This window comes from Coloeus monedula, assembly GCF_965178545.1.
Source record: "Coloeus monedula genome assembly, chromosome: 2".
In the NCBI taxonomy this organism is placed as follows: Eukaryota; Metazoa; Chordata; class Aves; order Passeriformes; family Corvidae; genus Coloeus; species Coloeus monedula.
Window position 1 is genome coordinate 48,367,970 of NC_138782.1, and position 142,931 is coordinate 48,510,900.

Consider the following 142,931-nt stretch of genomic DNA (forward strand, 5'->3'; position numbering starts at 1 on the left):
CCCAGAAAGGCTAGACCGGAGTCCCTCACCAACAAAACTGTCTTCATCAATACTCCAAGGACAGCCCTGCAGCCAACAAGTTTCTGCAGTGGCCACATTCGGAGGACAGCTGTGGCAACACAGTTTCAGAAACTGAGCGAGCACCAAGCTGCTTAGGCCTGTCTGTGAGCCCACTTCCTAACATAAACTCTCATCTTCATCTGAGCTGGCCTGTTGGCACTAACTGGCATAGATTTAGGACACTGGTGTTAAAAACCCTCTCAAGACATCAACCTGAGAAGGTTTAAGCAAGATTCTGGACTTTTTGCTTCCACAGCTGTATTCTCAGCTGCTTGAATGAACAGATAATTAGAGCTGAATCAGGTGATTCTAACATGGAAAGGGTTTTTTAGCTGTGAGCCAGAGGCTTCATATTGTCTAAGTATCAGAAGCCAAGGGAAGAAAATTAATTAACTTGCTTTCCTGGATGTGGCTAAAATAATCCTTTTACAAATGGACTTTTGTTATTTACCCCTCAAGATTCTTGTGAAGAGAAGACATGTTCCCTGCCAGGAAGTGTCACAGATAATATGAAATGCCCAGACACTGGGCCAAGTAACCTTTAGCACTCAAATTCACCTCCCTCTGTTATCAGTACACATCTAATCCACCTCTCTTTTCCAGTCAGCTCATACACAGCTGACCAATCTATCTAAGGGAATCACCACTGAAGGGAAATGCCCAACTGCTTTAGTTCCCTTTTGATGGGTTTTTCCAGTGGGGGTTGGGGATGGATGTAAAGACGGTGGTAAACCCTAAGGCAAAGAAAGCAGAGAAGGCTGGCAAAGGAGAGGATATATTCTGCTTGAGCTATCAAGGATTCAAAGTGTCTTTCTGGGTTATGGAGGCATCCAGGAAAGTGAAAGCTGCAAAGAATCATTTAAACAGTGAAAAGCAACAAATTGTTTTCAATTCTTTTTAATCTTAGATCTCAGTTTGTTGAGTCTTATTTTAAACCCCAAGGAACGTGCAACGCAGACAGAAAATTCAGGGTGTCCAAGACTTTCTTACCAGTCTGGAATCCAAACTGCAACTCCAAGCTTCAGACTGCTCCTACTGCAGTTTGTGCAATGGAAAAATCTGCAGGAGAGCCTGAAATCTACGTTCAACCACCCTGACAGACACGTTTGAAAGTGAAACAAAGGCACTCATGTTCAGATGCTTCTGTTTCCAGACTTTGTCTCTTTTAATCTTCCATACACTGAGTAATGTATTTTGGAAAATTTTCCTCTGGTCAAATATGGGCTGAAATTATGAAACCACACTTTTCTTGCTTTAAAGGTATTTGCATTGCTCTGGTTAGTTTGTGTGGTGAGCTCCTGACCTCGAAGCATAGGCATTACTTTATGTGAAGCCAATGGAAGCTTTGGCTTCCTTAAGGATTATGGGTTAAGGCCCTACATTTGTACTGTTTTACGCCACTGTATGACCTAAATGAGATTAGAATAATAAATCCTGATTTATTATGAGGGTTTTATTTAGACATGTTTTGAGTATGAGGTCTGTGTCAGGATTAATAGTGAAATCTAACATGCCCAGGCACAGAGAAAGCCCAACAATGAAAGGACATTTTTTCCCTTGAGAAAACTGGTTCCCAGCCCTCTGTTTGGCTTTTAACAGAGTTGCTAAATGTTGAATGGCAGAGAGATGCTGGATCCCAGAGATCATGACGTAGACCACAACTTGGAAATGAGCCCATTCCGAATCAAGGACAGAAGTATGCCATCAGCAGTATTTTCCAAGGCTGAGTATTTATGCTCTGCAATGAAGTAACATTAAAAAAAAAAAATCTTCAAACAAGGTTCTCAGAATCCATAGACAAACGAGAAATTATAGGCTCAGGGTTTATTGGCTAATTTATCTGTCATATTGAGCAGGCACTAGTTTAGGTGCTTGCCCTGTAGTTAAATCAGATTGCTGCATCTGTTCAAAGGAAATGTCCATTTTTTTCAGCATCCTGGCCACCATGTCTCATCAAGCAATGTGACATCTTGTCATGTAATGTACCAAATTGCACTGGCCTAAGTATTAAATGCAGAAGGTGTGTGCTCACACCACGTAGTTAAATTTCTCTATTCTAATAGTCACATTACAAAGGGATTCAGAGGAATTTGTCTTTTCAAAAGATTATTTAAATTGAAATGAGCAGAGTGCACAGAATTGAGCTCATACTTTTGTGGGACACAAAATGAAATAGGATGAGGTGTAAGTGTTGTGACAAACCTGGGTGAATTAAATAATGACGAATTCCATGGTATCTCTACCCTTTGCCTAATTCAGAGTATTAATACTCCCACTCTCTACCAGATACTTGGCAGATCTTGTTCAACATCAGATTTCTGTCCCACTTGTTTTTTTGAGTAGAAATAGGAAGAACTATTTACTTCAGAATGTTGTTGAGTTTTGTAATCATAGGCCTCATGGGGTGCAGAGCAAAAGAAAATGTTGAACCGGAATACCAGTTTATTTTTGTTTGTTTTGGCAAGAGGGCTGTCTATCTGACAGCCTCTCCTGGTATGTCTCAGCTGGGTTGGAACTGGATGGAATGGCCTCACAATTTTGCAGATAACTTTAGGGGAAAGCAACTTTTGAAGAAGGACAGACTTTAAAGTCCAACTATGATACTTTATTTAGTACTTCAGGTTTAAACCATGACAGCCTGGTAGTTATAAGAAACACAATCCAAGAAGTCCTGAAGCCTCCAAAGAATGAAAAACCTGCCCATGCAACTGAGGACAAATTTTTTGGACTGCCGTAGTATAAAATCAAATATGAAGATGGTTCAGTATCTAACAAAATCTTAAGTTACTTTATGATCTTCCCTTCCCGGAAGTGCATTTTTCTGCAAAGCCCTTTCTAAAAGACTTTTAGAACTACACACTGGTAAGAGTCCTGAGTTGCTGAGTGCTAACAGTCTTGCCAGCAAATTCATTAACTGCAAGTGTCATCAAAAAACGAGAACTCAGACCTCGTTGCACAGGAGCAGGGGCAGCAGTTCAACTTGCAGAATCCGGACACTTTATGTTACCTACTTTTGTTCATTTCAAGTCAAATAGCAGTGGGACAGCCTAGATAAGCAACTTTTTGAACACTGGAGGTTCAGTGAAGTTTCTTTCTTTGACCAATGACCCTTAGAAAGAAAACAGTAACAGAAACAGATCGTTTGGAATTGCCCAACATCCATAGACAGCAGCAGGACTGTGCTGAAGACCAAGAAGAGGCTGAACTTCCTAAGCACTGGAAATTTGGTCTATTAAGAAGTTTCTTATAATGCTGCAATGCAGAATTTCACAACTAAGCTTTGCTCACCTATGTCAAGGACACTTGTCTGGGGCACAGTCTGTGCGACCACTGTTTTTGCTGTTCCATGGCAACATCTGACCGAGGCAGCAGCAGTTTTCTTTAGCTGTTTACACGTTCCTGCAAAGCATGGGTGGGCAATCACATCCACAAGGGCACAAAACCAACAGTTTGTTGAGTGGAAATGAATTCCTGCTCCCCTGTACATTTTACAGAATACTTCAGGCATGTGGCAGTGTTAAAATCCTGGTGCCCCTTGCTGAAGGAATGCAGTGGACGCCTTTACCCCATGTAGCAGGTTAAAGTCTGATAGCACAAGCTGTGAAGAGTTGTTATAGGTCACTGATAAAAAGCAATAGAGTGCTTATGGCCACTGTGGGTTAATGATAGCCACAAGCATAATCAGAAAGTTTGTGCTGAGAGCAGAGTGGTGGTGTGTAACCCAGTGAATTCATTAATGCTCTCCTTTGCCCTCTAGATAGTGTATGTGTGCACTGGGGTTGTGGAGACTGACAGATGCACAAGGCTGGCCTACTGGTGGAACTGAGGAAGGCTAGGAAGATGTTTTCCTTGTCTGCTAGAAGGAAGTATGTATCAATATAGGGAAAATGTTTTCCTGATCTGGGAGATGGAGCTTTCTGTAGTATGTATTGAAATATAATTTATTATATCCTATTTGTTGTATATATTTTCTAAACTCCTGTTCAGGCCATGTTTCCCATCCTTACCTAATGAACATTACAGCCTGAGTACAGACAGTTTCTCTGAAAAACTTGCTTTAGCAACTGCTTAGCTTTTCATGTCCTACCCTGGTATCAAGTAAATTCTTTTCTTTTCTTTTCTTTTCTTTTCTTTTCTTTTCTTTTCTTTTCTTTTCTTTTCTTTTCTTTTCTTTTCTTTTCTTTTCTTTTCTTTTCTTTTCTTTTCTTTTCTTTTCTTTTCTTTTCTTTTCTTTTCTTTTCTTTTCTTTTCTTTTCTTTTCTTTTCTTTTCTTTTCTTTTCTTTTCTTTTCTTTTCTTTTCTTTTCTTTTTTTCCAGGAATTAAGCAGGATCTAGGATCATGTGCTCATTCAAAACTAAGTCCAAGTTTATTTGTGCTGAAGCCATAGAATTCTTTTTCTGCAAGCTATTAACATATCTCTGCACATGTACGTGATTTTTAGTGCTTAGATATTTCTTATCCTCTCTCATCTTTGCCATACTCATTCTGTGTTCTGTACATTTCTATACATAGTCAAATTGACTGTCACCCAGTGCTGTGTATCACCCTGCTTCTGTAAGCTGTTTATCTGGGATTTCCAAGCCTGACTGCTCCTGGTAAGAGCCTTAAAATCATATCTAGAAACCTTAACCAATGGCCAGATTTACAGAAGCACTGAAAACCCACAAATCCTTTTGCAGTCAATGGGACCTGAGTTTACTTAGCACCTTGAAAATCAAACTGCTTTAGTTTTGGTACCTAGCCTTGACTTTGGAACACAGCTATAAGGGTTCAGTGTGGGTGTTTTTAGGGCAGAATGGGGTTCGCTTTGAGATATTTTTAAGTAGATATCCAAATGTATATATATTGTATTTATATTATTAAGCACAATTATAATAATTGTCTTTTTCACCAAAACAGTAGTTTTGAACTCCTCTTAGTGCAAGGCATTAACAATGGAAATCATTATTTTGATACTGTCAGTTTCTGCATACCATGTACACTGTGTTAGTTCATTGCATGGACTCTTCCACCACAGGAATCTTTTTTCACTGCTCACCAGACATGTGGGGTCCTCCCTGGGGATTGGTCTGGGTAATAAGCACTTCTTGTAATCAGCTTACTATAAATGACAGAGAAAAACATGGCAGTGCTTCAGCCATAACCAAGGGATCTATTAAAAACCTTGTTGTTTTATGGTACATGATGCTATACATGACGTAGAGATATATGAAGAATTTCGACCACACTACAAATGTCTAAACCACTCAGTTTCAGTTCCCACTTCTCACCCCCATGAGTCAAACCCATCAGCCTGCCATAGCACCTATTAATTTATAAATTTCATCCCAAGGGCACATCTGCACACTTGTGAGAAGGCGTGTCTGGTCAGCTGTTTCCACAGTGATGGCACAAAAGCAACTGAGAAGAAAGAACCTGTAGCTGCATGTATGCTTTGGTGAATTTAGATCTTTAGGAGGTTTTATTTTGTTCCTCTATATGCTAGGTTTGGAAGTCCTGATGTGCCTTTTCTCCCATGCTAATGAAGCATCTTATAAGAAAAAGAAGAAACTGAATGTATTAGATTTGCTGTGCAAATTCTGTATTTCTTTGTAAACACAAAGGTCTATGCAATGCCAAGCTGAGCTGTTACAGCAGTTTGCATTTCATGAGTACTCGAAGGTGCTTAAAATGATTTCTAACAAAATGCAGCTAAATGAAGTACTTGTTAAACAGGAAACAAGACAAAAAAAAAAAGCTACAAAGACATGATGTGGCTGCCACTGGGAGAATGTCAGGTACCTGCTTCTTGTAGAATATAGAACATTACTTAACTCATTTAAAATCCAGAAAATTTTCCTTAGGAAAAAAAATTGCAGTAAACCGTTCAGGGGCTGGTGGATTTCTTTGTTTCTTAAGGATGGTAAAGATTTGTGCAGAGACATCAGCAAAGAGCAGCTTTCTGAGCTGTTCCCTGCCAATTGCTGACAAAGGCAGTCCTAATGAATCATTCTGAATTGTGATCATGTGCTACCAGCCCACAGTGAGCTGCCAAAGAGGAAGTGCAGCTTGTTTTCTTTCATTTTCTTGATTCCTATGCTGTAGGAAGATGAAAGGAGAAGGAGGAGGAGGCAACAGCGGCAGCCAAACTTAAATAATTCTGACGATTCCCGATATCAAATGGAGGCCCCTGAGTGGGACCCACTGAAAAATGACACCCTTCCGCCGACCCTGACGCCAGCTGTCCCTCCGTATGTGAAGCTGGGCCTGACCATTGTATATACTGTTTTTTATTCACTGCTTTTTGTGTTCATCTACGTCCAGCTCTGGCTGGTCCTTCACTACAGGCACAAGAGGTTCAGTTACCAAACTGTCTTTCTGTTTCTGTGCCTGTTTTGGGCCTCTCTTAGGACAGTGCTCTTTTCATTTTACTTCAAAGACTTTGTCACAGCAAATTCTCTCAGCCCCTTCATCTTCTGGCTTCTCTATTGCTTCCCAGTCTGCCTCCAGTTTTTCACCCTGACCCTGATGAATCTTTACTTCACACAGGTAAGCAACAGATATTTAGTTGATTAAATCTTACTGAATGGTAAAGCCTTATTATGTAAGCATCATGAGAAAAATGTAATTTACAAATGTACCTTGGCAATGCAAAAAGCAAATTTCAATTGGCTAGTTGGGTATTTTAACTTTTGGTCTATATGCAAGTGATCAGTGTTACAATGAAACCGGAGCCTGAAGTGATCACTGCGAGAATATCAATTAATATGTCTACTGTCTATAAAACGTGTGTCACTTAATTCAAAGGTTGGAGAAAAAATGTATAGGAGAGCTTGGAATTTGGACACCCAAAATGTCATTCTATTATTATACCTTATTATTGTTATTAGACTTTAAAAACCTCCTGGCTTACCAGCCTTGATCTCTGTGTGCAGTCAGAATTGTAATGTCTGATTTTGCCAGCAACAGCTCCCTGGTCCCAGTTTTTCATAAGCTGGCTAATGTGTTTCTGAGTGAGATTTCTATTAAGTGTATAACAATTGAAACTGTTGATAGAGTCCTACTGTGGGCCCAAATTCCTGTAACGATCTGTATTACAAACAGCTTTGACTCTGGACCCCAATAAATCTGAGTGCTGCGCAGAGATATACCCTCTGTTTCAAGGACTCTCTGATGTAAAGGTAAATTAGCTGTATAGTGGCTTAAAGGAAATAGTATCTCCATTTCAGGAAGAGGTCTTGAGAGTGTATCTGTGCCACGGACAGCTAAGAAGCCAGATGAGTTAAGCTGCACAGTGCTCCAGGTTGCTGAAGCTAGAATTTCTTGGAAATATTTATGGTGACCATGGGTGTCTTGCACTCGGCTGAAGGATGGGATATTGGCATGCTGAGACAAAGAAAGGCTGCTGGGCTTGCCTAAGATCTCACATGAAGCTTGCAGGAGGGCAGAGACTGGATTCTTTATCTCCTCAATCCCACTGTAGTGCCTGGAGCAGGATGCCAAGCCTGCACTCATGTGGCCCTGATCAAAGTCCGCTTTCCCAGTGCAGGAGCAGTTGATCAGGAGAGCATCAGCCAGCCCTGGAGCACACCAGGCAGTGCTCCGGATGCTTTGGGTGTTGTTGTGTGCCCCACTTGGAACCAGCTCGGTGCCTGGGGCTGGTGCTTCTGTAGTCCCCACAGTGTTTAACAGTGCTCTGTAGTGATTATAGGCCTTATCAATTCTGAACAGCCTGGCTGGAGACATCAGGCTGCATGCAAGGGCTGCTATCCCAGAGCTGGAAAAGCAGCAATGGTAAGCATGACAGCTGTAAGAAGATCACTTGAGTTGTAGAGGGTATTAAATACTTAGAACCACATACCCAGTTTTGTGCTTAGGTTTGCTTTTATGGATTCAATGTCTGAAATGCCTGCTAACTCACCCCGCTCCACTCCCCGGTACTTGAGATATATTAAGGGATTACAGGAACCTTTCATCTGCATACTACTCAAATCCAGCTCAGGCATGTGGTGACCCATGCTTTATCCCATAGCTATTGTGAGAGTCATTTGATAACTGTGCAGTTTCCCAGGGCCAAATGCCCATCAGTACATAGTCCATCCCATCACAGTTTTGGGACTAAGTCATAGCCTTAGGTCAGACTCTTCCCTCAGACACACATGGAGGGCTGCTGTGGAAGTCTGGAGGCAGAATGCAGCATCCTGGCTCTTGGCCAAGAGAAGCCCAGACTCAGGGAGCACAGCAGTCTGTGCAGTAGAGTGTCAGCACTCAGGAGGCTTAGTGCTGCAGGTAACATTCCTTTTGTTTAAGGAAGATCTGAAAAGACAGCACACAGAATGCACACATCTGTCCTTTTAACTTATTTTTAGCATTGTTGTCTGATAGTGTTCAGGAAGTACAAGTCAGTGGTTGGAAACAGAGAAAATGCTAAGGCTGTTGGTTCTGCCTTTGAGACAGAATTCCTGCTTTGTCATCCTGAGTCCTCATGATCTTCCTCTGAGCCCCTCTGAAAGAGAGTGGAATAGTTACCTGTCTTGAAGAGCTGCTGTGAGACTTTTGAAACAGTATTTGCAAGGGACTTTCAGAGGCTTGTGATATGTGTCATAATCTTTAAATATCTTGGGTTGCTGTAGACAGACATAAGATTAGTATTGGTGTTTGCTCTGGAGCTAGTTGCTGTCAGTGAAATTTAATCTCAAATATCTCCCCAGCCAAAATGAAAGTTAAAGAAATACCAGCATAGCCATTGTACAAATATATGACAGAATAAGTGCACATGTTTTTAATTCACTGTTATTAATTCTTTACTTCTAACCATTAAAAGGTGGTTTGGCTTGAAATTCAGCATCTTGTATTCAACTTGCATCTAGCTTTCCACAGGAGGCAAGCAAGAACTAGTGTGAAAGGGGTGGAGAGATAAAATTTTGTTTCCAGTAATGGCTTAAAACTTCACAGACCTGTTTAGAAACAACTTTTACCCTTTTATTTTCTAGAAGGCAGGCAAGAAGGGTCTGCAGCTGTGTCTCATTGCACCAAACCCCTGCTATTTCACTGGTGCTTAGCTAGAGGGGAAGAAGTGATTTGCATATAGCATAGGGACAGAGCACTGGAAGAGACCCTATGGGTCTCTGGAATTCATAGGTTTTTATTATCTGCTGTACAGCACCCACCATTTCTAAATGTGTCACTGCTAGGAAAATTTTTAAATGTAGATGTGAGAAGAAAAAAGTGATTTAAAAAATACTGCAAATCCTCCTGGCCAAACAAAAAACTCATTTGGCAAGTGCCTGGGGGCATTTTTCGGAATAAGAAGCACCTTTGAACTTGATGGAAAGTTAGCCACAACTGTTCTCTTTTTTAATAGGTATCCCAAAGCAATAGGGAATTTCAGCTGTGTTTTATGTGTAGCAAGACAAATAAGCCCTGATGATGTCAGCACAGCAGAGTTTTGTTCCCAGACTTGAGTATCAGCAGCTGCAGCAGCAGAAGCTCTAGTGTGTTGGGGCAGGTTGCTAAAGCAGGGGACCTATGAACAAAAGGGAAGTTATAATCAAAATAGTTTTGACTCAAAACAAGGGATCTTTGGATTAAGAGCCAAGTTCAGGGTCTTTTGATACAGTTTTAATGCCCTACTTAGGGCAGAATAGAAAGGGTGCTGCAGATAAGGTTTATAGAATATTAGTTCCTCTCAGAGATCCCATACTGGAGAAAATTAATGTGATCTCTAACGGAATAAGTAAGTGTATTAGAATTTATTAAGCCTGTGTCTGTATTCATTCCCTTCTAAAGAAAAATAATAGTGTGACCTACCCTCTCAAGAGAGTAGGCCCTCTACCTACTTGGAAATCATGAAAATAAATCTCAAGTGAAGATGAGATTAATAGAACTTTTTAAAAACAGTAGCACAACACCAGCAAGTAAATGCACTGTACCAAGCCGGAGCAGCTCCCTGATCCTGATCCCCCACGTAGGGAGCCAAAATGCATTTCCACCTCCAGAGAACAAAAAAATCCCATGGAGATATTTGCCTCACACATGCAGCTTCCAAGGGTTTATTTTGCTGCTTAATAACATATTTTCCACTTTAAAGTGAAAGAATTGGAGGATCCCACAGTGAGGGATCCCAGGATAATGAGACAGTGAGGATTCCAGGATTTGGGTACTCTTTTATTTATGTCCTGCTTACCCAAATCTTCCCTGTCCCTAGCAAGGGGACACTGAGATGAATCCTCAGGCTTTACAGTTAGTGCTGTGGGCAAAAGAGTAAAGAGGCTCTGGGAAATAAAACAAGTTGCCTTTTTCAGTGCATGTGAAGGGTGGGCAGAGAAGGACTTGCTTCACTTTGTCCTGTTTGCTCAGACTTTGCAGTTCCCTGGGGAACAGAATACAAATGAAGCAGGAGGGAGGCTAGGATGGAGGGTTACAGACTCAAAGAACAAGGTCAGGGCCAAAGACCGTGAGCTATAAATTTCACTGAAAATCCCAGGCCTCCCTTGTGGCCTGGCACAGAAAACAGTTGGGTGGGCTCTAGGTTTTGTCATCAGGTTGGGAACTTCTCCAGGATCGAGGGAAAGTAGTGCTGAGCTAAAGAGCTGTGAAACAGTATGGGTGGAGAAGGCTGATAGGCAGATTTTACCTCTCCTTCCTCCTCCCTAACCATCTTCCCTTTTCTTTGGCATCAGGATGAGAAGCTTACCCTGCCTCCCAGGTAGTGCTGATAAAATCAGGGACTTTCAAATGAAGAGAAGTTGCGCAGAGTAAGACAGTTCAGAGGGGAGCTGGCCATGCCTGACAGGGTGGGGTAAAAACAGCACAAGGCTTTCAGAAAGTTTATGTGTATTTCAGTGGAACCAGGGTACATGTTAGCTCTAGGAGGAGAATTAAGAAAATTTCTCATTTTCTAATTACTGAGGATAGCATTTCAAAAGTTCTCACCAGTGAGAGAACAGAGAAGGTTTTTTATTTAGGAGAATTTTTTTAGCAGAAATTAATAAAGCATATATTGTAAAGGTTATTATTAATTCAAAACAAGTTTTAGATGTATCTAGAGCTACACGGGAGTCTAACTACATACGGTAAAGCATCAGCAAACACGTTTGTTGTAAAATGTTGCCCTTAGTATTGTATCTACAGAAGACAGATTGCAGTTGCAGATTGGCTGGCTGTCAGCATCTGACATGAAGAATGAGGTCATTTGACTTAGAAAATAATTTGATAGGAAAGCTAGACTTGAAAGTTTACTGTGGCTGTCAGCCCCAAAATCATCCCCATTCTTTTAGGACTATTTTTACCAATTCGTGGAAGACTGAGTATGGTAGTGAGTCATGTTGCCCATGTCTGTAGACCTTACAAACTGCATAGAATTTAGAGAGTAGAGGGAAAACTTTCCTATTTTGGGAAATCTGATCCAAATAAAAGAATGAACATGGAAGAAAGAGAGAAAGGGGAAGGTGGGCCTGGGACTGAAAGATACACAGCAGAAGAAAGGTAAATGTGCTGATGATGAGGTCGTGGCATATTTTCAGGTTTCAAAGGGAAGTTTGCATGGAGTGTGACAGAGGAAGAGAGGGACTGTGGTGAAAGGAACTGGGAAGAAAAAGTGCATGCTCTGTTTCTTACGGGGTTTTTGAAATGAGAAGTGGTAAATAAAGCTGAACTTCATTCCTGTGCAGAGGATCAGCTTGAGACATATGCAAGCATTCACCACATATCTAGGGCTTTTAGGTAAGCTGATCTGTAGCTCCTGTAAAAGTGAATTGATCAGCTAGCACTGGAGTACAACAGAGGGTTGTGCCAGTCATCACATCAGTTCAGCTAAATCAGAGCGTGGACATGAAAATTGTTCCATGGAGATTTTCTTTTTCTTTTGCTTTGGGAATATCTGACTTGGCTTTGACAGCTGTTTAATTGATACTTATGGAGCCAAAGTGGCTGCTAATTAGCTGGAACCCCCATCAGCTGCAACAGCCTGGCCCTGTGCCTGCTCTGCTGCCCAGCAGCTCTCCAGAGCTCTCTGCAGGCAAGCTGCTGATGGGTCCCATGCCATCCCCACTCCTGGGGCCTGGTAAAATGTCTCTAAGGTCAACTGTTTACATCAGCTCCTGCAATGGGAATTTTCACTGGCTGTATGAAGAGATTTTTGGAGTCCTTTTGAACTGCTGCAGTTTTATATGCCAGACATATACCTCAGGGGAGCGGAGGAGGGGGTGTGAGAATCTCATTTGAGGTTTCCAATCCTTTGGCAGAAACAGAGAGTCAAAACAGGATATTTCTCCTTCAAAGAACAAGCAGAAGTGGAAATACTTTTAAGACTAAAAGGTAACCCTTTAGACATAAGAAAATTAGCTAGGACCTTCACCACGTTTTCCATGTTCATCTTGGGCCTCTCTGAAAGATCTTTTTAAAAGAGCCTGCTCTCTGTTTGCTGTTTAGTCTATTCTTAGGAATAGTCTGGTTTGCTCTGGTTTGCTGGAAGACTTGCTTAGATGACTCAGATATTGACTGGAAGCTTTCTCAACACTGCTGTGAGGAGGGGCCATTGAGCAACCAGTCTCTTGAGCTAAGTGTCTGCTAAAAGCAAAAAGCTGCACCCACACATGTAAGGTATATTGAGATCAGCTTCTGACGTCCTTACTCCCGCTAAATAACCCTTTATTCTATGACAATCCCATTGCTTCCAGCAGGGCTACTCATGAACTAAGCCCCATCAGTGTTTAAGCAAAGGTGGCAGAATCTGGCTGCCTGTGCTCCTGCCTAGTAGTGAATTGGTAAGAATTCTCCATGCCTTATACTGTAGCTTTCATTCTATAAAGCATCCTTTTTTTTTTTTTTTTTTTTTTTTTTGGTACAATATTTCTTTTCTTTCTTAATGGTCATTTTGCTCTGAAAATTTCAGAATGTGTATCACCTGGGACAGGTTCACCAAATGTAGAATCGCAGTAACAGCTGTTTTGGTGATCTTGAATCTTGAGATGCTGTTGGATCTGCAGCAGGAGCATCACATTTGGTTTTACCTAAGTTATCCATGGAGATTTTGCTGGGTAGTGGTCTTGGGTTGGTTTATGTGACAGGACTGTTTCGTGACTTAATAGGAATGAGTAGATTGTTTCTGGGGAACCACTGGAGATGGTATTCAGGAACCTGACATTTTCTAGGTTTTGTGAACCCAGAAAAACTCATTGCCCACTGGAAATTGCTTGTCTTTTGGAGTTCTTTGCAGAGGCTCTGAACTCTTCTGTTCAGTGCAACTCCTGAGAGGTGTCAAAATTAACAGTACAATATGTGTAAGTGCTACTCACAATAGGTGAGGACTGTGGAATGGCCCTAGAGACAAGGATTACTTGTTTAGTTTCATTGAGGTCAGGAATCTGTTCCCTCTCTCCCTTCCAGAATAAGCAGGGTAGGCAATAAATCTTGTGCAAAAAGCATCTGGGAAGTGTCTTGAACCTCATCCCTTCTCTGAAAGTGACAGCTACTCTTTATGCACAGCAGAAATGCAGAACATTTGCAAGCCCCTTGTACCTTTCCTTTCAAAAACAAGCAAGTAAATCAGCCTAAAACTTCTTCCTGAACTCCTGTGAGATTTCATGATCCGGGAATTTGGAGAATGAATCACAAAACTCTTCAATAAGGGATACTACCAGGGATATATTTGAAAAAATTTGTTATCTATTTGAAAACAGTATCAATGATTGCAGAGTATTTTTAGAGAGTTTTTCCACCCAAGTTTTCAATTTTGTTCTCAGTTTGCTTAAAAACTCAGTGTTCTCTGCTGCTTCAGCTAGTGGTAAGCAGACTGATGCATCACAAAAATAATTTCCATGTCAAGGCAGCTGTTTATGGTGAATAGGAGTTAAATGACAAGTTGTTCCAGGAGCTCTGGAACAAGTAGAGCCTGATTTTCTCCAGATCTGTGTCTCATGATTGACTCTCAGTTGTTCCCATAACTGCAGAATTTCTTACAATATTTTGCTGTGCAGACTCTCTAATATCAGGTGACGTGTAGAATCACTGTGTAGGCTTCTCCTCACAGAGGACATATATTAGATACATTTATAGAGTTCCTTGTTTCTTTTGAGTCATTGACTTTTAGAAGGGTGATAAAGGATCATGTCTTTGATACTTCAAGCATTTTCCCATCAATTTTCTGAAGTATTTTAAGATTACTAGAGGACAGATAAAGAGATTGAGAGGCAGACACGTCTACAGACACATTGTGATCATGTAAGTCCCGTTTCCCTGGGAAAGCATAATAATCATAGCAAATATTATGCAAACTTTACTAAAGGGCATGCAAAACCAAGTTAAATGGATAAGATAGCACAATTTGAGGAGAAAATGATTAGGAAACAACCCAGAATAAGTCATATGTCATGGGGTTTTTATGATACTAGTAACCAGTGTGCTTAGGTGTTGGTTTAAATGAACATTTGTAAACTGAGTTTGTTTGGAAACCATGCTAGCTTATAAAAAAGCAGTGATACTGTCATGTAATTTTTAAATAAATAAGATATAAATTATGGCAATGTATTTTTGTATAATTTCTGATGGTGGTTAAACACCTGTGACTGATGGCACCTAGATACATTACAGAAAACTTGTCAGTGTTTTATCTTTTCTGTTACAGCAAACTAACTTCTGGGCCTGAGCTGTCTCTCTGTAAAAGCACATATTGTTGTATAGTGAAGAGACAGCAGAAGCAAAATAATACCTCAGAGTAAAACAATGATTTTGGCTCTCAATGACATTTTTTGGCAATGTATCATGAATGTAAATGTATATATCTAATTTCAGGCCAGGGTGCTATGATGGGCTCTTCATGGGAACATTGGGCCTGATGTGAGCTGGTCTATGTAAGAGACATGTACTGTTAGGTCATGTAAGAGCCTTATAATAATTTCCCTCTATGATTATGCTGACATTGATCCTCTTGTTAATACTGGTTTAAAGGACCTTACTCCTAAACCAGAGTATGTGAATATAATAGTGTAGAAATTTGTATGCAAGTGCATCTGATCACCTGCTGAGGGGTTCTACTTTGTTAAGAGCTTGCCTGCTGTGGGTAAGCAATCCATGCAAATTCGTCATGTAATGAAACCTGTCATGACGTTTCTTGTGACCTGTGAGACAGAACTGCTGTAAATCACAGTGTCTTTCTTTGCTGACGTGTATTCTATACTTGATGCAATATTTTTTGTTTTGCAGGTGATTTTCAAAGCTAAGTCAAAATATTCCCCAGAGCTACTGAAATACAGGTAAGAACTATGCAAATATTCAATGTGGTAAAGAAGAGCAGCCCTGTTGTTTGAGAAACATCTTTTCTGATTTGTGGCACTCATGCCTCAGCTGTTCATATTTGTATACCAATGTTTTAGGATGATGGTTCTGAAGCCACCTTCTTCCCATGACTTTTAGGAGGAGACTGTGTCCTTTCCCAACACAAGGTTAATTTTTAGACAGTCACATATTTCAAAGGCAAATATTTCAAACGCAAGCAGAAAATACCCACTCTGGGGATTTGTTTACTGGTACAAGTGTACTTGTATCACTAGGTAAATTCAGATCCAGTGCTGAAGAAGCAGAGTGATGTTTTGGGTTTTTTGACAGGAATGAGTGGGAGTGGGTATGTTTTAACCTGTGAAGTCAGAGTAATTAAAGTCTTAAAAGTTTTGGGAAGATGACAGACGAGTTGTGAAGGGAAAGAGCTAGGGAGGATGGATTCAATTTGATGATGCATTTGGGAGTTTATAGGTAATCTCCCCTGACTCCATAGAGTTGAGGTTATGGTAGATTTGCATTTAGGTGGAGAGATTCATTTGGCATTTTGTTGAGGAGAAGAAGCTGTCAGGATGTACTTGAAAGAACCCCAAAGGGCAGTAATGTCCAGAAAGCTCAGGAAGGGCTCAATAAATTAATGTTTGTTGTGGCAACACTTAAAAGCCTCAGTTGGGCAATTCTGTTTAGAAGGAGGGGGGAGAGAGAGAGAGAGAGGTTGTCTCCATTCTAAAGAAAGAATTTACAACATGAATTCCGGATAGGAAAACAGAATAATTTTAAACTGAAACCTGACTTGTTACTTGCTGGCTGCTAGGAGAGCATAGTACTGTATCAACAGGGCAAATGTTATCACTGTCCTTGCCCTAGGAAATTTGTTAGACTTCTGGGTTTTCACACAGCTTGTGGAGCAATCATCTGGACCAAGTGCTTTGGGAACCTTGTTTGGTATAATGGCAGAACAGTGAGAGCAGGCTTGAGGTGGGCTGTGCTTGGGCTGGTGAGGGCATGGGAAATGTGGGGTGTGATGGCTGACTCAGGAATGTGGACTCCAGGCTGAACTGCAGCTTTGAACCCACCTTTTGCACTCTGGTTCCTGTGGGCAGAAAATCCCAGAGTCTGGGCTGGCAGACAAGCAGAGCACACCCCAGGCAGGTCCCCCCAGTGCGGGCGTGCCTGCCCCTGATGGGGCACGTGGGCAAGAGAAACAAAGAGCATCGCTTTGCACGGAGCTTGGGCTGCAGGTCGGGGTGGCGTAGGACTGTCTGTGGACTGGTTCCTGCATGGCTTTAGAGGTGAGAGGTAGAAGCTTTGAACCTCAGCTGTTACTGATGTTTGTGGCAAGGCTTTATTCCTGAGAACTGCTTGAAAATGTCTTTGTTGAAGCGTAGGGAACTTGTGATATTTAGTCAATGCCTATGAAGTCACAGCCTGCACATAGCTCTTGGGGCATTTGTGTTCCTAAGTACTAATGTACTGTGGCTAGAATTACTCATGCACAGACTGCTCTCCTCACAACAGCTACATGTCTGCCCTGACTCTTCCCTACTGGATTTCTAATACAAATCACTCTTGGATCTGGCCTAGCATTTTCTTTCTTGTTCAGCTCTGTTGGTAAGGGTGTTCAGTTGTATTTTGTTTTCACATCTAGATCTCGGCATGAGTGTGGTTAGTCTGTCTAAAAGAGCTATATTAATAAAGCTGACCTCATTTCATATCTTACACAGGGCAATTGAAGTGGTGTAATATGTGCACACCCACAGATGAAGTTCTGAATCTTAATTGTAACAAGCTAGTGGGAGAACAGAGACTCACAGAGCGGTTTGTGTTTGAAAGGACCTTTAAAGATCATCTAGTCCAACCCACATCCCATGGGCAGGGAGGGACATCTTTCATTAGATCAAGTGGCTCAGATCCTGAAGGAGAGATGGATGATGGAAAGATGCAAGGTCTATGGATGGATCTGTAATCTGCACTTACTGAATCTGATTTTTCTTCATTACTGAATGTCCACTTTTTTATTTTTCCCCCCATTTTCTTTAATAAGTGTCAGACCTTATTAGCTGGTATTGTCATTTTTGCAGTAGATAATGGCAACATAAATGGGGCAACTGAGAGGTAGGACTGAGGTCTATGCATTGACACAGTCTCAGAAATCAGAATCATTTCAGACACCAAAAAAAAAAAAAAGTTGATAAAATTCTATCAGGGATCCAGATTCTTAAGCAAACTACTCAGCACAGCCTTCACCATATTAGTAAAAGAGGTCAAGGGGAAGCCTGTGCAAGCTGAATTTCATATTTAAACCATCCTTCTGCCTGTATCCCTGGGCTTGGGGATTTCTTACTGTCACCAGGTTTGGATGACGCTTGGTGTGCTATGTGTGCATGTCTTGTTACCCACAAGTCTCAGACACTGCATGGTTTTAGAGGAAACCACATACAAAATGCAGTAGTTTCAAATAGATTTTCTTGTTAAACAAGGCAAAGTTCACTGCATTTATCTGAGGTTTTATTTTCAGCTCAAAGAAAAACTTATGGGTGCATTCAGCGTGACACAAAAAGAACAGAATACCCTGGCATGTGTCTTCCCCAGCCAAACCAGATTACACGCAGCTCCTTTAAAGCCTAGTCCTAAAGTAGGGATTAGGCACAATAGGCTTTTGAACTTTCACTTGCACTTTCACTGGTGCAATCTGGAAGCACCACTCCTGCCCAGCTTTTCTGCTTTCTATAAAACTCCATATGCTTCTTCATGCCTTGCAGGTGCCCTTGTAGTTGAGTTGTAAAGATACTTTCTGCCTTTTATCTGCTGACACCCTAAAACTTCCCCTAGAGAGACAGCCTGCTTGTCCATCAATGCTCATCCATAAGCTCAGCAACAATGCATCTTTTGTCAAATCAGGTAGCCATTTCCGTGGCCACGTCATGTTAATAAGGGGGCTGGAAGATCATTATGTGAAGAGCTGCACAACTGACTGGCCACAACAGCTCACCCTGGCACATATGGGAGTGTGTGGGCACGAGAGCGTGACAGCGCTTTTCTTTTTTTTTTGCTAAAGTCTGCAAAGGAGGAGCCTCGCCTGGAAGCCTCTCAGCCTTGCTGCTTGCAAGCCAGCTTGATGCTGCATGCCAGCATGCAGGCTGTGCTGCAGCAGGAGGTCCTTCGGGCTGAGGTGGGCAAAAGTTGAGCATGCACTTACTGTCCCACATGTAAGAGTGTGCCTTTCCTCATAAGCCCCCACAAGGGGACCAGAGATGGGACTTTGGAAGGGGAAGGAAAGGAAGACATGTGACCACTATTTAAAGATTTTTGAGATACTAATAAAAGCTCTAAATGTACCACCACTACAGAGGAAACCATGTGAGAGAGGAGCTTCAGGACTGCAATGCTTCCAGCATTAGACTATGATGTTTAAGGGAACTACCTCCGGCTGCTTATCCTAAAAACAGAGCCCTGCCCTGGAAAGTTAAGAATGAGCACAATCTTCCTGCTGAGAGGGAATTTCCGTGCCTGGCAAGGAAAAAACAGCATCCTTGCTCACTGCCAGATATAGCTGGAAAGAAGGGCATTGATTCACAAGCTTTTAGGCTTTCAGTTCTCCCTGTAACACACTAAAGTATCTCAAAGATATATCTCCTCCTTTCTTGCCCTCTGAAAAGAAGCCAGCTGTGCTTCAGCTTTGTAGCTGCATTGATGCTAACGCAAAAGAATATGAATGTGTGAAAGGAAAAGATCCCCACTGGGTAAAGTATTATTAAACAATGAGAACTGGATTCCTCGGGGACAGTCTGTGTGTTTGTTGTCAGCTAAATTCAAAGTTCCCAACAGGCATGAAAAGCTGTGGCCAAATTCTCTTGTTCAGTGACTGCAGATTATGAGTCTTATCAGTAAGTTCATGATCATTGCCTTGGTCAACAATGATGATGAACTAAGCAAATACCTGAAATGGAAACGTGCTTTTTGGGGTTTTTTTAAATGGAAAGCCCCAGAGTTCTGCGTAGGCATAAAGAGGAACTAGAAGGTGTTTTCCTTGATTATGTGGTATGCTTATATTGCAGGCATCAGTGATGGGTAGGTTGGAAAAAAACCAGATGGATAAAACCAGTCCAGTTCCTGGGCTTCTGTCTGTCACATTTTGGCTCCAGGTCTTCTGCTGTGGTTGTGTAAACAAACCTTTTTCCTGGCCTAGATGGCAAGATGCCAACCCAGAATCAACATGCATCGTTAAATTTCTTGATGTTTTTTCAAGAGGTTGACCATGACCAAATTGTTTAGGAAAAGAGACAGAGATGGATGTTAGGGAACCAGTAACCTGGAGATTTTTCCTGCTGTTAGACACTTCCCTAATTTGATATGAAATCTGACGGCAAACATTAGCACTCAGTGTAGTAAAACCAGGGTCAAAACCAGTCCATTCCAGGCAATTCAGCCTTTGGAGAGGTTTCCTCTGGCAGTGAGTAGGCAGAGGGTTTTTGCTGTATATGAAGTGCATGGTCTAAGAAGGTACATGTATATTTTAAATAGTGTTCAAGAACTGTGCTGTTGTATTTCTGCTGCAGTCTTCCATGTTTGCTGCTTGATATTAGTTTCTTTACTTACAGCTTGTTGTGTAACTGTAAAAACAGGTTTGAAATGAGCTACTTTAATCTCTCCAGCAATCTGGAGCACTTTGATTTTGGCTCAGGCAGCTGGTTACTCTGTCAGCTGTGGCAGCCCAGCACGGGCGGATTGCATTTCTCAGAGTGCAACTTCCATCTCATGAGTGACACTTGCTGAACAATGTTGCTAAAACTGTTTTCTTCTCACTCTCCCAGGTTGCCCCTCTACCTGGCTTCTCTTTTCATAAGTCTCCTCTTCCTCTTGGTGAATTTAACATGTGCAGTATTGGTGAGGACACAGAACTCAGAGAGAAAAATCATTGTCTCTGTCCGGGTGGCAATTAATGACACATTGTTTGTGCTGTGTGCTGTTTCACTCTCCATCTGCCTGTATAAGATCTCCAAGATGTCTTTAGCCAACATTTACTTGGAGTCCAAGGTAAGGTACATTTTCAGTTCTTTTCAAGTACCTTCTGAGATACAAGGGCAGTGCAAGGCAAAACCACAAAGCCTGGGAGCTGGAGGCCTTAAACCTCACAGCCTGCACTTGGCTGGCAATCCTGTTCAATACATGAATTAAATACTAAATGGTAGCAAGGGAGCTTTTGGTTAAAACCAGTGATCCCAAATATGTATTTTTGAGGCAGATTTTGCCGAACTTTTTGGCTGGGGTTTCTCACAGCTCTTTTTCAAGCAGACACTGCTTTTTCTGGGTCCCTTGTCTGAAGATCGTTTCAGTACTGCTACATAGAAGTGGCCAACACTTCAAAATCCTTCAGCTTGTCAAATCATTGACTAAGTTAACTGTTTAAGGTAGCAGTATACTGAAGGTGAGCCAGACAGAGAAATATGAATCTCCCTTTTAAAATTTGCATATTCTTATATATATTCCTACAGATAATGAGAATGTGTTTTAAAAGAATACATTATAACTTAGTCAGCTGGGGGAAAAGGGGTGAAAAGTTTTTCCTATTACTCTACAGGATGTTCTTTAAAGAAATATTGTTAGCTTTACAGCTTTGGACACATTCAGTGGTCAAGGAGCTGGGTGGCATCACATAAGCATGCAGTGTTTATTATAAAATCAGTGAAGATGTTTTGTATCTATAAATAATGAAACAAGGCTTTCAAAAGTCCTTGCATTTGCAGAAGACAGTTAAATCTTAAATTATCAGTTTAACCAATAACCCATTGCCATTACCACAACAAATCCTTTAAAAATCTGAGGTTCAGCTGCTATTTAGAAAACCTTATCATAAAATTCCATTTACTTAATCAGATGAAATAAGTACACTTCCTGTTTAATCAAATCTGGCCACACTGTGCAACAGCTAAAAGTTCAGGGCTGAATAGAAGATTTAAAAACACAGATTAGTTTTGTTTCTTTCAAAGCCTGTCATTTGCTGACCAAAGGGCACTGGCAATGGATTATTTTTATTAGTAGGAAAAGTTTTTCTTGTGATGTAAATCACAGGAGCATAAATCTCTGTAACAAAGCAGTATTAACCTAAGGGAGGCTTTGGTTCTGTTTTTGTTTGGTTTTGGTTTTGTTCTGTTTGTTCCTCCTGCAGGAAACTCAGTCTTCTTTACTTCAAGCTATTTCACAAAACCCAAAGAATCTCTAACATTACTGCAGACAGGGAAGGACAGAACACTCAGCTGATGAAAGTTTGGGTGTGGAAGTGAGAGTTAAAGAGCACTTTGCTCCTCCTTTCTGCTGACCTGAAATGGGAGTTTCTCTGAGGACTTCCAGTAGGGTTTGACTGCACATACTTTAGGGATTCAGATGACTGAAATTGGCAGTGAATAAAACATCCTGGTTTTGTCTGCTACTCTTATGCCAAAAAACTAGCTAGAGAAGAAAAATCCATTCTCTGCAGTGATATGACAGAAATAGTGTTGGACATAATGCATGCTCTGTAGTGCATGTAGGTAGGCATCAGTACTGGCAGCCTTTTATTTGCATCTCCCACTTGCTGGCACACGTCTTGTGACCACATGTGAAAACATTCATCTCTATGACCTGGCATGGGGAACCATCCTGGTACTCTGTGCCAGGGCTGTGCCAGCACCAAGGAAGTGCACAGCCCTGCCCTTAGGTGCTGACTTGGGCCAGTTCTGTGCTGGCTAAATGCATCATGTGGTGGGACACACAACTAGCTTGGGGCTCCTCTTCTTTCCTGCAGGGGCCTGTGACTGAGAAATGATTCCTCTGGATTTACTTTCACTGCTGCCCTCTCCCTTCACTGAGTCACTAAGTATATTAGACTGGAAGTAAACCAGGAGAGTTTTATCCCCTTTTTTGTTTTTGGTGGAATGGAAGTCTGTTAAATCTCAACACATTTAACTATTAACTATTAAAGAATGACAGCTATGTAAGGAAATCTAGACAGGGAAATACCAACCCCGTTCTGCTCTCTGCTTCTGCTATCTGCAATCTGTAAATGCCACTGAGCTGGGATATGGTATGTGCCAGTCAGCAGCTTCTCTCTGCTCTCTCTCCCTTGGTTTCCATGACAGCATCACTGACTTGTTAGTATCGAAGGAGAACAGAGAAGTGCCTAGCAAACATTTCCTCTTTAAAGCATTTCCTGCTTGCTGGTATTGCCACAGCTTTTGCCACTGCCTGCTATGGCTTCAATTCCTGAGTATCTGCAGTCTCTTGGCTCACTCCTGACATGGCTGCAGGTTATGGCCTGGGGAATGGTGGTGTTTCCAGGCTGTTGTAAGCTGGAATTCAGAGACTTTGACTGCACTGGGTATTTTTGGAGTCTGGCTGTTCACTGAACCAATGTTATTTTGCTGGGAAAACAGGCAAGCTCATTTTGCGCAGGCTTTTTTAAACACTCCCTGAGCTGCTCTTAACTTATGCTCACCGGGGAGTGCAGAGGAGCTGGGTCAACAAAGCTGCAGGGTCAATAGCCAACAGCGTGGGTGAGCAGCACTGGAGCCCTGGTAGTCTCCCTGAAGTCCAGGAACTCAGGACATGGTGGCTTGGTGACTTCCCCTGATACTCCTTTAGCCCTTCTGCTATGTCTGCTCTGCCTGCCACAGTGCTTTGAACCTCTGCCCCTCGGCTGCAAACCTGGAAGCAGAGTGTGTGAGCAGAGGGAATAGGATGCAAACTTTCCAGTCTCCTCCACCGGTTTAAAAGATCCTGTGACAGGGAGGAGCAAATTCTATCTTGGCCTCCCTCTCTCACATAGATGAAAGGAATCCATCATCCTGGTGTGGGTCTCTGCCAGGAGAGGCAGAGGGCAGGGCTAGAGAAGCAAATGACTGCAAGGCAACTTCCTCTAAATGCACACAGCACTTTAACTCATCTTTCCTCCTTTGGCTGTCAAAGCATTACTTCAGAGCCAACTACAAAGAATTTACTTTGAGCTTCTTTCAAAGCCAGTCCCATTTTTGTACGTCTGCCTTCCTCTGTGATCAGACTCACACAGATCCCTGTAGCCGTGGCTCCTGGATCCTTCCTTCCTTCCTGCTGCGACTCCTGTGCTGGTGTCTCAGCCCCTGACAGTGACCCTCCCCACTTGACACAGTGGTCAGGCACTTACTCCTCTCACTGGATCAGGCTCTTTCCCTGGCTCTGTCCAGTTTTCTCTCTAGGGCTCAGGAACTGTTGCAATTTCACACTTGTAGTCCCATTCCTGCCCTTGTGCCCAAACTGCCACTCAGACTGCCCTGCCATGGTCGCTCTGCCCATAGGCTGTGCTTCCACTTTGTCTGTTCTGTGTTGACATTAGCTAAGGCAGGATGTTCTGTTCCTTTCTGTGCTGTGTGTAACTGCTGACTGCTATGACCTGCTCTGTACTTATGAAATTGGTGCAGAGCAAGCAGTTGTAAAAAGATGCAAGGTTGCATCATGCTAGCCAGCACCTGACACAGGATGCTCTGTAGCTAATGCAGAGCTGAAGGCTGCATCCTGTCATGCCACCTCATACTGAGTGTGGGTCTTATGTGTTTTCATTGCTCTGAAAATAGCACTTGTTCAATAAAATGCAAAAATTAGTCACAGCCCATCTTGGTAAGGGCTGGAACTGCTACTGTTGCCTGGAAACCACTGTACTAATAAAATGCAGGATTATACAGAGAATCAGATATATTGGCCAAAGAAGGAAAGACAAAAAGTCAATCGCATGAGACAGAGTAGCATGACAACTCTCAAAGTCCATGCAAAGAAATGTTGTTCTCAACTTCCCTTATGAATAACAACCTGTGCTTAAATCTCTTCCAGGGCTCATCTGTCTGTCAGGTGACAAGTATAGGAGTGACTGTTATACTGCTTTATACCTCACGAGCCTGCTACAACTTGTTCATCTTATCGTTTTCTCAAACCAAGAAAGTCAACTCTTTTGATTATGATTGGTACAACGTGTCAGATCAGGCAAGTATGAAAATACTGGTTAATGAGAAAACCTCATTCTCTACCTGATGATTGACTTCCTAAATGCTATCACAAGAGGAATAAATATATTCAAACCTTATTATTTTTTTTTATTCAATGCACTAAGATTGTTTTGCTCCAGGAATACAAATTTGTGATAGTTTTGGTGTGAGGATACAGACCCCAGTTCTGTGCTAAAAGAAAGAAGTAACCACTAGACAAATAATTTTTAAAAAATTGATCTTTTTTTTACCTCGGTTTTATTGTCAAAAGAAAGAGCACCTTTTATTAAAACAGACAGGTGTTTTGTCCATTATAAAGAATGTATTGTACTTAGACAAGCAGAAAACCAGTACTTGATTCCACTGAAATGCTCAGCTCTAAGACATCATAACATCTTCCACTGCCATCTAGAGCTGTGAGGTTATTTACTTTGATTCTGGCATTAGCATGATAATCTCTGTAGTTTGAGGATAAGGCTACAACTCTTCCCAACCTGTAAGTGCAAGTGACAATTTACATTGAAAAATAACAGTAATAAAACACTAAAGGAAATAGCAGGGGATTCTTTGTTGAATTTTATTGGATTTCAGCACTCAGTTCCTTTCTCTTCTTTGAAAAATGTGGTTAGGTCCCAGTATTTTTCCAGCTCTTTCAAGGCTAGGCAAAATGGCAGGCCTGGGTCTGGATCACGAGTATCTTTTGTTCAGCCTTAAAATCCCATGTCTCCCCTGCAATCAGCAAGCACCTGCAGACCCGAAGCAGTGTTCCCAGCCATGCAAGGACCTTGCATTGCCAGGGTGGCCAAGCAAACCTGCAGCTGTTAACAAATTTCCTTTGAGCAGTAAGTAAAACTGTAATTAAGAAGTAGGTAAAGAGTAGGATAGGATTGTCCAGAGGACCTTGTTATGAGTGAGTTGAGTAGGGTCTGTCAAGGGACCTCTAATCAACCCTACTGCAGTGCACAGAAGAGGAGCGCAGGTGTTGCCAGTGGAATTAGAACACACAGGTTTAGGCAGAAGGGCATTAGGCTCTGACTTGCCTCCTGAATCAAACATTTTCCCTCTTGTTAAGCCCCGAAGAGCTGCTGGTGCTTCTGCTGACCCCTTGCAGGGGACAATTCTTGTTCTGACTCCTACAGTCTGGACTAACAGGGGCCGGTATGGCCAGACTGCTTGCTCCTGTTTGCCCTCTGGAGGCAGAGGTTGTTCACTGGGAGTTCACTGGAATGCTTTTTAGACCTTGGGTTACTACTACATATTTTGTACATCTATTCTGGCTTGTGACATTAGGGTTGCACGGGTTTTGGGGTAAGTTATTTGAACGATATGTAAAGGACCTAGAACTAAGGAGTGGGTACTCAATTTGGTACCAGAATCAAAAGTCACTTTTTAAATTACAGCCCAATAAATGTACTCATGTATTGCCTCAGGTCACCGGTCAGAAACACCCTTTTCTCTTCTGTACAAAACACAGGAAAGGACAGGATTTGCCCTCTGTAGCTATGGGAAATGGTGGAAATCTAGAGAGAAGATCACAGCTAATGCTGCAGTGACAGTGGGATTATTCAACCTTAGATTGTGCACCGATTTGAACAGATCTGTAAAAAAAGCAATGACCTTGACCATTGATTGTTCCTTTACAATTAGTCCCAGCAGGAAAAGGACTGAAAACTAGTTTCTCATTGTCTGAATTTGATCATTTCATCAAGTAATTGCTTGCCAGGCTTTTAAGTTGGGAAGACTGTTGCATTAAACTGATATTGCTGAAGGAAAGATAGCAGAGGAGGAAAGGGAAGTCGTGTACCCAAGACAGCATAATGATTTTTTAGTAGGCCTTTAATCATTAGCCATGTTTATCTGGCTCTACTGAATGGAATTTCTGGCATTATCTCCTGCACCTTTAAATGAACTGCCATCTTTATTTTTAAACACTTTTCTCTTTTACTTTTCAACAGGCAGATCTGAAATGTCAGCTGGGAGATGCAGGTTACATAGTGTTTGGAGTGATCCTTTTCATCTGGGAGCTCTTGCCTACTTCCTTGGTTGTGTATTTCTTCCGTGTCCGAAACCCCACAAAAGATCTAGTAAGTGGAATTTGTTAGTGTAACATCCAGGCAGGTCTGAAGGGCTCAGCTGCTGAGGGATCTTTTGCTTCTTTATATTCTGACTTCTCTTTTTCCATGTGTCCTTGGCAGAATAGAAGCAACCGAAACTTCCCACTTCTTTATGCTAACTCCTCATGAAAGAAACTCATCAGGTTTATTCAGAAGGAAGGCCAGGTGTTTCTCAGGCAGTTTACCTTAAAAATCAGGAACTTTCCTAAATGTAGGGACTACTTCCCTTTGAGACAATATAGCACTTTATTGGAGTCAGAGGAAAACGTATTTGTTATCCAAACTTGGTACCTTTCATCACAGAGCAGTGAAAATGGTGGTGTGCTAAATGTTCCATGGGATTATGAAATAATAGATTGAATTCTTTCAGCCCTGTACCCACTGAATTTTTCCAGGACAAAGACCAGTGGCCGTAATAAGCACTTGCTGACTTGTTTGCTATTTCAGAAGACCAGAGATTAAGGTGTGAGTTGTAAGAATAATTCCCTGTAAGTGTCCTTAATATCTAGATAGTTAATAGATGGACAAGCATCTTTTTATAGCTGTAGGCAATATCTCCAGGTTAGCTGGTTGACAGGCACACAGAGAATACCAGCTCTCACTAGGATTACTGAGGTAATGTCTCTGTTTCTGTAGGCCAAATGAAACCAAAGCTAATATTCCCCAAAAGGGATGTGAATGGTAAATGCACAAGTAAGAGAAGCAAATAATAGAATAACTTTCTAGACAAGGTGATGGGTTTTATCCTCATATGCACATTTCAGAGACAATGATAAAGCCCAGATGAACAAGGAAGTAATACCTGATGTTGCACCCCATGGATCCCAGTGTCTGTGATCAAAAATATCTCAACCTCACTCCTGCCTAGGAGTTAACATGGACAACTGCAAAGGGAAGAAATGTTTTTAAATACAGGCCAGAGGTCCTGCTCTTCTAAAAAGTGAGCACAGAAAGATCTCATTCCATTTAAAGTGAGTTTAGTAAGGCTAGACCTGGTGGCCAAGTTTGGATAGTGTGTGAGAGATTCACAGAGAATGAAAATAAGGGAAGTAGTCTTTCAAAAAGCTGATCCCATGACGACTTGGAATCCTAATCAAGCAAGAGCTCAAATGGAGTCAGACAGGCAGTATTCTCTCACAAGAGCAGTGCAGTAAAACAATGTTTTTGCATTGTGATTTGCAGAAAGCCCTAAATATACATAATGACACAGTTCAGAAGAGGCAATCAGTGATATCACTTCTTTTATGGATACCTTTTTTAGGGTAAACATTTTCTGTCACATGGGTTAGGTCATATATAGATTTCTTTTCTAACATAGGACAAATATTAAGAGGAAGACCGGAAATAAGTAGAACCGAACAAAAAATGAAGAGACTGTAGCAAGAGAACACTGAACTTCAGTGTGAGGTTGCCACAAGAGGGAGACCAAGGGCCGCATGATTTTGGGCGAATGCATTCTGTAGGCTGCTACTTGGCCAGAAAGCATGGGGTTAGAATTAAAGCAAACCCTCCTTTAGGTAAAAAAAATCTTAACAACAAGTCTGGTAAAGTAAAAGTCAAAAATATTCTTTATTTATTATTTTTTATAAACAATCCTGAGAAACAATGCTTTGGTTACTTGCTTCATTTGGGACTTCAGAAACAAAAAGTTTGAGTAGAGGGAGCCCTGCATTCAGCATTGCTCAAATATGAATCTCCTTTCCACAGATGAGCTGGAACGAGCTGTCAGTTGGCTCTGGTGCTGACAGAGGGTTACTGCAGCATATGGCCCTTTGCCTTGCCATGCCTTTAACCAGAAAAATGTTGGAAATGTGGGCATGACAGAGATGCACTTAATCTTCATTTCATCTTTGTCAAAGTCATTTAACATGTAATATAAAGGTGGAGATTAAACTGCTCTCCTACTTAAGGCCAGAGAGAAGATGTCATTCTAGCTTATCCACAGGCACAGAGAACCCCTGTTCCCTGGGGATGGGAGCAGTGGATCAGTGCATGAGGCTCAGCAGTGTCTTAGATGTCTCTCTGCACTGTTTCTGGAATCAAACTGACTTCTTGAATCTTGTATGTTTTCTTGTATGATTCACAGGGAAATAAAGTGAAAACACTCTCTAAATGAAAGATTTACATGTACACCCCTTTCCCTGTTCTATCAAAGGACTTGACCTCAGAATTTGACCCTCACAGCACTACAGGGTAGATACTGAAATTGCTCAGTGAGGGCCTAAGGGACTTTTCAGATGTGTTTCACTAAGCAGGGTGCCAAGCTTCAACATGATCAGTTCCTGTGGGAAGGGAGGTAAGGCACCAGGAGGGAGCATTACTAATGTGGGACGTAAAAATCGAATCTCTTCAGGCATTTCATGTTCCTTTCAGCTCCTTGGCTGCTTCCTAGTGCTCACTTCAAGTCAGCTGGCTAAAAGCATGAAGCCTCCTGGATGGACAGGAATTCAGCAGAATGGTTGAATGTAGACTGGGAAGGTGGTTTCAGGAATGGGTCATGTCTTAGCTAAGAAATAAGGATAAGGAAAAGCTGTTGAGACCAGTAGACTATCACTGTGCTGGTAGAGATGAACAGTAAATGTAAAATTATTTCAGTTGTCTTCAGCAAATGCAAAATTGTATGTTTTATTTTGGAAACCATGAGGTAAGTTGGCAGCAACTCCTAGAAGTCAGGCACCAAGCAGTTGATAAACAGCTTTTGATATCTGTTGCAAATACTGACTGAGGTTTCCCTTCCCCCAGGCCAATGCAGGAATGGTCCCAAGCCATGGCTTCAGCCCCAGATCTTACTTCTTTGACAACCCCCGCAGATACGACAGTGATGATGATCTAGCCTGGAATATTGCACCACAGGGGGCACAGGGCAGGTGAGATACAAGAGTGAACCACTTGCTTCCCAAACAGAAACTGGAGGAGGAACTCTGACACACCACAAAAGACGGATGTGAATTGTCTAGCTGCAATTGCTGCATAAATCCCAGCAGGATGAGGGGAAGTGGAAGTGGGAAGGCAGCACTGAGTGACTGTGGGGATCTGAGGGCCCCACAGAGACTACAAAGACACAAAATTGAAAATGGGTACATAATTTAAGAACTGTAACAACGTGCTGCTCTTTGAAAAACTCAGGTCAGAACTTGGGTTGCATGTATCACCCTCTGCTTCTTCCAAGAGTGGCTTCAGAAGTGCCACTTACTCATTCAAGTGTGTGAGCAAGGCTGCCTAGAGCAAGAGCAGTCTTGCTGTTCAGGGAGAGAAGGGAAAAGCTGGACAGCACAGGCAGCAGGGTGTGATGGCTGTAGTGAGAAGCCTCTCAGGTTGCCCTGTAACATGGCTAAATGCCTTGAAGGTGAAATGAAAAGGAGCATCTGCTTTCCCAGCTGGTGAAACCTTAGGAAAATCCACTGAACTGCTGAAACACAACCCAGAACTGGCACAAAAATACTGTTTTCTCTGCACAGCTGTGAGGTTTAGGTAAGGATTCCTGTGCAGGAAGGAGCAGTTCACACAAAAAACAATAGCACCCAATTCAGAGCAGGAAAAGCACTGACAGGACTCTATCCTGCCCTGAAAGGAGTCTCAGTTGTGTTATTCCTTTGCTGCTCCTGCAGCTACACTATGGCACGAATAGATTTGTGTAACCACTCATCTTAAAATGCTGGCTAAATCGCCAACCATAGTTAACAGACCCAGATCTAGCTCTTGTCACTCACTCAGGTGAGACTGCATACTTACTGTCTACTGAGCCGTGGTCTGGGCTCACAAAGTTGCACACTCACTATTTACGGTTATCAGTCATCCTATTCCTACATTAATTAATTTTTCACATAGTAACTAAGCCCACGGAGGATGCTGGAGGTGGTTTGTGCCAGCCTGGTATCCATCCTAGAGCCAGAGGCACCCTCCCTGCCACACTGAGCCATCAGGGAACCAGCCACACTAGTAACACACACAGAGCTCCCAGTGGAAACTAAACCAGCCACATGCATGTGTCACACTGCTCATGGGAGAAAAGACAGCATGCCAGAGCTGCAAACCATGTCCTGGCCTCTGGGACACAGACAGAGGAAGATCTCTGACAGGCCCTTGCAGTGCCAGGACTTCGCAGGGATGAGCAGCACCACTTCCGGGATTTTCAAACACCTTCTGTAACAGCAAATCAGAAAGGGCAGGGTCTTTAGCGAACCAAGAGAATCAGGAAAGAGATAATGAACACTTGGGCCAAAATAATTGACAGATCAGAAAAATAAATAGCTGCCTGAGCACCTGTTTGGGGGCGTTATTTTATTTTTGCACTTCAGCATGAGAACTACCTCTGCATGATTGCCTTTTCCCCATGTTCTCTAACCAGGCATCTATAGAACCAATCTGCCAGTCACTAATTCTTCTATTTTCTTTCTAAGTTTCTCTCCAGACTACTACGACTGGAGCCACCAGAACAACAGCTTCATGGCTTACATAGGATCCCTCCAACAAGAGCCAGCACCGGACACAGACCGGCCAAGCCCTATTTAACTTCAATCAACTCTACAGCATTCTAGGACATTCCAACATTAAAACCAAGGTTCTGAAAAACAAAGCTTAGCAACTTTTCTTCACCTTTTGGTTTTTAGAAATTTTCCTATGCACACATAAATGAAGAACCTTGCCATGAGCTTTTCATAGTTCAAGGAGAAGTATAAGCTAATGATTTAAACTTTGAAGACTGTTCCAATTAATACCTTGTTCTAAGTCATGGTATTTTGGCTTTGAATAGAGTTGTTAGAAGGTATAATTTAATCATTTTTATGCTCATTTTAAAAGAGCAAATTTCATGAAGTGAAATGGCATAATTATTTTCTAAGTATTTTTATTTTTACACTGTGTATAAAGTTAGAAATACATTATTATGATCAATATACTGTAAACACATGAATAGATTTTTCAAATGCATGACAGTTGCAATTTTTACATGCACATAAAAGCCTGTAAGGAAAAAAATACCAACCCAATTAAATACTGTCAAGTTATTGCTATGTTCTCAGAGCACAATTTACTCTTTGGATATCACTGCTTACTCAGTAATAGTTGGAGGCTGGAAGCTATCTGTACCCTGTATTCTTCTAAGAAAGTAAGAAAATTGTGTCTTCTCAGCTTTAGGGACACTCTCAGAAGAGTGGAGATGGGCATCTCCTCCAGCTGGAGCATTGTGAACTGCAAAACAAGCTGAAAATTTGTATGCTTGAAATATTAAAGTTCTGCAATCATGTCCACCAATCAGATCCATATATATTATATAGAATAAGTCAAATACCTCACCAGGGACAGGGATACAGAGAACAGTACAGACTTGTTTATTTATTTATTGAGAACCTGGGAATTGCAGTGTGGGAATAAAACAAGAGCCAGGAGTGCAAAAAGCAGAAAAACCTCAAATGTGCCTTTCTGCATTACAAGAAAGCCAGCAAAGCTGTGCTTCAGCCTTGTATCTTCAGGGATAAATGTAGTGAGTTGTGGGGGAAAATAGTGGATAAATACTATTCCAGGATGTGACATTGGAGAGAGCAAGCCTAAAAGTAATTATTACTAATTAAGGCAAACAGGAACCCTGACTCTACTTCAGGTCTTTTTATTATGCCCAGTGCTCAACAGTGAAGAACTCGGCATCTTTCTCCTTACCTATGTGAAACAAATACTGTAACTCAATCCACATTTCCCTAGGAGAAAAACATACTACTTTCAGTAATCTTTACTTCTATAAATGTATTCTGTTTTGTGCTGTACTATAGCATCCCTGGGTGGTGGACAGGCTTCATGTTTTCCTCAGGCTCGACTTCAGGAAGTACAAGTAGTCAAGAATTCTTGTGTTTATTTCACAGAGAATATACAGGGTAAGAAAAGAAGGGATGGGGAGTAGATGTGATCAGATCTGCATGAAAGCCAAAGGCAGAGCCATGCCATACTCCCACACTGAGTCTTTCACAGGGTCTTTGGGTTTTGGGGTCTTTGTGAGCATGAGCCTTGCCTCCAGCAGAAGTAAACTATCTGCCCTCCCAAAGCTTACATTGCCTTCTTCACCTACATTCACTGAAGAAAAAAAGCCAATTAAACTGTCAGTCAGATTAAAAGAAGGGCCACAGGGTTGGGAGAAGAACTGAAATCTTATCAAACCCTTTGGAGTTCTACAATCATGTTTATACAAAACTGCCTGAAATCCCAGTGCAAGAGAATTTCATTTTGTTTACAGTAGTTACAGCTGCACAGCAAAAACTTAAGAGAATTCCACACTTAGAACAAACTTCATCCCTGTGCCACAGTATGCATGTAAAAAAGTAGAATGGCAAATGACTGTAACCAACCATAGTAATGAGTTAAATACTCTAAAACACAGGAGATTTAAACAACAATGTGAGAGGTAAGATCCTAAATTTAATTTATCATCACCTCTGTAACAGGCACTTACCCACCTAAGCTGAGGATGAAATATATGTATCAAATTTTCAGTAAGGTAATTTGTTAAGAATGCATACGTGGAAGGAAAGAGAGACTCTTTCAGGGAAATAATTTCAATGTGAAGATCCCCACTGGGTGAACAAACAAATATTTACAGAATTGATTTTATAAGCTATTCTTAGAAAGGGACAGAACAGAATTTCTAAATAAGCCTTTTTATCTCTTAAAACAACTGGACCCAAGCAGAGGCTAAATTCAGCCATATTCATACAGAAACCTACTGTAATTCTACAATGGATTCCTGATGTGCAGACACACTACAGTGCACTGCAAACAGCAAGAAATACACAGGTTACCTTCAGCTTTTGAATGAAATTTAAGTGAGAGTGAAAATCTGCTCATTATTTTAATCTTGCATGACTATCACAAAAGTAATTTATATAATAGCTACCAAGTGTCATTGAAAGGTAAATGCAAAGTAAAAAATGTATTTTCAAATGAAACCCCAAAAATCACATCCACAAAAAAGTTGTAGCAGAAAATACTTTAATTTGCATTTTGTAGATTCAAACATAGCAAAGATTCAGAAGTGTTTAGATCTCAATAAGCAGTTCCAACATTGATTTTGATTTTAATAAATATTACATTTCAATAGGGTAGCTATATGGAGAAATTGTAAAGTGATGAATTGCTGATTGCTACTTTATAAACATGAGCATCAAGATTATTTACAACATATTACAGGTCATTTCCCAGAAAAGCACAAAGCAAGGTCAGATAAAGGCAACCCAACCATCAAACACAACTCAAAGTGTGGCACAGTGTATTTCATGCACATACAATGACAGACAGTACAGATCATCAGCTGAAAACTAGGAAAACACTTATTATTCCAGCTTACATGAGTCTCTATATTTCATTGTTTTAAATTTATATTCTGACCTGCCTCCCCAGGCACTGAAGAGCAAGTTATTCAGCAACAGTGCCCTACTTTTTACCTATGCAGTTTGCACCAAGTCTTTTCTCACCATTTCACACAAGTCTTCATGACTTGGGAACAATTAAACATTTTTGTCTTTGTCTTCTCACTACCTCTCTGGGATTACAATCATTGTGTCATTTGTACAAGAAAATGTACTGTTACTCTGAAATGAATGGCAGACTGTTGACAAGCTGATCTCCAACAGGGAGCTGGAATTTAAAATAGTTTACAGGTCATGGACGGTGTAATTAACCTTATTCTTTAGTATAAAAACAGAGCTGTAAATTTTTAAAAGTGAATTTAACATATAAAGAACTAAGTCATCCAACTCACACAGCAAAACTTCATAGGCAGCAGCCACAGAATGTACATCAAATACAGTAGAAAAGATGGTGACAGGAAAATTGTTTCAACTAGATTTGTTACAGGAAAAATCTTATGTCCTATCTCTACAATGGCAGTGAAGTGAAATGCCTTCCATATTTGATCATCAAGCGAGATGTACCTTCAGGTGCAACAGAACTTACACACAATTTGCTGTTCAGTTGTGTTCCTGTGTTCCCATGAGACAAAGGACACGAAGAAAAGCTTCACATCTCTTTACATCCTTACCCAACAGTATTAACCTTGTGCCAACAAGGGCTGCAAGGACCAGGTGTGTCCAGGATCTGCATGCCTGAATCTGTCACCTGTCCCATGAGCAAGTGCATGATTCTGCTTCAGTGTCTGTCGATTTCTGCCAGGCACAGGTGGAAAAAGAAAAAAAAAAAAAGCAAGTTGCATCCCCAGGAGGAGGTTGGAAGCAATTCACCTTCCCCACAAAGCAAGGGGAAGAAGGGGAAGAGAGGAAGAAACATTTCTGAGACTTAGGTCCTTCCTGGGGCAGCGCAGTCAATACAGTTTCGTTAGTTTTTTTAAACTAGAAAATCCTGCCTAAAGCTTTAGGCACTATAATATATAACAATACAGATAAATCCCAGTTATACAGCACTCCTCACACAAGTGAGCCTACAGTTCTAGCCCTTGCAGGTCTAGCCAAAAGGCAAAGAATTAATAGCCAATTAAAAATTACACTCTTTCAACATAATATAATTACTCAGAAGATTTGGATACTCAGTGTGTAACTCATTTACCAAACACAGCTGTTCACATCTGAGCTACTTATCTAGATTCCCACTCCAATTTAAGAGAGAAAAATAAACTCTAAGGGTGCAAATAAAGAGCTTGGAAGAGGCCACATGAATCCACCCAGAAACTTCCAGCTCTTCTGCATTAACTAGAAAAAGAAAGCCTGTGATAACTTGCTCAGCCACGGGTGCCCACAGGCCAGAGAGGCTACTAGGTAAAAACATAACATCCCCAAACTGGCATCAGCTTCCCCTAACACCATGTCCAAGCACCTACCAGCTTAAACAGGAGCTTCCACCAGGATGCCAGCTCATCGCCAATTTGTGCAACTATCGCCAAAACTTCGTAAGGGCGGCTTGGATTTTTTTTGTTTGGGTTTTGTTTTTCCCTATTTTTGTTTTCACTTCATTTAGCATATCCCAGTTTGACACAAGGGGGTTAACTTTCTGAAGCAACAGTATTTTTTATAAAAGCAAGTGTCAGCAGAATAGTCTATTTCATTTCCAGTCAGGTAGAAATTTGAGGCTAGTCTGGAAACAAAGGACAGAGCATATTCCAGCCTTCAGAAAACCTCAGTTGTAAAGGAACACATTAAGGAAGCCAATACAGTTACAATCAATTATATAAATAGGTCACTCAGTATCTAATAGGGTGAAAAATGTTTAAGAGCACTTAATTTTGTGAAGACTTGTTTTTAAAACAAGAGATGTATCTACACTGTACCAGCACTTCCTACATTCAAAACTCCTAACTTCATTTTTAAACATGCTGGTTTAAAAGAAATTACTTCATTTTAAATTTAAACCAATATTTGGTTGCTACTAATTGGTAATGCTGTTTTTAAATTCTGTTTTGACACTGGTAAGTTATCACTGACATCTGTGGACAATGATACATGAGTAATTTCTTATTTTATGAAAGTAATGTTATTAACATACCCGTTTCTTTATGCTGAATATCCTTGTAAAGAAGATACAGTAAGGGTTTGCATAGATAAGAGTATGTGGTATTGAATGTCAGTATGATTATGAATTTTAAAAAGCATCTTTTTTTAAAAGTGACTACAAAAGCAAGTTATTTTTACACTGACCTTTTAACATAGCACTCAAACATGACTCAAAGAACAAATTTATTTCCATGGCTCAAAGACCAATGTGTGCTATTTTAACATTTTAGACATTAAAAAGACAACTTTTGGAAACCAAACTTGTGATTACAATCTAGAAAATAATATGGAGTAAACAGAAATTTGATTGACTGAAGTTTTTCAGCTAGCAGCGCTCCACTAACCATCTCCCCCTGCCCTGACCCCAACCTCCACATATGTGCAGGTAAGGGGCTGCAGAAAAGTCACTTTTCAACTCGGCTGCATCAGAGCAGAGACAAGGTAGTAATTTAAAAACGAAAAAAAAAAGGAAATGTGAAAAGCACAAGAGAAGGGTAAAAAATGTTGGTATCACCATGATGCAAAGCTCAGCATGAAAAAAATTTCTGCTCAGTAAATTTGCTATTTTTAAGTAAGTTTCATTATTACAGTAAGAAGATAAAACTCAGCAAGAGCCTTATTTTCTTTCTGTAGTTCATTTTTTTGTGTTTGGGAGGTTTTTTTACTGTGATTTTTTTTTCTTTGTTTGTTGTTTGTTTGGAGGTTTTTTCCCCCCCCCTTCCTTTTGACAGTCAGAACTAACATTCCAAATCCTCAGAATACACTGAAGTTCAGTAAATGGGGAGAGACAAGAAGTGTTCCCCTCTCTCCAGACAGGCCAAGTCAGGGTGGAGGTACATAATGTTTTCATATAAAACAGCTGTCTCAGAAAGACAAGGAGATAAGAAAATTTATGAAGTTTAAGTACAACAGGACTGTGAGCAGAAAACTTAAAAAATAAACAGATCAGCATAATTTACACATTTAAAAACTATATATTTCATTCATAAATATATTTTCTAATTAATAACCATTCCTAGTTGAAACATAAATATTCAAGTTGGTATTTGATTTTACTTTTTATCAGTTCATGTGAGTCCTGTAAGGATCAGTTCCTTCTGCTCAACGCAGTCATGTAAATGATCTTCACTAACAGGTTGTGCAAAGACCTTCATTACCTAGTTTGTTGTAATAAAACTTTAAAATTCTGCAACTCTTTTATACTCGTGGAAAGCCTGTAAAACAAAAACCACCCAAGTGTTACCAAGTCAGCAAAAGAGAACTACAAATTATGACATTCATTTTCCTTTAGATTTTTTCTCAAACACTATTCTGTTCCAAAGAGTAACACACTTAAAATACACTTTCTCTCAAAAAGTATCTGACTCTCCATTTTATATTTACATAATATATGACAGGGATTAAAGTTTATATATAATGTTTAATTGTCCCAGCTTCATTAAACATCTAAAAATCCCTAACCACAGGTAATAAAGTTTATTACATTCTTTTATCAGATTGTTTAAATAGATTGTTTAAACAGGAACAGATTGTTATATTTAAGATCTGAAGAACTAACACGATGAGCAAAGCATGCTCTATGTACACTTCTTTTAAAGCTGTTACAATGTTTCATCATTCAAAGGGGATATATTTTTTAAAAATTAATCAAATTTAAGAGACTTAAATTTCATCTTGTGGAAGGTGGATTTATGAGACTTGAGATAGAGGGGATGAATTCGTTCCAAACACAGAATGATGACCAAGGTTAATAATCCACATGCTCAGTTTGAAGGCATTAAGTTAATCAATATCACCGATTCAGCCTTTAAAAACCTACAGCTAAATGTACAATACCATCTTTCTACAGAGCCTGAGTATTGATACTGAAGTTTCATATTTTTCTACTATTAAAATTGCAACATTTTACCTTCCAAAGGCATTTACAAGAGCAACTATTTCTTGCCGTGTGAGCTGAAAACCTTTTGATGGGCTGTTCTCAGGAAGGCTCTGTATTTCTTTCTCAGAAAACAAGATCTTCAGAGCAGTTCCTAAGCCTTGAGTCTATAAAAGAAGTCCAATGTTTTAACATCAATAAGATCATTCCTTTAAATAGTCATAAACCACAAAAAAAGATAAAAACATACTAATCCAGGCAAACTTTAGTACCAATTCTTACATACTGACCCTCAACCCAAAAAACTGCACAAAAATCAGGGCACTAATGTGTACCAGGTTCAGTTATTTATTTAAGAACATTTGTTTCCTCAGGTATACTTACTCTTCATCCTTGTCTTTTATATCTCTTCTTTTCCCATCTCTTTTCTTCTTGGCCACGCATATGAAAATATGCCCATTACAACAATTCCAGCTCCCTCCCACCCCTTACCTTACAGATGCCCCACTCCTGCAGGAGCACATCTCCCCTTTCCCTCTCCCCTTCCCCTTTGAAGTCAAAATAAGTTTTCTTATGAGGTATCACAACAGATGTTCTTTTCCCACCTTCAATCCTAGTGGTAAACATTGCAGTTTCAATTTCAACCCCTATTTTCTATGCTGGAATAGAACAGAAGCAGCTTTTCTTATTTTCACTTTTAATTGGGCTACATAAGCAACCACTGAATTTTAACAAAAAGTGGTTGAAGCTGGCTGCAAGAGAACTTTATAGGTCAGGAAATCTGGCTTTTTTTAATCCTGAGTGAGGAGGAAAAAACAATAAGATCAGAAGTATTAACTAGGACAGGGTAAGCAGAACTCCACAAATTCAGCAGAGACCACCAAATTTTTGATGCTACAAACTCTTGAAAACTGCACTCTGGTAAGTTCAATGCAATACAGTGGTATCATACAGCAGGCACTCCAAAATAACTATTCTCAGTCTGGATTTGACATTAGTCTTGAGGTTTAAAATATTGTTCTCAGTAAAATAAAAATAGTAACTGCCAAGAAAATGAAACTGGTTTTCAACTTTCAGCTTTACTGAGCACCTTTGTGTTCATTTGGTGCCCTCTACATAAACTGAAAATCTGAATTACTTCTTTTCCTTACACCCCAGTTTGTGGAGTTAAATATCACACTGGATTCCCTAACAAGTTAGTGCTGTATTTAAAGGAAGATTTTCCATAAGTGATTCTGCAAGGCTCATCTGATCACTGAATACAGGTAAGATATTGACTGCTAGTAATATCTCACCATGAGGCATCTGCTTTAAAAGTATCTTTTTTAGAACACAAACTCTACCTTTTAGTAAACTGAACAGCTGTTGACTAAATGAAAAACACACCTCGAAAAAAAGTTTAGAAATGTTCAACAGTAATTAATATATATCTATTTCTATTATATAGGTAAGGATATCAAGGACCAACCACGTGCAGAAAGTCTGAATGCTAAGGTAAAAGAGTCCTTACAAAATGAAAGAGATGCTTATCTTGGAAGCTGCCCCTGCCAAACACACACACCTACACAAAATAACCTGTACCTGCAGCTTGCCCCACAGCCTGCATTTGTCACATCCAACACAATCCATTATGCGGGAGATGTTCTTGAAATGCAATCTGAATTCTTCCTATCAGTTAAAAACAAAATTAAAAAGCTTTGGTTAATGTACATCTTAGCTTTACAAAAACAGAAGGTTAATGAACTTAGTACCAATAAAAATCTAGTACCATTAGAATATCAATTTTCTAAGCAAAACTGAACAAAACCATTGCCTTATGCGGTCAGGCCATAACAAAGATCCATGTAAACCCAGAATCTTGTTTCCAAGCTGCTTCTAACAGCTAATTCCACAAAAAAATCTCCCCCAAAACACAGAACACTTTGATTCTGTACACTTTCTACCAACTTCCTCAAAATTTTCTAAGCTATAAGTACTGTATCTGTTTCCCTGCCCATTTTTTCTTCCATTATTTAACTCCCTTTTGAACGAGCCACCTTTCTGACAAACAGGTTACAATTCACAAAAGATATTTCCTGTTCAAAACTATGGGTAGATTTTTGCCTTGCAACTTCAGGCAGAGTGGGACCAAGCACAGTGCAGAACTAATTAAGCTGATCTCAATTAATTTTTTGAAGTCCAAAAAAACCACTAGCTGGGCTGATAAAACACTGTCACTTTTCTAATAGCATTTTTTGTAATGCTGATGACATTCCATACTGCTACTGAAATAGGTATTAGAAGCATTAATAAATATTAAAACAGGCCTTTGTTACTAAGCCCCACTCCAGCTGTGGACTTGTAATGCATACCAACCTGAACACCTGCATGCTAACACTGGAAGTTGCTAGTTAGGCACAGCTTTCACATTGGATTCCCATGTCTAGGAACTATGTTTTTCTAATGTTTATCATTATATTACATGGTACTATACTGTATATTATGTTATATTATGCTATATAAGGCATCATTTTTTAAAGCAAACATGACTGGGTTGGTTCTTTTTCTCCAGATAATTATGAAACAGATACTCTACTTAAAAATAAGCACCACTGCATTTACTGGTAATACTAATTCATTTGCCCCACCACAGTCCTGATGCCAGACTCAAGGCACAAAGCCAGAGATTTCAGTCTGCTTGGATCAGGACAGCACCTTACTATAAAGTTGATTAAAAGGCCTCAGATACAACTCTAGAAAAGGCAGGGATAAAACCTTACTCTCAGCAGTATGTTTGTGGTTGGCAGAAGGGTTTTCCAAAATAAAACAGCTTAATTTAAAAATGGGTATTTTGGATGTCATTCAGAAAACTAGCTTTACCTTTAGTGACTTGGCTCCTTTTTTATCTCCAGCAAACATGGACTTTTCATCAAAGTGCATATGGAAGGACCTAATAAAGACAAAATGCAATCAAAACAAATGCTGGCATAAACTACAGTGCTCAATTAAGCTTGGTAAGCAGCTGATGCCATCAGTGTAACATTTTTCAGAGTTCCTAGTCTTTGCAGATCAGGCCTTAAAGAATTACTCAGTAATATCAGTTTTACTATTCAATCACTGTAACTTGAAATCTGTTATTCACAGTTTTGTTCCAGCTAATACTGAAATTGGCTTAATGTTTGCCTTCCAATTGATCATTGTCTGACTACATCTCAATTACCTAGCAAGACTGATTAGGGACAGCAATGAAACCACACAACATGTTACGAATCACAAAAACTAGCAAAAAAGAGCAAAGGAACTAAACTTAAGGACATTATGGAATAAATAGAAGGAAGAATGGATGGCCAAACCACCAGAGGCTAAGTCTGTGATAAAAACCAGATTCCTCAGTGGACCATTAAAAAACTGTATATACTAATTTCCTTTTCAAAATAAATCACGTGCATTTTATACTGAAGAATCAGAAAAAACAACACAGAGGGAGTAGCCCAGGGTATTGGGGTTGAGTGCTCTTGTTTGTTTGTTTTTAAAGATTGGTATATTCAAACCTCAAAACTATTAGTCTCTCCTATCAAACATACAAATTTCCCTTGATCTCTCCCATTACTTAAACTTTATTTCTTCATTCCACTCTCCTTGTCCTATCCTATCAAGGAGTCACCTATTCTCACTTCCAAATACAACTGAAAATTTCAAACCACTGATAAGAAAACCCCTATGCCTTACTTGGTATCCTTGAAGATATCTAGTAAGAGAGCTTTAGATTCAGCATCCTCGTGGCCATTGCCAGTGTAAAGGTCGACAACTGCACGCTCAAAGTAAGGGGCAACCTTTGACAAAGCACGCAGCTCTATCAAATATAAGAAATACAAGTTCTTGAGCCTCCTTGGGCCTTCTCCTTTCGTTTCAGCAGGGTCAAAGCGGCGAGTGAACTCTTTCACATTTGGTCCCCAGCGAGGCTTCCCCCACGTTTCTACACAGAGAAAAAAAAAAGGGCAGAAGCAGTAAAAGAGACACGTTTAGAAAATAAAAGCAACTAAGTATACACCAAGAATTTTCAGAAAAACCAAAATGTGTATTACATATACTGTAGAATTCCATTCAGCAATTTTACCCAGACATACCTTCAAGAAGATAATTTGCACACAAATGCAAGTTGATGCTAGCATGAAGTCCAGAAATCAGTTTATAAAACACTCTTTTCTCAAGGCACAGACCTGCCCAAGAAAAAAGACAAACAGATGCCAAACTATATACTGGAAATAACAGAATGAATATACCCTGACATTTTAGTGGTGCAAATCTGCATTGTTAACTTTCAAGAATTACAATTACAGCACTTGTTGTTGATAAGCCCTTATAGGCATAATAGGGAAAGTTTACCTCCTATTTTTTATATAAAGCAATACTAAGAATGACATTTGACATTTCTTGCTTGGTATTTTAGTGTTCTAGTAAACAGTCAAATAAGGATCTGTTCAATTGGCACAGATAAATTGCTACACAAAAATAAGATGCTTACAGTGTTTGAGCAATAAATTTGTAATAATCTTGAATTTTGATGGTCTGGAAATCAGAAATATACTGTGACCCATCTTAATTACAATTAGAGCTACCACTGAATTAGAGGAGTGGCCCTACAGAAAAACATCAAAAGCCCTAGAAAACCTTACAGCACTGGAAAACAGCAAAAACACTTCTTCATAGCTGTACTGTAAATTCACTGAAGATTTAAATGCACAGGACAAAACCTTGGAAAATATGACTTGATTAATATTAAAAATACGTCATACTTCTACAGCATAAATGGAAATACAGTGGCATTGAGTGGTCAAAATATAATTTATATGCAGAAATTACTTATAGTTCCAACTAGAACCAAAGATAGAGACTACACTTGAAATTTAGAGAGTTTGTTCCTCTCAAAGATATGTTTTTTGCAACTTTCCTGCCACTCCAATCTCTACAAATGGAAGCAGGAAGAGCTGACAGTGAAGCCTACCTGTGAGGCTGACATGTGTCCTCATTTACAGACATCACATTTTTAAAGGCATGCAAATTTGTATGCTTTCCTACAATACCACCACACAAGTAAAGGCTTAGGAAAGGCAGAACAAACTAATTTTAAAATTAAGTACATTTAACTCACTTAATTTTCTGCACACCTCCAAAATGTGATTTTGATTGCTACCACTGGAATAAAAATTTCCATTTCGACATGAATAAAAACAAAATTGCTTTGCCTTCTGAACACACATACTTAGATTATAAACTGGGAATAGAGCCATCGAAGTCTTTAATGTTCTTTAAAGCAGTTTCCAAATAATAATGCTTACCAATATTACTACTAATAATGCCCCTGCTTAAATGTGTAAAATAACCAAAAAATTCAAAGTAACTGGCACAAAGTGAACTCTCCCTTTATAAAAGATAAAACACCTAAAAGGTTAAGGAGTATACCATCTAAGTAAATGAGAAGATTTCCAAAGACCCTCAAGTTAAGAAATACTTGAACAACACTCTGAAGTACTGCACAATTTACTAAAAAGCCTACGCTATGAAAAATATTTGAGGAGATGAAAAAAGTGCTACAGTGTTTCTTCTAGTGAATTTAACACTGTATTAACTCATCCAAGAGTCCTCACCTTCTAGCCATGTGTAGAAAGATTCTCCTGTAAATACAAAGTACATTGTTAAATGAAGAGTATTAATTTCCAACATTACAGTATTTTTATATTACTATGCATACAACATTAGCTGCCATCTGGATGTGAAGTTAAGTAATTTAGCTATTAAAATGAGAACAGGCACAGAAGCAGCTAACTTTGAGGTTAGTTTAAAGCTATTGGGGTCCGAATAGGAGAAATACAAGAATGACCATGCCTAAGCTACAGGTCAGGGCATTCAGCGGTGTACGGAAGCACAAGTCTGATTATATGCCCTACTGGTGAAAGACAGGATGGCAGAGTGCAATTCTGGCAGCCTTCACCTTGACCTGCCCAAAGATTTCCCTAAGACTTAGATCTTATGCCTGAGAGCTTTCAGTTTACTGAAAAATCTTAAAGTCTGCCTCCCTGTAGGCAGATCAAGTATTTTCTTCCCACTCTCTCTCCATCTTCCCAAAAGCAAGGACATTCTAGAAGGTACACAACAAATAGTCCCTCTTCTTTTAAGGGATCTGACATCAGTATCAGTGGGGTTCTGGAAGAACCAATAACATTATCACAGCGTATATTCTGTTACAAGAATAAGAACTGAGAATTGTGGTTTGCTCTTATCATCCCCTTACTCCAAATGGAAGTATGATTCCATTAAAAACATTTTCTGATCAATAATCTGCACAAAAACATAACTTTCCTGCTCTCTAATTCAATAACAGTAAAGTGAATAAATCCAAAATCCAAAAATCTCTAATGCTTACTTCATTACTGCAGGTCAAGGAAAATGACTTACCATCATCTCCTCCTTAGAGGGGAAAAAAAAAAAAAAAAAGAAATGCATAAGCATTAAAAAGATAATTTCCACAGCAACATAGTAATGAAACAGACTTTACTACAAACACTCAAAGTGCAAGAACCCTTATTGAATTTATAAAGAATAGGCTACTTTCCATCCCTCCATTCTTGTTCCTCAAGACCACACAATACTTAACGCACTGTAATAATGAAAGTCACCAAGAACTTGAAATCTTATTAGCAGCTGATTCACATGTTCTTGAAAGCTGTATTTTAGCTTCAGAAAGGTGGTTAGGAAGTCATAGTCTTTAGTTTGCATTGGTCAAAGATCAGGCCAGAGTTCCTTCCTGAAATTCTGATCCCTGCATTAAACCATTGTTACAATTATTTTTATTTGTGTGCATCAGCAATATATCAGCTTTTAGTCATTATAAATATTGAGATACCTTGATTTTTCTAACGGATGGTGATTTTTTAAAAAATTTAATCTATTGCCTAATAGTTAATTTTTAAGGGAAATGAGACACACTGGCAGGGGAAAGCTGATTCACTTGAAACACCAGGTTATAGCTTTCAACTTAAAACTGAAAACAAACCCCAGGTCAATAGCATACTTTTTTAAAACATTCTTGCAGATAATTGATCGTTCCTAAGTATCAACTCCTTCAAGTAATGTAATTACACTACACATTATGGATGAAAAATGTACAACTACATTACACCAGTATAAGTATGAACCAAAATGACTAAATTAAATGCTTTTTGAAAAAATAAACAAGAATACAAATTTCAAAGTTGGAAAATTAGTGTGAAACTTAGTAAACAGTTTGAGACCTACAATTTAGTTTTCATATCAGCTTACCTGACATTAATAAGACTATTAATAGGGATAAGATTAGGTAGGTATGTAATAAAGTACCACAAGCCTTAGTCTAAATATTGAATATGTACAGCTACTTCTACAGAGGAAATCAAATAAGCAGAAAGCACACCTACAGACTGGAAATTGATATTTGTATCACTTTTACTGCAACAGTCACTATGTTAAAAGAAGTACATTGGAAAATAAAACAGGCAAGACCCACCCCTACTAGGCGCCAGTGGATTTAAAGGACGATAGACAGATCGAGGCCTAAAAAATAAGTTAGAAAACACAAAGATCAGTTTTTAGCCAAATTGAGGTACAAGTATAAGAAACAGGCTTCCTCTCCCTCCCAATTACTTGAAGCAGTTTTCTTCGTAAATGCTGTTCCATACTCTCCAAGCAGAAGGTCCCTTATATCCAGTGTAACGCTCTGGATTCAGCAGCAAATCCACATACTGTGCATCTGGAGATCTCTCATCTAAATAGGAAAAGTTTTGTTACATATGCTAACTGATCATTTGAAAAAGATTTAATTTAACCAGTCACACAGAACTAAATATAAACAAGGTCTCATATAATACTATTCTACCTTCCAGTTGGATTGTAAGTGCCCTGTATGTAAAAATGCAGCAATATAAATGCTAAATACAAAGCCCAAAAGTATATAACCTATTCCAAAGTTTCCTGTGTACCTCTCATTTCTATAATGTTTGATGACCATCTAGGTGGCTTCTTTAAGTTTACCATGAACAGTTGACATGCACTGTATTCCCTGACTCTAGGCTAAGATATAAACAGTGCTATGTTTTAAATGGCCTTCAAATTTAGGGTTTGTCTGGCAGTATTTGGTTGAAGGAGTTGCTTTTTTGAAATGGGTATACTGCATACAGTAGGTTCTTAATAATAACAAGATCAAAGTAGTACATCTTGTAGTTGGTACATACTGTAAATTTATTAGCTAAATCCATTTTTCCTCTGAATACCCTTGTATACTGGCAGAAAAGTCTGAATCATATTGCTTAACTGAACAAACCTTTCAGCATATTGCAGAACAAATCTCTTGGTTACAACAAGCAGCATGTTACTCAAGCAACCTTTCAACAAGCTATACCCTCATCTCTGAAGTTTGCTACAAATTTCAGGCAACTTATCCAAAGAAAATTGTGAAACAGGACTCTCTCTGCTTAAAAACACTGTAGAAACAGAAATAGTTTCAAGCTACAACCAGTAAAAAGCAGGAGGAATTTGCCCCTCTTTGAAATTCTAGGTCAAGACCAACTCATGCTTAAACAAACCCCACATACGAATGGCCAATAAGTGCCACGTAGTACTTCCCTCAGATAACAAAAAAAGCCATAGAAACAGACAGTGAAACTGCTCTGAAAAAGGTGATTCTGCATGAGCAGTTAAGCATCACTTCAGCAGCAGTAGCAAAAACAAAGAAAGGAGCTGATACAAGACACATAACAATGACTGCCAGATGAGAGAAAGTCAAATTACAGCTTTATTTATTTATTTGACAGTGTGGCTAACCTAAGCAGCTCTTACACTCCCTGATTACTTCGGGGTCCATTTTTCTTCTTGTTATCCACATACAACTGAGTCTATGTGTACTGTGGAGCCATACAACAGAAAGGCAGAAAGCTGACCCAGGTTACTAAGTTTTTTCAGCTAGATCAATTCCCTTATCTAGTTTATCATTAAGCCCAACAGGAAGAGAGGAGAAGAAGAGAGCAAGGGTTTCTACTTCCTCCCCATGACTCCCAGTAGTTACTCTCTCTCACTCTCCCTGCTCCAGATCACAAACTCACTTGACAAGCCAGTTCATCACAACAGTGTGGGCGGTGGCTGGGAGATGGCAACTTACTTTCCCGCTACTAGGTAAGCCTAATCGGCTGACCATGCAGAAAGATGCACACCAGAGACAGTACAAAAAAACCCACCACACTGCAAGAGCACAGCTGGGGACATCCTCCTTCAGCAGGGCATGATATAAGGAGAGATGGAGTTAGAATCAGGAACTACTAAGTTAGTATTACTTCTCAAAGAAATGCTCCTCAACTATATCTTTCACAGCTCAGTACTACTAAAAAATGTATGTAGACAACTTGAACATAGTAGAGACAGCAGATAATTTCATATAACAGTTCAGATCTACAGTAATGCTCATCAGCTATTACAGAAACAGCTCATATAGAAAGTGGTCAGATCAGATGCAGCAGAAGTGCTGAAAGAGAACTGCAGCTGCTAAGTCCACTGCAGCTGCTACTTTCTCATGTGACACCAAACATAAGTCTAAAGGTAGATCAAAATATCTAGCATTATGCCCTAAATATTCCTAATATAGAAAGCTTCCTAAGGTGTTTATTAAAAAGGACTTTAATAGTCAATCCTGAAGCTGGCAATTCTCACATTTGTCTGGAAAACATTCCTTTGAGCTTTGAACCCTACAAGCAAATAAAAAGACTCACATACGTGGTGTAAAGACACAATCCAGTACCCTAATGTTTTAACAATAAGAAAGTCCTTACAAACATGGGTACGGAGATCATTTGGAAACTGCAAGAGCAGAAGGGGAATAAACTCAGTCCAAGCACAGAAGAATAGCAACAAAACAATAGAGTAGTAAGAAACAATCAGCTGCAAGCCTTTGTCTTATATTTGTGCTAGATGCAATTTTTTTGTAAGAAGCTTTTTAAAAAATATGTTAGCCCCCTCCCATTTGTTGTCTTTTTTATTTACATAAATATCTCTCAATATACTAAAAGGAGGTAACAGTGAATGTGCACTGTGTAGGCTACCAAATACTTCTTGTAAAATTGCAAAAAATTTGCACTTTGTGTGCATGATACGAACTGTCACATTTCTGTCGATTAAGGCAAAATTAAAACTTTAAAAATGGTTATTTGTAGAGAAACCATGATCTTCTGCATTTTTATGAGACAGCAAATAAAACAAGCACTCTGAAAAAGCTTAAACATTTTACCATCAAGTTCACAAAAATGATCCTGTGAATCATCGTATCTTGCCCAGTCAATGAAAGCCTCCTTACTTTGGTTACTGAGGGGAAAAAAAAATACATTTGATTTTAAACTTTTAAATAAACAACATCAATAAGAGCTTCTGAAAGAAATACAACCCACATACAGCTTGGAAGTTGATTCTGAGTTAGTATATCTGAAAATTGAGGATATATGGAGTTACCCCTTGTTAATTGCACAAAAATTCAAACAAGCATCAACTGCAATACTTTCAAAAGTCACCTTAATGTTGAGGCAAAGATTTCACCATTATTTGAACAAACTGTGCAGTGGCTTCTCTTCCTCCAGTAAGAACTTGGGAAAATATGTTCACAGAATATATTTTTAACACATTTCAAAGAATTACTTTAGCAGCTGTCACTTTGAGGGTAGGGGAGGGAGGCATCACCCTGTTTTCATAACCTGTACTTTCAATGAAACCTACAACAGTTAGTGCCTTACTTTTTACTGGGAGAATAAATGTCTAAATCCCTCTTTAAGCTAAAAACTCTGTGAATATGATTTGTCCTAAGCCATTTTAATAATGGTATTACACTCACTCTAGCATTTTCAAAGGTACTAGAGAGACAAGTACTTTGAAGTTCCCACACTATGAAACACAAACAGTGCCAAAACCTTTCTTCTATGACCGCGTGCAGTACAGAACTACTGATGCCACACTCCTGACAGAAAAATGTAAGCAAAGTTAAGATTGGGAACTCTGCTCCAGGGTGCAGTGAGGCACCTTGAAACAACAAAAACAACCTATTCTGTTTGATCAAATTAGTACCATCTCAATTCTACAAACAGAGGCAATTCAACAACAAGATACATTTCTAAACTTCTGCCAAATCACAGAAGGAGACTTTATACTAGGCATTAGGTGAGGAAATTCTGTGGTAATTACCAACAGACAAGATTTGATAACCACAAAAAATACAACTTATAAAGGAAAATGACCCAAAACCAAGAGGATGATGCACTGCTAGGTTGAAAACATAGAGATTTTCCTGCAAAGCACAAACTCCTCCTCCACATAAAGGATCCATTACCTGTCCTCTCCAAACTTTAATCATCTATCCTACTCTCATAAAGGCATTATCTCTAGCTGTCCATTTCCAATCTCACATTCTTTTGCCTTACAGAAATGGAACAGAATCCATAGTTTCTTATTTCCCCTAAAACACCACACACCAGGCAGAAACAGTCAGTTTTTTGTGGCACAAGAAAGAGTTTCAACATCTTTACCAGGGAGAACTGCTGAAAATTGTGGGCAAAGACACCACATCCCTCCATCAACAGCGAAGAATTGATTTTTCTATTTCTGTTTTTCAAAAGTGGGGAATCCAGCAGAGTGCTATGTTTTCTAGATGCTGTTCCACACACTTTTGTACCCAGGGGCAACACCATCCTGCAGAATTCCTCCCACCCAACCTTGACAGTGCCATGCAATAAGCAAGATGAGACAATTGATCCAAGCTAAAAATAACTTTGCCAACAACAAAAGTAACTCAACTCCCTGATCTGGTTCACTGAATGATCACAAACAGGCACATCAGTGCAACAGTGGGACAAAGCAGGACAAAACCCCTTAATCCATCACAGTCGTCAAGAACAAAGAGTAGAGAAAAGCAGTGCTTTTATTTGCAAGTTTCTTCTGACTCTTGATGCTTTAAGATACATCTTTAAAATATAAAATTGTACTTTAAACGACAACAAAGAAGGTCTACTTATCATTTAACACCTTAGCCTTCAGATGTTCTTCCATCATTTCACATTTACTTTCTAATGGGTTATGGAAAGAATGAAGAACAAAAACCAGCACATTGCCAAAACCAGACAGACAAATTAAAATGTTCCTTTCTTACTATTTTGGTACTGTTGATGTAAATAACAGCATACCTTAAGGTACTGTTAACTGCTCCCAGCTTGTTAGCTTGCTCACAGTCTTCCAATTCTTTGGAATTATTTGCTGCTTTTGAATACTGTAAGAAAGGTCATATTTAACATGCAAATGAATTACTTAAATCCTCTAAGAACAGGTGTTGTGAAAGGATTTCTAAGTTTAGCAGTGAACACCCTCATATTAAGGGAACCCCTCTTATTCTAGAAGCAGTATATGATTCTGGAACATTTCTTACTTTGATTTTTTTTTCCACTTAAGTTCATCAAGCTGATTTCATTCTGTGAATTTAACTACTACAGGGAATTCAGCTAAAGATGTCAACATTTTGTTTTGCCTTTTGTTTAAATTAAATGGAGTTCCTTTGTTATGAAACACCCACAAGTGTTTCAGATACTTATTTACAGTCTCATAAAAGGACCTTGAAAGACATGCAGCACTATACCTATAAACACACTTTGTTTTTGCAAGTATAATCATATCCCAAGTTTCCTTGGTTATTTCAGTAGGTATATTTATTCGTTTTGGCCATTTCCCCCTCATGTTTCATTTAATCCAATTCACTTCTTGCTTCAGATGTTCACAGGTCTGGAAGACTCAAATTTTACTTATTTTAAAGATAGAATAGAAATATGTAAGATGAACTTTGAAGTATTTTTTAAAAAGTAATCCACTAAAATACTTACCTCTGGATCATTTCTAAGGAAAACGTTTGAAGAATTAAAGATTAAATTCCACTATTCTATAATAATATGGTTATATCAGCAGGGAATTTAAGTCTGTCAGCTTAAAGCTCAAAATGTTCTTCTAAGTTTTGGAACATAAAAGGTACTAACAGTGCTCTCTTAAAAGATAAACTAAATTTCCTCCTCTTTGGGGTTTTTGGATTGGGGGGGGGGGGGGGGGGGGGGGGGGCAAGAATATGTGTTTTTTCCAGACTAAGCCTTAAGTCAATTAATAAAATAAATAAATGATAAATTTTAAAAAGATAGTATTTAATTAAAACTGTTCAGATGAGTAAGCAAAATGAGTTGCTTTTTAAAAATGTATTTGCCTGAATCAACACAAAGAAAACCAGCAGAACCTACTGAAGACCAAAGAAGTGAAGGAGATTTAAAAAAACCAAAAAATTTAAATCTTGTTAGGGGCCGTGTCCATAAATATTTACTCTAGAATGAACTTCTCACTCAATTTTCTTGGATTTGACAGGCATGGGACCTCACTCTTCAGTATGGTATGATGTTAAACGTAAAAATGGGAACAAGGAATGGCTTTAACCTAGACTGAAATAGATACTGCTGATGAAATAACATACTGAGATGCTGAAGTAAACATTCTGCATGTCTAGAGTTGCAAACCAATCCCTACCCTGAAGTGAAAAAAGGTTACTGCCAAGATTATAATCCTAAATTTCCAACAAAATGAACATTCAAGTCTCAAAATGTGTTTCCGGCTTTCCCTATTCCTTAGTGTTTAACAGGAACAGTTATTGGATCAGTGCTCCGTGACCATTGACAAGATCAGGACAAAATATCTGTTCGTGACAACCAGGATCTCCTAAGACCAGTTACTGGAAAAAAAAAAACAGAAAAGAGAAGGGCAGGAAGCAAATTACAAAGTTACATGTTGTAACCTTGAGTTACTGCATCCTGTCCCGTGCTTCGAAGACTAATACAGCTTTAATGTCTAGCCCCAAAATATGCATTCACCACTCAAATGAAACAGAACTATAGAAAAGGAAATTACTGTTTGCCTCTACAGCACTATTTCAAAAGGCTTATGGTGGTGTCAAGAATTTAAAAGACATCTTCTATTGCTAACTGCACTCCTATAGGGAAGTTGTACAAGTGTAACCTTGGTCTTTGCAGCTAGATGAGCTTTCAAAAGAACCGTTCTCTTCATTGTTCAGCAAACAAACAAAAAAAAAATCCCCCACAAAAGCCTAAATAAAGCTGGAAGTTTACAAGCTCCTCTACACAAGAAGAGAAAGGCAAAGGGAAACTGGACAGAAGCCACAGAAAACTTCTCTGCAGGATTCTACCAAGAGTATATCTATTCAAGAGATTATAATTCTCACTGTTAACAACACCTTTGGTTATTTTCAGCTTTCCAAGATAAACACTATAAGGACAAAAGAGAGAAACTGGACATGTATGTCCTTGGGGAAAAAACCCCTTTTTTTGTTAACCCAGTACTTTGCAGATTAGCCATAAGGTGCAAGACTCCCCCAAATGGGAAATTAGCACAGGCTAATAGCACTGTACTTGCCCAGTCCTTGAAACAAAACATTCATACTAAAACAAATTTTATATTTCCTTAAAAGGATATTAAATGAGATTGTAGATTTTTAATTGGCTCCAAGAAAGACCTTTTAACTGAACCATAAGAAATAAGAAAATGGCACAGGTAAGATTTATGTCTGTTCTGATGACAATTTTCCCCCAGAAATATTTGCTTCTCTAACAGAAAAGCAGCACGCATTAGTGTCTTCTACTGCAGATTAAAGGTACAGAATTGCCTAACTTTGAGTACTGTAGCTGGTTTCAACAACCTACAAGTCAACTCAAAGGAAACCACTGTAGCAAACACACAGCAAATGGCAGCTTCCCAAAGAAGCTATCCCAATTTATTGTGGTTACAGAAAAAGGCATCTGTTTTTTCACTTCCTAAATCCAATTTGATATGCTTATGTGAAGTATCTAAAGAACAGCATACCCTTGCTTACTATTTAACAGCTTATTTGTGGCTTTCAAGATTAATCAATCAGGAAGCTCAAATGCCTGCTACAAGAATCCTTTCTAAAACAGTTAAAAGTCTTGCAGTCCCTCTCTCTAGGAGGCATTATGCTATTCCAAGAGTCATCTTCTCTACAATCAAGCTTGGAAGATAAAAGAGTCAGTGAAAAAGAGAACTGGCAACAGATTATTCAGCTAAAACACAAGATCTGCTGCCCAGAGATAGTGTCAGCTTTTCAGAACAACTATTGCTGCTTGTGCTGGAATGGTGAATTGACTGACAGTTAAGTTATGTCAGTGAGAAAGATATTTCTTCTCTGATAACCAGGAACCTTTAAATGAAGAGGCAGTCTTTACTTCAGAGTGAGTTAACAATGTATGTATAAAGGAAACACGACTTCCTCTTGAGCTAAAGCTTGGACAGACTTGCCTGTACTGCTCAAGACAGCAGGACACAAGTCATCAATTCACAATGAAGTATTCATTTCAGCTATCTCTGATAATGTTTCTTGGCATGAGGTCTAAACCTAATGCCAAAAGTCCTTTTCATAAGTCCTTTATGATATGGTGGACTACACTTAGTCTGCCAAGTGAGGTAGAAAGCACTGGGGGGGGGGGGATGGAGATATGATATGTTAATCAAGTGTAAGTATCTACAACACAGTCGAGGCACTCAGGAAGATCTCTCATTTGGGCACCATTATCACATCAGCTGCTAAAATCCTCATTCTTGGGGACTGTGTTTGGGATGTGTGGGTGGGTGGTTATTAGTCTTTCTGCTCTGACCTCTTTCCTAGGCATATATAGCCTCTCTACTTTTTTTTACTTTACTAAGATCACTTGGTGATCTAGGAAGGATGACTCGGAGAGAAGCAAGCAAAAGCCAACAGCACAGACTGACTACTTAAGTTTGCACTGGCCACTTCAGCCTAAACTGTCTTTAGACTAATGACCAAATAATCCCTGGACTAATGACCCCTTGAAAATAAGACCTAGCAGAACTACATGTAATCATTTCAGTTCTCTTAATATTAGATGTTGTGATTACTTATGATTCTTAAAAAAGACTGCACTGCTACTGCCTCTGTGCACCTTAGCCCACAGCTTTCTAGAAGGTGGCCTGTACTCAGAACTGAAGCAACAATTTTGCACCAGTCATTCTGCGGCTATGCAGAGCAGTCCCCCATCATCCATTGATTCAGTCTGCATCATCTCTCCAGCAATGACAGACTCAAAATGACATGACGGTACCAGCTATGTCAGAAACACTACTATACATAAAGGTAAAAAGGTAAAGCCACATCAATCAGGTATCTTAACTATTTCATCAGTATGCAAACACTGAAGGTTTGTACTTAAAAGTCACACAGCTGTTATAAAATTAATATTTTTAAAAAATAGAAAGAACTTAGAAAATAAAGGGGTACTTACTTTATTAGCGCTCCCAGCCTTAATTCCGACAGGTATTTTGCTCTAAAAACAAAAAATAAATCACACAGCTTTTACACTGTTCATAGAAATGTTTATGCTTGATAAAAACCTACCAATTACCTAACATTGCTATAGAGGTCAAAGCAAACTTGTTTTTTGAAAAATTAATTTGCTCCTTTAGCTTCTCAACATGTTATATCCAAAACAGTGCTAGAGCTTAGAAGAGACTTATTCTTGAAGCTACCTGCTTTGTTCATAAAATGAGTAAGACCTTAAAATATTTTGGTTGTATTTCTACTTTTGGGATGGAAAAGAATTTTGTCACTTTTATTTAAATTTAAGTTCTCATTAGTAATCATTGTTACTATAGTACTAGCCACTGCAAATTGGCAAATTTTTAGCCAAAAACCCCTTTTGATATTATTTGATATTATCATATATCATAATAAATATATTATTTGATCCATACCTCAGGACAAGGCTCTACATGACAATCTTTTATAGAACAATGGCCATCGTCAGCCCAAAATGGGCATGGTCTCTTCAGGTTGACCTAAACACACAAAACCAGACATTTACAATCAACACTTACATAAGACATCTGTAGAAGAAAGCTCTCAGTATCAGGAAATCCTTTAAATTAAAGGAGAGGATACAAGGAAAAAGTGTTATATTAAGTACTTTAAGTTTAGGGGGTTTTGGAGGGGTTTGGTCTGTCATTTGGTTTCTTCTAATTACTCTCTCTAACTACATAAGCTAAAGCTTTGTGCAATAAAACTGTTAATGATAATGGTCTCCAGTAAGTGAACACAAGCACATAGTATGTTAAAGCAAAAATTAAATCTCTCACTAGTAAAATTTACTAATTCAAGTAAGTGCTTGGATGATTTTGGATTTCAAAATTAGACTAAAAACAGATTATTATTTTAAAATGTTAAAGAGATTCCTTAGTCAAAAAACCCCTGACAAGACATTTAGCAGATGGTACAACTTCTTAGAAGTGATCACAAACATCTTCTCTTTACAGCTCAAACCTTGCTAGCACAGATACAATAAAAGCAGAGATTTTAGGTTGCTTCCCCCCCATTTCCTCTATTCAATGCACAAATATCCTTCCTAGAAAAAAAAAGTACAATTATTTTTTGTACTCATCCCCTCAAATTTTTTTAAATAAAGCACAAAATAGTTTTACATTCCACTTCACCTTCACAATAAGACCTATTATATAAAACTTTCGCCTCCTACCAATTTCTACCAAAAAAAGACCAGCTAACATAGTTAAATCATAACCTTCTTCAAAGTAAACTCCCACAATAAAAAATGCTTACACACTGAGGAAGATGTAACTAACTAGGCAGCCACTGCTTTTACACTATATAATATAAATATATACTATTTAGTGTAAAATATAAATAAATAATATAAACTGCATTAAACTAAATAAACTAATATAAACTATATAAATAAAATACCACTGCCTAAACAGCAAATTAATTCAGAAAGAACAGATACAAATCAAGATATACTAGTCCCAGAATGACTGAAGAGCACCAAAAACCAGTACACACACAAAATGAGGTTGTATAGCACCTGCACTTTAATCAATACCAATCAGGTACTGTCTACATAGACCATCCTATCTTCTTCAGGCTATGAGGTATTGGATTTCATCATTATCACTCAGAGTATTATTCAGTCCTTTCACAAATCAAAAGACAGATTCTTGATCACGAGGTTTCCACAGTTTGTGTGTTTTGATGTATAAAACTAAAGAGACAAAAATTTTTATTTCTTTCATTGAGAACTGTTGTACTATTTAGAAACCACCTAGCACAATTTCTTCAAGACTTTATGAAGTTTTCTCTGGCCTTTGTGTAAAAACTACCTCATCCATTCTGTATTATACATTAAGGTTTGAGTTATTTTATGGCTGTTGAACTAGCAGCACAATAGGAATACTGTGACAGAAATTACAAAAGTTCACAATCCAAGTTCCTATTACAAATTCAATTACTTCAGAGTAGGAGTGTTTTCACTCCAAGAACAAGTATATTCCCCCTATGCTGTAGCTGACCTAGATGATCATTGAATTATGTCCTGGTTCTGGCCAGGTCAGGGTTCGTACTTGCAGTAACCGAGACAGGGCATGGCTAGGACCTGAAGGTTTTTGCGTAACACCTCACATCATTGCCAGGGGCAGGGGAAAGGGACTGTCTTCCAGGGAGAAGGAGTTCCTTCCAGTCAAGAAAACATAGCAGAGAGAGTCACCTGATATTGTCTATTATTTTTTTCCCCTCTATGTGAATAATTTCTTTTCTTATGCCCTCTCTCATTAGTACTGTTGCTGTTACTGTTCATTTTCTTATTTCATTGCTCTTTCCAGAAAATTGTTCTTATATGAACCCATGATCTTTACCTTTTGTGCCTCCAATTCTCATCTCCATCCTGACATAGCATGGAGAGGGAGAGGAAAACAGGGGAACAAGAGTGAGTGGTGCATGGTTCAGTGGGGGCACTGATTTGGGGAGTACCACTCCTAAACCATGACACCTACCTTCACAATTCTCACATTCATTTATGTGCTTAAAAGCACTTCCAACATTCTGCACAGGGATATCAAAAAAGCTGTTGCTTATTCAAACAGGAAAGGGTGAAGAACATTCTGACTGATTTACTCAGTTCACTTGTTCAACACAAATTCTTCCCTGGCACCACTGGAAGTACTAAGTGAAGTGTGGTGCTGGGTGCACTGCACACAGGCCCTTGGATCTGCCCATCTATTAGCAAGATCAGTATAAAAGATGAGGCAGGATTATGATACACCTTTAGAGTATGATCTGCAGAACTGCTGTTGAAATGCACATAAGCTCTAAATTTGCAGAATAAAATTACTGTTGTGTGAAGTCTCATATACCTGTTGCTCCTCATCTTCGCATACTTTGTTTTGTATTTTTCTATTGCCTCTGGAGAATCTCATTACCACTGCTATGTGATGTATTAGTACTGAAGTCACACATATCCTGTTTCTCCTGAAAAGCGAATTTAGAACTTTATCATGTAGCAGGAGATTCAGGCTGCAGTTACACATTACTGCTTGCTCAGGCTAGAAAGTGAGGAGTCTAGTGCTCTTTTCTCCTTCTGCACACTCATAACCCCATCTTGCATAAGTTTAATATTTGTCCAATTCCAGGTCGGCTAGATGACTTTCTACATCCTGAGGAGAAAAAAACCCCAAAACCAACAAAAAACCCCCAACAAAATCAACAAAACCCTACCAACAAAATCCCCTACCAAATGACAAACTGAAACACCCAAACTAAATATCCACCAGGTTAAAGAGATGCATTGGCCTAACCGAGAGCTAAAAGTAGCAAAGGGGCAGGATGCTGCCCTAGAGGAGTGTAACCACATTTCTCCAGTGGCAGGCAGTCATCTGATCAGCTCAGCCAAAATGCAACTTCACTTTTAAGTTAAGCATATCTGAGAACAGGAGTATCAGGCTTCAGATCTTCATTTGCGCATCAGATAGTAATAACAGAGAAAAAAATGCTTCAAGTAATAAAAAGTGATATTATATATTACTTGAAAAAGGAAAATTTTACCTATTTTTCAAAGGAATAACAGTTGTCTAGATAGGAAACACTAAATCAGAAATAAGACAGCAACTTACAAGAAAAGTAAGTCATTGTAATATTTCCATTTCAAATTATACACATTTCTTAGAAGATAAGCACTGCATGCTGTCAGAAAATCGCTAATATATGATCCTTTCCTAGATGCAGGAGTACAAAGGCACTATCTTTAAAATTACCGCTTATCAATTGAATGGAAGTGGTCATGATCTATTGTCACTGACTCCAGGATTAACACAGCAAACAAGACTTATTACCAACACAACTGCCAGGGACTGAAAACCAGCTTCAACCAAATTAAAGAGCTGTGGGCTTCTAATAGACAGCCTAACACTAGCAAGTTGACTTAATATGCAATCCTTCATATATTTTCTGCATTTTATTTAAATTATTCAGGAAAACACCATTCTAAGTGTACCTTGTAATATCTGAAGTAATCACGTTCTTGCAGTTTCTGGATTTTGGGAAAGATCTTGAAAGTATTGAAGTCATCGATGCTTTCTATGTCACATAAACAATCATCTAGGACTCCTGTGAGCTATTGAAAAATACATAAACATTTATTTTTAATATAGAAATAGAATATTAACTGCAGAAAAATCCTTTAAAGGGAAAAAGATGGTAGTTGAAAGAAATACTAGCGAAATATAGTTCCATAGCAAATATTTCTCATCACTAAAATACTTTGTAATATACCTCAAACTCAAAGTAAGACTGCAGAACTTTTTTGAGCTTAAGCCCACCTCTAAATGCAATGCTGAATCAATGTTAGCAAGATGAACAATTTCATCCCTGAAATTTGTTGACACTTTCAGCATATAGAACTTTCTGCAGAATGAGCAACAAGATTTTTCCAAATTACAAACATGTGGTATATTAGCAGAGTTGCATATCAAGTATTCTCCTACCAAATGCTCATGAGTCGAATTGCCTAAAAAAACCCTACAATCACACACTGTCATCTTATTTTCATATTTCTTCTCAAAGTGTGAAAACACTCCATCCAGTTTCCTTAGAGGCATAAGGAAAAGGAGTTTAGGTTCTTCTGTGCCCAAGAAGTTTGTAATTTCACAAATAAATTCAACAAAAAAATACTAGGAAAACCAAGTGCAGGGATCTATATTGTAATGCTGTGAATCTATCATGAAACTGAGTATGTCTTTTCCAGGTCTCATCCCTCTTTCTGTGCTAGGACAGCAAGCTGTACTGCTACTGCACTAGGTTAAGACCACCTCTATGAAAGGCAGCACACTACAAGTGCAGAAGTTCTACTGCCAACACAGAAATGGAAGGCAGGACTGTGCGTGTAGCAGAGAGGACAGCTCCAACTAACGCCGTAGACTAGGCTACGGCAACACTCTTGCTCAGACCCTGGCAGTGTCTGATGGAAAGGTGGAAACACTGAAAGTGTGATTCTATGAATGATAAATTTCAATAAATCTAAATGAACTCTTTTAGGCATAGCTTCTTAAACTGCTACAGACATTTCTGAAGGCTTCAGACCACATTAAGGCAATGGAACCAAACACTGGTGTTTACTGCTTCTATTCTTCAGCCAGACAGGAAATTCAATGACATCCATGATGGCCTAGAATGTATTTAAAATAGAGATGCCCACACATCTTATATCTTGCATGGGATTAGAAGAACTTCTAACTATTAAAATGTTATGTGCAAAAGGAGACAAAAAAGATTTTCGGGCTTTTTTTCCTCCACAGACTTCACACAGATGAGATTATGAAATCATCTAATCTGTTTTATGCATGATAAATCACTCCTGTACTTTACAAAACAGATACCCTTATATAACCAAGCTTGATGTACAAAAGCCACTAGAAATCAAATTGTAGGCTTCTGTTTCTTTATGAAGCATAAAGGAGGCCTGGGAAATGGATTTCCCCCAACTCTCTCTGAGAATAAAGAGGTGAGGATATGGCAATAAAGCACTTAAATGGAAAATTCACCTTACGTACATCCTACTTTTCTTGAGACACTAAACAGGCTGTCACAATTCTGTAGAGCAGATATGGCAATGAAGTAAAACTAATTTCAGGAAAGTTACTTTAACCAAAATTTTTTCCTGCTGTTATGCTTGCCTTGTTAATGTTATCTGACTTCAAACCTGGGAAAAGAACTAACAAAGAGCCAATGTGTAATTACAGGTTTTTCACAGCCCACATAACTGCCAACTTCAAAGCCAGAAGAAAAAACTTGTTATTCCAGAAATAAAACCCCCATGCATTTTAATCTATAATAATTCAATTAAAAATTCCCAATTTTCTTATTGATCACACAGAGGCAGGAATCTGTAAAGGTGCAGCCCTTACAGGTAACACCATACCACAAAGCAAACAGCATAACATTTCATTGTAATATAAAAAGGCAAAAAGATAACTCTGAACGTTTTGCTCAAATATTACTGAACTGTATTAATAGGATGATAAGATAAAGTTTTTTTGAACTGAGAAGATAAAGAGTAAGAAACTATTTTGATGACCAGTATATAAGACTATCCACTGCTTACAAAAATAATTTTACCATCTATGCAAAATGGAAAATGCTTTTTCAGGGAAAAAATGTCCCAGAGAAATGCAATAGTTACACTCAGTGTCAAATCCTCATGGAACAATAAAAAGCTTCAGCCTTTTTATTTAACTAAGATCTCAATTCTAAGAACATCTTTGAAAACTCAGAACAGTTTACCTAGATCAATGAAGTTTCAGAAATGAATCCTCCTCAAAAACTAGAAATTATCTAGGAAATTATAAAGAGAAAAAATAATTCAGAGTAAGCAAGCAAACTAACTTCTCCATTTCTTTTTCTCACAACATTTTCAGAACTGGAACAGTTAGCTCCCTGTATACATAAAATAGCAAAATCAATGCTTCCTTGGAAAGCATGCTCTAAAATTAAACTAAGCTATATCTGTACCAAACCACAATTTATAAAATACTTTAACAGCATATATAAAACAGTAATACTGCACAGCAGTGGAGTCAGTTCACAGCACAGTAATGCAACAGCAACACTGGCTTCGAGTACTCCAGTTAGAGGGTTTTTTTAATTAGCCTAAGTGCAGGCTTCAGCGCTCTCTCTTGTAACAATGGAACACTCCAAGAACATGCAGAAAATTATTCCATTTTTGTCAACACCTGGATCTTCTAATGATTTCTTTTTTTCAAACTGAAGACATCAAAATAAGAACATTGCACTACATGGTTAAAACTATGTATTGCAAGACCTACTTTGTTATTCACACAATTTGTACTTTGCCTTTTTAAATTAAACTATACTAGTTAACTTAGTCCACAAATATAAAGTCAAACTGTACTGTAAGTTATCACACTTTTATTACAATGGACAAGTATCACGATTTCTTTCCGTCTATTAATTACTTTGAACTCTACAATAAACTCTAAAAGTATTAGCCTACTATAATTTGTGTTCAAGAAGTCACCTGAGATTGCAAAGCTGCTATTTTTTCTACATTTCCAATATGCTTATCAAAGTACTGTCAAATCTAGTTTAGCTCTTAAACAGGTATTAGAGCTATACTGGAGAAGTGAAACTTTTAACTTATCTTCTCCAAGATAAATCAACCTTTCAGAAGAAAAGGTCAATGTCCAACCTGCATCAATTTCTCCTTATGAAATCTGGAAAGAGAAACACAGTCAGTACTTTAAGAAAAACCTGAATGAATATATATAATAATAAGCAACCTATTCATATAAACAACCTTATTAGTGTTATCAGGTTGTTGTACTTTAATTGCTTTAACAATTAGAAGATCACCTGGGACACCTTGTTTTGTTCCTTAGATGTTCTACTTTGCCATAGCTGCAGAATGAGAGAACAGCCCTAGGTAACATGACTCCGAGAACTAATGGCTAGCTTACCTTTCTCTGCACAAGCCAAACTCTGGACACAACATGCTAACAATTTTATGAAATAGCAACAACCAATCTCTCTGCCAAGCAGTGCAAAGAAACCCATGCCATTTTACTAAGTGCTTCTTTAAGAACTTTATTTCAATTAGCATTTAGTTATGCTAAAATAGTTACTAAAACACTAGATTTTTAAACTGGAGACAACCTCAACTTACAACCAAAAAAGCTGCAATTAAAGTTATCTATGCTACTGTCATCACCACCTTGGATGGCTACTTACAGTATAGCATGTTATACAACGCAGAAATTTAGAAAATATAAGAAAAATAATAATCCGGAGGACAAGCTTTGCTCCACGTGGTCTGTGTATTCCTCTATAAACTCACTCCAACGTCTTTGGCCCAGCTGAAAGCCTCTCCTACTTGACACCAACTATCATTTCAGTCACAGTCACACGGTGGATGCATAGTGAGCTCCTAGCTACAGACACTTGTCCTAAAGCTGTGAAGGCAGTTTACAGAAGGAAGGAGCGTTCTCATTCTTGCCTGAAATGTGGACAAACGACCTAAGCACAAGCCAAGCCCGGGCACTGGCATCACCATTGAACATATGGCTTCTCACAGACTTCATCAGAGCACCGAAGCTTCTGCCTGAAGCCACGGGCGTGAGCCAACCCAGAGCTTCTCAACACAGCCCACTAACTGGTGCTACCTGAGGTTCCCAGGTCAACCAACTTCTCCCCACAGACCGGCGGCACCGGCCCCGGGCTGGATCCCGGCAAGTGCCAGCCACAAGGCACGGAAGGGGAAGGACGTGTGCTACAGACACCAGCAACAGATTTCTCGACTTCTCCGCGGGGAGCCTGCGGAAGACACGGCCCAGAGCTGCCCTCTGCCCACGATCCCCCGAAGCGACTTCACCTTCCGCCTCTGCCCTCCGGTCCCTCCGGAAGGGCTCCGCAGCCCTACCCACAGCCGGCGGGCATCCCTGCCCAGCCACGGTCCCTCCTGCTCCCTGCCGTCCCACCCCGCCGCACCGTCCCCGCCAGCCGCCGGTTCCTACCTGGGCCTCCGGTGTCAGGACGCAGCCAAGCACCACCAGAAGCCGCGCTGCCAGCCGTGCCCTCGCCGCCGCGCTCCGGCCGGCACCGCCGCCGCTCATGCTGCTACTGCTGCTGCCGCCGCCGCCGCGACTGACGGAGGAGGGGGCAGCCCTCGCTCCGCCGCCGCCGGCACAGGAAGGAAAGGGACGCGCCGCGGGTCGGCGGCGGCAGCGTCTCCTCCCGGCGCGGCCGCTCCTCCGGGCGGCGGGACCCGTCGGGCGGGGGCGCCGCGCTCACCGCGACCTGTCCGCGGCAGCGCCGCGCGCGCCCGGGCTCCTCTCGCGAAGTAGCGGCACCGCCGCCGCCACCCTGCTCCAGCGCCCGCCGCTCCCGGGCCGCCGCCGCGCGGCACGCCGGGAGATGTAGTTCCCTTGCCCGGGGCGGGGCGGGGCGGGGCGGCGGCGCCCAATCGGAGAGGACCACGCGCGCCTCCAAAACAAGTGGCGGCGGCGCGCGAGGGGGCGGCCGGGCGCGTGCGCGCGGCGCCGGCGGGGCCGCGTGAGGAGGGGCGCGCGAGGAGCAGCGGCGGAGGCGCGCTGTGAAACCAGTTTGTCCCAGTCCAGACCCGTATAAACCAGTCTAACCCAGCCTAAACTGAGTCCAGGCCAGTATATCGCAGTCCATCCCAGTATAACCCAGGCCAAGCCAGTATCAGCCAGTTAAGCTCGGTATCATAGAGTCATATCCTGAGCTGGAAGGGACCCACGAAGATCATCAAAGTCTAACTCCCAGCCATGCACAGCACCATCCCCAGGAGTGACACCCAACAGTGTTGTCCAAACTCTTGTTGTCCAAACTTCTTCCAGTGCCCATCCACCCTCTGAGTGAAGAACCTTTTCCTGATACCAGCCTAAACCTCCCCTGACTCAGCTTCAGGCCTTTTCCTTGAGTCCTGTCACAGACACCAGAGTGAAGGGATCGATACCTGCCCCTCCACTTCCCCTTGTGAGGATACTGGAGATCACAATGAGGTCTCCCCTCACTCTCCTCTTTTCTAGACTCAACAAATCAAGTATGTCCCAGAACATCCCCCTATAACCCCAGTCTAAATCTGGTCCAATCCATACAACCCAGTCCAGACCTGTATAAACCAGTTTGGCCCACTATATCCCAGTATAACTCTGTGGGCTGGGGCCATGCTGCACTGGCACTATGTGGGTGAGTTGGGCAGGGCCGCAGGACCCCCTGCTCCCACTGTTGGGGCAGCTCAGAACCAATCTTTTGCTCCCAACAGTTAAATGTTTATCTGTGATTCATTTCAAGAATTGCAAAAAGTCATATTCCTGTGAAAAACATGAGTCTTGCACTGATTTAATGTGCAGGGTTGTTGAAATTAGGATTTTATTTTCAATTCAGATGCTAACTCAGGTTCTTCTTACACCCTTTCAGTTGGAGAATACTCCTTTACCAGAGTGTGGAGACAAGCTTTAAGTTTGGGATAACTACTTCAGAGAGCTTAAAAGTTTTAAGATTGACCTTTATTATTTACTTACAAATTAATTCAAATTAGCTTTCCATTACATTTGTCCTTAAGGGGCCAGAGTTTTGCATTGCTGAAAATGCCTCGAAGGGATGGTGTCTAGGAATCACAGAGACCATGAGATGAAGTAGGCAGTAGTTTGTTAGTCTGGTTCCAGAGAGATGATGTAATTGCTCCTTTCTTTCCTCTCTGGAGTACAGGCAGTACAACCATAATTTGGGAACAGATGACTAAATAAGAACCTATTCCTACTTCCAGCATCAGTGGAGCAATATGTTTGCTAGACATTTTGAGAAGAAATGTCAGAACAGCTAATGTTAATGTTTACATTGCCATAGTTTGCTCTCAGTATCAGTACTCCATACTTTATCACAAGAGGTTTGTACTTTTCACAAAGGAACTGTTTCTGTTCAACAGATTAAGTTGAATTCATTGTATTTGTTTACATTTTGTACCTTTGATTCTGGAAAAAAGTTTCCATCACTTGTATTTAGTTAGAAAAGCCCTAAAACCTTGGAAGAATCAAGCACTGTCACACTCTTGGGCTACATAAAGGACTATGCAAATTAGAAATAAACGATCATATTTTTAAGTCATAGTGTTCACTCTGTTTTCAGTTCAGAACACTTTATGTTAGTTACAGAGGGTACTTTATTTCTTCATCTCTGAAATGCTTGTCTCCGAAATCAGTTGTAGTTTAGCTTTTTACTGCCATATTAGAAGGATAAGGAATTGGCTGTCAGAAGTATATAATGGATAATTTTAAAAGGCAATAAAAAAACCTATTCCTTGTATACATAAATATTATCTACTATAACAGAGCTGAATGTAGCTTAACACAATTTTCTAAACACTAGGGTATTTTCAATCTTATGTTTTAGTGTCAATTTAAATCTATGAATGCTACTTTGCTAGTGGTATAAAAGTGTTTAAAAACCCCCGAACATAAAAATCCTAATATAGGATTTCTTTGTGAAATCAGTTTCAGGAAACATCTGCAGAAAAAGCAGTCTTACAATTGCAATCAAAACCCAACAGCATATTACAAAGCTGTAGTGCCTACTAAGCCTCTTTCTTTTAAAGAAATTTGCCACGATGTTATAAAATTTTAGCAAGGGCTGAGGACAAGCCTTTAGTAGGGAGAGGGATAATCACAGTTTACAGGTTGCTGGGGTAATGAAGAGTCTGGACTATATATATAATTTTTCAGTGTGGTTGTCATAAGAACAAACATCTTCTGTGATTTCATAATATGCGCTGCTGTTACACATGTTGACAGTTTTATTTACAAGCACTAACATTTTCTTTGTATGTGCAAGCAAAGAAAGCCTTGAACACAGGAACTAACAACATTATTCTGTATTCTTAAACAAGAATTAAGTAAAGCACATCAGAGTCACTTCTGCTGCATGACTCTGTGATGTTCTCTAGAGTGGGCAGAGATCTGGGTGCACCAGAGAGAGACCGTCTTTTAGTGGATGTAGCAGATCTGCAATTACCAAACTTGCCTCTGGCCTGAAACTGATCAAGTCTTGCCAAGTTTTATTGTATTACCTCCATTGGTGCTTTTTAGCCAGCTCTTATTTGCCAGAATTGAGTTTATGGACTCTGGTTGTAGACAGAAATAATGACCTATGGGCATCAACAGTGTAAAAATGGATCTTAAAGATTACTATGGACTGATTTAAGTGAGCATACATGGTAAAACAGGGTGGCTTCATGTTGCAGTATCCTTCACATTTCACATTAGGTGAAACTTGATAAATCCCAACGGCTTTGTCAAGTTCATGAACTAGATTTCAGTAACCTGAAATGTGGATTTTTATTTTGAAGCTTTTTGCCCTTGAAACTTTTGCCTTTATTTATTTTTCCAAATTAACTTTTGAATGAGTCCTTCCTAAACTTAAGAGAGTAAACCAGAGGAATCAATATGTCACAAACTTCTGTTTAAGTCTGGCAAACAGCAGCAGTGGGAGGGCAGTGCCTGTTGAGCCATGGAACATCTTGTGGTCGTCTAGATTTAATGATACAGCAAGGCACAGCTGTGGGTAAGAACTTTCAGTAAGCCACCTGATGTAAGTACAGAAAGCAGTCAAGCACCAGGGCACATGAGTTCTGTGGTCTGTCAGGCCTCCTACCATGAAGAGCTTGTACACCCTCACCCCTGTTCTGTCCTGTTGTTTTTAGGTCTGATACAAGTTATGTTTCCTTGCAAGTCATGCCTCATTGACATCTTGTTCCCACCTACTGATGTCTGCCTGAAAGCCACAACATATGCTCATGTCTGTGGCACTGGGTGCAAATAACTTTTGTAAAGTACCTGGGGATGTCTAGGGTTATCGCAGGGGTGTGGTCTGTAAATGGCAAAACAATACGTCAAATTCAGTATAGTGGGGAAAAAGATAATTTTTAATAAGAAAATACAGCAATATTTTCACAATGACTATGAGGAAAAAAGCAAGATAGAACACAGTAAAAAATAAAGAATAGCAGGCTACAGGGAGGAAGTACATTTTTTAGGAAGTTTTTGTAGGCAGTGAAAAACTAACTGCAAATTTTAGCTATACACTTGTGTCATTTCCATGTTTCGTGTGTGTGTTACAGCTGGATGTTAACAAAGTGCATTGTGTAGTCTATAAGAGCACGATCTGAATGAAAAGTAGAAGTATTCTATGGAGTATTATTGATTCCTGTAGTACCTATAATTTCTAAGAAGGAATGCTAATATAGGAGTGAGTCTACTCACTCTGTCAAACTTCTGAGTATAGTGGGTGTGATGAAAATACATAATCTTGTTTAAAAGAACACCTAAGATTTGTGCACTTGCTCTTTCTGTGTGCGTGCTTATCTGTCAGCAAATCTGACCATGAGGTATAGATCTCATCTAAATTGTACACTTATGGAAACAAGAAGCCAGCCAGGGGGACTGTGCTAATGTCCCTGCAGAGGCATAAGCTACAGCCTGAAATCAATCGTATTAGGCTCAGTTTCAACACGTCAACCTAGAGAAAGCAAGGTTTCACTGTTTCTGTGGCGTGTGTTTGACTTGGACACAGCACAGCTCCCACAGTGGTGGGAACATTTCCATATCATGCAGTCTTGGCAGGCAAACAAATTATCCACAGGCTTATATAAGATGGTCTAGGTGTGTGTCATTTCTTACATTTTCTCCATATAGTGCTGTTTCTGTCAATTAAATGTCAAAATCGTGATGTTCCTGTAAAATAACTGTAAAAGAGCAAACCAGTATCATTATTGGCAGAGAAAGTAGTTTTAACTTTTAAGCTGCTGATTAATTATTCCTACTCCAAAGTAGTCTCAGAATTTGAAAGAAATTTTCTAGCACCACTCTGAAGCTGCTGACAGTTAAAAACTATCTATAGGATATTGGGAGAGAAAATGCAGAGAGGTTTTTCCTAAATCTACTGAAATACAGGAGGGATGAAGAGTTTATGTTGACACAGAAGTATCTTACTCAAGATGAACTTCCTTAAGTGAAGATATTTGAAATGTAGAAAGCAAACAGATGAGGAAGAATAAACAAGGTTGCCATGCGATTCTGGCAGGCCCACATGTACCATGACTATTGGCAACCCGTGTCGAGGCACGGGGAATGTTACTGATCCACTGTGTTTTAGTAGCATTTGTGATCTGGAACAAAAGCTCTCTATTTCAATGTGGAAAAGCTACAGAGGATCAACTGGAAAAAAATATTTTGTTTTCGTTGGGTTTTTGTGTGGTGGGTTTTTTTGGTTTTTTTTTTTTGGTGGTTGTTGTTGGTTTTTTGAGGTTTGTTTTTTTTTTTTTTTGTGGGGATATAAAAGTAATATTTTTCTGGAGAGGAATATATTGTCCATGGTTTTGTCTGCAGTCTTGTGCTTAGAAGGTGGGAAGCCTCTTGAGACTGTGTATTATTTGCTATTTCAGACAATAAATTCTCCAGCTATATATTACCAGATAGTTTGTGGATCTTTGAGAAAAGCCTCTGTCCTCATCAAACATGGCTGGGTTTTTTGACGGGGCCAAGAGGAAAGGAGTGAGAAGAGATTTGCGTAGACTTGATTTGTGAAAACTATTTGAAATTATTAATTCTGCATTTGAGTGGAAATTTACAAAATTCTGAACTCTTCCCATTATGATTAATTATGCTGAATTTAGTAGCTTATAGGGTCACAGCAAGATAAGATACAGATAGTACTTAGGTTTAGAAATTTGATGAGAAAATTAATCCAGCATTCTATGGGATGCCGTTGCTTAAAGTTATCTCATTCTGGACTTAACTTTTATGATACAGTTGTATTTAATTTTGCCAAAATAATTGCTGGCTTTCTGCACTGGTCAGTTAGCTAAGTAACAAAGATTTCTACAACACCCATTAAAGAATGATACAAGAACAGGCATGCAACAGCCAAATTCATCTGTACTGTTAACAGTGCTCTAGAGATACTTGTAAGTAATTGCAGTCTCTTCCTTCAGTACTATGGAAAAATTGTTAAATGATGATGACTAACCTAAGTTTTAAAGCAGTAATATTATCTAGACTATTCATTTCCATTATTACATTTCATTATTTTAAAGACTATTTGTAAATATTTTTTTTGATCTGCTTCAAATTGAAAAGCCAATCTAATGTATAGGTATACTTCTTAAATACATTATTTTGAACAACATTAACCAGTTTTGGCTGCCGGCACAAGTGTTGTTCCACTAAAAATACTTTGTTACTGGTTACTGAACTAACTTTTTAATCCTAATGTAGGAAGATTCCAGGTTGTAAGTTATGAGAAGAGTAAATGCCACGTTGATTGTAAAACCTGACTTAGCCCCCAACACCAATGTTTTGTAGCCTTCTGCTGTTTACAGCCATCTGTGTAACAATAGTACACTAGGGATATTTGGAAGGAAATCAATGGATACATTTTTATGTAGGTTGTAAATATATTTCCCCGAAGGTTTTGCAGTCACTATGTCTACTTTTGGGGTTAAGACCAGTAGTTTTTGAACCGCAGACAGAGATAATACCTACATGGAGGTCCTCAGGATAGACATGGCATTCATTTGATTGAAGCATAAATTTGACAGGTTTAAAATCTAGAACATTTTTAGCTTTACTGTGGTTATGTCATTCATCACAGTTATAAAAGAGACTCCAATTATTAGTCTAGCATTTGTGCAGATCTGTATAGATAAGAATACACTTCTTCTGCTGTCAGCCTAATTATCCATCACCAAAACCATTGTGCCACTAAAGAAATCTAGGGAAACACACAGAACGAGTAGCTTTATTTCTAATTAGATTTGGTGTTACCTTTTTAAAGTAAGCCCCTATTCTCTGAGAATGAATATAAATGTGGAAGAAATGATAGTCAACCGACCCCTTGAAGAGCTGGACTCCAATGATATGCCTAAAAAAAAAATTATTTGTTTTTTACACATCATGAATTGCAGAAATCTTAGTGATCTGTTAGCTGTACCTTGGAGATTAAGATATGCAGAGATATGTATATGTGTTTGTGTGTATAACCCAGTGGCCAAGCCTCCATTTATCTTAGATGAAATGAGTTTCATCTCAGATGAAATTCAGTAAGAGAATAATTGAAAAACATCAATATTACTGATGTTAGCGAAAAACCAAATAACAGGTGTGGTGGTGCATTCCCCACCCCCTCCCCCGCCGCTTTCCAGGCTGCAGTGTGATCTGAGAAATACTTGTTTGTGACAAGAGGATGACAGCTACTCTCATCAATTTAAATTCTGAAAATAAGAACAATTTAATCTTTATCACTTTTTTTAGACTATTATTTGTAACATGCATGAGAGATGGAAAATAATCCGTGGAAAAGCACTCCATTTTAATGCTTTATGGACCAAAGACTACTTTTAGTTATGCCAGTGCAAGCCAGTTGGCTGAATTGGAGCTCTCCCAGTGGAACAAAACTGTAAATGTAAATGTCTGTAAATTTATCTCTTTAATAAATGAGCCAGGTGGCTCAGAAATGTGATCTTTATAATGGCAAATTCAGTTGTCCCGGCTTCTTTTGCTGTATTGTACAATAAATAGAAATACATAATATTTCTTATTTAGAGAGTGATTTCACGCACAGACCCCATTTAGGAAGCCTGTTTTACTTTACATCGAAACCATAAGTGAGAGAATTTGCCAGAGATGACAGTGGGGTTCCAAAGCAATTACACCCAAAGATTTAACATTGTCATGGTATTGGATGTGCCTGTAGCATAAGAAGAATTTTGAATGTCTGTGAGGAACCAGTGCAGTTTTTGATTGTTGTTTTGCACTACTTGCGTTTGTAAACTCTGTCCGTGCACGTTGAGCCTCCCGCAGATGCACCTTAAGCCCTAATGGAGACTGCCTTTCTCTGTCGGAAGGCAGTGATTTACGCGCGTAAATGTCCTCAAGAACAGGAGAGCGAGCACTTGATTTCATGCTGCTGAAGCAGCTCACTTTTAGATCCAAACTAGTGACGAGCCGTACATACACCCCATGTCTGAGGTCTTAGCGAAACACGGCGTTTTCACACAGGGGAGCACCTCCCGCACGGAGGATTTACCCCGACGTGTCCGCGGGAGCGCGGTATTTCCCGCTGGGAAGTGCGGGCTCCCGGCGGCCGTCGCGCCCGGGACGGCCGTGTGTGGGACCGACCTGCCCCGCTCAGTCCCTCCCGGGAGCGCCCTACCTGCGGCGGGGCGGCGCAGGAAGGGGGCGGCGCGGCGGGGCGGCGGTTCCGGGCACGTCGCGTTCCTCGCCCCGGGACCCGCCGCGCCCCATGGCCGCTCCGCAGGACCCGCTGCCCCCAGGTGAGGCCGGCGCCGCGGGGAGCCGGGCGGGCGGGCGGGGGTGCCCCGAGGGGCGGCGGCCGCTGCCGGGGTCCCCAGGGGTCCGGGGCCGGCGATGCACGGGGTGCGGCCCGCGGCGCCCATCCCGGGCCAGGCAGACCCGGGGCCGCGGCTCCTGGGAGCCAGGTGAGGAGCGGGTTGTTAGTTGCTCCCTTCCCCCTCCGCACACGCTAATTAAGTATGGTATAATTTATCATGTGCTCTGCTGGTGTGATTTAGTGCAACTTGTCATGTCGAAGCCTGCTCCAGCATTTAGCGTGTAAGTAGTTTGCGCTAGTTAATAGCGTGTTAAAAAGACCTTTTCCAAAGACATTAACTTAGAATCCCAGAGCTCGGGTGGCTACAAAGTCCACACGCATTAACTTATATAGTAATGGTAATGGTGCAAATGACTTCTAAGTACCTCACCTGTCGGGTGCCAGCATTACAGATTTTTCCATACCTATCTGCTCACATAGGGACAAAGTTTTGAGTAGTTAAAAGTAAACAAAAATGCACAAGTGCTGATGGACTTAAACTTTTCAGGATACTGAATATTCTAGTATAATTTGCCATATCTTCTCCTCCTATTCACATCTGAAATTAATCTATTGCTTCTAGTCAACATTTTTCATTTGGGTTTAATCAGAGGGTTCATCTCTATGAGCAACATTAGTATTAGAGTGATCACTTGTTTAAGTTGTGGTAAGTGAAAACTCTTAATGTGTGTGCCCAGCCTTGGTGTGAAAAAGGTCTTACGAGCATGGTTGAAGTATGTAACTACAACCGACCTGAGGTGCTTCACTCACTACTGGTGGTGTCAAGACTGTGTTGCAGAGAAAAACTGTAACAGAGGGGAATATTATCTCAGCTAATTGATGCTTTGTGAACCCCCTCCTGCTTAAAGGTCAGAATGCTGAGGTCTGTAAAACTCACTTTCAGACTTCCTTCTAATGCAAGGGTGAAAAGCAGAAAAACTGTTTGCACTGGTAAGTGCAGAGCATTGCATCCCCATTAAAGTAGCAGTACTGAACAGAGAGAAAAGGTGGGGATTGGTACGAGTCTGCCACTCTTCTTACAGACTGGTTATACTGGATGGGCCCTGGCAGAGCTGTGGCAGCCGCTGAGCTGTGTGGCAGAAATGAACTTCAGGAGCAGCCACTGAACCTGACTTAATGTCTGTTAAATGTTGTCTAGTGTTTGTGCTGTGTCAGTGGCAAGTACAGTGGTAGTGATTTTGTGAGGGGTCCCAGGTAGTATTGTTATGAAGCTGTCTGTCAAAGTAACCATGAAATCAGACAGTCAGTCAGATGATACCCTCATTTCCTGTTGGCCTTTCAGCATGCAGAACTGTGGATGGTTTACAACTGAGATAAACAGAACTTTCCTCCCTACTGCTTTGTGCACCTGTGTCCAGCTCTATCACACGAGCTGTGGAATATTGGGGAAGAGGGAAGGGACATTCTAATTGCCTTATTCATAATAAAATACTAGGTCTGTGGTTTTAAGATTATTTGCCTACTATGAGTGGTCAACAGGACCATGGTGAATCATCTGCAACCCAATACGTAGAGCCTTTAATCTTAGGTGCAAATATACATACACAGCACTTTAAAAAAATTTGGGACTTGGTAGTGCTCTGCAACCTAAACAAAACAATGGAAATTACTATTCTTCATAAAGAACTATTAAATAAAGGGAAGCAATTGAGGTATAGAAAATGAAATACAATTTTAAAATACTTTTCAGGATGGATGCTAAGCAAGAAACATGCAGAGTCACAGATTCCCATGACTGTGTTTATGTGTGAGACCTAGAAAGCAGGAGTCAGAGGTACCACCCTGTACCCCATCACCTCTTGTAGAGATACCCTTGGGTCTGTGAAGTCCTTATTTCAAATGCCTGCATTCTCTGAGCTTCTCCAATTTTTTCAGTGCTTCCCTCTGGATTGTGGAAACTAAATTACCAGTGTCAAAATATACCTTGCTGTCTTGGAGATGTAACAGAGGATAGGGGACAGAGCCCTTGCCATAGCTACAGTAGCCAGTGAGATTCACCAGGGCATGGACATTCTGTGGGGTCTGCTTTCATCTGCCTCAAGGCTCCTCTGACATGGGAAAAAGGAAGTTCCGGGGGGTTTTTTTGTTTGTTTGGCTGGGGTTTTTTTTGTTTTGGTTTTTTTTTTTTTTTTTTTGTAATTCATCTAAGAATCTGTAAAGAGGAGCTGAAAGGCCTCCAGAATAAACCAACAATAAAGTGCATGCTTTGCCACTGGGTTGGTAAAACAGTGAAACTAGGGATGCCTGGGCTGGCCTTCTTCCCTAGAACCTTTCTTTGGCTCCCAGTGCCTCCTTGTTTTTCAGTTTTCCTTTACCAGGTGGGCTTCTCTTTGCCCCAGCTTCATTTCTGGTTCCTCTGCAGCTTTCCACTACAGTTCCCACTAGGGAGCCTCTATTTTTGGCCCTACTCTCAATCAATGTCTTATGCCAGCTTATTTTATTTTCCCATATCCTGGTGACTCTCAACCTCTCTGCATCTGAGAGTTTGTGCTGACTCTTGCTATCAGGACAGGCTTTATCCAGAACATTTTTGTTAATACCATGTTTCTGGCGCAGGGATTTCATATTTACCAAAAAGTACACATGACAACATGGGGTTTTAGATTGGTTTTGAGTTTTTTTCCTCTTCTGCATATGGCTTCCTAATTTGCAGTGTGAACAATGCTCATCTGCAATTTCATAGGCCCCTGCCTTTTAAAAACATTCAGTGTGCAAAGACTGTGCTCAGCCCTTCTCATCTGACCCCTCTGATCATGTGCCACCTGCCTGGACAATGCCTGTGGATTTCCTGGGGGCTCTAGCACTGAGAAAGGCTTTACCTGGAATCTCAGGGACACCCAGGAACTGCTGCTGGTGTGGCTGCCTCACAGAAGCAAGAGGGGGAACAACTCTGTCCCACTGCTGCCACCTTTTTTATTTTCAGTTTATTGTGCTGTCTTGCACTGGTTAGCACTTCAGCTTGTTCTGTTGTATTGAGTGGATTTGTAGGAGCTGGTCACCAAATAAGCAATTATGCTGAATATGAGCTGGTTAGAATAGTGTCTGTGTAACTTCTGTTCTGTTTTGGGGCTCACTGTTTGTACTGTGTGCTTTGTAGTTAATTTCTGTGACTCTAAATCCACTGGTTTTAATATTCCAAAGAAGGTAATCACCAAATACTGATTACAATCATGTCTTACTGGTTGCAGCTGAAAACTTAGTGTGTACTTCCAGTAAGTGACTTTTAGAGTAAGAGTGACAAGAGTGAAGATCTTACCACATAATTTAAAATGTTTTTCTATTTTTGTAAACATTTATACTTATCAACAGAAGAGACTTCTCAAAAATATGGCAGGATGATGTTAAATTACAGGCGTAGTTTTGTGAATCCTGACTTCTGTATGAGATTTGTTTCAGATTCTCTGTGCACTTGTGGTCAATACCCCACTAGTATTTGTCAATTTAGCTAGGGGGGTTAACATTTCATGATTCACCTGCAGGTACTTTGAAGATTTATTTTGTTTTTCTTTTGATATTAATATAGTTGAAGTTTATAGTTCTATTGTATACAAATAATTAATATTTTCCTCAACTGTTTTTTAATTAGTATCTTAAATTTTCTATTGTAATCTGGTGTTTGTTATAGTATTAATTTTTGTTGTAGTGGGTATGTTTGTTTCCTGTTTGAATTATTTCTTTGAGGAAAAAATTGAATGCTGTCAATAGGAAAACAGAACTTAGCATTAAGAAATTTACTGTATTTTGTTATTTATTGCTGAAACGTTTTGTGATTTTTTTCACAAAAATAATTCAGGATTTTAATTTAAGTCTATCTTTTGTTAGGGTAGAGTTGGGTTTCCTTGTTGCATGTAGTCTCTCATCTCTGTGCTAGTAGTTCTGACATTTTCCAGTTTGTCATGTTTTCTCGTGGAAATATGACATAATGTATGTAATGGCTGCATTGTTACATTTTATCTTGGTCAGACAAAGAGGCAAAATATGAATTGGCAGAAAGACTTTGATGATTATGCAAGGATAAAGCTTTCTTATCTCCAGCAGATCATGCAGCAAAAGAGCCAGTGGAGGATACGGATCCAAGCACTCTTTCCTTAACAATGGTATGTGTTTCTGGTCTAGTGTGGTTGAAGTCATTACAGCTCTCTATGGTTATGTAATGCAGCAGTGAGAAAAAACATTCAAGGATACTAACTCAAACTGTGAGTGTATATACAAGATTTTGCTTATCTGTTTGACTGCACAAACAAACTTTAATTTACTAACCTGTGCAGTTAAAGTGTAAGTAAACATACCAACAGGTGCATCAGGTGAACTGGATGGTATCAGTGGAGCTGTCCATGGGATAACTTCCAGAGGCTGTGGCAGTGCCATCTCTTTAATTTAAAAAAGCCCCAACTGAGACAAATTGGTGTTGATGTTCTTCTGTCTATACAGTTTGGAGGGATAAAAAGACCCACACAGGGCTTAAAAGTTCAGTAGTACTAAGCTGTTCTTATTTCTGTAGCTGATTGGAAGTCATGGAAAGGTCGGATCCGAGAGCGGTGCCTTAGGCAGGCACGGCTGCGCCTCGGGAGGGACCAAACCGCGCCCTCTGGTGTTCGCTGGCGCACGAGCACCGCTTGTGTCGGGATCTCAAACATCCCAGTCCCGTGCCGAGGTGGGACTAGAAATAGTACGAAATTCTATGAACACTTTTTAAAAATGTGGCTTTCCATAAAAGCCAAACCTACTTTCACATAAGGGTGGGGGCCATAGGGAAGGCGGTAAACTTCAGGTACAATAGTAAGTTATGTCATGCCTGGGAATCAGTAGCTGTTTCCTTAAACTCAGTAATAAGTTTCCTATTGCATCTTAATCAGCTATGTAAGTTTAGAGCAGAAGAGGAAAATATATATTTTTTTCAATGCAGTAACATTTTATTAAAAGCCTAATATGCTAAAAGAGAATTTGAAGTCATCTTTGTTCCTCCTGGCATGCATTACATTTTCAAGATTATCTTACTAATTCAGTAGAAAATTTCTTTCCTAAACTCTGCTTTTTCACTAAAAATAGCTTTAAAAGTACTGTAGCAAAGCAGCAATCTCTATTACTCGTTCATGTACTAATCAGTAGTGTTAGTAGCATCTCAGTTCCCACAAGTGTTACTGTATCTGATGGTGAACAGATCAACTAGTAGCAACTTAAGAGATACAACTATAATTATGCACTTAGAAGACTGCATAAAGAAAGTGTATATATATACTCCTTCCTCAGCATAATTACACTCAAAATAGCGAACATCTGTGTTTCTTGCCTTTTTGTGACAGACTGAAAAATATCCTGTCCAAGACACAGGAGTACCTAAGGGTAAGTATTTTGAATTCTGTCTATTCAGATATCGTTGATCTGTGTTGTTATCTGCAAAAAAACCAGTGGTGTTACCCAACAGATTGAAATGCTCAAACTTTTGGCGAGATATTTATGTTTTAAATGCAATGCCCTCTTTATTTTTAAGGTCAGTTTGGTGTGTATATCTAACTTTTGAAATTTCCTTCAAAGCTTAGTTTTGATCTGTAAGTCAGTCTAAAACTATCATCAGAAGACCTGGGTTCTCAGTCTGGAAGGAAAAAAAGTGGTGCCATTGAAAGACAGGGTTCAGACAACAGATGGTAGACATCATAATGGTGACTTTGAAGGGATTACCACTGCCTTCATGTTGTTAGAAACACAATCAAGAAATACCTTCCAGGTCTTTTGCCTCTGACTGCATTCCCAGCCTTATAACCAGTCAACTCTTCGTGCCATCTTTTACCTTCAGCAGGTGTTAATACCATCTGCTGGGGAACCTACTATTAGGCCCACTCTACACAAGTCCCTGCCTCTCCTTGCTGAAAATGGAGTGAGGGAGTGCAGGTTCTGAAGTCAAATACATGGATTACACAGTGTGAATATCCTCTTTATGTTTCCTTGACATGTGGGGTGGGTTTTTTCTTGTCATCCCACGCTTCACCATTGACCTTTGTCCAGGGAATGCACTGGCAGGGGCTTGGTTGAAAAGCACTCTGCAGGTAGTGTGTTCTCTGTCCTGTGTTGCACAGCAGGTCTGCAGTGGGACAGACACAGGAAACCAGCTAGTCACACTGGAAACTTCTGCTGAGGAGTGTGAGCAGTATACCACTGGGGGTTGAAGAAAGGGTGGAGATTATTCTGGGGCTTGAGAAAACCAGACAGAGGAAATGAGCACTCTTCAGAACTGCTGCTCAGCAGGGAAGGATAATGTGGGATGAAGACTATACGAAATCATAAACTAGTTTCTGTTTATTTGCTGTCAGGTGGTTTGGTCCTTCAAAATTGTTTATTAGCACTACAGCAATTACACTGGAACATTCTTTTCCATGTCCTGTTTTTTATTTCACCTGTGACATTACATCCTCCTCAAAATTAATTAGATAAATTCCTAAATTTCAAATTTGTCAAGGTTGTTTGAAATCCAAAATTGCATATTCTAAATGCATCTATTTTAAAAAGGAAAGCTAAGACATAAGTAGAAAGGTCAGCACTTCCTGTAAAAAGGAAGTGCACTTGGTTTATATTTAATTTTCATTTTTGCTTCCTCTTACTAAGTGTAAGAAGATGTAACTACTAATATAGCTTGACATTTCCCCTTTGAAGTTGAATGTGATACAAATACCTCTTAGTATTCTGTTCATTTCTGTGAATTTAATTTTTTCCCTGAGAATGGCTTTTCATAGCTATTTCTATTAAAAATAGAAACTTAGAAGTATGAGTCTGTGAACTAAAAATTGTAACAGAAGTGCGGGTCTGATTCTTTGTAACACGCAATTATGTTTGATTCAGAGTTAATGACTGAACAGACAGTACACTGGTGAGAGTGGCTGTCTGTTGCTTTTATTGGCCAATTAATTAATGGGCCATTTTGGAGCCATAACTTATTACAGTTCTTGGCACCCTTTACTGAATATGAAATAAAATGGAGTTGAGGGAACTTTTTGTCTTGTAGGGGTTGCCTTAGTGTTTATCATGATTTGATAATTCTACTTCCACTCAAATACAGAACAAATTTCACACATATTATTTCCACAATTTTGGTGCTCATGCTCTGCATTTTTAGACAGACTTTGTTTTGTTTTGGGCTTTTTTGTTGTTGTCTCTGACGTACTGTCATAAAGAATAATGATGATCCTCTACTAAACGTTGACATTACTGGGGATGAAATATCTTTCAACAGTCTTATGAAACCAGAAAAAGAGGAAAATAATGATTTTCAATTTTCTTTTTCTTTCAAGTGTAAGGATGAATTCTTTGATTCAGATCAATTTCTTGAGTGAGATAAGAAAATATTGCTTCTTTCTGTTTTGTGATGATTCATGAAGATAATAGAAGTTCTTCAATGAGATCTTACCATTAAACAAACAGCAAATGGAAACATACCAGCACTACAAATGTAGTCACCCCCATGGAGCGTTCTTGTATGTAAAAACACGTAGAATATAACCTTTTTTAAGCCTGTGTTAATGGTTGGTCAGCACCTGACTTAGGGGAATTATGCATATGGTTTAAAGAGGAGGACCTTACTAATCATGCAGAGTGAAATTTGTCCATTTTTGCACAAGGTTCACAAAGGGTTTATGTATCCTTTGTATCCCATTTTGAGGGCTGAAGTGATGCTTGAAAGGTTAACAGAGTTTGTGCTGTACTAGGGAATGCTGTGCTTTTCAGTGGACTCCCAGGGCAGTTGATAAACATGCTTTGAAATGGATTATTTCAGTGCTTCAGCAAATTCCTGTGTAGTAGAAATCAGTAGGATGAGTCCAGTTCACCAAGGGGCAGAATAAAAGGAAAATATTTATGCAGTACATGTTTTAACTGTCATTTTAAGTGTGATGAGAAAAGCAAAACAAAAATTAGAGTGACTTTGACAGTCATCTTCAGCCTACTTGGATGTATTGGTTCAGTTAATATTCTGTAGTCAGCTTTCTGAAAGAAGAACATGACTCTTGCTTTAAAAATAGTGTGGTGTTTGTTTAGGAAACAACTGCTACTCTAGTATCTAATCTCTGCAAGGATTATATTTCTTCTCACAGTCATGCTCTGCATGATTGTTACAGGCTCTGCTGATTTAATATTTTGGGCTTTTAATCTAGCAATTCCCAGTGTTTGATCATGATATGGAGTTGAATTTTGTATGTTAGACACCTATACTATAATTTATGTTTGATAGTCTTACTATTTAAATTTGTGTTTGAGTGGAAGACCAGTGTTTCACACTCTTTGCCTTAGATGAGGAATACCTAACAGATCAAGTTACTTTGGAAATTGCATCTGTGAACATCAAGACCCTTACGTCAGATTCTGGCCTAATCCAACAGGTAAGAAAAATGATATTTGAATGTGAACTAAGTTACTGCTGTTAATGAAGTAAGTATGTTAACAAATAAATGTATTTTCAGACGATATCTGGAGAGCACAAAATTATTCAGTAAAACAGACCAGAAATTTGCTTTCTTTTCAAGAGTTTAATGAAGGGAGCTTTTGTGGAGAAGGGCAAAAAAAAGATTATTTATTCATTAACCTGTACATTTTAGTTTAAATAGGTTTTGATCAATGTATAGATGTTCCGAAGAAGAGCTGGCAAACAGTTAAGGCTTTGTCATACATGCTGTCCCTCCTTCCGGTGAAAATAAAGCCAGGCAGAGAAGAAGTGAAGTAAGGAATCCTAGATTTTGCCCTTAGGGAGGCATTTGACTGTTTTGCTTTGATTTTGGGACGCTGCTCTTCCCATAGTTGAAACACTGTCCACTTTTTGTGAAATCTTGCATTGCCATAGGAAGGGCAATGCTGAGTGACTCCCATGCTCCATGGTTACCATCTTTCAAGTGAATGTTATTTGCTGAATTTCAAATTGATTCACTTTGGGTTGAGCAGAAAACTTGGAGAAGAGAAATGAATGAGCATTTTCCAGCAAGATGAAGAATTAAAAGGAGTTCCTAATGCCAGAGTCCCAGCTGAATTCCTTTAGAAACAAACATGGGTTTGGTATGCATTTCACAGATGATGGAGGTAACTGTTCATTCCCATCATCAAGGAGAGAGCATTTACTGGCAGCTTAGAATCACTGTAAAAATAATTCGGTGTATTAGGGTGTTAATGGTTCCACAGAGCTGGAAAACTTTCTGCTTACCTTCAGACTGTGCATAAGTTTATGGCTTTGATTAGACCTGTGGAGGATGATTGGATCTTCATCGTGGGCAAAAAATATTCTTGCTTAATGCCTTCATTTCCTGGGCAGTAACACAGTAACACTACAATGTCTTATTGCAATTACATTACAAGAAAATTATCTTGAATAAACCTGAGTGCATCTGACTTGATAAAAGTGGATAATGACTGATCAGTGAAAATATGAATTTTGAAAACAGATGTATGGCACAGGTAAGTATTGCTGCTTTTCTTTGTACTTTTTGCAGTACTACCCTTTCTTATTTTTTATGCCTCACAAGGCATGTATAATGACGTAAGGACACTAAGGCATTGGCTTTCACAATAAGGTTTGAACTTCAGTGATTTGATAAAGTCTGGGAAATGAAGGTCAGGATGGCAGTTAAGTGAACAGTATCTTTTTTTTTTTTTTTAATTTGCTTGTTTGTTTCTTTTGAAGTAGATCTTTGGGGAGGCTGAACTGTGCTGGGTACTTCCTCATTCTCCCCAAAGAGTTACCCTTCTGGGAATTTGCTCCTTGAGGCTCAGTAATAACATTCTGCCTTTTTAAGGAATTTGTGGGAGTGGAGACAATTACTGTAATCAGGCACTTCAGATTTAATTTTTCTTAAACTTCAGGTGCTCACATGTTGCCATGAAGGCCAAGTTTGTGTTTAAAAAGCACTATCCAGATAAAGCTGTCATGGTAGAAAAGTAAGAAGATAATGGCAGGGTTTATTCAGTTGCAATTGGCATGCGCAGTGTTAGATCTCTCTTGAGCAGAGACCAGGCATTTTGATATTGCATGTGTGGTCTTGCAGTTTTCAGGGAGTAAAGAAATGCTGAAAACAGTATGCAAATTTTTCCTTTCTTAACAAAGTCTGTAAATATTTTGGAGAGCGTTCACCTTCTTTATAATTAGATTGTGAATGTATGCAAGTTCAGCACAGCAACTGAAACTGCCTGTATTCTATTTTTAGTGGATTTCTTAGTAAAGAAGGTGTAGCAGGTAGGACTAGAGTATCTTATTACACTGTATTGTTACCCATACGTTGGCTTGTGTTTGTATGCACAACCTGCAAAATTAAGAAGCCTGCTGTTATAGTTTCGGAAGAATTGACGCAATACAAAAAGATCAACAATACCTCATTGCAGCTATCTAAGGGGAAAATCCCCTTCTACTTTCATCTTTAAATCCTCAGCAGAAGAAAGCTATTTCACCTGGCTCCACACCTGCATAGTTAAAGTAAGGGCAGCTGCAGTTTCCCCACAGTTCTACAATCAAGGGGCTGTCCTTCCAGCTTTTTGATGTTGCTAAGTAGTAGAATTGAAATGTTATAATGTGTATTACAGTCTCAGGCTGCTAAGTAATTTCAGTATGTTTAATTAGCAGACAAAACACCATTGAGGGAATGTTAACTTCAAACAGGAGGAGGGTTAGATATGAGCCGCAGGAATGTTCATGTCCACCTGTTGTCTATAAAAGCTTCCTATGTATGTAAAGAAGTCTGTAAAAAAAAATTCTCCACTTTGCCTAGATCAACGAAACAATCCCTTACTGCTGCTTGTTACATGCAAAATTACTGGTTTTTATACTGCAAAACATTTAAAAAATCTTTTTAATCAAACCATATGAATTGTTAAATAGCTGTTGAGGGCTCAAGAGAGAGTTAGTCAAAAGATGCAATGCTATAGCATATCATTAATAAAAATGCTATTGTTCAGTGCATACAACCAACAGGGCAGTTTTATGAGCTGCAGCATGGAAATGCTGCCTGAAAAGACTGCAAAGACTGCAGATTGTTAGTAATTCCTGAAACTGTATGTATATTCCCTGTCTGACTTTACAAGTAGCTTGGTAGATTTTAAGTAATCTCCTGCCAGTTGTAAATTAGTCAAATACTTATTCTGGTGTTCAATTATATTGTTTTACTTTGACTTTATATTTGTTTTCTGCTTTGTAGCCAGAGGACAAAGACACACAAAACCATACTGACGAATCACTTTCAGGTAATATGTCAGCTTTATTGTGCTACATATTTTATCCCTAGGTTTTATTTGAAAGTGCTCTTCTAAAAACTGCTGTTTGTCGTAACAAATTACTGCCTGGATAATTACTGCTTATGGAGCTCATTTCATTACCAGTGTAATTTACAGCTTCCCCTTTGTTCTAAGAGGATGGTGGTCAATAATGCAGACCATACAAAATATGTAAGTTGGGCTTTCCAAATACATTTAGTACATCTGCCTTCAGAAGTGATGTGTACATAGCTGTCAGGAGGGAGCAGAAGCTGGCAGTAGGCTGTGAGGGCTTATCCCATAATTGTGTGAGTTCTGCTGCTGGGGGGGGGGGGGTGTGTGTGTGTATGATATACAGTTCTCTTAGTCTAACAGTAAGAAATGGAGAGTTTCTTATTAGTAAAGAAGCTTGCCTATCAGGTAGCATTAGGATCATGCAATTAGTTGGGTAGGTCATCATTTGCTTGTCAGTGTCTAACACGGGGCATCTTAGAAAAGCAGGATTCTTTATGATGCTTTTGATAGTCTTGCAGATGATGTAGCACAAGGAGCAGGTTGGTTTAGTTTTGTTTACTTCTATCTGCGCCCTTTTAGACGGGTGTTTTCTTTACCCTTTCTCTTCGCTGTTTCTATTGGAGGATGAAACTCACGCTGGCAACCCTGCCAGAGTAAATAAGATGAAATTCAGATAGGGTGCTCTCCTGCCCTCTAAGCTCAGTCAGAAAATTGATTGGATTATATTCATTTTGCCTTGTTTGTGTAAGTAAAGCTGGTATGAATGAAGCAAGCAAGTTTTGTCTCACTTTGTCAAGAGTTTAGGGTGCACAAGAAGAACAGAAGAGTTAACATACATATTCCTGTAGAGAACAGCTGCAAGGCCTGTGGAATACCGGTGAGCAAGATGTCACCAGAACATGTTTCCCTTTAACAGGGAATCTAAGCGTTTGTACGGAGTTATGTGTCTGCAGCACTGTTGTTGCTGCACGTCCTAACTCGTTGAAAACTTCAGAAGTTGTCCTTGGCCTGCTAAAAAAGCAATCTTATGAACAATGTTACAAAAATAACAATAGCCTGTCCTTTCTTTAAAAATAGAATACAAAGTGCATGCAGGCATTATATTCTGGAATTTTCACACAATCTGACAATAATTACTGAAAATAAATTCATGATTTAAAAAAAAAAAAAAGAGCCACAAAACCCCACAAACAAACAGCCTTAACAGATGCTGTGGTCCTTATGAGTAGGTGGCTCTAAGATTTGCTCTTTGCCAGAGATACAGTTCAGGCCTCTGATCCAGCACTTGTAAATTCTGTGTCACTGTTTTCTGTTGTTTTTAATCAATCTTTGGATTATTATCAGCCCATTTTTCAAAGAGTTTTGTCTGAAATAGGACTAGCTACTTCCCTATTTCAAGCTGTACAATGAGGCTGGAGCACAGAAACTTTAGAAAATGCTTCTAGGCTGTGTCCATTATCTACTATTTGGAAATACCAGATTCTCCCTGCTTTCAAAAAGGAGCAGGGAGAGTTAAGGTCTGCAGTCAAATGCTCAGACTGTGTCCTACACTGCTGCAGTGTTAAAGGTCTTGGTATTAGAGTTTCACTAGAGGTATGACTTGAACTGGTTTCTGCATGCCTTTATGGCTTATTTTTATATAATATAGTCTGATAGTACCACATTGTTCCCAGTTTTGGGGAGATACTGACTATGGTGTATAGGAGATTTCTAAATGGCAATTTTCGATATCTGATGCAGATTTAAGAACACATCACCACCACTTTCCAGCAACCTGGTATTTTTATTTTTCTCACACATAGAGGAGTATGCACTGTATTCCTTTTCATGATATACATTTAAAATAGGCTTTGTTGGTTAAACAGGGATAGTTTTTATTGTAAGAGCCCTTACAAAGCAGAGGAACATTTCTACTTTTTCATTGTGTTAAAGTACTAGATGTTAGTTATGTTTGGATCTGTCAGAAGAGATTCTCCTGGTGCACATATTTCATGTTGTTACGAAGGCAGCAGCTCAGAAATGTTTCCTTCATTCTACAACACACAAATACAAGATGCATAGAATGTACACATAATCCCGTTGGTGATTTAAGTGGGGGTTATAGCAGATTCAAGGAAGCTACATGGTTCCAAAAACAAAAAAGGGGACTATCCTAGCTCACACACTGCATTGAATCCTATGTCTTTTCTATAAAAGTATAAATATGGTACTTTCAAGATTACTGTCCTTTTGATTGAAGCCACTGAACGTAATGAAGAGAGAAGTTTTAGAAAGTTAATTTCATGAGTTCTTCATAAGGAAGGGCATTGCATATCACTACTCTGACTTTTTCAGAAGCAATTCAAAGCAACATAATACTCCTCAATCCTTTATGCTTTTAACTTTTTGTTCCTGATGATGCCACAGCAATACATCCTAATTTCTTCCCATGTAATGGTTTTCACTGCAGATCTCAAGAAAACCTGCAAGGAAAATGTCACCTGCTCCCTGTGCTTATTCCGTGCACCGACCATCAGTGACATGCTCAATGATGAGGACTTGTTGTACACAGTGAGGCTAAAGCTGGATCCCTGCCATCCAACAGTGAAAAACTGGAGAAATTTAGCAAGCAAGTGGGGGATGACTTATGATGAATTGTGTTTCCTTGAACAAAAGCCCCAAAGTCCCACCTTGGAGTTCTTGCTACGGAATAGTGACCGGACTGTGGAGCAGCTGATTGATCTCTGTAAATTTTATAAGAGAATTGATGTTGTGAAAGTGCTGCTGAAATGGGTGGAGGAGGAATGGCCCAAGAGAGGGAACAGAACTTACCAGAATGACTTCTAGGTCAAAGAAAGTTGTTAGTCTGTATGTGTTAAATGCTGGGACTAGCTACCACTAATACATTGGAAGTTTCCCTTGCAAGAGAGAGAAAGCCTGTACTGAGGGTTTGTATACTGTGTAAGCTTTATCTACTGTATACACAAATGCATGTTTTATGCCCTCAGGGTTGCAAAGATAACCTTCCAGAAGTGGATGGAATCATCCAGATTGTGTTCTTGAGTCTGCACATACCATCAGTTTCTTTGCTGCTGTTCACAACCTTCCTGAACCGAAAAGGAATCAAAAGGCCAGACCAGTGTTTTTACTGCAGCAGTTGTGAACCGTATCAGTTGTGTACTGTTGCTTTTGGGGAAAGCCACTGTTAGAAGGCAAGTCTCTTGGCCTTATTGGTAGCCATTCCACAATTTTGTATGTTCTACCTAGTACAAGATGAGGTGGAATCTTTTTCTTCCTTTTTTGTTGTTTTTTAAGCTTTGTGACACTGTTTTTGGCACAGGAACACCTCAATGTTCCAGGCAGTAATTTGGATCTGCATGTTACAATTAACTGAATATTCAACATCACATTTGAGCAAATTAAGTCTCTTTTATGAACAAGAGTAGGCATTAAACAATAACAGATGTTAAACAAAATAATTACTCATATGCTACTACATAATAGGGCATATCTTTACCCTAAGAAGAAATCATGCAATTCAGAGAGACTTTTCAGCCCATAACATTTAGGGGCCAAAAGAACCAATTTAAAGGCTCTATGCTTGAAATTACTTTCCAAAGGTTTAAAGACAGTGCACGCTCTTGAGTGCACGTATCAAATGCCTCTCACTTTGCAGTGCGAGGTGATGGCACCACAGGGTATCGTTATTATTGACTGTAACTTCCCTTTTCACTGGCTGTGGTTTTCTTTACAGTCCTGTGGGTTGGCCTACATTCTGTTCCACACCAAGGTAGTTGCACTCTTGTGTGAAATTAGCACTATATTTTGATTAAAGCCACTCTGATGAAAAATTAACAGTTGAATTCACCTACAGCCCAGGTGGATGGTTATTAAAGCACTTACAGTGATTTAGACTGATTTTTTTAAAAGGATTTTGATGCTCTGAATTACACTGTTTACATTTTAAATGTTTCAGAAATTGGCCTTTTTCCTACCATTCTTCTGACGTGTCAGACAATATAGTATGTACATAGGTGTATATACCAAAGCAGTGGTCAAGATGTGGGGCAAAACTAGAATGGGGTGCAGGTTAATACACTGTTTACTTTTCTCGAGTAGAAATAGTAAGAATTAGTAGCAAGGCTGAGGGAACTCTAATGCTGTATGCTGAGTTTCTTACTGTAAGAGATTGAAAAGGAACCTCTAGTAACACTTTACTGAAGATACTGAGAGATATGGTTACAGAGGAGCTAGAAGTAAAGACTAACATTTTCACTGTCAGGCACCTGTTCTGGGCTGACATAAAATTATTTTAGTGACTTCAAGAAGCTGAAAGTCTTGTTTCAGGGTAAAGAGATTGACCTAAATTTGAGGTTTGAATTTTTTATTTTTTTATAAAAGACTGACATTTGTAATGAATTTTTTTAACCATTCCTCAAAAAAAGCTGCTACTCTTTAGAACTCTTGTTTTCTAGCTGTATTTTAAGGAGGAAATTTTACTGCTCTGTCTTGTTGGGGCTGCAGCTCAAGTGTTTCATGATTCTCTCCTAGGAACTGGGGTTTCCCAATAGATGTCTGTCAGCTTGTTACTTTTGCAAATAATCTTCTGTATTGAGTTAGATGCTCTAGATTCAGCTTTGGGGACTACTGCTGTGGCTGGACTTCCTGCTATTTTCAGTTCCTGCAGAGGCATCCACTGCCTACGTGCAAAGAGCTCATATTGCAGCTTGTCCAACATAATTCCCATACCTTGGGCTGACTGCATGCATGATTTAGGATCATATGTCTGTATGTTAACTTGTTCTTCTGAGTGATGAGTGCTGGCATATATGCCCACAGCTTTTCTCTCCCATAACATACCACAGGTATATCTGTGTGGTATTATAATATGCTCTGCTTTGGTAGATCCAGACCAGCTAGGAGAAGAATCACATAAGAATCAGAATGGGAATATGAAATGATGCAGTAGCATTCCTGGATCAACTGAAATCGACTCCTTTTCCTGACTTCTGGCTAAAACTTGTAAAATTTTGAAGAAACTCTGTTGTCTTGTGAAGATGAGTTTGATCCCTTGAAGCTCTTCAAAAGTCAATGTCAGCTGCAAGAGTTCACATCTGATGGAAATAAAGCTGCTTCTGAGAGTTCATAGGTGGATTCTGTATAAATTCAGCTCTGAAGGTTGAAAATGTTAGCCTTAAACTTCACCACACACTGGATTACTCATTACTATACTTGAAATACTTTTTTTCCCTCTTTGTGTGGCAGAAATGGAGAGGTACACACTCTTTTTTTAGTTTTATATTTGTTTACAAGATATTGGTTCTGAGTGTTCAATTTATTCTTATATTTTCTGTTATAATGTGTACTATTTTTAGAAGAAATATAGATTGTCAGTGTTTGACTTTATTGTATTTGTTTTTATTACAGCTAGGAAAACAGCTGTTTTGCTTCTCACCAGTCACCTTGAAATTACTGAACTATCAATTAGTTGTGCTGTACAAAAAATACCTTCTAGATGAAATTCATGGCACCTTAAAGCACTTATGTTTGCAACAGATACTGCTGTTCAAGAAAGGAAGATGCATTTCTAAATCTTTTCCGTATGAAAAATGAGTTGATTTTGATAAGATGATGAACAAAGATGTTAATTTAGAAACTTGTAGCTGAGTTACTGATTAAGAGAGGTATGACACCTGTAGGGGTGAACTTTTCCTGAATTAATAACCGATCTGATACTGGACACTAAAAACCTCTACTAGGCTATCACTTTTGTTCCATTATATCTTTCTCCTATTCCTGTATAATACCTGCTCTCCCTTCAGGAATTTCCAGGTTTTTGCCTGCTGTCTCTCTGCCTGCAGGATGATCAGTGGCCTTTGCCACCCATTTTAGCTTCTATGAAGCTGCCCAAACCACTGTATTATTTCATTTCTGCAACCTTATCTAAGACATAAGGCGCTTAATAACTGTTCTTCAATGGCAAAGTTACGGTGCTGTGCTCCAGGAGAACCTAGTTTTCCTGGGAGGACAACTGTGGCGTATCCCCAGTAAAATGGTGACAGGGCCCAGTTGCCTTACTCTCTGAATGCACTTCCCTTGGATGAATTCCCTTGGATTTGTGGAGAGGAATGCAGGATAGATTTGGGACTGTCCTTTGGAACCTAATGTAATGGATAGGGGTAGTCAGCATGGTCCCAGATGCTTGCTTCGAAATAACTTGTACAGAAACTGTAAACCAAAGGTTCTTCCTGAACCACTACTGAAAACTGGAGAGCTGCAGCTTGGCCTGGACAGTGCTTTGTGAAAGAGACTGCATATTTTTCACTGTCTCAAAAGGCGTCCCACAGTTCCAAGTCAAGCTGTTAGCAAGAGGAAAGAAATGTAAATTCTGCCTTACGGTTCTTTAAGCTAGGGTAACACCATTGACCTGTGGCCAGACATAGTTGGAAATTGTTTGTCAGATAGCAGAAGTATTTAAACAAGGTCAAAGAAAGTGCATGGCATTTATAATAAATTAAAGAGCAGACTACTTGTGTAATTTTTGCAGCAGATCATATTCTTCCATCCATGAAGGCCAAGGAATTAGTTATTCCAAACTACTTTCAATATATCTTGTACATTTTAAATTTTGGCTTGGTTTTGGACAGAAGGGCAGAGGACTTGAGATTGTTGCCTATTTTGACAGAAAAGTGCTTTTCTTAGTCCCTGCATTCATCTAGTCTTGATTCCATGGCTATGGTCAGTTGGCCTTAAGTGGATTATAGAAGAGATGAGGAAGTAGCTTCTTTCTGTTAGAAATAATTGGCGAGAAATAATTGTCTATGGTGTTAACTTACTCTTCCTTCTGATGTATATAGAGTAGTTTCCTTGCAAGAAAATCTTAGTTAATTACATCTTTCTACTTTTTGTATCTGTGTACAGCATGGGATGGATACACAACTTTATATGTCCACATGAAAGTGCTTTTTTCTTTTTTTTATGAGCTTGCTTCAAGATTACCCAATATTTAATTTGGGAATGTTTTTTGTCTCCAAAAATAACCAAAGTTTCATGTTGTCGATGAAAAGTTCCTTAACAGAAAGAGCCAGGATAAGAAAGGGGCACCCAAATCCTTAGAGTAGTAAAAATATCTTGAGCCTAAACTGAGAATTTATTTTTGTCTTTGCACTATCTCTCTCTCTCTCTCTCTCTAAGGTTTCCTTACTTCAGTTCATTCACAGTCCCATTAAGAAATTTCATTTTGTCCTAATTTATTTTTGCCTCTGCTTTCTCTGAAGCTGAGAAGTTCACTAGCTCAAAGGTCTATTAAAAGCCTGATCCTCTCTAGTATCAGGAAACACGTACCATCTCGTGGTGAGAGGTGATACTACAGCCCTCGCACATCTCCCTTGAAAATGCAGGAGAGCTGAGGGCAAGTGAGCTCATCTGTAACTTCAGAGACCCACCAGGGAGATCCAAGGGCAACTGCATGAGGATGATGAAGGTGGAGTTCTAGGGATCTTAGGTTTGGTCACAGTCCCCAGTTTGGAGAACATCACAGTTTTTCCTTTTGCACAGATGCGTGATGTTTCCTGGTTTTTATCTCCCTAGTTAGGCAGGGACTGAATCACTGCGCAGATTGTGGCACAGGCGCCTGGGGGTGGAGGTATGGCAGGGTGTGCAGACAGGGCAACCACAGGCACAGGTTTGCTCTCTTATCTATTGCAGTGCAAATGAAGGAGTGATCCTGACTACTTCAAGAAACCTAGAGTTGTGTCACCAATCTAAAAAAGAAGGGGTGAGTATGTTTTAAGGCTTATGTGGCCTATAATTGGTTTTCAAACAGTCTAGTGACTTCTTGATATCTTGTTTGTCCTTTGGCCCTCATGTCTATTCTGTATCTTGTTTGCTCTTACGCTTGTCTTCCACATTTTCCTTTAAAAATCAGGCGTTGCAACAAAAAAAATAGAATACTTGTTAGTTCCTGCAGTAGCAGTAGCATTTTAAACTCTTGAATCCGTAAGCCCATTAAAAAAAACACGACTTTTTGTTTTGTTCCCTGTGATTTGTAAGCTTTAAACTGAAAACTGGAAGATCTGAATGATCACTGGAACTAAATAGTGACATATCAAGGAAGAGTTATGGAAGGCCACTGATTAACTTGTAGCTAAGTAAAAGCTGAGCCAGCTGGGCTGTCAACTGAAGTGTTAATGTTGGTGTACCAAGAGGTGGTGACTCATGTCCTCTTTGAATCTAAAGCCTTTCAAAGAAGCCAAGGCAATAATTTCCATCAGTAATGCACAAACAGCTCCACTAAAACTATGGAAGACACAACAATGTCAGTCTTTTGAGATCATATGTAGTCCTTGAGCACAAAAGCACTGCTGAACAGTCCAGTGTGCTAGAGGCTTTACCCCTGTGGCCTGTAGTACTGTATTCACTAGGGAAAAATTACAGTTATTCTGGTACCACACAACAACATAAAAAAATTAGCTGAGAGTAGCTCCCCTGGGCAGGTTTCTTAATGGAGACTAGTGTTTATTTGTGTCAAGTCTAGGGAATTCCATTATTGATGGAAATTTTATAATTGGAACTGTGCATAAAATACTGGGCTAAGTAAGTGTGACTATGTATGTTTTCTCCTTGACCTTGGACCAAGGCTTGCTACCCTGAGAGGCACAGGTTACAGGCTTGGCATCAAGGACAGGAGATCTGCTTGAGAAGTCTCCTTTGAAGAAGTAGGATAGCATGTAGCCATATACTTTATGGTGCTGTGCTGAAAAGTGAGAGGGACAGGAGAGCGGGAGCAGAGCTAAGGCATCTAGCAGAGCCAGAGCACTGCTGGGGTGAGTGAGTCACAAAGCACAGAGCAGCTTGTAATGCTGCTATGTCTGTTGCAGGTTGGATGCAACCCTGTGGCCCTCTGCTTTGGAGAAGTGCAGATGTGAGATGAGATGTTTATGGCAATAAAAAGGAGCAAACGTAGCAGCTCCTTTACAAAGAAATTACAGGGGGACTCAAAATAGTCTGTGGTTGTACCCTTTGTTTTTATCCAATGAAGTGGTATTTGTTAAGCTACCTCGCTGAGTATGTGGAAAAGAGTTTAAAAAGTGTCTGGGCATCAGTTTAGTTCAATTTTCCCAGATTTCTGAGCGACCATGTTATTAGCATGGCCTATGTTGCTGTTAGAAGCTTACACTGAGGCATAGTACAATTATAGAAGTGATTATTACAAACTATATCAAATACAGTTGTGTTGACAACACTCAGCAAGCACTATATTCATCTAAACTAAATTCACTGTTACTATTAGACTCAGTAACATAGCTCCAACAGCTCTGTGTAAAATGGTGCTAGACACTTTCAGTCTGTCCTATTTATTGGGTTGTGGTCTGATACTGCTGCATCAGGGGACCAGTATTTCTCTTCTCCAAAGTGGAAAGAGAAAACAGAATGGAAAGCTAAATCTGTAAAAGACCACAGTTCAGTTTTCAATGAAATGAATCAAAACAATTCTTGGTACAAAAAGGGAATATTTAAGATTTGGACATCACTTATTATTGCTGAAAATAAGCAGGAAGTTAATAAAAGCTGTACTTCAGGTTGAGTGGTGGTTGAGTATGGCAGCAGCTGATGTGCAGTAGCAGCTCCTGCACTGCTGGTGTTTTGTGATTATATTCCTCTACCAATTCTTGTAGTGGGGGCAGGAGAGGCAGGTAAAATTTCTTAGTGGTAACAGGGTCCTTGCTGAAATGCTACCTTATGGCCAAGAATAGCTACTATATTTGCTTCAGCTGAAATTGGCTGCATCTGTCTTGACAAAGCATTTCTATTTTTCCAGCAAGCAAAATTCTGCTGGAACATGAGAAGTCTCTGCTGACAGGATTACACATAGTCCCAGCAATGGTTGAGTGCACATTAAATTGTAGCTTTAAAAGAAAAAGCCTGAATTAGGACTTGGAGTGTGGAAATAAGGGAAGACTTTGCTGTCAGGACTGCCATTAGTAAATGGTGCTAAAATAGCAGTTACAAGAAATCAGCAGGTGAGTGACAGTCTGTGAACACAGCAACAGCAGTGTGGTGCAAAGCTGCTGAAGCTGTAACCCAACCGACTCATTGTCAATGCTGCATCAGGTCTGGGAGCTGAAATAGGGACTTTCCTGCAAATTTCGTAAACTGCCTATGACTCAGCCTAAAATCATGTTAATAAAACAGCTGTTCTGCTTCAGTAAAGAACTGGTGCATAATTCAAATCACAGTGTTTCCTTTGGATTATTTCTTCCCAAAAGTAAAAGAGCCCTGAGCCAAGAATTAGTAAAGTAGTAAAACTTTATTTTCTGTGGTTCTAGAACCACTTCCACTTATTATTCCTCCTTTCAGCATCATATTTTTTATTCCAAGCTTTCAGCATCTTTTCTGTCTTTGCTGTTTGAACGGAACTTTCAAACATGCTTTGAGGTTGCAGCCTAATATTGACAATTGAGTGTATTTCATTTACTTTTGTCAGTCTGGTTTTATCAAAGTGTTCTACTCTTTCAACTAGAGTGCCTGGAAAAATAGCTTCAAAGAAAAATTAAGTGGTAGTTCAGGCTCAGGATCTTTTATCTGTTCTCTTTTTAAGTAGTGCAGTGGAATTGTGCAGAACAGTTGAATAGCAGGTTTTTTGCTAGCACCTGACTACACACAATAATTGTCAGTCCTCACAACCATGCATGATTCTACAGTATCTTTCCCCAGGCAATCTGCTTTGCTGCTCTTTTATCTGAGTACCTCATTTCTGCAGTTCTCCTCAAAAGAAGTGTTATCATACCTTTCTGTGAATTAATCCTTCAAATCTCATAAGCTAAGCTGATGTACCCTTTAAAGCAGCAATCCTACAATTATCAGCAGAACTCAAGCAAGTAGATATGATTTAAGATGGGGCTTTTGTGTTGGTTAATTGTAGAATAGAAGACTGGATATTATCTAGCTAAGATACTGTAGTGGTCTTTGTGACAAGGGGCTGAATGCCATTCTAACTTGGTTATAGCCACCTACACTGCTTTTTGCATGGCAAAGAAATACTGAATGCCTTTAATCGAATAGGACATGGCGATTTAAGCTTGTGAGCCTTTTATACTGCATTCTTTATTTTTGTGCTCATGTTTTCCCCATCCAGCATATTAACAGGAGGAATTTGAAGCAGACTGTTGCTATACATCATGACCTCTAAAACCTCAAGGGACTTCGTTGCCCTTCCTGCTTACTGGACCAAAACTGCCAAAATCACTCTTAGTGGGGCCCACGAGGGAAGAGAAGGATGGAAGCACAGCCTTGTGGTGGCGATTTTAAGATTGAGTTGGGTGTAAGATTTCCAGGTTTCAGAAACACAAAGGTCCTGGGGCAGCACATTACTCAGTGTGAACTTTGAAACTGTGTTGGGTCTGGTCACAGAAATGATCATGGTCATCACGGGTCACTGGAGAGCCTGGAGAATTGAGTGGAGAGAAACCTAAGGAGGTACAACCAGGGCAAGTGCCTTGGCATTATTCCTGGGGAGGAATAATCCCAAGTACCAGCACAGGCTGAGGGGTGACCTACTAGGGAGCAGCTTGCAGAGGGGTACATTGGGAAGACTGGCCAGCAGGTCGAGGGAGGTGATCCTTACCCTCTACTCCACCCTAGAGAGGCCACATTTGCAGTGCTGGGTGCAGTTCTGGGCGCCTCAGTACAACAAAGACAAGGAGCTCCTGGAGAAGGTCCAGCAGAGGTCACAAAGATGATTTGGGGTCTGGAGTGTCTCTTATGAGGAGAGACTGTGGGAGCTGGGCCTGTTTAGTCTGGAGGAGGCTGAGAGGGAAGCTCATTAATGCACAAACATATCTGAAAGGTGGGTTTCAAGAGGATGGTGCCAGACTCCCTTCAGTGATGCCCAGTGACAGGGCATGGAGCAATGGCCATAAACTGAAACACAAGAACATGAGGGAGAGCTTCTTTACGTTGACGGTGGCACAGCATTGGAACAGGCTGTCCAGGGAGGTCATGCCCTGTCTGGAGACATTCAAAACCCACCTGGATGCACTCCTGTGTCACCTGCTCGAGGTGACCCTGCCTTGGCAGAGGGGTTGGACTTGATGATCACCAGAAGGTTGGAAAGAACGTAACAATTCTGTGATTCTGTGTGAGTTGTGTGTTGTCACGAGATGGGGCTGGGCTTGCAACAAGGGACCTTCAGAGGAAGCACGACACAGAGGAAGGGAAGGGCTCGCAGGGGAAAGAGCCGCATTTACTTCCCAAGGCGCAATCCCAGCCCCAAGGGCAGGCGGCGCCCGGGCCCTCCCGAGTCAGTCCCACCCCGCCCGCTGCAGGAGGAGGCGCCGGGAGCGCGCTGCGCCGCGCACGCGCCACAGCCCCCGCGCGGCGGGGCCGCGGTGAGGTCACCGTGCGCCGGAAGCCGCCGTGAGGGGCGGGCTGGGGCCGGGCCAGGAGCGGAGGCGATGGCGGCGCCGGGCGGGTGCGTCCCGCGGCTGTGCGGGCGCTGCTGATCGCTGCGGTGCTTCCTGCAGGTAAGAGAGGGAGCGGAGAATGCAGGGACGCGCCCCCTTCCCGGCCCGGTGCGTGTCGGGGAGAGGGGCTGCTCCCGACGGGGCTCTGGGGAGCCGAGAATGCCTCGGGTCATTGTAAAACTGAAATGGCCGAGGTTGCTCGGTGAAAGTGATCCTGTGTCCTTCCAGTGTTTGGGAGTGTTGGGGTTATAGCGGGGGATGGGGGGACACCGCCGGTGTTTTGTACTTTAATTACTTGCAGATATCCAGAAGGCATCTCGGTAATTCTCTTTGCAGAAGCCTTGTTCTCATTGGTGCAAAATCTCGCTTTGATTGTAAGGACTGGCCGGAGTTACCCTCATGGAGGTAGCTCATGAAGGACACATTTTCTCTGTGTCCCAGTGGGAAGCATAATAGCTGCTTTTTGGCCTCTACAGTTTCCTCTGTGTCTGTGGAAGATATTTCCAGCCCCTGCAATGTGTGAGATAACAGGGCAGCCTACGTATCTCAGTTCTCAAAGCACACTCAGGGAACCTTAACTTGCCGTGTTGCAGATTTGGTGTAACACCTACACTCTGACAGTGTAGTTAGTGGTTCCTCTGACAGAAGAATACAGGAGTTCCCTGTCCTGCTTTTGACAAACAGAGCCTGACTTGCAGCTTTCCTTCATTATTGTGACCTTGTCAATAAAATACTAATAGGCAAACAAGAAAACCCTTAACTCATCACTTTGTCACAGTGCCACCTGGCTTGCCAAGATCCTGTGCCAGGATCCTCTCTTAGCAGGATCTAGATTGCTCTTGCACACACAGAAAGTTCAGATAGCAGGCTGCTGGGTTGTAGGTTTCATTTTCTTGGGGTCTGCTGTTGGACTTCACAGTGTAAAGGCAAAATTATTGTTTGCTTTGGTCTTTATTTTCTCCTTAAAAAAATGAAATCAATAAAATTTGCGTGCACAGGCAAAAGTGAATTAATGGTAATGTCCCATGAGAAGATCAAAGGACAAAATAGTTGTAAAGTGTTGGCACCTTATGTTCTCTGAATTGTATTCTAGATACTGGTCTTAAGTGGGTGAGTTAATACCCATCTGGTCCAAATCTCCAACAAGATAAGCCAGATATTGCAAAATGGACCACTGTTGTTTAATCACTGCAGAAGATTAACCCCTGTGGAACAGGCCACAGACCTTTGGGGTTTTGGTTTTGTGTTGTTTCGGAGTTTTTTCTGGTTTTTTTTCTTCTTTCTGACATTGCCTGCGGTTGTCACACAGTAATGCTGCTAGAGCCCTCACCTTTGACTTTTTCCCTGTTTGCCTGTCATCACCACACAGCTTACATGCTACCTCGTTTCTCCAGAATAAGCCAGAAATTATACTTAGTAGTTTCTATTGGGCCCTGAATTTTGGTCACTTTGTTAAAGGATTTGCTAAAAAAGTTGCAGTATAGCTGAGTATACTCACAAGCTTTATTTCTTATTAATGTTGTGCATTTAATTCAAGTTTTACAAACTCCTGTAATTACTTGTGGTGTTCAGGGATTTTATGTGTTGGAAGAAGAAATGTGAAACACCCTCTGTTTCTCTTTGCCTAGTATTTCTTAACTTTATGTAAGACAAAGGTGGAAACGGCAAGGTCAGCCATTGAGGCTTGTCTGCCATGGGAAATCTGGGGATAGCATGCTGCTGATTACATTGTTTACCAGTGTGGCATCTTAGTGCTTTAAGCAAGCCTTTTAATTTCGTATTTCAAAACTCCAGCAGATTTACTGGAAAGATGTTTGCATCATTTCTTGTGGTATTTATAGTTGTACCTTGGAGGGTTTCACTTCATGTTGTGTCACCATGTTTCTCTTTAATTAAAATTTTTGGGTTTTTTTCGAAGGGATCCCTCCTTTGGTGTTGCCTGATCAGTGAGTTCTTTAAATACACTCCAGCAGTGGCCACGCAGAACTGACAGACTTCAGCAGGAGGAGGGAAGATGACATCCTTGGGTGCAGCACAGCACGAAATGCGTAAACTGACCTTGGATACACCACAGAAAGAAATCTGTAAACTGCCTTTGGATACATCACAGAAGACAATCAGTAACCCGGTAACTCCTCCTCCTGTTAACAATGCCTCCCTTGGGAAATGGGCCTTTGCTCTTTTATGTTAATAGTACTGTTTTGCACAGTGAGGGATGCTACTGAGAGCTCTTCATTGCTCAGGTGTTTGAGGGAGAATGTCACAGGTGACACGAAGAGCTGATGGTGTTTAGAAGTTGTGCTATAAGCAAATGGAATCTTTTTTCATAGTTCATATCTTAATTTTTAATAAATTCTGTTTTCTGTGGAAGACTTGAGCTGACATGGTTCAGCAATTGCAAAGACTTCATTGGACAGAATGTTGTTTGCCTAGCTCAGAGTCTGGAAACTTTCTCTGAAAAGTTCTAGTATTCTCATGATCTGTAACAGCAGCCTGACTTTGGCTTGCCCTAAAGGGGTGACCTGGAGCTGTGTTTTTTGTTGTGTCTTAAAAAAAGTAGTTCATTTGAACCTGCAGGACGTAGCATTTTTATCATTCTGTGCTAGACCCCTTTAAAAATACTAAAATATGTAAAGTATTCATGGGGAATGTACAGTAACACAGACATGCACAGGACTTCTTATCTGTTGCAGCTTTGCACTATCACACTCTTGGGCCCTCAGTGAATCTGATTGTTTATTCCCAGTATATGGTCACTGCTTGCAAAGTGGATAGAGTTAGGGATGATGGGGGAATAGTTTCAACCTCCTTCACAAGAACCCAGCTGGAAGAGGAAGGAAGGCTGTATGATTAACCAGAAGGTGGAAGGACTGAAGTGTGAAAGGAAAGAGAGGATGGAAGTTGGTAGATGGAGATCTTGGTGGGAGAGGAGATGTGAAAAGAAGGATCAGGAGATGTTTAGGACAAATGAGTAGTGTAAGAGAGAGACTAAGAGTCCAGCAAAATTGGGTGGCTGCAAGGGGATTGAGGAGTATGATGAGTTAAAAGACTTAGCAGGAGAATTCAACTAGAGCTTAGGGATCAAGAGCCTGTTGTGGGGAAAAAGAATGAGTATTTGGGATTGTAATATGGAGGCATTGTGCTGATGACCTCAGGGCAGTCTCCAGACAAGGCAGTGAGCAACCTGCTCTATCTGACTTTGCTCTGAGCAAGGCATTGGGCTAGAGAGACCAGAACCTCAGCCCTTCTGTAGCAGGGGAGGCTATGAAAATGTCATTGTTTCAGTACATTGTTCCATTAGCAGGAAAACTTCAGAGCTTTATTACAGGTTTGAGACTGAGATGTATTTCTTCATTACTCTACTGTTCTCAAGCATCCAGAAAATCTGCTTTCCTCTTTATGCCCTTTACGTCACCCATCTGACAAGAAATGATGTAATGTCCCATCTGGTGGGGTAGCTGTCTGATGCCCAGCATGCTGGATAAAAGCTGTTATCACAGTCCTTTCCTCTGTAAGACTATAAACTGCCCTCTTGTTTTATGAAAATTGGCATTTTCTTTTAGGAAGAACATAATTTTTGAGACCTCTCAAACTCAGTTGACATTGACCAGTTGGCTTTAGAGCTAAGTTTTGGCGATCTGGAAGAAAGACAGGATGATAGTAGATCATGTCGTGTGACAAACATTATTCTTAATAATGGAGGAAAAAGTAGAAGAGCATCTTGAGACATGAGGAAATTACAGGCACATTCTGTGATGACAAAGTCTCATTAAGTCTATAGTATTCCACCCAGAAAATGCTCTAATATGGTCTTGTAGATTCCACATCTGAGCTTCTGAAGAGTTGATGTGCCACCTTTTCTTTTAAATAAATGCATCCTTTTGAATATAAAGAAGTGCTTTTGCCACAGTTCCTTTTCAGGAATATAGAAAGAACTTTGCTTCACTAAAGTGGTTGAGTCCCGGTATCCCTGACCTGTGTGCGTTTCTTTGATTTGTCTTTGGAGACTGAACCAGTAACTTACTACTTTATTGCAATAGAGCTACTGCCCCTCAGGAGCAGAGTGTAAAAATGAGAACAATCAAGATACACTTTTTCTTTTTTATTATTATTGTTCTTATTTGAATAAAAATTATCTTCTGGGTGTGCAGCTTGTGTTTTAAGGAACCAAACCACTACCAGTAAGCAAAGGTATTTCATTTTTCTTTCACTTTTAACACTCAATTTCACATTTTGGTCCTCTTCTACTGCACCTGCTAAAGCCAGTAAAAATGATGAGAATTAAAACAACCTGACAATTTTCTTGAGAAGCAAGTTCTATTTTTTTTTCCTGATGTAGAAGATGACTCTGAATTAGGTTTTATGCAGTGCGTGGGTAGCTGAGAAGGGAAGTGGAGAGCGGGCAGAAAAGGATGTGTATCTACTGGTAGAAATGATCAACACTCTGGATTTAGACAATTTTTGCTGTCTTTCCCTTTTCCTCACAGATTACCAAGAGTATGTGTCAGCAAACACATATCCTTTTCATATCTGCCTGTTTCATGCAATGATCTATATATTTTAAAAATAATCTCAACTTGTCATTTTATAGTCCAATATTCCATTCAAGAGTAGTATTTCCAATGTCTTCATTATTTTTGTTGTTAAATTACTGGAACTCTTGTTTGCAATTGCTGTTTCATTTCAAAGGTATCCTAAAATCTTACAAACTACCAAAACCAACCTTGGCAAAATTTCCTGTCTGTTAACCAGAGCAAATGCAACATTTTCTACCATTTACTTCCTTTTTCAATCTGAAGCACATGTGATGAGATGCAGACTTACTGCTTTGCTTTTGGGCCAGACACCTGGGAACTTCCACAGTTTAATGTTAAAACGCTTCCCATCCCTTTCCATTTCCTGAAATGCTGGATGACCAGAGTAGGGCTTCTGTCAGCACGTCTGAGTCTTTGCCAGTGAGCTGTGCCAGGGTCTTAACTGGCATATCCCTCCCAATGGCTTAACAACTCTCACCATGCTGCCATTTCAGTTCAGTGTAACATCCATATGCTACCTTCTCTAGCTATTGATAAGGAAGAAAAGATAGTGAGGCTTTGAGCCAGACTGCATACTGTAGACAACATACAGTCCCAGACTCCTGAACGGGGCTATTTCAGTGCACTTTGCAGTTCTTAGCTGATTAAGATGAGGTATTTTGTCGTGTTTCTGTAAGTTTTTCTAAGAAGACATTCTGTGACATAGTCTTCCTAATTACTGTTTTCCATAATGGAGCAAGAACAAGCAAAAAGGCAGCTCCTATAGTCTGGGGTCAGGAGGGTTGTGGAAGTTGCCTCCTGGTACCAGGAAGGGGCTGATAATAGCCAGCCCTTGGGAATGACCTAATTTGATGTGAATCCTCTTTATGCTCTGTGAATAGTGAGGCAATAACATATTACAACTCTTGATTTGAGAGCTGGGAATGGAGGATGGAAATTTTAATTTTATCTGAAAAGCTTGGTTTTCATAGGGGAATATATGCCAGATTTCCCCTTCCTGTTGTGGTTTCTTTTATATTAAAAGCTAGTTGTGTTTCTTTTAATGTTCTAGATTATCGTATAATTAAGGATTAGAATACTAATTTTTAAACTAATTTGGGTTTTTTCGCCTCCATCACAAAATGGTATTGAAATAAATTTTTCTCCTTTTTTTTGTTCTTCCCTTTTCTAGGCCATTCCATATGTTGGGACGATACATGGTGGCCTTGTTCCTGGAGAGCTGATTGTGATACATGGGACTGTTCCTGATGATGCAGACAGGTAGTGGCTATGGTGTCATGTTTTGCAGTGTCACCATGTGAGCAAGAATGTAATGGATAAAATGTTTCCAGGGGTTCTCCTTAGGATGGTGCACAAAGGCTTGATCTAAAGCCTTGTGATAGCATCAGATTGAATGCAGGCTTAAAGGGTTATCTGAGACTAAAAAAATTGATAACTGAATGTGTAGTGTGTAGGAATTAACTTAAACTGGGCTAAGGAGGTATGGACTAGTGCTTGTACCCAATGAGGGGGTTCTGTTCCCTGACTTTATCTGAGGATCATTTGATATATTCTGCTGAAGGTGATGGGAGGGAAGGTAGTGAACACAGTGAAGAGTTTACATGATATGAATGATGACCATTAAATAAATACTTAAACATTTATATTCACTGCACTAAATCATGGGAGAACCTTTCACAAATAGGTAGGAAGAGAGGAGGACAAATGTTTGTTTGGGGATTTTTTCTTATCCAATGACATTCACTGTATCTGCCTGTTCTGAGGCTCCATAGTAAAACACAAATGTACCGAGCTTTTAGGTGAGTTCTTGAGAGACTGAGCTGAATGTGGTTTGTCTGATTTTTATGATTAGGTTCCAGGTGGATTTACAGTGTGGCAGCAGCATAAAGCCTCGAGCTGACGTAGCATTCCATTTCAACCCCCGCTTCAAAAGGTCTGGCTGCATTGTTTGCAACACACTGGAGAGGGAGAAGTGGGGCTGGGAGGAGATCACTTATGAGATGCCCTTTGAAAAAGGAAAGTCATTTGAGATTGTCATCATGATTTTAAAGGATAAATTCCAGGTGGGTCGGTTCTTCATCTGCATCCGGTTGTCAGGCCAATAAAATAAAGGTATTTTGTATAATTGAAATAAATATGGGAGGTCTAGGTGTCTCTGTTACCTAGGTATAGTCTCACTACAGAAAAGTTTAGAGCTTTTCTTTAAAGAGGTGGTAATTAAATCAGACCTTTAATTTTGTATTGCTTCCCTCTAAATTGGATGAGTAGGCAAGTAGCTTCCTGCCATGACTAATGGCCGCTCCACCCTTCCCTCTGTAGGTGCAAAGGGCTAATGTTGGGCTAAACCTCTTCTGTGACTAGTGTAGGACAGTCCTCTTGGAGGGGACATGTGAGGTATATTTGTCTTGCTCTTAGACTGCAATAACGGATTCTATTACATTGGTAATACCACACTGGTAAATGACCAGGTGCTAGAAACAAAGGTGTGAAACAAAAATTTTAGTGTAGGCAAATAAATCTCCCTCACAGTGATGGAAAGAGAGACTGAATCACGGATGAGCTGAACTTAGTTGATCTGATATTTCTAGGACACTCATGGAGTTGCTTCTGTACCAAGCCAGTGTAAACCCGAGACGTGTGCATCCAGTTTGATACCTGGCTGATGTAGTGTATGTTTAATACAGTTTTTCTGTTTTGTTTCTTGTCTCTTTAGGTGATGGTAAACAAAATGCACTCGGTGCTCTACAACCACAGAATTAGCCTTGAAAAAATAGATACTCTTGGAATATATGGCAAGGTGCAGATCAAAGCCATAGAGTTTGTTTCTAAGGTAAGTTGTATAGAGAGCTGACTTGTTTGATTCCTTTTCTCTGTCCTGCTAAACTGCATAGTAGGATTTGTGGTGAAAAGGAAGGAAGAAGAAGCAGCAAAACAGTCTAATTTTAGTAAGGAGATTTTGGTTTCCCCACATTTCAGCATGTGAGTCTCATGAGGATTTCTGTCTTCCTGTTTCAGTCTTGCAGCTAGGGGCAGGAAAGTGACTAAAGTTTACAGCTTACAAAGTTAGCAGAACAGATGGTATAAGAATTGATTGGATACTTAGTCTAGGAGTGGATTAGACTTTTCAAATATTGCAGAGGCTCCAGAATGAACTCTTGAGTATTCAGTGCTTCTAAGTGACAAGTTTAGCCATGGCTATAGCTTGTTGCTTGGCATTGAAATGCCGAGATCAATGACAGCTGGAACTCCTTGTGCACATAGACCTGTTTTTCCTGCTAAACTGACTGTTTTGTTGATTGAAGTCAGAAGTGTACATTTATGGGGATAAGAAGAGGTATTCTTTCTCAGACTTTGTAGCTTGACTTGTACATGGACCAAACCGCAGTGAATTTGAAGTGAAGGCTGTGCTGTGCCTCCTTTCATCTGCCAGCTCTGCTACTGATAGTAAACCAACAGGGAGTTTTTCCCTGGGCAGAAGGAGAGATCCTTTTGTTCTGAAGAATTAGACTTTTAGACCAGAAACTGGAGGCGATAAATTCCAGGGAGATACAGAACGTGAATGCCTTTTCCCTTTTCTGCCTCTCACTAAGGTAGCCTCTCTACTCCTGTTGAATATTCTGTGTCTGTTCTGCTCCATCTTCACTACATTGTGGGCAAAGCTTTTGGCTCTTGCTGCCAAATATCAGGTCTAACTCAGGTCAGCAGACTAATAATTGTTTTGGTAGGAGGCAAAGCTGAACATAATGAAGTCTAAGCTTTAAACATAGGTCTGCTATGTTTAAAGATCATTTGCAAAGCCTGTAAACAGACTTTCATGGGTCCCATAACTTGGCCTTGAGCATGTTGCCAGAATAATATTCCTGCAAAAGCTGTCTGCATCCTGATCTTGGAGGACTGACTCCAAGAAGTGCTTGAGGGCAAGCAGGTGCTCTAGGTTGGTTTCTGACCCAGGCACAAAACGTACACTTGGTTTAATATGTGGCTGCTGATGCTCTATCCTTTGTGGAAGAAAGGAATGGAGAAAGGTGATTCTTTCCTCTTAGTCTTTGCTTCGATACACTTTTCTGAGGAGGAGATTTGAGGTTTATATTGAAATAAACAACCTGAGGACACAGTCTGGTAGGGCTAGCTGGAACTGTCTCTGCATGGCCATGTTGCTCATCTGTCCTTCCCATAGAAAGGGACAAGGATGTAGGGGGCTGCTTAGAATCCCAAGAATCCCTGTGTGGACCTGCCATACTGGTATTTCTATCCCAGCAAGGAAAACTCTGTGGGTACCCTCAGATGCTGAGGGCTTGACAGTAGTCTGAACTGTTAAATAAAGGTTCAAACTGTAATGAGGTGATCTTCAGAAATCTCCAGAGATTTGGCTTCAGCAATTGATCTTCAGAACTTTTCTGTAGTTTGTAGGGGTTTGTAGGCTATCTTTTTCATTAACATAGCCCTAGATTATCATCTTAACAGTTCACGATTCAACATGATGATCCTTACATTGTTCTAAACCAATATGTTAAAGATGATGTTAACAATGACACCTAAATATCTCTCTCTCTGCAGTCTTTACAAGGCTCTCAGCCATCGTCTCTAGGAGTAACAAAGATAAGCACAGAAAATGTACGTATGTTTGTAAAAGGTCGAATGAATCTCCCTGTTGTCTGATAAGCTAGATAATGTTCTTCTTTTGTAGGGGGAAATGCCAAATGGTTCGCAATTGGTAAGTGTCTCCTGTAGATTTGTGGCAAATGTGGAGTAAAAAAAATCAAAAAGTACCTCAGTTATTCATAAAAAGACATGCACAGAAGACAAGAAAAAAGGAATTGAGAGTCAAATGGAGAAAGATCATCAGTGAGATTTTGTAAAGGGTAATCCTCTTCTCTGCTGGTAGTACAAATGAGAGTGTTGTTAAATCATTTAGAAAACCCAAAAGATAAACACAGCATCCACAACCATAAAGAAATAAAGAGTGAAGCACCTGAAGTTTTAAAGGACCAAGTCACATTCAAAACTTTTTTTTCAGATAAGCATGCTTTGTTTTCTCTGCCTTAGGGAGTACCTGCAAAGCAAAAGTATTCTGTAGTCGTATTATGGTAACATGTGTGTCTTGGAACCTGTGTGCTACATCTTCTTCTTGCTAACAGATCCCAGTGTACACTTTAGGTAGCTGGATTAACCTTAACCTTAGGGGTGGAAACTTGCACCCAGCTAACATGCATATAGCATATAATGTGGTATAGGTGGAGTGAGTGCTCATCTTTTCGCAAAAATGTGTGCAGGTGGACTGTATCCACACTGGAGTAAGGACCACACTCAAACTGAGAAGGGGTTGAAATCCAGGAATATATACAAATAGAATTTGTGGAGAAGGTGAAGTTGCAGCGAGTGCCATAATTTTAGATGATTTGTCCCTTGACAGCCTGCCTTCTTCAGTCTTTTCTTCAAAACCAAATAACATGCAGTATTGTAACTTGCAAGTGGTGGATTTCAGCAAAAACATGAAAGCGAAGTGCTTCTCTATTCCCTTCTTTTCCCTGATAAAAATAACTTCTAATACAATGAAAAAATAAGATGAATAAAATACTTGTACTATCATTATGAACTGCTGCCAGGACAGAACACTTAGTGACCCTACTTCTAGTACTTATGCAACCATGGGACAACAACACACCTTAGCATGAGCCTTACTCTTGAAAGCAAAACTGATACTTTTAGAGATGAGAAGTCAGGTATAACCCGAATAATTATGTGATAGGAATTTAAACTACTACAGGGAGTTTCATGCTTACTTTTTTTCTTTTTTTTCTTTCCCCTTCTTCCCCTCCTTCCACTGTTAATGGTGTCAGAAGTAGTTGTAAATAATGTTTTGAACCCAAGGAGGTAGTCTAAATTAAAGCTCAATACACTGATGTATTTATCTCAGTGTAAGTTTTCCACTATAGTGTTAGGATCCCTCAATATGCTGGTAGGAATAAATTCAGCTGTAAGTGCAGATTTGCAATTGTATGCCAGATTTCTTCCTGCCATAGTAAAGCCCAGCTTGTATGTTGAAAAAAGTAAGTCACAGTCAAAATTTTTACTGGGGATGTATTTCCAGGGTGTTCCTTATGTTGGGAAGCTTGATACTGCACTTCGTCCAGGATGCACAATTGCCATCAAAGGAGAAATCGGTAAAAACCCAAAGAGGTATGTGTTACTGATGGGTTTTTTCTGTTATTTAACTGAGGTATTCTTGAGAACGAGTAGGCTTTTCCATTGCCTCTATATATCCTTACTCACTTGCAACTTTGCATCTGGTATCATCTGAAACTTCAATGCAGTTTCCTCAGGAACCAGCAGGATACCGCTTTAGAGAGGACTTAAAAGAGCAGCTCCATTGTGAAAAGTGAAGGTAAAACCTGAGTGTCTTACCTACTAAATCTGTGTCATTCACAAATTTGTGTGTTTGTTCAGGGCTTTCTATTGTGCAGGAAGTGTGAGCAAATGTACTGTACAGAGACAGCTTTTATTCTAAAGAGACCCAAGAGTAAAGGAGCTGGCACAAATAGGTGATACAGAAGTGAGGTGAGTTGCTGGTGTGCTCAAATGCTGTGTGTTACAATATTTCTCTGAAAATCCTCCTTGGTATAAGCATGATGGTGCCTAACTAAAAATAACTGAGTGATGAACTGAGTGATTAGAAGGATGGAGCACCTCTCCTAAGGAAAAAAGCTAAGAAAATTGGGATTTTTCAGCCTGTGAAAAAAAGTACTTTGAGGAGACCTAATTATGGCTTTCCAGTACATGAAGGGAGCCTATAAGAAAAATGGAGAGAGACTATTTGCAAGAGCATGTAGTGACAGACAAGGGGGAATGGCTTCCACCTATAAGAGAATAGGTGTAGGTTTAGGTTAGATATGAAGACGAAATCCACTGTGAGGGTGGTGCAACATTGGAACAGGGTGCCAAAGAAATTGTGGATGCCCCATCTGTGGCCATGTTTAGGGCCAGGTTGGATCGGGCCCTGAGCAACCAGGTCTGGTGAAAGGTGTCCCTGCTCACAGCAGAGGGTTGGAACAAAATGATCTTTAAGGTCCCTGCCAACCCAGGCCATTCTGTGATTCCATGAAAACTGATAGGGAAATATGAGCAATAATTTTGATAGCAAATAGGCAACAATGGCTTGCAAAGAAGACATTTTCTAAGCATGAAATAAAGGTCAGGGAGGAGGGGAGCACAACACAGTCAAAATGGAGCTGAGCAAGTGTCTGTGCTTCAGCATGCCCTTTACTTGAAGGGTGGTTTTGGCTCTGCAAAAACATGCCTTAAAATGAAGCAAATGAGAACATACTTTTCACATTGTGCGTGTGTGTGTATTGCACTCATACTTCCTCAGGGCACATTTCTTCCCTGAACACCATTTGGAGTTCATACTGGAATCCAAGGTCTGGAATCCTTATCCACAAAGTTTGGATGGACTTCAGATTGAATAGGATAATAAATACTTAGAGAGTAGCATTTATTTTCCTTCTTTTGGCTTGAAAAGTTTATTAGCACTTTTCAAGTGCTGAATGTGCTCAAGTGCTGAATGTGCTCAAATGCTTATAAGCATGAAGAGGCTTTTGGCTGTTAAAGCACTGCAGATTGTCTGCTTTTTATGTTTGTGCTTTTAAACCTAAGTATTTATATAGAGTTTATAAGTTATTTCATGTATTTCACTCAGCTCACACAGTTGTAGATGTTTCTTTTTCTTGGTGAAAAAAAGAACTTCACAGCTTGGAAGTGTTGCTATATTTCCTATCTGGACTGAACAATTCTCAAAAGAGGGTGACAGTCTAACAGCTGGAGCTAATTTGAGTGGGGAGAGAATATTTTTTTCTTCAAATGCAGTAAGGTTTTTGTGACAGGTTGAAGCATTCATTTGAATTTGAATGACTGTTCCCTTTGATCACCCTTCTGCAGAGCTCCCTCCCCTTTAGGAGCCCTGTTTTGTGGACATGTCTGAGATGGCAGAGTATTCACTCAGCCTGGGCAGAGCTTTGCTGCCTACAGAATAGCATTTTGTATGCATGGTGTCCCACCAGTCTTAAATATATGAAGAGAATCCTTGAACTTTGCTTTAGAGTTCAACCAGTTTGTTGGCAGAAGGAATACAATGTCCTTAGGTAAAACAAAGCCTCTCAGTCTCCATTCCCTGAGTGAAGGAGATGTGGGAGCAGGCAGCTCCGTATGTTCCTGTGAGAATGCTGCTTCCTAGTGCAGTAGGGGAGCAGCTCTTGGCTCCATAGCTTGTTGCAGAGTCAGGAACAGAAAGCTGTGAGTGATGAAGTGGATCTAGCAGGGTCATATCCTACATTTGTTGCCTCCAGCAAAGGTTTCTGTGCAAAGGAGACCAGTGCATGCTGGCTGGCTGCTTGCTCGGTTCTTCAGGTGAATCACAGCCCTGGCTCCCAAGCAGCCCGAGTATTGGCTAAGGACTTGGTAAATGGCATGGACTGCTGTGTCATGTCTGTAAACCCTTGGTGCAGTAAACTTTAAAAAAATATCTTCCAGCTTTGCAATAAATCTGAGACCAAGTGACTCAAAGGACATTGCTTTACATCTGAATCCCCGAATGAAAAATAAAGTTTTTGTAAGAAACTCCTACCTTCATGACAGCTGGGGAGAAGAAGAAAAGGAAATTGCTAACTTCCCTTTCAGTCGAGGGATGTACTTTGAGGTAAGATGAACTGAAACATAGCATCAAACGGGAAAATCTGCCAAACAGATTAGCATTGGTGCTTAAATGTCCTGTTACTAACACAGATTTAAATAAAACTGCTAGTCCTGCATTTCATGTCTTGAAAATACTCAGGATTAAATGGGACTGTAGAGAGCAGAGATTTGTCTTTATTTAATAACAGTTTTCTTTTGAAGTAGTTGCAAAAATTCAACCTGCGCTCAGAGGAAATTTAAATTAAATTGAGTTGGACTTGATGATTCTTACAGGTCCCTTGCAACTTAAGTTATTGTATGCTTCTATGAATTTTATTGATGCTCCATTTTTGTTTTTAAATGTTGCTTTTGCATGAAGCATTCTCTGTAACAGAAACAGGTCTTACCCAAGTCTAGGCTAGGTCATCAGATTGTTTTTCACATCTTACCTGAGCTTAAATGTTAACTATTTCTCTTCTTGCTTTCCAGCTAATTATTTTCTGTGATGCCTACCAGTTCAAAGTTGCTGTTAATGGTGTTCACACTCTGGAGTACAAGCATCGTTTTAAACAACTTGAAAAGATCAACATAGTGGAAGTCACGGGAGATGTTAATTTGTTAGATGTGAGGAGCTGGTAGTTCTTTTCAATGAGTACTAAAAGAAATTAACCTCTTCTAATGACAGTGCCTCCTTGTCAAGTACAAACAGGTGCTGACTTGTGCTGAGCCTGCCTTTAATCTATCTAGGCTTTTGCATTTGCCTCTCTGAATTAGGCAAGTACCAGAAATGCTAACTGCAAGATTAAATCCTTCTCTAGTTTACGGTTTCCTGGCAAGCTAAGTAAGTTTTGCTCAGCTAAATCTCCTGTATTATTGAACCTAGCAATATGAAAATGCTGCATCATACTGTGTGTAACAATTGCACTCTGTATGTTTAAGTTAAACTACTTTTTGGCATTCCTCAATACCATACATTCGATCTTGTGAAGTAGAAATGAGACTGAAATAGGATCCAAAGATACAGTTATCCACCTCAAAAGGGATGTTCATTATTTATTTAAGATAGAGCTATGGATTGTAATTTTCTATGTCCTAATTTATGTTAGCACCTATAACCTCTACAGTGAGGCTGGATTAGGCAAACAGTTGACCTGTAACTTCTGGCAAAAGGCAAGGAGTTTGATCTTACTTCTTAGCCTGCTGCTGCAATAGCACATTCTCTGACACCTATGGTTGTGTTACCTCTGCTTACAAGGGCCCAAGATTTCTACTTTTTAGTTTTCCAAAGTGAAACACGGGGAAAGTGATTCAGCTGGTTTCAATTATGTGAACTTTTGAAAGCTTGTTTGATCTGAAGTGGCACCTGACTGGGTTAAGAATCCTTAGGGTCTGAAATAGATGTTTGTGGGTTTCATTTTTAAAATATGTGTGAATCCAGATAGTCCAGGTACGGTTTCAGCTGAGAGGGCACTTGACTACTCAGCAGTGGACTAGAGAATGAATCCTTTTTCAGTCTTGTATTAAAATACTATATATGTGAAATAAGCTGTTCCTGTTCAGTTTTCCATACAAATGTCAGTCTTTTTATATTCTTTTTAAAAATAAGTTACTACTGTTTATCAATACACGCCTGAAAGATGTCCCTGTATATCTTAAGACTGCTCAACTGAAGCAATTTCAAGAATAAGATGTACACTGAAAGACTTTAAATGACCAGATTTAATGTATAAAAAGTACCAATAAAAATATATGTGAACTCTGCTTTTCTCCAAGTGTAGTTAAGTAGCTATGATCCCTTTTTGGTCTATTATCTTGTTTTGCTTACTGTCTTACCAGTATCTCCAAGTTGGCAAAGCAACCCTGACTGGAGAACCATTTCCCCATCAAGGAATTGGTGATCCACAGACCAGTTAACCTGAGCAGGCATTGGGGCTGGGCCGTGGCCGTGCTGGGGTGGCCTTCAAGACAGTGCAGTGCTGTGCTGTGTGTACCCCTTGGCTGCAGGATAAACTCACTGGAACAGAGGAGCTGGTAGGCAGCTCCTCATGGCACTAATGCCACTTGTGTGTCCTTGCCTTTATCTAAGAGTTCAGCAGACATTCTCATGGGAATGTCCTTTTTGTTTGACAGCAGACACAATTAACAGTTTTAAGAAAATCCTGTAAGAGCTTGATGTGGTAATCTTTCCACATATGGGATCTACATGGCATGATGCACCCTCGACAGAGGCTTGTTCCCAGCACCCAATGGGATGTAAGACACTGTATAGTGTCAGTTCTACCCAGTTGCATTTTAAACCCTATTTTACAGAGTCTGCTTTTCTTAGTACCAGTGGAATGAACCAGCACCTCGTGGTGCAAAACAAGTAGTAAGTTTTTGGGCAAATTCATTATCATAGCAAGCAATTTATTCTTGAACTTCAGCTAATCAGTAGCAGTCTTTAAAGACTGTAAAACAGATTTAGTTCCTACATGAATCATAGTTTCTTGGAACTTCTTTTTCAGTATCTTATGTGGGTACTCTTTTTACTTCCCTATAGATGACAGGAAAAACCAGATTCTCAGGATTGCAGTGCATTGGTCCAGTGAGTACCATGCTTGGAGCACGACAGCCCCTCCACAGTAACTGTATACCCCAAGCACAGTGGAATTCAGTAAGTCTCACATGTTGTCACTCAGGATTTCTTTATAGCCTGCTCCAGTTTCCCACTGTTAAGAGCAGTTACGGAAAAGTCATAAGAAAAGTACCCAGTCCATCCAGAAATGATAAAGCCAGATTCTTAAAATATTTTATTAAAAAGTTAAAATCTTGTCTCTGATAAAAACAGTTACGACAGTTTGCCTGTAACACCTGAATGTGTAAAGCTTACACAATTCAGACAAATTTGAAAACAACTTAGAAGTAGCTTTGGAGTGGTTCTCCCAAAATGACTTCCAGTTGTTGAATTGTCTTCTGACACTGCTGTTCAACTTCTTCACATTCATCTAGAAAAAGAAATTAAGCAGGAATTAAGTAGAGCAGTGATTACAAGGCTACCCTAGGAAGGCTTCATCACTCATGAAGGCTAGAACCATCCTCAAACACCATGTATGAAATTATTATTCAGAAATACTTTGTCACTGAACTAGGTAAACTACTGTGACACTGATCTAAAATTTGCAAATGGGGAGATGTGTACAGGCTACAACACTGAAGAAATTACCGTAATTTAACTGAACTTCATGAGTGTGTTTGATATAATCCATTTCAGTTTGCATTTTTCACAGTATAAGCTACCATATACCAATTTGTAAGGTTTACAGCAGTTATAACAATGAGCCTGTCTGAATCTTTGAAGTAAGCGACCCTTCACTAATTCCAGTTTAGAACATTACCTTCCATAAGCTCAGCTAAGAAAGGAATAGATTCTGGTAGCAGGACCAGGTAGTTCTCCTTCAGTTTTTGTGCAACTTCTATCAAAGCAAGCAGGGCAGCAAACCGGACCTAAACCAAAACAATTATGTATGGAAACAAACATTACAATATAGTTCCCTGTTTTCCCCCACCCCTGCCTTCTTTCCATTCATTATAAGGTTAAAATCTTCCATTACTGAAGGGAACTAGTTTTAAGCTAATTTAAATATTAAGATCTGGGTTAACATAACGGCAAATAAAAAAACAGGTTGGAAGAAGCAGGTAATGTTGCTGCAAGTTACTTGATATAATGGACTTTAACTTCCTGTCACAATGCCACTCCCACTGTATCAGGGCTTAGCTCAGCACTATGAAAAACCAAGTACACTCCCTTAATGTCTATAACCTGTCAATAGAAGAGTCTTGACAAAAGTCTATATAATAAACAGGTCTGAAAGCTGGTAACTGTCTTCCAGGTACCCCTCTAAAGTGCCCCTGTCTTCATAGACAAATAATTATCTCTTTATTCCAACAGATACTCAATCTTCAAAAAACCCAAACCACACAGTATAAAAGGCATGTGGAATATTGACAGCGATATTGCTTACAGTGAGAGCAGAAGAGCATGTTGCACCCATCTCTACAACTTGGGAGTATTGTGGTACAGCACCAGTATTTTAATTTAGTCTAGTATTTCAGCAGTGACTTGGTTAACTCACTTTGATTTTGGGGCCACTGTTCCCATTTTCTAGCATAACAAAGAAAACCAGTTCAAATTCTGATAGCTCCCAACCTTAGGAGAATTGTGCCTTGTCTTCAGCAGGATCTGGTAGTTCAGAGGTTTCCAAAGAGAATCGTCTGCTGTTGCCACTGAAAACTGAGCTATGCAGGGTATCAGGTGTGCTGTCACTCTTTCCTGGAACTTCTCATCTCCTCCAAGCACATTTTCTAGCTGTGGAAGTAAAACAGATCCAGACTCAGATAAACCCAGCCAAAAACACTTCTAGCTTTGGCTTTCAGGTACTCAAGAATTAGAGTCAAAGGTCATCAGTGGGAGTGCACTGGTCTGCAAGAGCTCAACAGCATGCATGGACCTTACAGAACAAAGACATTTAGAAAAGGATAAAAAATTAATCAGTAATCCAGAGTCTTAGGCAAACCAGTCAATATTGTCTGTAGCCCAAAGACAATGACCTAATCCCTCCCTTTTTGTTAAGGGGGAGGATTGACACCTGATCTCCTTTTTTTAACTATCAAAGGGAAAAAAAAGCCAGCTATGAATTGTTTTTAGGGGTTTGTCAATACCTGATCGACCAGAGGCTGCATCAAGGTTTCTGCTCTTTCTTTACTCAGGAACTTCTGGGTGTCAAACAGGAAGAGCTTGTGCAGACAGTCCATGGTGAACTGCAACAGTAGACAGCTCTTTTCTGTGTTATTGTCAGAGTCAAAGAAAGCTTCATCTACACACCAGCCAAGGAGAAGAATAAAAAAATCGTCAACAGAATGGAAACACAAAAGTTCCCCCTGCAGGACAGAAACATTGGTAGTCTGTGAATGTAGCAAAGGGATGGATTACCTAGCAATTATGTACTCATCACTCAGAACAACAGAATGGATGTGATAGGGTATCTGGCTTTAAGCTACTGCCCCAGCAGGTCTGCTACTGATGGAAATAAAAGAGAACAGCCACAGGCTACAGGAAAAGTGCTTGGCCATACCTGTGGATATGGAGAGTTTTTTCAGGTCACTACAACTGGGATGGGCAAATAGTTTCCCATAGAAAACAGTAACACCTGTTTTTGCCCAGAAAGCAGAGGACTCTGAATACACCAGGTAGCGTGTAAGAGAAGTCAGTGAATGAAAAAGAAAAAAGCAAAAAGAGAAACAAGTCTCCCTCTTTCTACACAATTTCATACTCAGAAAACTCCCTGGGACTGACACTGAAAATTTTCATGTGGTCTCAACTTTGAAAGCATAGTGCCCAAGGATAAAAAATGTCCTTTGGTTCCATCAGAGGAAGATTTCTCATTTACCAGAGAAAGAAAAAAAAGAGTAAAGAATTATGTGTGCTGTGAAATAAATCCTCTAAGACTAAAATTTCAGCAATTAAAATTAACTTCTCAGCAATCAAGACTAAGCTGCTCTGTAGCCAGTAACTGACAACTTACCAGTTTTAGAAATGTTGACCTGGTTCAATGTCTCAGCAAATGGCTTCACTAAATGACCAGCAAAGAGGGTGAAGAGACCCTTGAGCTTGTCTGCAATGCAGTCTGCTATTCGGTGGAATGTCAGCAGCCTGTCTTTTAGGGTAGCCTCTGTTTTGGACCAATCAAAGAGCTGAAAGTGAAAGGCAGATTAGCTGTTCCCTGTGTCTGTGCACTGGAAAGCACAAACATGCTGATGCAGATGAATCACATTTAGACTTCTTACCTTGAAGAAGAGGGGCCTGAAAGAAGCCTCGGAAAGTTTCATAACCATACTGATTAGACAGTCAATAATATAAGCCTCTATCTTACCAACTTCCTCTAAATCATCCTAGAAAAATCAGAAAACATAATTCTGTGTTTGAAATGTAAGAATTTGAGCTTTCAAAGCACATTTTAATTTTGTCTATTTCAGATTAAATACTTAACTATCACGTTTTCTACTGTAAGAACAATTCGGAACAGAGTGTTTCATGCCCAGAATTTCAGAGCACACATACAATCCGTAACAGCACATATACAATCTACTACTCTTTTTTTAAACAAGTGAGAGAATTAGCACGTAGAGAGGTGCAGCTGCTGCTCATCCTCCCAATCAAGCTACCTCGGCATGCTCTGTTCGGAAGTCCAGGACTTTCATGAAAAATGCTGTCAGTTCAGGCTGATGGGAGACCAGGTGCTCCTTCTCCATACCAGCAATGTGCTCCTTCAAAATATTCATAAGGGGACCCAGGCAGTTCTACCAAAACAAAAGCAAAACAATGCAAAGGAAACTGTGATATTGACAGTAACTGAGAAACGTAACTAGGAAATTGGATTTATGCACTTCATGCATTTGCTCATTAGAATACTGTTGATAAAATAAATAAGCTTCTTCCCTGTACTTTTGGGAGCTTAAGTTAGTAGAATTCCTGAAAAGTATTTTGTCTACCCTCTGCCATACTGGAGAGAATTCTGACATGTTCCTAGCACATAAATGAAGTCCCTTATGAATGGGATGATCTCCCAAGCATTCATCATCTAAGACGCAAAGGACATTAAACTGCTGGATCTCTCCCAGATCTACCTTTCCCGAATCACCACAGCAGTACAAAAAACCCCAGAGATTATAATATAGAGACTATGGTAGGTTTGGCTGGGATGGAGTTAATTTCCTTCATAGCAGCTCACATGGTGCTGTGTATTTGATCTGTGACCAAAACAACTCTGATTACACAGTGGTGTTTTAGCTGTTGCTGAACAGTGCTTGTAAGACTTTCTTTGTTTCTCATTCTGCTGCCACAGTGAGCAGGCTGGTGGTGGCCAAGGCACTGGGAGGGGACACAGCTGAACCAAATTTTTCACTGCTTGTTTCTTTTTTTTTCTTGTCCTTCTTTATCTCAGTGCTAAAGGATGAAAAAACCCCTTACCTTGCGGGTATGCACCACCTCACTGTAACACTTAGTAACTGCAGGCAGGAGTATTCGGGGAGCCAGCCTTGTTGCTAGGATGGTTTTTAGTGATGCTACACGAATGCTTATCTGAGAAGAAGGACCAAACTCGGCCACAATCTTTTCCAAGCGAACAACCTATGAGGAATTCCAACAAGAGTTAGGCCTACTTAGCAACTAAAGAACTTATTCTACAGTAGCTGTCTGCTGCAAATGTCAGACAGGAATTTTGCTGTTTGCACCACTTGAAGCACCTTAGATTAAGCTGTCTGTACAAAGCTTCACTCTCTTCAGAAGACACTGAAAAAATGGCCATGCCAACAGCAGAGGGCCAGAATGACTCTAACAAGAGTGTTAGATACACATTTGAGGAGACTGTGGATATTACAGAATGATCTTTCGGGATATATCTCCCTTTCCAAAGAGGCAAAATACAACCTATGTGAGGGAGGAGAAGGAGATGCTCTTAGGTTCTGTATCTGAGTTACCTGCACAAGAAACTGAGTACAAGAGTCGTGTGTTACAAACTTTCACATAGTTGGCACACACTCCTACTTCAGTTTCAGAGAAAGAAGTAATCTCTACAGCTTCTGCTGGGATTTGGGCACATCCCCTCCCCCCTTTACACACCTGGGGGAGTCACACAGCTCACCTGCAACAAGCACTCCAAAAGGTAAGGACTAAGGAAGTGTGGTAGTGTTTCTGCAACCTTAAGCAGAGCAGTGACAGCACTCAGCAGGTAAATCTCATTTGAGACCAGCTCCTTCTTACTTTTTAAAGTCTTCAAGAGTGCTGGCATCAGCCTGTGAATAACCAAACACAAACAGAGAAAGGTGAAATAACTGACCATTTGGAGGTACATTTCCAATCAAATAAATCCATCTGTTAAGCCTGCAGGGACAATTTTCACATGAGTTTTTACATGCATATTTGAGAAAACTCAGTATTCTGGGCTTACTGCCGTATTTTCAAGCTAATGAAGGATATTAGATTTAGAATCACAAAATGGTTTGGTCAGAAGAAATCTTTAAAGATCATCTAGATCAACACCTTTCACTCTATCAGGTTACTCCAAACCCTGTCTTTAAAGATTTAACGACAATAAGAGACTTATATTTGTAAAGAGATAAAATAGTCTTACAAGCAACAAGTTAGATGCTTGGATTCTTCTTGAATAGGGAGAATAAAATAATGCAACTTGAAGGGTTTTCAAATGTACTTGTTCTAATGTTTTTAAATGCAATCTGTTCTACAGAAAAAACACAGACTGTGGTCTGATTTTTCTAAAGCCATAAAGGTTGCCTCTAGTGACAGCAGCAGATTCCATAAGGAACTCTACTGTGCATTATAAAAGTCTTGCCATTTTCCCCACTAGTTTCTCAGTTCTATGATGACAAAGCTCCTTCAAGCACTAGAAATACTTTAAATCTTGTCTACACAAAACACACGAGGGGGCAGACTGCCATTTGGCTTTCATCAGCATTCCTTCACTAATGCATTTTAGTATAACTAACTCCTGTTGCAGTTGGTTCCGTTTAAAAGAACCCAACAGTACCTTGGAAGCTGAGGTATGGCTTGGGCTTTCAGGGTACAGGTGACCTCAGCTATACAGAGCAAAGCACTTCCCATCACATTTTTTTCCTCCTTCTCTGAAGAAATGAGATCAATGGCAGTTTTCAGAACAGGCACAAATGGCGCCGGATTTTCTGTGCCAAAACCTTTGCAGAGCAGCTTGAGGCTGAACAAAGCAGTCTGCCTGTTGATGGCTTGCTCCTCCTCTTCCTCCTTTCTTCTACACTTGACAATGGCAATGAGCTCAGGAACCAGCTCTAAGAGCTGCAGGATCTGAGAGGACAAGAAAACACCCACATCAGACGTAGTTACAAACTCAGGGCCTGCAAGGGCAACTCGGGGCAGGTAGCCTACGTGTCACTGCTCAGGAGTCCTTGCCAGGCTTGGCACTGGTACTGGGCACCTTTACACTGGGTCAAGCACTTGCACATCAGTCTCTCTCTGGGTACTTCTGCTAAAGGAACTGGGCTTAACCCCTTTGTCTCACCTGGCTCTTCTGCCACTTGGTGCGCTGCTGCACCTTGTTGTTCAGAAGGTCCATGGCCTTGCGTCTCACCGATGGCAGCTGATTCATCATCAGTCCCCCAATTACAGGGATGAAGGTTTCTGTTGGTAGTAAGGCATTGACCTACAAAACAATACCATAAATCCTTTTGCATGCACTGTGACATGGCAGCCTCCTGATACGACTCTCTTCAACTTCCCTTATGGGTTTCAGGATCAGAGGAGGGAGGACAAGCCAGCAGTGCTGTATCTGAGGCAAGCAAAAAATCAAAACAGGTTCCAGCTAGTCTGTGTTCACTAGCTGCTAACCAGCCATTATCCACTAGCTCTGACATTTCCTCAGCAAGTCCTTTTGTCTGCTCTGGTGAGCTATCCCTCTTTACCCAAAATAATTCTGCCAATGCCCTCTGCATGTACATCATGAAAACTGGAATATGCTTTACCAGTGAAAAAAACAAATTCCAAGCTGTAAAAAGATGTATGTTCTGACTTATGCAAAAGGACAGCCACTCAAATTCTACAAATAAACTTCTAATCAGAAAAAAGTGAGGTGAAAAGTGTAAGGATTTAACTTCATGTAGAAATACGCAACAGCATTAGTTAAGTCATTTTATGAGTTAACAGTGAGAAATGCTGCCAAGAGCCATTCTTCTCGACCAGACATAGTGAAATGACTGTTTACAGCCAGCAGAATACTAAACTAAAGGAAACAAGCATTGGTGATTTTTGTTCTGCTTGTTCTAAGAAGCTGTTAGCTGTAGTTAGCTGTTAGTGTAGCTGTTAGCTGAGTTTAAACATTGATGCACCAGGCTGCAGACCATCCAATGAAATACAGTACTAATGCAACAAGAAATCCTACAAAGTTTATAATCATATTAACGAGCAAAAGCAGCAATGTCTCAGTGCTACCATGGGGCTAGTGAGACATACTTTATCCAGCATATCATAGCACTTGCTAAGCAGAACCCTCCAAAATTTGGCCGTTGGCTTGTCCACGTTTCCTTCCACAGAAGATGCCACAGTGTTTATATAGTGAAGAACTTCTTCTAACAGCCTAGAGAGAAAGGAAGTAACTTTTAGTAAGCAACAGGGAGACTAAAGAAGTCCATTTTTATTACGAGAAAGCATAAAATTTCACAAGACAACAAAAACACAAGAAAATGAAACAGAAAAATTTTAAAGTGAGCATTCGTGGAACACAGCATTTAAAATAAATCTTACACCCTTTTTCTCTTGGAACAAACATACAAGTTAGGCCTCTGCAAAAGAAACCCTCAATTTTGTATCACTGGCTTTTACAGCACAATGGCTACAACTGTTATCTTTGATTACTGGTACTTACACCAATACAGAGGCACCTGTGAACAATGATTAGTTCTTTTTTTCCTACTAATTAAGCAATATATTTTGCTAAAAATGTGGAATTCTTTCATTGATTCAGACATGAATAGCATGACAGTTATGGCCAAGCACGTAAATAACCTCTTTCAAAAATACAGAAGAGGAGTGTATATTAGGTAGAGCAATCTTTCAGAAATAAAAAGCTCTACATTCTATTAAAAGAAAAAACCAAACCAAACCAAAACCAAACACAAGTAACTTGCGCATAATAAATACTGCTTGTTGCAGAGGACATTAGAAAAGTATCATTAGTGTAAAAGATATTCTAATGGCACTACACTTAAAGGTATTCCTGGGCTGCAGTAAAAGCTAAAAATAGGAATAGGGCAGATTTAAAGCATACCTCTGTTCCATCTCCTGCAGCTCTTCTGTTTCTTCATATTCAACTATCTGGTTTAAAAAGCAAGAATGAAAATATGAAACTTACCTCCCCTCATTAAACTGAAATGCCAGAATACACAAATTTGTTTGTTTTGAATCAAACGTCCACTGATGTGGTAATTACGAGTCCCTACATTTGTACTTAAGCCATCATTCTAGAAGGAAATCTGAGAACCCTGGGCAAGGCAGTCACATTAGCAAATACATTTCATGCTGTGGATGATTCAGCTGAAAAACTGGGACTACCAGCTAGAGCCAGAGCCTGAAATTCGTAAGATTTTGTCTTTTCAGTTTACAGCATGAATCCCACACTGAACTTGGAGTTACACAGGCTGTGAGTGAAATCCCAACCTCCATGAAGCCAGTGGGAATACACTGGGACCAGAATTTCACTTGGTTACCTATTCATCAGTCATGTTAAGTGGAGTCTGTCTGGAAAAGCATTATTAAAAAATAAATAACATTATTGAGAGGTTTCAAAACTGTGTCAATACAAAACTGCGTTTCTAAACTGCTAAAACCACCACAAGGTGTCAGCAAGATACACCGGACAGTGCCGCCCCTTTGAAAAATGAAGTCATACCAAAAGGTAAATTACACCTCATCTGTTACTGTATGGCAGTCACTTACTGTGACCAGTTCAGAAGCAATCTGCAGTTATTACCTTTTTCACAAAACTCTGAGAGGACAGAAGTTGTGACATGAAGGAGACGGACAAGAATTTGAAGTGCCGGAGTTGTTTGTCGGAGTGAGACTCCACATTAAAGAGCTGCCCATCCTCATTTTTCGGCTTCGTCTTACACGTTCTTGGCTTTTTTGTTCCAGGATCATCTGTTGAAGATGTTGACAAGAAAAATTTGCATCCAAGAGAAAATGTTGCTTCACTTCTGATCACAGAAACAAAATTACCGTTGTTCAAACCCCCATCCAGCCTGGCCTTGAACACTGCCAGGGATGGGGCATCCACCACCTCTCTGGGACACCTGTTCCAGTGCTTCACCACTCCCACAGTTTAGTTTCTCCCTTATATCCAGTCTGAATCTACCCTCTTTTAGTTTAAAACCATTACCCCTTGCCTCTTATAACAGGAAGGTTTACATGCATTTGCTGGCTCTGTTTTGTGGTTACCTTCTTTGTTCTCTGGCAGCTCTGTCAGGTACTGGATTATTTTCATCACACTCTGGAACTGTGAACGTACATTAAATTCGCAGCAGATGGAAATCCAAAATTCAGTGTCTGCTTCCAGAACAGCATCCTGTTAACAGTTCAGAAAAAAAAAAAGAAATATTTCAAGGATTAAGAAAGAGTATTTCTAATAATTGATGCCTTTTCCTGGTCTTAAAATCAAGAATCAAACACAATTAGAAGGGAAGAAGGGGTTTTACCTCAGCATTTGTTTCAAGGATCCTTAGGTGCACCACGTCCAGGTGGAATGGGCTGAAATACCCACTGCAATGCCCGCACACAATCAATGGGGTATAACTGTATAGGTCTTACTAATTATCATATCTATCAAAGATTCCCCATGAGAGGCTTGAGTGAGCCCCCCCTCCCCAAGGAGCCTTCCCCTGGATGGCTCTATCTTAGTTTACAGAATGTGTTCTGGAGAGGACTTTGGGGTCTGGGGCACACTAACCCCTAACTAAGAGGCTTCTAAGATGTTTAGTCTCCTAGCTTAACAAAATAAGTCTAAAAATGTGAGCTAAAAAACACTAATACAAAAAGCTATAAAAAGGTATATAAAAGGGGTATAAACGAAAAGGCAAAAATCATCATGGCATCATCATAATAATAAAAATACTCAAAAACTCCTCAGTGAGCTTGTGAAAATGCCATACTGGGCTGGACACTGCCAGGATTAACACTAGTGGTAAAAGCAGCAAGCTCTTGGAGAGAACATAGCTCCAGAGGGTGTAGAGAGAGCTTCAACTACTCTGCAGCAAAGACTTTCTTCTCACCAATGTTCCTTTAACAATTCTTTCAGTTTTCCCCATAAATTACGCTTTCACCTGATCTCAGGGCCTGACTACACAAAAACATAACAGGCTTTTCATCTTAGTCCGTAGGGAAAGACCAGTATCATGTTTCACAAACACAATTGAAGAAAAACCCCCAACTTCATTAATACTGAAGCACTACCTAATTAGATTATCAGCTCTTCAGATCACGGATTGCTGTACAATATGATCTGATTTATTGTTCAGGCTCCAGGACCTAACACTATTGAATGTGCAATACAAGTCATAGTCAACATCACCATCAGGTTCTGCTGTAGCACAAACCCAGAGCTCACTACCTTTTCCAGCATCATCTGGGGCTTACTGAGAACCTTCTTAAAGGCAAGACCATGAGCAGAAGAGGGAGATCAGGCTATCAAGGAAAAAGCTGACCCCCTCAGCCTGCTAACCTTGTCTGTGCTTGATGTCGCCGTCACAGTTTTGGTCACATACTGCTCAAAGAGCAGCACCAGGAGAACCCAGAGGAATTTGTCTCCTCCCACCGTGGTGATCAGCTGGGACAGGATGGGCAGGCGCCGGTGCTCCGGCACGTGGGGCAGGGCATCAACAAACACACGAATGATCTTGATCACCACCTCTTCCACACTTCCCGAGGACTCTGACAAGTCACTGTCTTCAGCCTGTGCACAAACACGGGTACAGCAGTTCAGACAGGTTACTGCAGATGGGTACAAGGTCTTTCTGGCAATCTCAGAAAACAGGAGAAAGGACTACGTGCCAGATAACGGCATTGCCAAATGTATAACCTCAAGGGTAATGCAAGTGTTCTGAAGTTTTCTACCACACAGCTCCTTGTCAGTTTTAAAGGAAGATGTTTAAAATAAAAGAAAAAAAAGGAAAAGAAAGAAAAAAAAAAAAGAAAAAGGAGACAAACTGCTACTTGGCATCAGCTGAAACAAAGAGGACATTTTCAAGAGAAAGCAAAGCCACATCCTTCAGAAAACTTTGCCTGAGTTAGGGACTTGGATTCAAGGGCTCAGGAAAAATAATAAACATGGGCTACATGGTGTCAAGTAAATAACAGTAGGCTCTTCCCACATAATAATCGTGTGCCACAAATAATTTGTCACAGAAACTCGTGTGGGCTGCTATGAAAGGCTTTCCATAAAAAAACTTAAGAAATCAAGTTGTCTTTCTTTTTATATAACAGAGAACTGCAAGAGGATGAAAAATGTGTACATGTATAATTAAAAATAGTCCGGGGAATCCTCAGCCCATTATTGAAGACAACTTTTTTTTCCCCAATTCACATTTACATGACATTTATACAACATTTTTCATGTTTAAATCTAGTAATGATCAAGAATTAAGATTTCTTAGGCGTAAGTGAAATCTGAATGAAGAAAATGTTGCTTTGAAAAACAAGCATCTATTTTTGTTTTGGTTTATAGCCATTTATCTAAAAGGTCCAGGCAAAACCAAGAAAAGCCCCACAAACACCAGCTGGAAGAATAAAAGCATCTGTCAAATATCATACCTTTCCACTTCCTTCAGACCATGTCTACTATGCCTGTGACCATGACATATGATAGGACTAATAACCACCTGGTTACTTCCCACGGTTCCTCTACTGAACTTGTCTGGTTTTTTTATGACAAAAACTTGAAGTATGTTTCAGGTCCTCTCAATGTATAGTTGTGATAATTTTGGCTAAACCATTTATAAAGTGCAGGAACCCAAAAGACTGCAAAGAAGCAGCTGCCTGATGAACTCAGTCAGTCAGAGACAGAGGCATCTGAATTACACTGTGCTACACGTAATTTAATGTCTATCCAAAAATAATCCTAGAGTAGGTGACAACTTATTCTACCACCAATATTCTAAATAATTTACTTGATTAATAATCTTTCATTAAGTAGACAACTTTACCTGTATAAGAGCAGGAATAACCATCTGCACTGTCTTGTTAATTACTTGGAAAGTGTAGGTATCATCCAGACGCAAGACATTTGCTCCCATGAATGTAAAAATGGGCATAATGTTGTGAAGAACTTTATCCTGGAAAAGAACAGATCCAATTAGTTCATGCTGCTGTGCCTACTATACCTTAAGGCATTTCTCATTCCCACAAATGACACTAGATTCCTATTAAAAAGCCCAAAGAACCGAAAGATAATCTTGAGTATCTTTCAAAATCTCCCTGAATGAATTTTGAATGTATGTTGTCCCTTAATGTTACTTACAGTGTGATTGGTAGAGTTCTAAATATGACTTAGAAACCAAGACACACACCTAAGCAAGTAACTAAAGAGTGGAAATCGAGAGTTTAGTGTGATGAGACACCTTGTATCCTTGCACTCAGCACCATGTGAATACAACAAGTAAAACCAGCTATGAGGAGACTTGCAGAAGCACAAATGTGATTGTGCCATGGATTCCAGTGATTTTCCCACCCACCCTTTTTGTATCTGTAAAACATCTGCAATATCCACAATCATACAGTGTAAACCAACCATGCTTAATTTAATTTTTGGCTTTTTGGTGGCCTAGACTGTAATCACAGTAACCCATTCTAAGAAGGCTGAATTAGAGGTGTCACCTAGCTCAAAAGCTGATTTCCTAGGTTTTGCCAGAACTTAGAGCAATAAATTATGGGCACATTTTTCACTTAGTTCAGTGACTGGAAGAAGTATTAGATATTAAAAATGAGATGAGATGAGATGAGATAAGATGGATACAAAATGTTTCCTTGTATTCTGACCTCGAAAATCTTGTAAGAGCCAATATTAATGTAAAATAAACACCTAGTTCTATAGCAGGTGATGGCAGTAAAATGAGAGGCAAAAAACCCCATACAATTTAACCACAAAATCCTCCAAAAATTTACCAAAAACATTACCATTTTGTCTTTTGGAAAGAATGCTACCTTTCCAAATGTGTGGAGAAAATATTGAGGTGAATATAAAGATGCAAACTGAGTTTGATACACCTGGATACATTTTGCTGGCTTAGAGTTTCAAAGCAAAAGAACCTTACTTAGTGTACAGTCAAATTTCAATGCATACAAGAAAAGGCCTGTTTCTTGGCCAATTAAAATCAGAACAACCCAGTTTTATCATCAACTACAACCACATTTTTCAGTGTTTTACAAGATAGAAACGTGTAAGAATGCATGTGCTACCAGGCCAGGTGCTTTCCCTCTTTATATAAAAAAGCAGGAGAAAGAAGAAACAAGGCATGAGAGCTGTGACAAGCATGAGAGCAGTGGGAAGGTGAGGCAGGGCTGGTGTCAGAAAGCTGCTTCCATTTCTACTGCGCTCCACTGCAAGCCATAAATGGCTGGTGACCAAAGCATCAAGACAGAGGTTTGTTTTCAACTAAAATGGAATAGAAAGCCCTAAAGGAGCAGGGAACCTGCCCATTTTGCCTCTGCTCCTTTCAGGAAGTTTTTCCCCACAGAACTGTATGTTCTTCACCCTACCCAATATTTGGAAACCAAAGAGAAGAGCCGAAGCATAAATTCCAGGTGTTACTTACAGGAAACATTCCAGCAACAGCACCAAGGAGCAGCAGAGCATGGTGGTGTGTCTGGGGCATTTTAGAAATCCTGATGCACTGAACTATCAGTTCCACGTTGAATTTTTCTTTGTCCAGGATATCTGCAGGTAAAAATATTCACTGATTAACACTGTAGGAATAAACAGTACACTCAAGCAGTGGTTTCAATTTGCAAAGCATACCTAATGGATCTACAAAAAATTATTAGGAAGGCAAACCTGTACACCTTTATAGAGGAATCTCTCTCTCCTCAACAATACAGTGTAGATTGAGGAAGAAAAAAGATAGATACAATTGTTTTTGTGCTGTCCTGGTGAGAGAATTACCAAGAAATGAGTCTGGCGATTTTTACCTGCTGGGACCTTGCTACCATCTGATGACAATTTCTGACAAATGTTCAGCAGGCAGCTGAGGATCAGCTGCTTTGTATATTCCATATTTTCTTCTTCTGATGCCATGGGTTCCAGACATCTATACATTCAGGAAAAAAAACAGAGATGGAAAAATAAGTGACCAAACTGCATATTAAGGTACAAATAAGAAACTGTGATTTTAATTCCACATACATTCTAAATTGAAGCTTCCAAAAAGTCTTTGCCAAAAAAGTGTCTCTTTGTGTTTTCAAATGCATCAACTGGTCTAATAAAAGGCATTTATCAAAGCACTGTCAAAAACATAAGTCTAACCTGAACTGTATTTGTCAGTCTACATACAAGCAAGTCATATGGAAAGGAAGACAAACACCCAATCTACATGTAAACTTTCTTAAATGCTTGGAGATAGGGCTGGCAGGAAAAACAATCGTTTCCTTAGGTTGCACTGGACTAAGACTGTTCCATAATGTGTTGGGAGGAATTTCAAAGCTTAGAGAATTATAATAGCTCTGCTGAAGACACGAGTCCTGCCAATTATTCTAGTTTGAGGACAGGTGGTGTCCTTGTTGGCAATCCCAAGCCCTCTGCCCGATGGTTTTTACCTAATGCAATAGCTTCTCTTGTGTGAAAACTTTTTTGTTTCAAAGGGAAAAGAATCATCATAACTTCCCATTCCTCCCCTCTGATTTGCCTAAAAGAAGTTCAGTTGAAAGAGGCAAGCTAAGCTACAAGACATGGCAACAAAGCAGAGACACAGCAGCCCATATGTCCATGCTTTAAGGTGCTGGCTGCAGAAGAGAAGGCTCCAGGGCTCTGCTGTGGGCGCAGTTACCTGCTCAGAAGGTTGAAAAGTGCAGGCACCAACGCCTGTGGGCGCCGAAGCTTCTTCTTATGCTGCAGTAACTCCAGAATAAGCATCACCCTCTGCCAGCTGAAGTGGCTTGTTTCTGGTGCCAATTCTGCATCTTGAGGCTTTCTAAAAAGACAAGACAAACAATCAGGGATTTGCAAAGGAAATGCTACAGTGCTTCAGGAAACACACACACCCCCTCAAGTGAAAAAAGACCATTTTTCTTTCACATAGTAATGTATGTCCTTTACTGTTGCTCCCTGGAGAGGTGGCAATGTGTGGGCTTTTGACCGAAGCAGCAACACATTTTAAACAAACAACAACAACAAAAAAATCAGACCAAACTTGAAAAAACAAGTGTTTCTTGGAAACACTTCTGGAAGCGGGGAAAAAAAAATTTGTTACCAGGTAACTGTCCACATGATGATCTGCTTGCCATCCAGGAAACTTGCTTCTCTGGAACTACTAGTGGTTAACACACTGACTATGCAGGCAATGGGGGTGTGTGTGAGCCTGTGTGTTTGTAAACTGTGACAGGTACAGTTTACAGATGGACCAATCTAATAGGTGATGATTATTCAAAACAGTCAAGTGAAGGAAAACTAGAAAAGCTATTCTAGGTCAAACCAGGAAAATTAACTCAATATCCTGTTTCAATATGGCTGAAAGAATGTTTAAAGAGAGTAAATACAGTGAACAAAACAGTTCCTTATGAGAATGGAGAGAAGAAACAGGACAAAGATCAAAAGATGGAAACAAAATACTGTCTTTCAGTCAACCAACAGAAATATTTTGATGTACCTCTGTAGGTTTCAGCCAAGTTTATGTAATTTGTCCATACATCTATACTTAAAACTAACTTATTATTAACAAAAATGGATCTTGGACAACTGCATCAAGCCAGACTCTATAAAATCAAATGTCACCATTAAAAATGCTAGATTTTTTTTTTTAAATTCTGACTGTACTTCCATCGGTTCTCAAATAGCAACATGAGTTGGTTTTCTCATGCTAGAAGTAACTTGCAGTTATCTTTACTGTGCAGAGGAAAAGAAATAGTTGCTTGTGCTTTCAATACAAACGATGTGATGTTTTAAGACAAGTGGTGTTTTCAAACTGCACGGATAATACTTGTGTATTTCTAGTTATTTTACCTCTGTTGCTGCATTTTCTGCCTTCTAGTTTGTTGAACAGTGGCCAGACTTTTGGTTTTCTCAGGAAGTTCCAGTTCTCTGACAATCTGCTCAGCACACACTGTAATCTGAAACAGAATAGTAACAATGCAAGCACCAGTGAACAATTTGTCACATCATATACCTGTGCCCTGCCTTTTTTTAAAAACACGTCCCTTTCCTGCACATATGGGTATATAATCCACATAGTCCTTTCATATCCCAGAAAATGAAAATCAGTGCAGCAGAAAGAAGTGACTTCTGGTGAATTCATTCACTTAGTGTTGTAAATGACAGATAGGTGGCTTTTAAAAAAACACCTTCTAAAAGCAGTCACTTAACAAACTTTTCGTGCTATTAATGCTACTCTATTATTTGACAAAAAGCTTCCCATTCCTTTCCTGCTATAAATGATACAAACAGTGAGTATTACTGAATGTAGGTGACACAAAATCACACTGCAGTAGGTTTGAACGTACTTCTGTGCTCTGGAGGTTGCCACTTACCCCTTTGAACACACTGCTGATTGTCTGGGCACAAAGCGGGTTCTTACAGTCTAAGAGTAAGTCAAACAATACATTTAGCAGCTTCTGTTGCACCATCCCATCTGACACAGCTGCAAAGAATGGCTTAGTAATCTACAAAAGTGGAAAAAAAGGATGCAGAGAGGTTTACTTTAAGAAGGTAACAAAATCAAGAAGTGTGGAATTAATACACACTGGATTCTGTATGGCACACCCCATCAATTTGCACATTAACTATGTATTTGTATATATCCAGGAATCTTAAGAGATGTAAATCACATACATGTGAAATATCCAACAGACAAACTGATTCCTGAAATTTTTCACACGACTGGTGTGTGGAACAAACTTGCTGCTGCCAGCCTTTGGGAAATACATGCCAACATCTGGCTAATACAGGCCTGCATTTGTAGCCTCCTTCAAATGAAACTATTTCTCACCTACTGTATTTTGTTGACAATTTTTCCTCAGAAGAAAAACATTAGGTAAAGCTCTTGCCTGACTGACAAAAACCTAAAACCTGGATAACAGTAGTATCTGTAATGATACAGGAATTCATCTGTGTGTAAATACAGTATTTCCATTCTGTGCTTGTCAAAATGCAAAAATTAGAGCAAGCAGCAATTTCTCCTCATGATAGCTTTAGGAGTTCAAGTTTTGCAGGCTGTTTAGACATTTCAAAGACACTATGGAGACACTGAAAACTTGTACTAAAAGAAAGACAGGTTGAAAGCTATGGACTCCTTCACATAGAAAGAGCCCTTATAAATCCAATCCTAAACACTGCTAGCTGCTTTAAGGATAAAAATAAATGAAAAGTCTTTCATAAAGCCATACCTGCCCAAGTGCTGTGATCTGAAATGGTGGAATTTCTTCATATATTTTCTTGGCAGCATGCAGACTTTTGATGAACAAATCCAGACTCTGCTGATTCTTGCACAGTAGCGTTGCTGAATATTCATTAAACTTTCCAAGGATTAGATGCAGGAGAATAACTTCATCTTTCAACATTGCTTCGGGTTTGTTAAAGACCTTCTCTAGCAAACGGTCTAGTGCAGGCAAGAGGTGAGAGAGAACCATCTGCAAACAGAGAAAATGTGTAACAGAAGTTTTATCCATTCTCAATTTAAGACCTTTCCAGTAGCACAGCTTCATTTTACTGCAGCATCCCCTCTCTCATAACACATTGCATACAGTATTTTAGGCAACAGCTGTTCAACTGGAAAAATACAAGACATAATGTGAGATTACCCCAAGTACTTGCTCATCTGCTCCTCAGCTATTCTCCTTTGCAGAGCAGTATTTCACATTTTCAAAGTACAGAAACAAGGTAATTTTCCCACCAATTTATGACTGCTGTTTTCCACAAAACTCAAATGTGAGGCAAAACCACTTATCCCCTCTATGCAGTTCACAACCTTTTCAAGACACATACAACTGAACAGAGCATAAAAATTCTAATTTAATTCATTTTTTGAACTTTGAAGCCATATATTTTCCAGCACTTGGAGAATTCTGAATATGCTAGATGAGAGTAGGTTAATATATACAAAAGAAATTCACAGTACTACTTAATACCTTGCAATTCTTTACAGAACTCTTATGTTCATTGATACTTAATCAAGATAATACTTTTCTTCTGTAACAATTTCTTCTGAAACAGATCTTTTTTAGTAATATAAAGGGAGTTTCCTTAAAAATTCCAATGCAAAATTCTGCAGCCATTACACTCCTGGAAGAAGCATGCAAATGTTTTATGTTTCATTAAATTGTACTTTGCAGTTTTACTGCTTATTACTGGAGGTGTCAACTTAATACCTAATAATCTAATACATTATGGAGTTACTTAACAGCATTATTACTAAATGAAATTTGATTTCAGCATTTCACTCAATGCAGAACCCATAAAACAACTCAAAAGGCAGCACTTACTTCACCATGGATTTCATGAAGAATTTTCATTATGTTTCTTGCAATATATGATGGGAAAACAGGGTTCTGTACACAATCAAGTATGTTTTCCAAAGCTTCCAACAATTTTTTCTTCTGGGATTTCTGTTTTGGTTGTGTCTCAAGCTCCTCAAATAGAGTTTCCATAATCTAGTTCATTAACAAAGTGAAAATTAAGTTTTTTCCTGCAATAAAAATGCCTTAAAACAACATTTATTTGATGCTTTCATAACAATGCAATCTAGATATAAGCAGAGCTCTTCATCTGGAGATAAACCACCGTTAATGCCCCTTTGGTTCTTAGCCCTCTGCATGTAATAAATCACTTGAATGTTTTTATAGTTCCTAAAATAATTATACATCAGTCTACTATAGAATATAAAGACAATTAACTTTCCTGCTTAACTTGATTTCTTTTCTGTAAGTTAGAAGCTCACAGCAGCAGACAAAACTTGCATTAATGTACACCTTAATAAGAAAAATACCTGTGCTACATATGTAGGGTCAGATATAATCTCTTCTGTCTTTTGCTCCAAATGCTGAAGGACAGGATGAAATAGAGACTCCTTTATTCCTCTCAAGGAATGGAGGCAGTTGAGAGCAGCCCTTCGAACTTCACTCACAGGACTACCCAAGTTAATTAGCAAAGATATCATCACTGCAAAAAGAATGAAGGAAGGAAGGAGGAAAAGAACAGAGTAAAATGAGTGGTGAAAATTTTACTGTAGCTGTCCCTGAAGAGGCATCAACATTACTTTGGAATTAAGAAGTCTTCTCTTTTCACTGTAAACCTCTAGGGTACACAAAACCAACATGAGTCTCACAGATCCATGACTCTGAACTTCATCACAGTCCTTATATTCATGTTTAAGCTCAGAGCTCATATATTGCTACAGCCTGTCACACCCTGACACTGCCCAGACAGTAACGTCCTGTAACAAAAACTTCTTCAGCACAGCACTGTGCTCCTTTAACACTTTCAAAATTAAAAAAAAAAGTGGCTTCACTTACTTCAAGCTTGGACTGATAACTGCAGCAGTGAATCAGCGAGAGAGCTGTCTTGGCCCAGTGCAGCCAAACATAAATAACTACAGATACCTTTCATGGTATAAAATATAGTAAAATTGCACAAAATTATAAAGTACTGTGATTGAATTCTAAGATGAGAGATAGATAGACAGACATACAGACAGATAGAAAGACAGACAGATATTGTTTTACTTTACCTGGAGATGATGGTGATAGGAGTTGTTTTTTTTTCTGATTTGTTTGTGATTCAAGCAGTGCATAGCCAATATACAGAGCCTGAGTCTGTAGCATTGCACTGACTTCATAGTTCAGATGATTTGAAAGGTTGTAATTGTAAGTCCATAAAATGGAAAGGAATTTGAAGAGAACCTCTGAATCTTTTAGATGTACCTTAAATTTAACACAATGAAAAAAAACAGAAAAAAGAGAGAAGCACTTGTTTTATTTATTTGGCAAACTACTACTGAAAACATCTGATAAACCACCCCACCCACTTCAAAGGAGTACACTGAAAGAGAACTTTTGTCTCAGAAAAACAGAGAAACAGTGTCTTTAGGGAAGAAAAAGTCATTGAGTAAATGCTGCATGTACGTGCGAGTCCAGACGTAACTTAAATATGCATACGAAAAACCATGAGACGACGTAATAAGGAAACACAAAATTTCTCCTAGAAGTTTTCTTTTCAGTTTCTGTATTTAAACACTAACAAATTTTACAAAGCAACCCTTTGTCTTGCTACCACAGAACCAAAACTTTTGGTTCAAAATTTAGGCTCTCGATCTTGTCCTGCAAATCAGCGTTATGTTTTCACCTTTGCCTCAACTGGTACATTTGTGTTTTGGGGGGGATTTTTGTAGCTTTAGTTTTCCATTATTACATTTAATTAGGGTTAAGTAACCCAGCTGAAGCTTACACTTCCAGCTCCTCACAGTACTTGAATGCCACAAGCAGTATTGCATGACCTGCTGAATATTTTTCTCAGTTTTCCTCAAAATTAATGTAACTGTGTAATAGTTGATAGCTCATAATTCAGAGTAACAAATGCAAAAATAATACCTTGAATAAGAGATTCATCAATGCTCTGTACTGAAGAGCATTGCTTCCCTCACTAGCTCCACTGACAAGCAGGTCAAACAGCCCCAAAAGGAGGTGCAGGTAGTCTTGGCTATCTTGATTCAGAGATTCGGGATTCCACCATGATTCCTCTAAAAAATACAGGTTACAGTTAAGACACAGTGGGTCCACAGGAACACCCTCAGAAACCAGGAGAAAACAGACATCTCTAGTTAAAAGAAGACATTTGGTTGATTTCATGTTCACAAGTAAGTAATCTTTACAGATGTCAATAACAAAGGAGAAGGTTAGGGAAGTAACATTTCCTCGATTCCAACAACTTCTGAAGGAAAAAAAAAATTAACTTTCCTTCTTCACTGATGTAAGGGACAGGCAAAATCTTAACACCTACCTTTTGAAAAGGACAGGGGAGGTTTTAGGCCATTAATGAAGTTTTTCAATAAGAACAGGACCATAGCTGACTCCTCCGCCTGAGCAGTCTCATCACTATTGAGCTTTTCTATATATGCACTTAACAAGTCCTTAGGCACCAAAGTTTCCTCTACTGTTTCAACAGACCAATTCAGGGGTGTTTCCTGTGAATGAAATTTGATTTAAATGTATTCTGTCACAATTTCTGCAACAGAAAACAGAAATTTAGCACTAAAATTCAGCAACATTTAATTTCCAACCTCCAAAGAGGTATCCTTATGGAATGAATTACATTCCTGATTTTACATTGAAACTTGCATCTGCAGTTTTAAAACCTATGCCAGCTCTTTCTACCATAATTACAGTGTACATGAATGAGGTAACAGAAGAGTAAAATATCAATCTCTCTAAACTATCTCTTCAAAGAGATTGGGAATTGCAGCATTTTTCAACATTCAGCTTAACGCTTTAATCTAGCTCTGTTACAGAAAAATAATCCATATCTTTCAGATATATATATATATATATATTGCATATTCAGAAAATCATTAATGGATTAACCTCAGATCAGAATAAATAATTACCGTGTGTCACTATGTGTGTGTGTATGTGTGTGAGGGGATATACACACAGAAACACAGCTCTGCTCACACGGGTTTCTTGCACACAGAAAAAACCTAGCACTGTTTCTCAACAAAGTAAGTCAAGAAAATTCCAATGGAAACACACATAAAATTAAGAAAAAAAGGTAGCAGAAAAAGATACAAAAGTGCTCTTTCTGAACATTGTTCCTAGCCCTGTGATGGCTCTTCCTTGTGTCTCCATGTTACCCCACAACAAGTGCCAGTACATCTACTCATGGAGCTGGACAATAAATCAAAACCCAGCAAATTCAGGAACAACCCTTTTAATATTGCTGTAAGGATGTGCCTGAGGTTGCAATTCACAGTTTCAGCTCTCAGACCATTTTCATGGCCCTCCTCCAGAACTTATCTTAGTATTTCCTTCTTTCCCCTACTGAATGAACCAACAAACCTTGACTCAAGGACTAAACCCCCCAATATTCCTAAGGCTAACAATGACATCATATGACACCACAGGGCAACTGGCGGAAACACAACAAACCTTGTGCCAAGCCCACAGCACCAAAACAATGAATCAGTTGGTGGGATGCTAGCCTAAAGCTCTGGAGTTCTTAATTTGTTAATGTAGACTCACAGGAGTGGTAAAACATTAGAGTAATTCTTAATGGCACTATTGCCAAGTGTGTGGTTTTGCTCTGAGAAGAAATGAAAGCGAGATTTTTCACTCCTTCTCAAAGCTTCTGAACCTGGCCTTCAATAAAGCAATTAAAAAGTAAAATTCAAAAAGACTTCTTTGTATTGTTTTCCAATACCAAGAAAATGTCCTCTCCACACTGTTTACATCTTACCTCTGCAGGTTCACAAGTTCTGAGATTTTTAATTTTTTTATCCAAGAAGCGGAAGACTCTGATAGCCACTGGAAAATAATTTTCCTTCATCTGTGTATTGCAGCAGCACTGAACAAGCACTGAACCAATTATATGAGTAGTTACTTTCTGTCTCACACTGTCAGATTCTGTTTCAGCAACGAGTATCAGGTCATCAACCTTAGAAAAAGGAGTGGAGGATGACAAAAATCAGTACAACGGTGGCACTTCATTATGACTTTAAACTGAACATGTAAATGAAAAATGGTGTAATAATGTTTACCTTCTATCATAGGTAACAAGTTACTGTCTGCTGTAATGGTACTCTTTGAAACCTGGCAATGCACAACCATCAGTTTCTATGAACAACCCACAGGTATACTTGCTTATTCTCTAGAGAATTTTTTTTCGGGAAACTAAAAATTCCTTGAATTTAGATACACTAATCATTTGTCTAAAAAGGTAATAACTTCACTTCTTTTCCTTATGTTAAGGAAGAAATTGGCTTTATCTGGATGGTATTGTGGTTTACTATTTTATATATATGTACAAAAATTGTATATAAATACTTACATACATATCTATATAAAAAAATTAATATATACACACACACACATATATATACATATGTTTGCCTAGCAGCTTGATAATTGCATACTAGTGCCTAGAGCAGCCATGAAAAGTTCTTCTATATCACATTTGTTCGATTACAGTCACCACCTGAAAAGTAAAACTTCTTAAGGTCAGGGTACCATGGCACACGTACCATTTGCAATAGGAAGGAAGGGTCCCCTGAAGTCAAGTTTCCAGAAAGTAGAAGAATAATTTTCTCATTGGCCACTCCAACCAACTCTGCAGACTTGGTAGATTTAACTGCCTCTTCAAGAGCTACTCCAAGGGAAAAAAGAAAAGTCAGATAATCTAGGTAAAAAAAAAATCACATATTAACACACTGGTGGCTCAATAATATTTAGAATCAGTCAGAAACACACTAAACAATTTCTACCTCTTTTCAAAGAGTATTTTTATGAAATGCATTCACAGTTACAGCATGACAGCCTGTTAATGACAGCCAGTCTCCTTCAATTTGCTTAGGTTCAATAAGGATGAGGTCCTAACTTGCCACAATTTTTCTCTTATCAAATTAGTTACAAGAAATGCTTTACCTTCTGGCCAGCCTTTCAGTAAAGGATGTAAGGAGCAGAGATCAGACTCTGACAGACAAACAGCCATTTTCCAATCTGAAGATTTTGAATTTGCATTAGTGATTATCATAAAAGGTAACAACTGCATTACTGCTTCATCTAGCAGTTCTTTCTTCTCTTTTAAAATCTCCTCTTTGACTAAAATTTTTACTGCTTGCTCCAAAACCTTGTACCTAAAAGAGCACAAATCATGTTGAAAATACATTATTCAAACATGCCGGCAACATTTCTTCGATCAGTTCTCTATTCTCCATGCTGGTTTTCTGTATCTAAATAAGACCAAGAACAAATAAGGAATTAATGGGAAATGGTATGCAAATAATTGAAAATCTCTCCTGTAACTCAGCATAAAAATAGTGTAACAAAAAGCATTTGCAGAGAAACACAGCTTTTTAAGTATTCTTTATAGTTACTTTTAAAAGAATTAATTTATACAGAAAGAATGTAGACCAAAAAAAAATCACAAACATACCACTTTCCATCCTTTGAAAGATCAGCTTTCTGGAAAATGTTCAAAAGACTTGATACTATTACTTCTGGATTGACTTGTTTCCTGAAAGACTGAACCATAATCAAGAAAAATGAATGAAAGTACAATAATATACAAAACAATTTACCACATCATAATGGAAAATGCATCTGCTATACCAAGTGAAATCAGAGATCAAACATCACTAACTGCATTCCTACTGATGTTCATGTAATGAAAATATTATCAGGTAGAAAGAAGTAATAGGCTGCCCAGTATGCCCTGTTGATATGCTAAAGTATGGAGAATTCACTGATTGTGGAAATGTTTGGTAAAATTGATAAACGATATGCAAACCACTTTATAATTAAATAAGAATTGCTTTTACTTTGCATTCCATGTGGATCCCAAAAGTAGAAGGCACATTAACAAAAGATACTAAAGTTCAAAGGAGCACTCATGTGCTTCTATTCCTATTTATTAGCGATTGAGAATGAATGAACACACAAGACCAATTCCACTACTGCTAATAATATTCTCCACTACTACTAGCAGAAGCCATAAAGACAGACTGTTACTCTAGCTGGAAACAATCAGTACAATGCATACCAGAGTCCTACCCAGTAAACCTGAGCTGGAGCTCAGGACTTTGCCACTATCAACTGACCAAATGACTCGCACATGGAAAAACTCAACCGAGCACCTCTCACTAGAGTAACATCTTGTGACTGCACCGCTTTCCATCCAAAAGACAGATAGCGTGGCTTGCCTTTTTATAGAAAAATGTACAGAATAAGCAGAAAGAACACCTCAAATAATAATCAAAGATTTAAGTATGCTTCAGGAGCCACTGAAAGAAAAAGAAAAGCAAAATTGATAAATTCAGTTTAATTGCCAACACTTTGGGAAGGATCAGGTAGCAGAGATTTGGGAGGTAATTGTGAGATAGCAAACAACACAAGTCTCCTAAATTTGTGCTGCTTTATCCTGTTAAAGGATAAAAGTCATAAGCTAATGACACAAGGACAAGAAGGACAAGTACACAGAATACATTCCAGTCACACATTCAAGACCAGGTAAAATCTCGGATGCCAAAAGACACACACCTACCTCCAAAGAACTGAGAGCAGACATCACAACATCTCTGTTGTCATCCTTGAGCCGACCAAAAATTGCTTCTTCTATGAAAGCCTGATCAAAGCCTTCCTGAAAAAATAAAGGAAAACAGAGTCAAAGGGAAAAAAAAAATCATTTGTAGGTAGAACAGTTTACAGGCTTTTAATGAAGTATCTGAATTCTAGTGGAAGAGAAGTGTAATATCATCTAAATGAAACCTCACAGGCAGACTAACTTTCAACAACTTTTCGACTTTCTTTCAAAAGAAAGAAAACTAGAAATATTCATTAGCTTGGATTTTATCTTAGCATGCAAGCAGCTTAATAAACAAGAACTCTATTCAGACTCTAGAACATGGGAAAATGGTGACAGAAGCCTACTGAAAACACCATGAAAAGCAGTAAGGATGACAAAAGCACAGTTTCACATACCACTCATCTTCAACTGGTAAGTCTGGTAAAGCAGCTTTTTGAAGACATTTTACATTAAGTCAGTTTTGTAAGTGAGAGATTCAGACACAAACCTTTGAAGTTTCAATAACATCTTTCAAATGCTGAAGAGCCAAGACCCGCACAGCGGGCTGAGGATGATTCAAACTCAGCAGAAGAGAGGTATCAGAGTCTTCTAGAAACTGAAATACAGATTTCACAGTGACCCCACTGCATGTTAAAAATACTTTAAATACACACAAGGATAATGGGAGACATTGTTATAGCAATTTTTTGTACCAGAAGAAAACCTGCATAATCTCGACCTAGAAAGTTAAACTACGGTACAATGATGTTGTATAACTGTTTTAAATTTGTCTTCTTCACTAATGCAGACAGTTTTTGGAAGATAGCTTGAAAAGTACAGTAAGCCATGGACACCATTATGTCCTAGAAAAGCATTACACTTATCTAAGGATTCTGAGAAAGCTCTAGTGACAATGTCAGTGTGACAGAGCACAGATAGAAACTGTTAAAAAGGCATCCCTGCTAGTCCAATTGCGTGCACTTATCTCAGGAACCTTAAAAGCTGGAAGAGAATCATATGCCTTTGTTCTGCATGCTTTGTTTTTCTGTTAATCCACTTGTTACTCAGCCACAGAATCTGCGCCTTTGTTAAATCAGTACAAAAATACAGGAAGCGCTTCTTTATGTAGTTTGTCATATTTTCCTAAGTGCTTTCAGTCTTTCAATCATTGCAAACAACAGCCATAATACTAACCATCTCTTATAATAAATTCCTTGGCCAGATCTGTTGCAGTAATGGTTATTCTGTGTTAGGCTGAGTTTCAATTGCTCTTCAGAAATGGCACAGGAAGAACTCTGTGGTCACTCTATTCTTCCATGCTACCGACTGTAAACATTCATAAAATCAGTTCAAGAAAAAGGACCAAGCCATCTTCTCTCAACAGTGATAAAGTTGTTTGTCAGCTTTCCCAAAACAGACACTTTTGACACTGACAACATCCTTAAGTAAGATGAGGCCTTGCTGGGCACCACTGTGTTGTCACTATTGACCACTACGGTATATGCAGTGGCCATGTTTCTAAGGAAAAAAAATTATTGGCAGCAATTGGAGCTGGTGAAAATGTATAAATTTAAACCAGGGAAAAAAGCTCACACTCACAAGTCCTTATGATAAACAAAAACTTAAAAGATCTGACAGCTTTTATTTTACCACAGTTTTGACCAAGCTCCTCCCCAAAATATTTAATCAAGTTGGGTTATTTTTTTTTTAATCTGTTTTTTTTTTTTCTTTTTTTGTGAGAATGGTAGACATTTTATTTATAAGAAGGAATAGAGAGCAGAACTCTGTCAAAAATCAGCCTTCTGACAGTATAACCATGTAAGAGCTGGGACCACAATCCTACCTACCTTGTACTTGCCACAGCTTAATGAAAGTGAAATAAATTGATGAAAAAGATTTTGGTCAGCCTCATCTGTGCAATCTTCCAGGTGCTTCTCCAACACAGAGTCTAAGGCTTTAGGATACCTGCCAAAAGACAAAACCATCAATATTTTCTGCAGAGGCTTATAGAAAAACGTGTATTTACAAGAGAAATGCAGGGAAAACCAAGGAAACTGAATGCACATGCATTCATCTGAACCAGATATTTTAAGTGGCTCAATTTTAAGCAATCAACCATTTTGTCTTAACACAGATGAATGATATGCAGACCACTAGGATACATAACCAGCAGAGAAGGTCATGCTACAAAGTAAAGAGCTGTACAAAGCCAGTAGGTCTGTGTCCATGTATTACAGTGATAACAAAATATGTAAGGACAGATCAGTAAAACAAAACTCTACAGACTGTGGGTCTGTCATAGAGAAATGGAACTTACTTTCTCTCAAGAAGTCTGATAAGAGGAAGGATCTTTTGATTGAGTGCAGCCATTTTGGTGGGATTGGATTCAATCTCTGTACCATGGGAGATAAACTCTTCAAGGAACTTGCTAAAATTACAAACAGAAGGAAAAGCCACTATGTTTTGCATGGTACTGTTCTCATTACTATTATAAAGCACAGTGCTTAACAGGTTGGAATTAATATACATTATTTACTGCAAGTACAGATTTGCTCCTGGCCTGAAGTTTCACTCTGTCCCACAATTACTCCCACAAATGCCAAAAGAACAGTTCTTCTGGGTTACTGAATGTTTAAATTTCAAAATCCACAAGCGGATTTAACTTATGAACTCAGAAAAGCATGCTCATACAATCCTAATGCCATTGTCAGGAATTATTTATTATTAAACCAGAAGTGACTGCAGCACTGTGTAAGAAAAAGAACTGAATCAACTCACGAAGCCAACAGGCAATCTAAATCCTTTTCCAGTGGTATACTCTCAAGAATAACTTGAAGATGCTTGATGTAAATGTCATTTTCTGTCTCCCCGGATTCTTCTTGCTCCTCTAAGGACAATCATGAAAGAGGAACAATAGTTAGAGAACAGCCCCTGCATACTGATTAAAGCAAACAGCTTGTACAGGCATCATCCTCCGGTGAACCAAGCACACAGCTTGAAGACCACAGTGCTCCTTGATTACTAGCACTAACTCTCTGTGATCCATTAGCAATGCTTTATGCCAATGTCGTTAACATGCCAAAGCCTGGACTGCTGCCAATAAATTCAAGCACGCTTTGGAATGTTCCAGACCTGCTGCTAAAAGCTGTGCCAGCAACTTCCCTACAGCATTCCTTGGTGTGAATCTGGACCTTTTTAACAAAAGAGCTTTCCCAGTCACGATTCAGCAACAAGGCCACAGTGCAAACAGACTCACTAGTGCAGACACAGGCTGCAACTGCATGCCAGTCAGCCTCACTGCCCCAAACTGTTCCCAGGCACATTTAATTCACTGGGTAAGCACAGCTGTCCCCTAATTAAACCACATATGGAGTACATGCAGTCTACCCAAGAATGATTTCACAGTACTACAATAAACCTCTAAGAGTCAGAAAAGAGAAAAAACCAAAAAAAACAACTGGAAAAACAAAAAGCGAACACACAAAAGCTCAATCAGGTCCTCACATGTATTGGTGCAGTTTCAATGGAAGAAGCAATTACACAGCTGTGACATTTACCACAGATATCTGTCCTTAAGGCTAGCCCAAGTTTTAAAAAGAACCTGTGTTAACTTACCAATATCACTTTTCACAATGGTGTGAACAAGGTGAGGCAACAGGTAGTGGAGAAGAGGAGAGACATCATAACCTGCTGACAGGCCTTGCAAAAGCGTTACTAGTTCTGGAGTTTTGCACAGATAATTAAATGGCCTGCACAATGGAAAGGGGGAAAAAAGAAAAGTATGTATACTCATCCGGGTTACAAACACTTTCAAAACCACGCAGACTTCACGAGGATTCAATTTTCAGCATCAGGTAACAGCCCCACTGTAAGCAAACACTGAAATGATTCAAGGGGCTCCACTTCCTTAATGCCAGAGGTTTTTTAATATCCAAGAAGAAAAGAGAGTACTGCCAGTCATGTTGAACACAGCTGCTGCAATGGCACAGTGAACTTACCTAAGCTTTTTGCAAAGTTGGTAGTACAAGAAAACATACTTCTATGAATTGCAGGAAGAGATATCCTCACACTGCAAGGAGCATATCCAGCCCCCGGTGGTAGCAAAAGGGATGGGAAGTAATTGTGCAATGACAGATCCTCTGAGTAGAAGCCATTTCCCTTTCTGCTAACACAAAGCTTCATCTTGTCTCCTTTTACACCCACCTGGCTGGATGCTACATGCATCAAGCATGCCTCTCCTTAGGTCCTCACACCTGTGCTTTTTAACCTATGACAGTGTTCAAGTATCTGGAAGGTAATCACTCTGTATATCACTCGTAAGATTTTTCCTATTGGAATACCCCTCTCTACCAGCAAGCAAATTCCATGTAGCATGTGGAACTATGTTCAAATGCATGTTAACAGCACAAGCCAACTGTTCCAGGGCAGGGCAGACAGATGGGAATGCACCTACCACATGTTCCTCCAGGAGAACACCTCACCTGAAGTGAGACCAAAGAAGTGGTGGTATAGAAGCACTTATGCTTCAGGCAATAAACTACACAAACTCAAAGCCCTTCCACTAAAGGGGCAGAACTTTTTTGCACTTTCCAGAAAACCTCTTACTTGACAGGGTTCAGTTTTGCATATTGACATCAATGACCTTACTAAGAGAAGTAGCAGGAGAAGGACCAAGAGATGACCAACTCGCACCACTGAGACTCCTTTGCTATAGTGAGCATACAAATTTTCAAAGTAAATTTTCAAAGTAAGCCAAAGGAACTTCCGAGTCCTTTGAAATGTCAACTACCAAAACTTCTCATAGGGAAGTATCCCATTAATGATGAGGATATAAAAATTTCAAATTATCGAAGTGCAGTTTGGAATTTTACAAAGTGGGAAAATTTGATTCATGTAGACTTACTTTTTCCCAAGCTTATCTCCTTTCTGAGTTTGTAGAAGTAGGTTCAAGCAAGCCAGCCCATCCCTGATTAATGAGGGCACTTTAAATAATGTCTTGCTTATCTGGACCATCAAGGAATGCACCAAGGAAGTCTCCACTGTCACTTTTACTGTCATCTGGCAGATTATCATATATGTTGCAGCTCTGTAATCCTGTACAGAGGATTTCAAGCCCTAGAAAAGGAGATAAAGGTGAATTTTTAACACAGAATAACATGAAAGAGTACATTAACATAAAACCAATTTTTATTCTGACATCCAGAGAATCACACTACGTTCTTTTGCATGTGTTAATGTTCAAGGTATTTATAAATTCCACTTCCAAGAAGAAAAAGCTGTCATGCAGGGTGCTCAGATAAAGAAGACACATTTATTAACTACTGCTCTGTTTGTTAACAAAGCCAACAGTCCTGGAGGACCTGTCTACCCTGACTCCATTTCCTCATGATTTAGCATGATAAATCGTACAGCAAAGACATTCTTCAAACTGTGTATCCATTTCTCACAGCTCCATTCCTCATGCAGAGTAGAAAACAGTTCTTAAAGTGCTCATCTGAGGTGTGAAGAAACATTATTTCCCATGGACCCTCACCTGCCTGAGGCTTCAAATCAGGCTGAGTGGTGCAATATGTATCATACAGGATGTCTCTCTCAGATACCTGCAGATGCACGCCTGCAGAACACTGTACACTTCATCACACAGGAAGGAAACAGAGCTTCACCTACCTTTTGGATGTAAGGGAGCAGCAGAGAGACCATAGTGTCTGTTATCTTCTCTGCAGCTCCAAGAGCTGACACAATGGTGGAAGCATAAAATACAAGGAGAACTCTCAGTTGAGCTGAATTGCTGGGACACTCTGAAAAGACCTGGATCACAGAAAAGTATCAGTTGTTCAGACATCAGGGCAAGTGGAAATGCATATATGGCTTCCCTCCAATCATCAGAATCTGAGAACTCCAGCCTGTAAGCTCCACCAGCTCCTGCTGGCACAACTTAAGTCATCACCTCTTGCAGCAGTAACCCTCACCAGAGGTTACTGCTCCTCCTCACAGATACAGCATATGGAAATGGGTGTCAGTGTAGTTAATCAGAATAAAGAAGCCAAAATCCCTCGTGATCTTGGTGTACTGCTCAAGACTCAGAGCTGGACAGCCAAGGAGCAAACTGGTATGTTTAACACCTCCTTCTACACCTATGAATAAATTCTGTTATTGTGTGTGCTTTGCTTAGTTTGACAGCAGATACATCCCAGTTCCCTAAATAACTGGAACTGTCATACATCTTACCCTTCTGAGACTATAGAACTAGCCCTCTATTTGACATCAGCTGAAAAAAACCAAATAAATTTGCCCACCTTCTAACATTCTCAATTTTAAGTTCTCAATTATATTTGAAGACGTATATTTAAAACACCCATGAGAACCCGCAGGAGAGACAAGGAAATTCAGAGCACAGTTACAAACTAGTACCATGAGTTTACGAAAGAAATTAAGACAATTAAGTACTCTGAGGCAACACAGTACATAATACAGTATTGCCAAATTCTTTTGTCATGGCTGATTGGTACTCAGCTGTTTCCTTATACGAAGTTCTGACAGACGGTCATCTTCACAAATTATAATAAAAGAAATCTTCATATTGTTTACTGATAAATGAGTCATTTTACTCTTTGATATGTAGTTCAAAATACTAAGAAATAGCACACTACTATACAAACATGGGGAAGACAAAGTGACAAAGAACAACATTCTAGAACAAATGAACAACCTTCACAGATTTTGCCACCAGCCTGCAGATGAAATCCATGAAATCCAGGTCTTTGTAGCAGTGTGTAATGACAGTACCCCTTGCCAGTGGGACTCCAGGTTTCTTTACACAGTGAAAAAAAGTAAAATTAGAACACTCAGAG

The 142,931-nt window shown here is 39.6% G+C and overlaps 5 protein-coding genes across 6 annotated transcripts in view; 3 read left to right on the forward strand and 2 right to left on the reverse strand.

Moving 5' to 3' along the window:
* The first annotated feature begins 6,205 nt into the window (after positions 1-6,205).
* GPR137B (G protein-coupled receptor 137B) lies at positions 6,206-30,958 on the forward strand. The gene is made up of 7 exons (XM_082300489.1): positions 6,206-6,589; positions 15,245-15,294; positions 20,131-20,353; positions 24,155-24,308; positions 26,266-26,390; positions 29,163-29,287; positions 30,821-30,958. The coding sequence occupies exons 1-7, from the start codon at positions 6,221-6,223 to the stop codon at positions 30,930-30,932; spliced, it is 1,158 nt and encodes a 385-aa protein (XP_082156615.1). The 5' UTR covers positions 6,206-6,220; the 3' UTR covers positions 30,933-30,958.
* A 2,420-nt stretch (positions 30,959-33,378) lies between these two features.
* ERO1B (endoplasmic reticulum oxidoreductase 1 beta) lies at positions 33,379-63,117 on the reverse strand. Its single transcript, XM_082301990.1, has 15 exons — positions 62,754-63,117; positions 58,223-58,342; positions 54,642-54,725; positions 54,173-54,214; positions 50,006-50,088; positions 48,070-48,143; positions 45,441-45,561; positions 45,304-45,350; positions 43,409-43,435; positions 41,888-41,980; positions 41,490-41,736; positions 40,641-40,710; positions 39,363-39,449; positions 37,815-37,948; positions 33,379-37,119 (listed from the first exon to the last, which is right to left on the reverse strand). The coding sequence occupies exons 1-15, from the start codon at positions 62,850-62,852 to the stop codon at positions 37,059-37,061; spliced, it is 1,389 nt and encodes a 462-aa protein (XP_082158116.1). The 5' UTR covers positions 62,853-63,117; the 3' UTR covers positions 33,379-37,058.
* A 7,891-nt stretch (positions 63,118-71,008) lies between these two features.
* On the forward strand, positions 71,009-87,775 carry EDARADD (EDAR associated via death domain). Of its 2 annotated transcripts, none has more exons than XM_082302336.1 (6): positions 71,009-71,089; positions 75,205-75,263; positions 76,470-76,509; positions 79,444-79,532; positions 82,326-82,371; positions 84,845-87,775. In XM_082302336.1, the coding sequence occupies exons 1-6, from the start codon at positions 71,059-71,061 to the stop codon at positions 85,219-85,221; spliced, it is 642 nt and encodes a 213-aa protein (XP_082158462.1). In that variant the 5' UTR covers positions 71,009-71,058; the 3' UTR covers positions 85,222-87,775. The 2 variants fall into 2 exon arrangements, with proteins under 2 accessions (XP_082158462.1, XP_082158463.1); XM_082302337.1 differs by having other exon boundaries at positions 71,052-71,089; positions 75,130-75,263.
* Positions 87,776-94,811: 7,036 nt separating this feature from the next.
* LGALS8 (galectin 8) lies at positions 94,812-109,768 on the forward strand. Its single transcript, XM_082302460.1, has 9 exons — positions 94,812-94,898; positions 96,757-96,966; positions 100,545-100,633; positions 101,226-101,436; positions 102,087-102,203; positions 103,931-103,987; positions 105,465-105,553; positions 107,900-108,065; positions 108,530-109,768. The coding sequence occupies exons 2-9, from the start codon at positions 96,853-96,855 to the stop codon at positions 108,677-108,679; spliced, it is 993 nt and encodes a 330-aa protein (XP_082158586.1). The 5' UTR covers positions 94,812-94,898; positions 96,757-96,852; the 3' UTR covers positions 108,680-109,768.
* Positions 109,769-110,811: 1,043 nt separating this feature from the next.
* The window catches only part of HEATR1 (HEAT repeat containing 1), a 36,034-nt gene continuing 3,914 nt past the window's right edge, over positions 110,812-142,931 (reverse strand). Inside the window, exons 5-45 of the mRNA XM_082302720.1 lie at positions 142,790-142,891; positions 141,748-141,888; positions 140,984-141,195; positions 139,696-139,829; positions 138,859-138,967; positions 138,398-138,508; positions 137,928-138,045; positions 136,589-136,696; positions 136,060-136,155; positions 134,953-135,041; positions 134,442-134,653; positions 134,042-134,163; positions 133,258-133,455; positions 131,806-131,989; positions 131,397-131,545; positions 130,538-130,730; positions 129,797-129,969; positions 129,294-129,461; positions 128,199-128,441; positions 127,344-127,475; positions 126,820-126,926; positions 125,648-125,791; positions 124,794-124,912; positions 124,421-124,542; positions 122,813-122,941; positions 121,333-121,563; positions 120,054-120,180; positions 119,590-119,756; positions 118,888-118,934; positions 118,074-118,197; positions 117,127-117,267; positions 116,623-116,912; positions 115,720-115,870; positions 115,047-115,205; positions 114,242-114,376; positions 113,864-113,968; positions 113,602-113,770; positions 112,739-112,893; positions 112,227-112,385; positions 111,415-111,523; positions 110,812-111,024 (exon numbers count right to left, since the gene is read on the reverse strand). Of these exons, the coding sequence (XP_082158846.1) occupies positions 110,936-111,024; positions 111,415-111,523; positions 112,227-112,385; positions 112,739-112,893; positions 113,602-113,770; positions 113,864-113,968; positions 114,242-114,376; positions 115,047-115,205; positions 115,720-115,870; positions 116,623-116,912; positions 117,127-117,267; positions 118,074-118,197; positions 118,888-118,934; positions 119,590-119,756; positions 120,054-120,180; positions 121,333-121,563; positions 122,813-122,941; positions 124,421-124,542; positions 124,794-124,912; positions 125,648-125,791; positions 126,820-126,926; positions 127,344-127,475; positions 128,199-128,441; positions 129,294-129,461; positions 129,797-129,969; positions 130,538-130,730; positions 131,397-131,545; positions 131,806-131,989; positions 133,258-133,455; positions 134,042-134,163; positions 134,442-134,653; positions 134,953-135,041; positions 136,060-136,155; positions 136,589-136,696; positions 137,928-138,045; positions 138,398-138,508; positions 138,859-138,967; positions 139,696-139,829; positions 140,984-141,195; positions 141,748-141,888; positions 142,790-142,891 (5,973 nt within the window). The 3' untranslated portion in view covers positions 110,812-110,935. The remainder of the gene's footprint in view (positions 111,025-111,414; positions 111,524-112,226; positions 112,386-112,738; positions 112,894-113,601; positions 113,771-113,863; positions 113,969-114,241; positions 114,377-115,046; positions 115,206-115,719; positions 115,871-116,622; positions 116,913-117,126; positions 117,268-118,073; positions 118,198-118,887; positions 118,935-119,589; positions 119,757-120,053; positions 120,181-121,332; positions 121,564-122,812; positions 122,942-124,420; positions 124,543-124,793; positions 124,913-125,647; positions 125,792-126,819; positions 126,927-127,343; positions 127,476-128,198; positions 128,442-129,293; positions 129,462-129,796; positions 129,970-130,537; positions 130,731-131,396; positions 131,546-131,805; positions 131,990-133,257; positions 133,456-134,041; positions 134,164-134,441; positions 134,654-134,952; positions 135,042-136,059; positions 136,156-136,588; positions 136,697-137,927; positions 138,046-138,397; positions 138,509-138,858; positions 138,968-139,695; positions 139,830-140,983; positions 141,196-141,747; positions 141,889-142,789; positions 142,892-142,931) is intronic.

Excerpts from the sequence above, each read along its gene's own strand:
- GPR137B (XM_082300489.1), top strand. The coding sequence starts at position 6,221 with ATGGAGGCCCCTGAGTGGGACCCACTGAAAAATGACACCCTTCCGCCG. Across the intron at positions 24,309-26,265 it reads CAACGTGTCAGATCAGGCAA|ATCTGAAATGTCAGCTGGGA; the intron begins GTATGAAAATAC and ends TTCAACAGGCAG. Across the intron at positions 26,391-29,162 it reads GAAACCCCACAAAAGATCTA|GCCAATGCAGGAATGGTCCC; the intron begins GTAAGTGGAATT and ends CCCTTCCCCCAG.
- ERO1B (XM_082301990.1), bottom strand. The coding sequence starts at position 62,852 with ATGAGCGGCGGCGGTGCCGGCCGGAGCGCGGCGGCGAGGGCACGGCTG. Across the intron at positions 43,436-45,303 it reads TCCACTGGCGCCTAGTAGGG|GAGAATCTTTCTACACATGG; the intron begins GTGGGTCTTGCC and ends TTGTATTTACAG. Across the intron at positions 37,949-39,362 it reads GGCTGTGGGGCAAGCTGCAG|ACTCAAGGCTTAGGAACTGC; the intron begins GTACAGGTTATT and ends CTTCTTTTATAG.
- EDARADD (XM_082302336.1), top strand. The coding sequence starts at position 71,059 with ATGGCCGCTCCGCAGGACCCGCTGCCCCCAG. Across the intron at positions 75,264-76,469 it reads GCACTCTTTCCTTAACAATG|ACTGAAAAATATCCTGTCCA; the intron begins GTATGTGTTTCT and ends TTTTTGTGACAG. Across the intron at positions 76,510-79,443 it reads AGACACAGGAGTACCTAAGG|ATGAGGAATACCTAACAGAT; the intron begins GTAAGTATTTTG and ends TCTTTGCCTTAG.
- LGALS8 (XM_082302460.1), top strand. The coding sequence starts at position 96,853 with ATGACATCCTTGGGTGCAGCACAGCACGAAATGCGTAAACTGACCTTG. Across the intron at positions 100,634-101,225 it reads GTTCCTGATGATGCAGACAG|GTTCCAGGTGGATTTACAGT; the intron begins GTAGTGGCTATG and ends TTTTATGATTAG. Across the intron at positions 103,988-105,464 it reads CAAAGATAAGCACAGAAAAT|GGTGTTCCTTATGTTGGGAA; the intron begins GTACGTATGTTT and ends ATGTATTTCCAG.